General features: G+C 43.1%; 3 protein-coding genes across 6 annotated transcripts; all 3 read right to left on the reverse strand.

Moving 5' to 3' along the window:
* Positions 1 to 7,946: 7,946 nt before the first annotated feature.
* IDO2 (indoleamine 2,3-dioxygenase 2) lies at positions 7,947 to 73,066 on the reverse strand. 3 transcript variants are annotated; one of them, XM_062212970.1, is made up of 10 exons: positions 72,845 to 73,066; positions 58,393 to 58,488; positions 49,019 to 49,138; positions 46,641 to 46,759; positions 44,548 to 44,562; positions 42,061 to 42,160; positions 40,916 to 41,033; positions 27,751 to 27,802; positions 9,718 to 9,866; positions 7,947 to 8,515 (listed from the first exon to the last, which is right to left on the reverse strand). In XM_062212970.1, the coding sequence occupies exons 1-10, from the start codon at positions 72,941 to 72,943 to the stop codon at positions 8,160 to 8,162; spliced, it is 1,224 nt and encodes a 407-aa protein (XP_062068954.1). In that variant the 5' UTR covers positions 72,944 to 73,066; the 3' UTR covers positions 7,947 to 8,159. The 3 variants fall into 3 exon arrangements, with proteins under 3 accessions (XP_062068954.1, XP_062068956.1, XP_062068955.1); XM_062212972.1 differs by lacking the exon at positions 58,393 to 58,488; XM_062212971.1 differs by lacking the exon at positions 44,548 to 44,562.
* Positions 73,067 to 102,200: 29,134 nt separating this feature from the next.
* On the reverse strand, positions 102,201 to 117,858 carry IDO1 (indoleamine 2,3-dioxygenase 1). 2 transcript variants are annotated; one of them, XM_062213032.1, is made up of 11 exons: positions 117,719 to 117,858; positions 114,530 to 114,625; positions 113,971 to 114,090; positions 110,398 to 110,516; positions 109,004 to 109,018; positions 106,852 to 106,951; positions 106,179 to 106,296; positions 105,514 to 105,659; positions 104,650 to 104,701; positions 104,062 to 104,210; positions 102,953 to 103,068 (listed from the first exon to the last, which is right to left on the reverse strand). In XM_062213032.1, the coding sequence occupies exons 1-11, from the start codon at positions 117,791 to 117,793 to the stop codon at positions 103,039 to 103,041; spliced, it is 1,020 nt and encodes a 339-aa protein (XP_062069016.1). In that variant the 5' UTR covers positions 117,794 to 117,858; the 3' UTR covers positions 102,953 to 103,038. The 2 variants fall into 2 exon arrangements, with proteins under 2 accessions (XP_062069015.1, XP_062069016.1); XM_062213031.1 differs by lacking the exon at positions 105,514 to 105,659 and having other exon boundaries at positions 102,201 to 103,068; positions 117,719 to 117,857.
* Positions 117,859 to 131,674: 13,816 nt separating this feature from the next.
* LOC133775285 (ATP-binding cassette sub-family E member 1-like) lies at positions 131,675 to 134,059 on the reverse strand. The gene has a single exon (XM_062213512.1). The coding sequence runs from the start codon at positions 133,937 to 133,939 to the stop codon at positions 132,140 to 132,142; it is 1,800 nt and encodes a 599-aa protein (XP_062069496.1). The 5' UTR covers positions 133,940 to 134,059; the 3' UTR covers positions 131,675 to 132,139.
* Positions 134,060 to 144,179: the final 10,120 nt, after the last annotated feature.

Raw genomic sequence — 144,179 nt, forward strand, 5'->3', positions numbered from 1 at the left:
TTGGGCTCCTGCACCCACATGGGAGTCCAGGAGAGGCACCTGGCTCCTGGCTTCAGATTGGCGCAGCGCCAGCCGTGGCAGCCATTTGGGGAGTGAACCAACGGAAGGAAGACCTTTCTCTCTGTCTGTCTCTCTCACTGTCTATAACTCTACTGTGTCGACCTGCAGCACAATGAACCAGGTTTCCTGAAACAGAGAGTGGGAATGCAGAGACAAGGACGCAAAGAATGGAGCCAAGACAAATCCTGATCAAGGCTCGCTTATTCAACAAGTCCAGTAGTATTTAAACATGACCTTGTACACAAGAAGGCACACAGAGGATTTACGTATTTAAAATTCTTTTGGGGTTACAAAGAGTTCCCAAAGAGTTCCTGATAAAGTTCTTAAGCTTAACAGATCACAAAATGTTATCAATCATTGATTACAAGGGCATAATAAAACACCTAGGTAATAAATGCTGGTCTCAGGTGTGGCTGATTATCTACATCATCTCTTGTGAGAAGTCTAGCAGTGAGATAGGGTTCTTCCTGCCTCTTCCTGGAATCTCCTTAGTCCATCCATATGTTTAAGTGTAAACAAAAGGAGCGACTGCCTATGGCTGCCCACACTCTACCTGTCAAATAAATAAATAAAAAAAAGAAAAACATATGTGATAGAAATTGGTTTTGTTGCCTCCTGCACCATTCGTGCCCCTCATTTTGGTATGGAACTCCATTTTTGCTGATTGCCTGGTTGTTCTATTGAAATCCCGCATTGGCCAGTCTCTCTCATAGCCAGGACAAAGAAATTGAGATATAGACAACAGAAGGCAAAAGATATGTAGGGAACCTGTTGGTACTCTCTTCAAAACTCAGAAGGCTATCTTCGTTTCCCATCCTCCCCCTCACTTGGAATGCAGGTGTAAAGGCTGGAGCTTCAGCAGCCAGCATAAGCTGTGAGATGAACAAATGTCCATGAACGTCAGGGCAGAGAGAAAACAACTAGAGTCACTAATAAATAGATAGTGCCACCACTGCATTCCTAGATGTTTTGAAACAAGAGGCAGAAACCATTTTTATCCACATTTTTAATTATTGCATGGCATGCAACATTTTAAAAAGATTTATTTATTTGTAAGTAAGAGTTATACAGAGAAGAAGAGGCAGAGAGAGAGGTCTTCCATCCACTGGTTCACTCCCCAAATGGCCGCAATGGCCAGAGCTGGGCTGATCCAAAGCCAGGAGGCAGGAGCTTCTTCCAGGTCTCCCACATGGGTGTAGGGGCCCAAGGACTTGGGCCATTTTCTACTGCTTTCCCAGCCATAGCAGAGAGCTGGATTGGAAGCGGTGCAGCCGGGACTCGAACTGGCGCCCATATGGGATGCTGGCACTGCAGGAGGCAGCTTTACCAGCTACGCCACAGCGCCGGCCCCACAGCATTGTTTTAAGTGACAGAAGAGCTGTGACCAGCTGGGGCAGTGGAGCACAGAGAGAGGAGGTTGGAAGTGTGACAGCTGAGCTCCCGTTCTTTGAAATCCAGAGATCCCATCAGGCGTAGGTTACGGCATGGCGGTCTCTCACCCAGAAAGTCACAGCCCCCTGCCAATGTCTTCCTGAGTCCTTAGCTCTGTAAACCCTGCGTCTGGCTCCTTCAAATTCCACTGTGTCTCCAGTTCTCCAAAGAGTATTGTCGTGTCCTACACCAAAACCAACACGACTTTGGCTGGGTATTGAAAGTGGATATTTTATGTCATTTGGAACTTAAGAAAGGTTGGATAAATTCCACAGTGATGGTGACAGCAATCAGTGCTAAGAAACAGTTCTCTAAAAAGATGAGACTGCAAACTACTGACTTTTTTTTTTTTTTTTAAATTTTTCCAACCTTCCTCCGAGGTTCTTGGATCATAAAGTTCTCTTGCAGGTGCAGCCAGAGAGGAGAGAACGGAATGAGCCTCTCCAGCGACTTGATCCATTGAATTCGAGGGAGCTGGCTTTCCTTCCTTCCACACTGTCCAACCATGCTTCCAACAGAGTCTAGTCGTGAACAGTGGCGGCAGCCACTTACAGTGTTCTACAGACACAGGTCTGATTCTTTCTTTTTATCATCATAGCCTCTACTGTCACCATTGTCACTGACCTAAAGTGGACACCCAGAGATATGACAGGTGTGTCAAACGAGGAACCGGCAGGAGACCAGAAGGGAAGGCTCCGAGGCTCGGGATGTCCGTGATGGCTTCATCCTCGGCGTTGCCATCGCCAACCTCTCGGCTTGTTTGTGTTACGTGGCCATGGGGGTTGAGCAGTGCAGTCACCCGGATGGACTGTTCTCATCCGTTCTGTTTGAGAATCTTTCATCCTCTGGTTAGCATCTCTGTTAGTCACTGGGGATAAATGGACGAGAGGCGATGGGGGAGGATGCGGCGAGTAGGTGTTCTCTTACGCTGGTTTTGTGATTTGAAAGAAGGTTCCATGTGGGGGCGAGGAGCAGTGTGTAATTTCAGTGACTGCCACAGAGAACATTTTTACGTGGACTGCCATGGGCCAAGCGCTCCTCTGACCTCCAGGGTGGCAGCTCCTCCCCTCGACCCCAGGCTGGTGAGGGGGCAGTGGAGAGGGGCTGGATTTCAGAGAGGATGTTTTTCTACTCCTACAGACAAAAGCTCACTAATCTCCGCCAAAGCCCAAGGCAGTGAGTGCGTTAGCTTTTCCTACTGTGTGGGATCTTTCCTGCTGTGTGGGATCTTTCCTTCCAAGGCCTCATCCTATTGCTAATCTTTCCACAATCTGGCTCCATTTCAGCTTCTTGACGGTGACGTTTCCCCACACAGCAAGGCTACCAAGGTAGGGTGAAGAAATCCTGTCCAACTTAATAGAGATAGAGAAATAGACAGACAGGTAGGTATATGGATACAGGCACTTCTTCTTTTCAATAAAGGAAAATATTACAAAGCAAAATTTCATTATCTGTAGTTCTAATACCCAGAATATCCCTATTCACTTTTACAAATAAAATATCATTTGCTTTTGGACCCAGTGAGATCCATCTGGCTTGTTTTCATGGGGTTCTGTCTGGGTGAAGGGCCTTGGGTCAGGTAATTTTGAAGGCCCTCCCAGCCCTGCTACTGAGAGAGAAAGGTATTTCCAAAATCAAGGAAACCATTTGGCCTAGGAGGTCGTTTGAGAGCCTATACTTTGTCGGGCGCTTGGAGCTTAGTAGTGCAGGCTGCTACTGCCCTCTTGTGGTCATGGGTGAGACCTACAAACTAAGATAAAAATGCAGTAGACTGCTAGCCACTCCCTACCACCTTGCTTGCCAGGGACGTTGGCCTACCATTTCCAGCAAGCCACTCAATAAAAGAGGCTGTATCATCTCACCTGCATAAGCACCCAGAGGCCAAGATTCACATGAAAATTCTGATTCCTTAGAATTCCTTGTCAAACATGGAGCCCTGGAGACAGTTGTTCTCAGATCCCGGCTCCACTCTTCCCAATCCTGCTCTGGTTCACACCCCCAGGGACTTGCTCCTTCATGCATGCAAACATCCAAGTCCACTGGGCTAAGTTCCATCTGCACACTCCTACGGATCCCCCTCCTCCCTACACACTGGTGGAAAATAAGTACCAGCAGCCCCATCAAAAGCCAATGCAGAGGGGAGACTGTGCAGGCCCCAGAAATATGCTTGAGACCGTTTGTGCCAAGAATTCCAGGGGTGCAGGTACTCAGAGCACAGTCCAGTGGTGGCAGTGGTTTGGGACTCTTGGGAAGCAATGAGGGCCACCAGCAGGGCTTGTCCAGGTCTGTCCTAGCCTTTGTACTGGGAGTCCCACGTCCCGGACAACGCTCCAACAGGACACCGAAGCCCCCACCTTTCGTCTTCCATCAAAAGATTAAGGGAAACATGCCGAAACTATACAGCAGGCCTCAAAAAATGAGGATTAGAATCGACATAGCATCAAATCACAATGACATAAATCTTGCACAGTCAGCATTGTGGCTCTTCGCCCAAAAGCTGACATCGGCAGCTCATAGCCAATTCTTATGACAAATGGAAGCATAAATGCGCATCATTGTTCTGTTACTATCATTAGCGGTATTTCTGTAATTTTGTCTGGTATGCCGTGTCCCTGGTTGGTTTTCTAAACAGTAGACACCCCCAGGGCAGACCCCTGTGGGCTGCTGGTTTCCACCACCAGTGCAGGAGAAGCCTCTGCAAGGAGACAGTTAAAAACAAGCGCGCCATGGAGCTTGGGCTGACATCAACACAGCTGCCGCAGAAGCACGTGGTCGCCTAGATTTGTCAGTTTACAAAGGAAATTACTTTGAAAAAAACACTTCATTTATTTTTTTGATGATGCTTACACGCTAGAACTCATCCTAAAAATATTACTGGGGAGCAGATGCTAAATGGCAAAAATGAACAGGCGAGTGGATTTCCGAAACAACGACATCCAATATCCAACTTTTTTATTAAGTTCACTTCGAAGTGAAGGGGGAAAAAAAAGAGTGTTTCTTTCATTAGCAAAGCAAATAGGACACCAGTGCCCAAGAACATGCAGGGCAAGACTTGGTAAGTGAAGTGCGTTGTTGTAGAAGCAATGATTGGTAGACACAGAAAGTTCCGTGCTCCAGATCTTAAGCCATTCAACCATGTTTTTAAAGACTTATCTATTTATTTGAAAGGCAGAGTTACAAAGAGGCAAAGTTACAGAGAGAGCGAGAGAGAGCGAGAAAGAGAGAGAAAGAGGTCTTGCATCTGCTGGTTCACTCCCTAAATGGGTGCAACGGCCAGAGCTGTGCTGATCCAAAGCCAGGAGCCAGGAGCTTCTTCCAGGTCTCCTACGCAGGTGCAGTGGCCCAAGGATCATCTTCTACTGCTTTCCCAGGCCATAGCAGAGAGCTGGATCTGAAGTGGAGCAGCTGGGACTAGAACTGGCGCCCATATGGGATGCCGGCACTGCAGGTGATGGCTTTACCCACTGTGCCACCACGCTGGCCCCAAACCGTTTTTTAAGTATTCTTCCTTTTCCACCCCACTCTTCCTCTCTCCTTCCCTCATCTCCTCCTGTCCACTTCTCTTTCCTCCTTTCTTCCTCCATCAGTTTAATTTCAATTTTAGTCCTGATCTGGAGGCAACTCAAAGCAGATTTCAGACTAACAGTGAGGGAGGGGAGTTCAGTCAGTGAGCGTTCCCGCGGTGATCCTGTGTCTGTAAGTCATGTGGTCTCTGTGTCCTCCCAGAGCTGGCCCAGGGGCCACAGAGTATCCATCACATGTGAGCCACCCTAGCCAGCTGCGGTTTCTTTACTGTTTCTGTTTGCTTTGTACATCACCCTCAGTTTCATTAAAGTCTAATTAAACTTTGCAAACCAGTCCCAGCCTCAAGGTTAAAAGGAATCAGGTGATTGTTCGGCAGTTAAGATGCCCATGTGCCATAGTAGAGAGCCTCAGTTAGAGTCTCGGCGCTGCTTGCCAACTCCAGCTTTTTGCCAGCATGCACCCTGGGAGGCAGCAGGTGACAGCTCCAGTAGTTGGGTTCCTGCTGCCTATGTAGGGGCCTGGGATTAACTTCCTGGCTTCCAGCTTTAGCTGGGCCCAGCCCCAGCCATTGCAGACATTTGGAGAGTCTCCTTATCACGGGCAGTGGTTAGACACGTGGGCAGCCAAGGTGAAGTTGAATCTGCAGGGGTTAGAGCATCAGGAATGCAACCCCTCATCCCCAGGTGAAGATGTGCCCCCTCTTCCCCAGCCTCCGACCATTGAGATTTTGTTTTCATGAAGAGACATTTCCTGCCCGACGCCCAGCGTGGAGAGCCTCTGGCTGTGAGCTAAAGCAGGTGGTCAGGGAGGTGCCCTCTCCTCTCAGAAGCTGCTGCCGCAGCCTCCAGGCATCCCTTCCCCTCACTCCTCACCATCATAATGCAAGGAGCACCGCCTCTCTCTACTGGAGAGTACAGGGAGAGTGTGTCAGGTGCCACACCTTCCCATCATTCACGGGCTCCCTGGGGAAGCTGTGTCAACTCGGGCTGGGCAATAGTGCCCAGATAAAGGTGTTCAAACATTATTCTGAGCATTCCTGGGGAACAGATTTTTTTAAAATTTTAAATAAATTTATATAAAGGGAAAAATTGCATGTATTTTATATATACAGATGTTAAGAGCATAAGGAGAGGGCAGTGCTGTAGTGTAGCAGGTAAAGTCGCCACCTGCAGTGCCAGCATCCCATATGGGCATCAGTTCAAGTCCCGGCTGCTCCACTTCTGACCCAGCTCCTCGCTAATGTGCTTGGGAAAGTAGTGGAAGATGGCCCAAGTGCTTGGACCCCTGCACCCACATAGGAGACCTAGAGGAAGCTCCTGACTCCTGGCTTTGGATTGGCCCAGCTCCAGCTGTTGCGACCATTTGGGGAGTAAACCAACAGATGGAAGATCTCTCTCTATTTCTCTCTCTCTCTCTCTCTTTCTCTCTCTCTCTTAATTCTGCTTTTCAAATAAATAAAATGAATCTTAACACACACACACCACACAAGACCAAGACAGCATGTGGAGAGAAAGGGCTTTTGAGATGGGGCAACTCTCACCTAACCAATATTCAAGAAGACATTGCCAGACCCCTGCTTTTCCTTGGTCCATTCAGACTCTGAAAAGATTCTTCTCTTTGAATTACAGGAGGAGAAGTAGAGGCAGGTGCAGGGAAGAACATGGGTGAATGTCTCAGGGAAGCTCTTAGCCCTGGTGTGTCCCATGCCTCAACTTTGTCTGACCAAACCCTGGGGATATGAGACAGTAAGATTCCATCAGTACCCTGGTGGAAGACACCAGCTTATGTCTTCTTACCAAAGGGCCCTGAGAGGTGACAGCAGTCAGAACTCTCCCACCCACTGGCACTGCAGGGTGGAGACGGTTGTGATGGGGGCTGGGCAGATGCTGGGAGCCAGCCTTGTATACAGTACCCACATCCTCCTAGGAAATGAAGGGAGGGATAAATGTTTTTCAAGTGTCATGATGCGACCTTGCTAGCACCATATATACTTGAGAGAAAGAGAATCAGAGAGAGAGCTCTACAATCTGTCGGTTCACTCTCCAAAGGCCCACAATGGATGGGCTGGGTTACGTTCAAAACCAGGAACTGGGAACTCAATCCAGATCTCCCACATAGTTGGCTGGAACCCCATTACTTGAGCCATCATTATTGTCTCCCAGTCTTTATTTGCATGGAGTTGGAATCAGGAGTCAGACTCGGGAATCGACCCCAGGCACTCCGGTGGGGCATGTGGGCAGCCTGACCCATGTCTTAACTGATAGGCCAAATGCCTTTCCTGGAAGACATTTTAGACAGGATGGGGCATGCCGGATATCCAACACAACCAGTGTTCATGGGGGCGGGGCCTTTGTAACAGATGCTAGCTTGGCGAGAACTTTCTCAGTGGTCTGACACTCTGGCACTAGCAGGACCAGTGGAATTTTGATGCTGTCTCAGTATATTTCTGGGTGCCTGGTGGAGGGCGACCCTACCTTAACAGAATTTACTCTAAATTGATGTGACTCAAGATTTCTGGTTTTCTACTATCAGGCTGAATGAGATCTTGATGTAGAAACAAAGTCAATAAAAACAGCGGCATTTCTCTACATAACTAAACATGGCAATTTAGCATTTGCTTCCAAAGGGTCAATTCACTCATTTTGCAAACACAGAGTTTTCAGTGTAAAGAGAGAGACTAATTCTTCTGGAACTAAAGGAATTAAAATAGAGCTTGCAAGTCTATCCACCATGTGGAAAATTCTCTTCTATGTCATGAACCATTTCTTCTTCACTCGTGACTTCCAAGTCTTTACTGTGCACATCCTCTTCCCTCTGCATCTCCAACCTCCTGCCACAAAATTCAGGAGGAAGAGAGCTTCACTAAGCTCTGAGCCAACGCTTAGTAGGAACTCAATAGATCATTACGGGAATTTGCTTTGCTAAAGAAATCAAGAAGGTGATCTGTTTATTGGCAAATGTATTTGGTTGTTGCAATTTAGGTGTTGGAAGAGAATGGGGCACCCCTATCCAGTGAAATCTGAGATGATGACAGCTGTCCACGGAGAGCTGAGTGAGACAGGCACGGGGCTGAGGTCGCTTTCGCACCCGCTTTCTCTTGCCCTCCGCAAGAGCTGTGCACGGCTGGGGAGCAGGCAAGACGCTCAGCCACTCGGCTGGAGGATCATCTCCAAGGTCCTGTTCCTGACACTCTTCAGGAAGCTCATAACTTGAGTTCCGCCCGTGCCCCTGTCTTCCAAAGCCCGTGGTGGCCCGGGGAGAGGGCTCGACCCCCTGCTCTTTGCTCTCGCTGCCGCTGTGACAAGATATTTGGTTACTATGGTGATGTGATAGCTACGAAGCTCTGCCAGGGTCTCCAGACACTGGTTATAGGCTGTCCGAAGGGGGCCGTGGCCAGAGGACAGGACGTGGTCCCTCAGTGAAGGAGCCGAGTGGATGTCTTCTAGGAAGGCTCTATGAGAAGGCGGCATGTAGTCTCTCATCCTGCACAGGAAATCAGCTGAAAGAGAAAGCGCAGGGCAACATCAGAGCTGCACGCGGAAATCCAGGGCCGCCTGCCCTGCTCTCCTGGAGGTGGAGCACCAGTCACTGTTGCTGGTGGCCTTACCCAATATGCTTGTCCGCACCAGGCTCACCCACACAGCCTCCCAAACTTCAACACTCACATGCGCATTTTGGACTGTTGACAGTCAAAGCAGCAAAGACGTTCCGGATAACGGAATTGGAATCAGACCCGTCAGCTGGCCTACAGATATTTATCATCGGCCAAAGGAGGGCCAAATGACCAGCTGCTGGCCACTGTGAGGGGTGTCCCCAGACGTAAAAGCCTGCCTTTAAACTGATCAGCTAAGTATTCCAGAGGATTTTGTTTCCTGAGCACTTTCAAAAAGTCGTGCTCAGGAGGAGAGAATTTATAGGGCGTAGAAGGGCCGAGAGACAAAGGATGAACAACTGTTGCAGTAACAGGCTCTGGAAAGCAAGTTGTTTAAAAATGATAGCTGTTTGCAGACAGTTCATTGCATGCTTAGTGCTAAGTGTGGTCAATCAACTATCAACCTCACCAAACACACAAATCCATGAAAAATTACCCCAGTTCTAGAGAATGGACATTTGGGGGTGACATGGGACTCCCTCACCCAAAGTTCCAGTGATTTCTCCCCCAATCCAACTGGAAATCTTTGCAAGAGGAGGTTCCTTTTTTGCATCTGGTAAGCCCTTCGTTTGAGGCAGGCAAATCTCAACCTCTGAAGCAACAAATTCATCATCTTGTCTAAGTGGGTTTCTCCAAAAGTTTTATCATTGAGGGTGGGTTTCAGTGGAGAAGGTGAGGTCCAAGGGTGGCCGGCTCCAGGCTCACCCACATGGCCTCCCAGGCTTCAAACTCCAGATCTCACCTCCATTTCAGAAGACAGAGCCACTGCCCAGGAACCCAACCCCAAATCAGCGAACAGCTGGGAATTCAGAAACATTTTCAAATTTGGAAATGAAAGTAGGTACCACATGGAGATCAGCTATCAATGGACTTGACACAGTAACAAAAGGAAAACACACCACTTCCTGTTTGACGGGAAGTATGGACCTTATGGCATTTTCCTCTACCCTGGTTTTACTGCTTGCTTAAAAACACCTCTTTGTTTACCCTTCCTTTACTCTTTAAGAAAATAAAAAAAAACAAAAGCAAATTTTTAAAAAGTAACTCACCGCTTTCCTGGCTGTGGCGAATGCCTAAGAACTCATCCATGGCGTGGAGCACGGTGCTCTGAGCCGCACTCCCCCCCGAGTACTGCAGGGGTTCTTCTGAGACGCCTTCGTAGATCAGTCCCATGGGCATTGCCGGGTTATCTTTCCATCTGCACGAGAGGAGACGTGAGAGGGCAGAAGGGGTGCTGGGGCTGGTGGTGGACACAGAGCACGCGGAAAGCAGGCGTGACTTCAGCGGCGGTCGTCCAGCGAGGGACGGATGCTGGACACGTACTCAAGCACTGCCTGACTCAGCCCTGTGACAGCCCTAAATCACCTCCCTTCCACTCTGCACCAAGAGGATTCTTCCAGAGCAATGTAGCATCATGTGCGCTGGCTCCGTGCTGTCCTCCCTGAGAGAAGTTAGTGCAAAGATGCTGTGGTAGTGGATGACCGGGAACGACTCAGGGGCTCTGGCAAACCTTCTTCACTTCTTCTGCCACTCTCCAGCCTGACAACCTGGCAGCTGCAGCTCCAGCAGCACAGCTTCACACACACACACACACACACACACACACAGATGTACACACATGTGTGTCCACATGCATGAACACACATCTGCACACACACACAGCATGTCTATATTCAAGCACATATGTATGCGTGCACATATATGGGCACACACAATGTGCATACACACATGCATGCACATAGACAGGCACACACATGATACACACAGGTGTACATGCATGCACACACACAGATGTACACACATGTGTGTCTACATGCATGAACACACATCTGCACACACACAGCATGTCCACATTCAAGCACATATGTATGCGTGCACATATATGGGCACACACAATGTGCATACACACATGCATGCACATAGACAGGCACACACATGATACACACAGGTGTACATGCATGCACACACACAGATGCACACACATGTGTGTCTACATGCATGAACACACATCTGCACACACACACAGCATGTCCACATTCAAGCACATATGTATGCGTGCACATATATGGGCACACACAATGTGCATACACACATGCATGCACATAGACAGGCACACACATGATACACACAGGTGTACATGCATGCACACACACAGATGTACACACATGTGTGTCTACATGCATGAACACACATCTGCACACACACACAGCATGTCCATATTCAAGCACATATGTATGCGTGCACATATATGGGCACACACAATGTGCATACATACATGCATGCACATAGACAGGCACACACACACACACACACCTTTGCCCTTCCCGGAAACAATCATGGTGCTAAACTGTCACATTACATTGTCAGTCACAGGTGGTGTTTTCTTACTTTGGGAGAATGCCTTTGTCAAATACTTGGTTGGCCACAGGTGTTGAGATTACGGGTGAATGACACGGGTGCCCCAAAGAGAGAACACAACAGAGGCCATGGTCAGGGAGATGCAGAAGGGCTGGAATCTGGGGCTCTCAGTCATGTCCAGGTGAAGTGGGCTTTCACCCCTTCACCTCCTTCCCCTTCCCTTCTCTTCCTCTTCTGTCTCCTCCTTTCATTATTTTCTGAGTCACCCCTCCGCGCTTTCTCTCTCCATCTAATTCCCTCGTTCCCTTGAGTGTGACTTTGCTCAGCAGTCACAGTGTGTGTGGGTGACTCCACAATAGCACAGAAACAGTCACAACAAGAGCACGATCCATTCGCATCTACAACTTGACAGTTTACAAAGCACCTCTCGGGATGTTTCTCTCATTTGGCCTTGTGTGAGTATATAAGGGCACCTCAAAGATTTCATGGAAAACGTAAGTAAAAGATAAAGTTTATTATGGTGCAGAAAAATCTTTGACATTCATGCATAGCCTTTGTTCTGGTAATACTCATTTTCATGAACTTTTAAAAAGATGTCTTGTGTGCATGGATTTCAGAAAAATATTTTTGCGCCAAAGTTTTCAAGAGAGCCCAATAAGAAAGTCTAGTAGTCACATCTGGAGTGAGCACCTGAATGGAGTAAGGGAACAGCTGATGCATAGCAGGTCTCAGAGACCAGGCAAGGCAGCACAGAAAGGCACAAGGCCACCTGGAAACTGAATACCTGGCCCCCTAGCTGGGGGGACTGCCTGGGGCAGGAGGAGGCGTGAGCAGGGGAGCCCCAGTCCCCGGTAGAGAGAAATCCGTCCCCATAGACCAGGAGAGCTCCCTGGAAAACTCCCAGATGCTTCAGAGAAGGAACCTGCACTTTCCACTCCCTCTCCATCCTCAGAGCACAGGGAGCCGCAGCGGCTTCTAGCTGGACAAAGGAGTCACTGTAGGAATCCGCACTGGGCTAGTAGACAGAGGTCTCTGCAGGTCTCCTTCCCAGGGGCCCTGCCGACGTCTCTGCCCCCTGGCAGGAAGACTGAGCCTCACAGCCGCAGCTGGACCCAGTAGCACCTGCATGAGCCCAGCACCCCAGCCCATGCGGCATTCTGCACCTCAGGGGACAGCAGCCGCAGGACAACTAGGATATCCAGCCCTTGGGACCCTGGAGAGAAGGAGATGACCCTCTTCCCTGCTGCCTCCCCTTCCACCTTCCCTCAAAACATTGCTCGCAGCCGCCTGAATCTGTGTGATTCAGTCAGGGTTCCCACGGTTCTGCCCCATCTGCCCACAGAGGCTCAGAGCTGCCTGTGCACTGGGGACAGTTCTTGCAGCAGGGTCTGAGTGTGCAGCAGGGAGTGTCCCCACACTCTGTACAGTGTTCTGGGGGGTCAACAGGCTCAGAGCAATGAGCTCGGAATGGGTAGTGCACCCTCCCCACTCCCAACAGCAGCAGAGCTAAGAGGCTGCAGGTTGAGGTCCATGCTGCTTGGCTCTCTCCCACTGACAGCAGCAGGGGATTTCTGCACCTTTTGCACCTGGGCATCATTCTAGGCTCTTCCCCTCCCACATGTAGCAGCCTGGGTTTCCAGTCTTTGCTCAGTCCAGGTCTCAGCGCTCTCCCTTGGATCCAGCATGGGTTTTCTCTGTCCCTCCCAGCACAACTCGTTGCATGCTCACTTGCGACTCTGGTTTAGATTTTTTGGGCCACACCTAGCCCAGCATACAGCTCCATTACTGGGAGTTCTGGGTATGGATTTCTGTATCCTGCCCAGGTCCATCACGGATCTCAGGGCTCCAGTCCCGTCCTCCGAAGCTGCCCGGTTTCTTTACCTCTAAAAGGCTAGTGTGCTGCTGTTTGCTCATGGCTATGGCCTGGCATTCCTGTACCTCTCCTGGCTCAGCATGTAGCCCACAGAGAGGGGTCTGGGGATGCTTGCTCTGCTGTCTCAGAGCCAATGCCACTGTCGAGAATCCAGCCACTCACCCAGACAGCGTCCTGGAAACTTGCCTGCCCTGCTCAGCATCAGAACTGCTCTTGGGGCCCTGGCGTCCAGCAGTGGTTGGGAGTCTTGAGCCCAGCCAGCTCCCAGAGTGGGTACTGATCTCCAGCTCCAGCTCTGCCTGGGAACCTGTGTGTCAGGCTCATCTGTGGCATCAGCAAGGACCTGCTCCCAACACCCGAGATCATGATTCCAGTATCCCCTTGGAAAGACAGTTGGGGACCTGTCAATGGTGATCTGAGCAATTGCTCTGGGACCCTGGGGCCCAGGAGCATTCCAAATCCCTACAACTGCTGCGGACGAGTATGGCAAAAACAGGTGTAGGGAGATTGTACTGTGGAGGCCACCTAGAACGAAAGCTGAAATAGGCAACCACATCCACACCTAAGGGCACATCTTCAGAAAACTGCCTTCAGTCTGTGAAAATCATCCTTTACAAGGAAGAGAAATAACTGAACCCCAGATCCTCCCCCAAAATCAACATAGGAACACAAGAAACATGAAAAAAACAGGCAGTGTTATTCCTTAAACAAACACAACAACACTTTAGTACCAGACCATGAAACAAGGGAGACCGATGTAATCCCTGAGAAAGAATTCAAAAGAATAAGTATAATAAGGGTACTCAGAGATTAAAAAGGCTACTGATAAACAGTTAAATGAAATTAGGAAACCAATGCATGATATGAAAGAGGACTTCAGCAAAGAGAAATAAGTCTTGGGACTCAAACACAAATAGTAGAAATGAGTCAAATACAAGATGCAGTGGAAAACCTCAACAACAGACTAGATCCAGAAGAGGACAAATATCTTATCCTGAAGACAGGCCTTTGAAATATCTCAGACAGACCAGAAGAAAAAAAAAAAGAATTGAGAAGAACGTAAACAATGTTCAGGGTCTCTGGGATACCATCAAACAAACCAACATTTGAGTTCTGGGAGTCTCCAAAGGAACGGGAAAAAAAAAAAAAGAATGGCTTAGAAAGTTTGTTCAGTGAAAAATAGCAGAAAAATTCCCAAATTTGGAGAAAGATACGAACTTCCAAATGTAAGACACTCAAAGGAACTCAGTTAGATGTGATCAGAAAAGAACCTCACCACGACACACTGTAGTCAAACTTTCAAATGTACAACAACACACAGAGAGAATTCTGATTTTTGAAATGTCAGGTCACATTGAAAGGATTTCTAATTAGATTAACTAGAGAGATTTTGTCCAAGTCCTGAATATAAAATTATCCAACCAAGAATACTTTACGGCCGGCGCCGTGGCTCAACAGGCTAATCCTCCGCCTTGCGGCGCCGGCACACCGGGTTCTAGTCCCGGTCGGGGCACCGATACTGTCCCGGTTGCCCCTCTTCCAGGCCAGCTCTCTGCTGTGGCCAGGGAGTGCAGTGGAGGATGGCCCAAGTGCTTGGGCTCTGCACCCCATGGGAGACCAGGAGAAGCACCTGGCTCCTGCCATCAGAACAGCACGGTGCGCCGGCCGCAGCGTGCTACCGCGGCGGCCATTGGAGGGTGAACCAACGGCAAAAGGAAGACCTTTCTCTCTGTCTCTCTCTCACTGTCCACTCTGCCTGTCAAAAATTAAAAAAAAAAAAAAAAAAAAAAGAAAAGAATACTTTACCTAGTGAAGTTCTGTTTCATAATTGAAGGAGAAAGAAAGACTCCAAGACAAGCAAACACTGAAGAAATTCACTACCACATGACTAGCCTTACAAATGATACTTCTGGGCCGGCGCCGTGGCTCAACAAGCTAATCCTCCGCCTTGCGGTGCCGGCACATGGGGTTCTAGTCCCGGTCGGGGCACCGGATTCTGTCCCGGTTGCCCCTCTTCCAGGCCAGCTCTCTGCTGTGGCCAGGGAGTGCAGATGGAGGGTGGCCCAGGTCCTTGGGCCCTGCACCCAATGGGAGACCAGGATAGGCACCTGGCTCCTGGCTTCGGATCAGTGCGGTGCGCCGGCCGCAGTGCGCTACCGCGGCGGCCATTGGAGGGTGAACCAACGGCAAAAAGGAAGACCTTCCTCTCTGTCTCTCTCTCACTATCCACTCTGCCTGTCAAAAACAAACAAACAAACAAACAAACAAAAAAAAAAAACAAATGATACTTCTGGACGTACTCCATACAGAAACTAGGAAACGTAATCCTCATTAGGAAAGAAGTATGAAAACTACTAGAAAAAGAACAAAAGATATTCAAAATAAACAAAATGAATTCTAAAGGAAATATGGCAGAACCACATCATTACTTATCATTATAAACCTTAAATGTAAATGGACAATTCACCAGTTAAATATGTAGATTGGTTGAATGGATTTTTAAAAAAAATATGCTGGGGCTGGCACTGCGGCATAGTGGGTAAAGCCACCTGGGTAAAGTGGGTAAAGTGCCTGCATCCCATATGGGCAGAGGTTCGAGTCCTGGACGTTCTACTTTTGATCTAGCTCTCTGCTATGGCCTGGGACAGCAGTAGAAGATGGCCCAAGTCCTTGGGCCCCTGCACCCGTGTGGGAGATCTGGAAGAAGCTACTGGCTCCTGGTTTCAGATCAGTGTAGCTCTAGCGTAGCTCCAGCCGTTGCGGCCAACTGGGGTGTGAACCAGTGGGTGGAAGACCTCTCTCTCTCTCTCTCTCTCTCTCTCTCTCTCCATCTTTCTTCTCTGTATAACTTTCAAATAAACTTCTGTATAACTTTCAAATAAATAAATAAATAAATCTTTAAAAAAATATGCTGCCTACAAGAAGCTTATTTCACCAGTAGAAACACACACAGATTGAAAGGGAAAAGATGGGACAAAACATTCCATGCAGGTGGAAATCAAAAGTGAACAAAAGTAGCTATACTTAGATAAAATAGACCTTAAGACAAAAACAGTTGAAAGAGACACGATCACTATCTAATGGCCAAGTGATCAGTTCAACAAGGAGATATGATCACTATAAATGTGCAGGCACCTAATGTGGACATACCCAGGTGACATACCCAGGTTTACAGGTATGTAAACCTGGGTATGTTTATAGATCTAAAAGGAAAGGGTACATTTTAACACACTACTATTGAGGGACTTCAACATCCCAGATTCATTAAATGAGCAGAGCAACTAGACAAAACAACAACAACAAATAGTTAATCTATACTATAGATGGAATGGATCTAACAGAGTTACAGAATATTCACCCTTTAGTTATAGAATATATGTTCTCATCAGCACGTAGAACATTCTATAGATTGAATACTGGGCTATAAAACAAGTCTCAACAAATTTCTTTTTTTAAAGATTTATTTATTTGAAAGACAGAGTTACAAAGAGAGGTAGAGAGAGAGAGAGAGAGAGAGAGAGAGTCTTCCATCCACTGGTTCATTCCTCAAATGGCTGAAGTGGCTGAGCTGAGCTGATCTGAAGGCAGGAGCCAGGAGCTTCTTTTGGGTCTCCCACATGAATGCAGGAGCCCAAGGACTTGGGCCATCTTCAGTTGCTATCCCAGGTGCATTAACAGAGAGCTGAATAGGAAGTGGAGCAGCCAGGACTTGAACTGGCACCCATATAGGATGCCTGAGCTGCAGGCTGGGGCTTTAACCTGTTGCAACATAGCCTGGGCCTCAACAAATTTTTTAGAAAATTGAAATCAGATAATGTATCTTTTTCTAACTATGGTGTAGTAAAGCTGGAAATTAACAAGAAAAGAAATTCTAGAAATTATACAAATACATAGAGACAGAACAACATGTTCCCAAAAGAGCAATAGGTCATTGAAGAAATGAAAGGGGAAATTTAAAAAGTCCCTGACTAATGAAAATGTAAATACCATGAATAAAACTTATGTAATACAGCAAAAGCAGCACTAAAAGGAAAGTTTATGAGTAAGTACCTACATCAAAAAAATGGAAGAGCATCACATAAATAACCTACTAATGCATTTAAAGGACTCAGAAAATCAAGAACAGACCAAATACAGATTTAGTAGAAGAAAAAGAATAATAAAAATTAGAGAAAAAATAAGATAGAAATTTAAAAACCCTCAAAAGATTAATGGAATGAAGAGTTGGTTTTCTGAAAAGATAAACAAGATTGATCAATTGCTAGACAAGCTAAACAAAACAGAGAAGACTCAAATCAATAAAATCAGAGATGAAAGAGATATTATAACCAATACTTCAGAAACACAAAAAGTCCATTAGGAACTGTTAAGAACAACTAAATGCCAAGAAATTGGAACATGTGCAAGAAATGGATAAATTTCTGAAAATATATAACTAACTAAAGTTGGATCATGAAAGCACAGAAAACCAGATCAAATAATTGATGATGAAACTGAATCATGGCCGGCGCCGTGGCTCACTAGGCTAATCCTCCGCCTTGCGGCGCCGGCACACCGGGTTCTAGTCCCGGTCGGGGCGCCGGATTCTGTCCCGGTTGCCCCTCTTCCAGGCCAGCTCTCTGCTGTGGCCAGGGAGTGCAGTGGAGGATGGCCCAAGTGCTTGGGTCCTGCACCCCATGGGAGACCAGGAGAAGCCCCTGGCTCCTGCCATCGGATCAGTGCGGTGCACCGGCCGCAGCGCGCCAACCGCGGTGGCCATTGGAGGGTGAACCAACGGCAAAAGGAAGACCTTTCTCTCTGTCTCTCTCTCTCACTGTCCACTCTGCCTGTCAAAAAAAAAAAAAGAAAAAAGAAAAAAGAAAAAAGAAACTGAATCAGTAGTAGTCTCCAAACAATGCAAAACCTAGGACCAGATAGTGTCACTGATGAATTCTATAAAACTTTGAAGGTAACACTAGCACGAATTCTTCTCAAACTGTTCTGAATGTTTGAAAGGGAGGGAACCCTTCCAAACTCATGCTATGAGGCCAATGTTACCTTAATTTCAAAACCAAACAAGGATACAACAACAAAAAAAGAAAACTATGGTTCAATACTTCTGATGAATGTTGATGCAAAAGTGCCCAACAAAATCTAGCAAAGCAAACCCTATAATACATCTGAAAGCTCTTTCACCCTGACCAAGTGCAATTTACCCCAGGAATGTAAGGATGGTTCAACATACACAAATCAACAAGTGTGGTACATCACAACAGAATGTGAGATAAAAGTCATATGATTATCTCAATAGATTCAGAGAAAGCATTAATAAAATATAACATCTACTGACAATTAAAAACCTTAAACAAAGTAGGCAGAGAAGGAACATATCTCTGTACAACTGAGGTTATATATGGCAAGCTCATAGCTAACATCATATTGAATGGAGAAAAGCTGGAAATATTTTCACTAAAATCTGGAACTAGACAAGGATGCCACTCTTCTTCAATATAGTTCTGGAAGTTTGATCTGGAGCCATTAGATCAGAGAAAGCATTAAAAGCATACAAAGAGGGAAGGAGGAAGTCATATTATCCCCGTTTGTAAATGACATTAATTCTATATACAGGAAAAACCTAAAGACTCTACCATGAGACCATCAGAACTGGTAAGAGAACAAATCACCACACAAAAATCAGTAGCATTTTTATGCACCAACAATTATCTTACTAAGAAAGATCTTGTGAGAGCAATCTCATTCACAATAGCTGTAAAAAGAAAATAAATGCCTTGGTATAAATTTAACCAAGGCTGTGAAAGAACTCTACCATGAAAATTATGAAACACATGGAAGCAATTGAAAAAGACACACAAAAATGGAAAGGCCTCTCATGCTCATGGATTGAAAGAACTGATACGATTAAAATGCCCATACTACCTAAAGAGATCTAAAGATTCTACACAACTCCCATCAAAATATCAATAACGTTCTTCACAGACTTAGAAAAAACAATACTAAAATTCATGTGGAAACACAAAAGACCTAGATTAGTCAAAGCAATCTTGACTAAAAACAAAGCCAGAGGCATCACAATACCAGATTTCAAGATCTACTACAGGGCTATTGGATGCAAAACAGCATGATACTGGCATAAAAGTAGACACATAGGCTGATAGAACAGAACAGAAACCCCAGGAAGGAATGCATGAATTTCCAATCAACCCGCCTTTGAAAAGATGTTGAAAACACATTCTGAGAAAGGACAGTATCTTCCATAGATGGTATTGGGAAAACTGGATTTCCTCAAGAACCCTACCTTACACACTAAGCAAAAACCAATTCAAAACAGATCAAAGATCTAAAGGTAAGGCCTGAAACCATGAAACTACGAAAGGAAAACACTCCGAGACATTGGTATAGGCAACGGTTTTCTTTACTAAGACACCATAAGCACAGGCAACAGAACTAAAAATAAACAAACGAGGTTATATCAAACTAAGAAGCTCTGCACAGCAAAGGAAATAATTATAGTGTGAAGAGACAACCTAAAGAATGAGAGAGGAGAATGTATTTGCAAACTATGCATCTGATAAAGGATTAATATCCAAAATATATAAACAGTTCAAAAAACTCATAAACAACCTAACAAGCAATCTGGTTAAGAAATGGGCAAAGGAACTGAACAGACATTTTTCAAAAGAAGAAATACAGACAAACACACAAAAAGATGCTCAGGATCACTAGCCATCAGGGAAATGCAAATAAAAACCATAATGTGGTATCATCTCACTCCAGTTAGAATGGCTACTCCTGAGAAGTCAGATAATAAAAAGTGTTGGTAAGGATGTATAGAAAGGGAACCCTAATATACTGCTGGTGTGAATGCAAATTAGTACAGCTGTTATGGAGAGCAGCATGGAGATTCTTCAGGAGCAAACCTGAAGATAAAGCTACTATTTGAGCCAGCTATCCTGCTTCTGGGAATATAGCCAAAGGAAATGAAGTTAACACATGACAGACACAACTTCATCCTCACATTCATTGCAGCCCAATTCACAACAGCAAAGACATGGAATCAACCTAGATGTCCATCAATGGACGAATGAGTGAAGAAAATGTAGACAATATACATGATGGAATAGTACCTAGCCCATCCAAAAGGAGCCTTCCATTTGCAGCAAAATGGATGGAACTGATCATAATGTTAAGTGAATTAACTCAGAAAACAAAGAGCGCATTTGTCCCATGTGTGGAAATTTATACATGTGTGTGTCATATTTAGATATTTGCAATTTGCAAGTGTGTCTTCACCCTTTAAATAACATATGTAATATATGTGTTATATATATGTATATATGTAAATATAAATACACGCATACTATTTACAGATGGGAAAATATGGCAAAATACTTTTGCACAAAAATAAAGTTATCTTTTATTCATTTTCCACAGACTTTCGGAAGTGCTTTCATAGATGTGGGGAGGTATCTATCGTCTTATTTCATAAATAAACAAAACCTCAAATCAGCTGAGTTTCAGGGATCACATAAAGACTGGTGACACCAGAACTTGAACCCCGAACTTATAATTCTGTATTTTCATTTTCCCAAGAACACCATATGTGGATTTCTATTTTTACTAAGAAAAAAAAATATCTTTTCTTCTTATGGCCTGGAGCAAGTTTCCTTTGCCACTACCACAGTTTAAATAGCAGATCTCCACTGATGTTTCACCTTCCTCCTGTGATTCTGCAAGTTATTTGGCTCAAGGGAAGGGACCCACACACATCACAGGCACACACGACAGCACAGATGGCGGCTCTGCTTGCTGTCCATGACCCTTCTCAAATCATGCCCTGCGGTTGCAGATGCTGTAAGGAGTGGTTATTTTCTTTTGGGGATGTTTCGAGTTTTCTCTGGATGAGCAGCAGAGTGGCCTTTGCAGTTGGCGCAATGTCCCTTTGGAATAAGACAGGGTGTGGGAAAGCAGGGCAGGGGCCCAGGTGGCAGGAGCCAGGAGGAGATCCAACGTATAGAGTACTTGTAGATGAAACCAGGCCACAGCTGTTAGAGGGAAGGCCTCGATTCAGGGCAGACGGAGAATTTAACCTCAGCTTTGCTTTGTATTGCTTTGTACAACTTATTAACCTCCGTGTACCTGAGTGTCCTCATCGGCGTAATGTTAGTATCTTCCTCCCTTACTGGCTTCCTTACTGATTAGAATACTGCCTGTTCAGTGCTTCTAACATACTAAGCATTCAGCAGTACTTGGCCATTTTCACACCATTAATCAGAGCAAGTTGGAATCCCTGCTCCTCCTCTGACTACTTTCTGGCTTTATATCTTTCTGGGCCTCAGTCTCCCCAATTTATATTTGTCTCCTACAGCTGTCGGAGGAATGAGATGGACTCCAGGGCGGTTCTGTGATTTGTCCAATGTGAGGACCCGGGTCTAAGAACATTTCTGAACACTTTATGGGGAAGAAATATGAGAGACACGACTGCTGTCGGGTGAGAGATGGACCAGACACACGGGGACACTTGCTCAGATGTCCTCACACGGGGACACTTGCTCAGATTTTCTCTGTACTCGTGTTATGTCTCACACAGCGGCCTCAGTCTCTTTCCTGCTCCTTCCCATCTTGAATACTTCTAAAGGTTGGACCCTCACGGAACTTAATCCTAGTTTCTCACTACTTTCATTTCCCAAGTGACCTGATGCAGGGACTTAAAAATTCAGACTGTATGAATGAACACCCCTAGCCAGACCACTGCCTACTCGACACCTCCACAGGAGCAGACACACCTCCAAGTTGATCAGATTTTTCCCTCCCCTTTGCCAAACCCCTTCCACCCATTTTCTTCCCCAGCGGAATAAAGACAATTCCTCTCTATCAATGGTTCTGGCCAAGGGACCTCAGGATCATCTTCAGCTGACCCTTTCTCTTTGATTGCGTGTTTAATCCACCAGCTAATTCTGTCATCTGTAACTCCGATCTGCATCTGACCATTTCTCAGCCCCTTTCCCACAACCACCCTGGTCCAAACCACCACCCTGGACTGCTTCAGAAATACTTCCCCTCTGTCCATCCGGGGTCTGAGTTTCTGCTAAGTGGTATGTTTTCCCCTCTCAGCAGCTACAGTGGTGATTTCATACTTAAGACAAATCTCAGAGCTTGCCAACACTGCCTATCATACTCAGGAAAAAAGCCGACATCCTCTGCCTATGGGGACATTTCAGACAAAGATGCTGCCAGCCCAGGGTCTTCTGCACTGCTGTCCTGTTGGCTTGGGACCAGAATCTGGGTGGCTCACGCCCTCACTGCCTGCAGTGAGGACAGCGTGTGGCAGTTAGGCGGCTGTCCCAGCTGCTGCGCCCCTATCCCTGCTAAGGCACCTGTGAGGACAGCTCAGGTGCTTGGGCCCCTGCCACCCACATGGGAGCCCTGGATGGAGTTCCAGGTTCCTGGCTGGCCCTGGCCATTGCAGTCATTTGGAATATCTATGTCTGACTGTTGCTCCCTCTCTGTAGCTCTGGTTTCAAATAAATAGAATACATCTGCTTTTAAAACATGGCACTTAGCTGTGTGGCATTCTTGGATCATAACAAGTAAGTGAGAACGCTGGTCACCACACCCAATGCTCTCAGATCCCTGTATCCAACTCCACATTTTTCTATATGGCTTACGTAGCATATGTTGTATGATGCTTGTCTTTAATAGATGTGTTTATTCACTGTCTCTCCTCCATTATTAGCATGTAAACCCCTCCGGGATCTAAGTCGCCAATTTGTTTTAAAGCTCTATTCTCAGTACCCACCATGGTGCCTGGCCTGTGGTGAATGCCCACTATGTATTTCATGAATGAATAAATGAAAAAAAAAAAAAAAACCACCATTCTGTGAATCAGAACTACATACTCAGAATATGCAGCTCCAAGTGTATTTCTTAAAAAGGCCTGGGGCTGTCTCCTGGAGCCATCAGCTACCTCAAATGGCCAAAACACATTAATCATCTCTTTTTCAATGCCCCACCCTAAAAAGAGTATGTCAAAGTCACGTTGGAGGTGACAGAGAAATCACCAGCATGAACCCCTCCCCTAAAAAAAAAAAAAAAAAAAAAACATTGCTCCCAGCCCCTCAGTCCCAGGCTGCAGTGTTTGAAGGAAAGGAACCATTTTCTCTTTAAATCTCGGCAAAGTCAAGGTTATTTTTAGCCTTTGTTGCCAGGCATTTCTAGCAACCCCAAGAAAAGGGGAAGTTGAAACAGAAAACATCAGTGAGATGGCATTCCTTTCTGCAGGGCTGAGACGTTCTCACAGGAATGTTCTGTGAGTGGCGCTTCTCATCTACGGATGGCACCTCTCAACCTTCTCACCTACGGACGGCACCTCTCAACCGTCCTAAGTAAACATACTTTGAAACAAGTAAACAGAAGACAGAACAAACACAGAACAAATCGCAAACAAATCGCCCTCCTGGGAATTTTTAACAACCCAGATGTCTTGGTCATCTATGCTTATCAGCGCACCAAGGATTTGCTACCGGCCACGTGGCTACATGGGATATATTTTTTTCTTTTATTTTTAATATTTTTATTTATTTATTTGAAAGGCAGAGTTACGGGGGTGGGGTGGAGATAGAGAGATCTTCCATGCACTGGTTCACTCCCCAAATGGCCACGACAGCCGGGACTGGGACAGGATGAAGCCAGGAGCCAGGAGCTTCTTCCAGGTCTCCAACATGGGTGCAGGGGCCCAAGCACTTGGAGCATCTTCCACTGCTTTTACATGGGACAATATTTTGAAGATCAGAGGGAAGGCATTTATGTGGATCACAGATAAAACATGTCTCTGACACAGAATTTCTTTCTTTTTTTTAAGATTTATTTACTTATTTAAAAGTCAGAGTTACATAGAGAAGGAATGGAAGAGAGGGGGAGAGAGAGAGGTCTTCCATCCACTGGTTTGCTCTCCAATTAGCCGCAACGGCTGGAGCTGCACTGATCCAAAGCCAGGAGCCAGGAGCTTCTTCCCAGTCTCCCATGTGGGTGCAGGGGCCCAAGGACTTGGGCCATCTTCTCCTGCTTTCCCAGGCCATAGCAGAGAGCTGGATTGGAAATGGAGCTGCTGGGACTCAAACCGGTGTCTATACGGGACATCAGCAATGCGGGTGGCGGCTTTACCTGCTATACCACAGTGCAGGCCCCCAGAATTTATTTCAAATAGTCAACTCTGATATCCATGCAAACATGAAGATCTTAGAATGTACATTTTGCCCTTATCAGATACTTCTGATGTTAGGTGTAATCAGTTAATTTATTCCCTTGAATGAATGATTTCCCAAGATTCAAGTGCTAATTCCAGACTGTTATTATTATGAGATATTGTGTCTATCAAAATCCTATATTACACAGCATGGCAAAAGCAACTAGACAATCATAATCAAGGTTACTCTTGCGTTGACCTTCAAATAGGAAGATTATCTTAGGTGAGCTGAATCTAATCACGTAAGATTCTTAAAAGGAGTCCGAGGCCAATGTCGTGGTGTAGCAGGTTAAGTTGCCACTTCAGACAGCAGCATCCCATGTCAGATTGCTAGTTCAAGTCCTAGCTGCTCTTCTTCCAATCCAGCTTGCTGTTAATGTGCCTGGGAAAGCAGCAAATGATGGAATGATGGCCCAAGAGCCTGGGCCCCTGAACTTCCTGGCTCCCAGCTTTGGCCCAGATCTGGCTATTGCAAGCATTTGAAAGATATATTCCCCACCCCCCTCTCGCTCTTTCTCTCGCTCTTTCTCTTTGTCACTTTGCCTTTCAGGGAAATAAATGCTTTTTTTTTAAAGAAGGAGAAGTCAGGAAGTCTCAAAGTCCTAGCAGGAGTAGGGGTATCACTGCTGAGAGGGGGAGCACATGGAATGTGTGAGGTCCCTGGGTGCTGTCTGACAGCCAGCGAGGAAACAAGGTCTCAGCCCCAGAGCCACACATGAATTTGGCAGCCAGTGCTTCCCCAGGTGCTTAGCTCACAGCTTAGCTTAGCAGACACCTTACTCCAGCTTCGGGGGCAGAGAGCCCAGTTGAGCTTACCTGGTCTTCTGCAGAACTGTGAGAGGAATGCTGTTAAATTTGTGGTTAACTTGTTATACTACAATGCAAAACGAATATATACTCAGAGAGCATAGTGAAACACAAAGAGATTTTCCAGGCATGGGTGGGTTTGAAATCCCAGTCTATTTCTGAATCTAGTGCAGGAATTACAGCATGATAGCATGAACTTTTAAAAGTGGCCCTTATTTTCCTTGTCTAATTCTAAAAAAGGTAGAAATAAAGCGCTAAATTCTGATGCAGTGACACCTTGACAGTAGAGACTCCATTTTGGAGAACCTGAGACTCCATTGTGGGAAGGTGCCCCCAACACCGTGAGACTCTGTTCTGAAACTATGATCTAAAACAGTTGAACAGTAATAGTCCACTACATCACACTTGGCAGAGCACAGAAACCCCCTAGCATGATCGTTTAAGCTTGGAAGTGGAAAGGCTGTACCTGGGTTAATGATAAAAATGTAATTTGTCTATGTCCTACATATGATTAAAACCAATACCTAGATTAATGTCAGGATTATAATTAAAATTGTTAAGATTGTAATTGGTACTGTCAAGATTATAATTGATACTAGTTTCACGTAGGTTTTAGGTCAGCTTGACCCCAGTAACCATGTATTTTTCCCGATCCTAGCAACCATGTACTCCCCTCCCGATTTTGCAGTTTTTGGCTTTATAAACCCTATTGCTTTGGGCTTCAGGGTCGAGAGTTCTTTAGGGCATGAGCCCACTCTCCACCACCGGCAATAAAGGACCATCAAAGTTTATCAATGTGTGGAGCTCCTTTGTTTACACTCGCTCAGGTACAACATTGAAACTCATTCCTCATTGTATTTTGTTTATTTGAGAGGCAATAAGGCACAGAGACAGAGAGAGCTCTCCCATCTGCTCTCACTCCCCAAAACCCACAAAAGCTAGGGCTGGACTGAGGCCAAGGCTGGGAACTCAATCCAGGTCTCCTATGTGGGTGGGAGGAGCCCAGCTGCATTGGCTGGAAGCTGGAATCAAGAGCTAGAGGAAGGTATCGAACCCAGGCACTCTGACATGTCATCTGAGTTTCTAAACCATTGAGCCAAATGCTTACTCACTCCCTCCGCTCTCCCCCCCCCCCCTTTTTCTCCCAGAAGCTACATACCCATCACTCTCAAGTTACTCGATGGAAGCCTTGTTCCAAACTATTCCATATGCTGGTCTTTTTCTATTTGTGGTTCTTTCCTTTTCCGTACTGAGCAACAACGGCAACAACAAAACTTCCCTCCCACCAGCCTGGACTCCCCGTCAACTGCCTCACACTGTAGGCCTACCCAATACGGAGAAAATACTTAGCACATGCCTTTCCTCCTTTCGTGTAGCAGTGGACCATGTCTATGATCAACTTGGCACACTCAGGCCCAGCCTGGTGTTCTGTTGACAGCACTTGCGGCATCTCCAGGTTAGCCAGGTGGCACAGTAGACAACACCTCACCCATTCACTGACTCTGCCTTTTGTGCCTCGCCATTGAAAAGAAGCCAGCTGAACGTCCCCCAGCTAATGTTACTAGGAAGCCAATGTGGCTCCGATTTGTCGAGTTAGCAATGAGTCATGTGTTTAGGAGAAGCCATGCATCTAGGAGTAGGGTTCTCTGCCTGGAGAAATGTTAAGGGATGTGACCAAAGGGTGTCCAGGAATCTGAAGGAGGGGGGAAAAAAGGTTTGGGATAGTGTCTTAATTCATTCCTTTTGCTACGACAAAATATCTTAGGGGCTGGCACTGTGGCGCAGTGGGCTAAGCCTCCACCTGTGGTGCCAGCATCCCATAGACATGCTGGTTCTAGTCCCGGCTGCTCCACTTCCGATCCAGCTCTCTGCTATGGTCTGGGGAAGCAGTAGAAGATGGCCCATGACCTTGGGTCCCTGCGTGGGAGACCGGAAGAAGCTCCTGGCTCCTGGCTTCAGATCTGCCCAGCTCCAGCTGTTGCAGCCATTTGAAGAGTGAACCAGCCAATGGAAGACCTTTTCTGTCTTTCTCTCTGTCTGTAACTCTACCTCTCAAATAAATAAATACAATCTTTTTTAAAAAAAATCTGAAACTGGGAGCCATGTGTAAGTACCGGAAATGTATTTCTCACAGTTTTAGAAGTTGGAAAGTCCAAGATTCAAGGCGTTGGCAAGTTCTGTGGCTGCTGCGGGCCCAATTTTTGTCTCCAAGAGGGCACCTTGAATGCTGAGTTCTCACACGGTGTAAGGACAGATAGACAAAAGGGGAAAGAAGGCCTGCCTTGTCGCCTCCAGCCCCTCTATGTGGTAGAAACCCCATCCACAGAGTGCAGGTCCCACTTTCTGATATCCTCCCCTGGTGACTAGGTTTCAACACAGAAATTGTGGAAGGACCCATGCATTCCAACCGCAGCAGGGGGCTCTCCCAGGAACTGAGGGGAGAGCTCTGAGCTGCCATCTCTCCTTCCACCTGCCTGGGTAACGGGGAGGGGGGCCACAGAGAATGGACGTGCAGGGCAGAGTCCTATGGGTGGCACATGAGGCTTTTTACTTCCTGTCCAAGGGCAGGATTCCAAGAAAAGCGAATGCAAATGGGCCTCCTGTGATGGTGTAATGAGGCTCTCTCTCTGAACTCAAGTTCTCGGCCCTCAGTGGCACTGGTCACACAGGTGGTCCCCCACTCATTTTCTTGGAGAAGCAATTACTTTGCCTCTTATCCTAGGAAGTTTCTGCTATCTCCCATCTTCAATTAGGAAAATGCTACAGAGGCTTCACCTAGGAAAACGATTGAACTATACTCACCCAGAGAGAAAGATCCGGATGACTGCATAAAATACATCTGGATCTACATAATCTGGAAAAGCAATCAAAACGTGAACTTTACTACAGGCAAAAAAGGCAATTGGCTCCATGTGTGTTGGCCCTGCAGCTCTCCTGGGGCTGCTGCCTCTATCTGATGTGCACACAGGACTGGAAAGAAAGGGAGCAAAAGGAGAAGGAATGTTCCTTTTTGAGGTCCCTTGCACTACCGTGTCCAGCACTTTTAAACTATTCCATGTGCTGGTCTTTTCTATTTCTGGTTCTTCCCTTTTCTGTACTAAGCAATGACAACAGCAACGAAAAAAGAAATCAAGGTCATCTCTAAAAATGTAATGTTTTTACCAGACATGATACTGGAGGGACTGTGGGAAATGTAGAGAATTGAAGCAGAGAAAATTACCTGCCCCGAGGCTTTCACAACAGTGACATGAAATTCATCCATGCCTTAGTGAAGTCTGCTTGGCGAGCAGAGGATAGAGGGTGCAGTGTCCCTCGCCCAGGGCCTGCCATTCCAGACAAGACCCAGGTCCCTTTAACTGCATGGCTACCTGAGGTCAGTGTTACATGAAGCTACTTTCGAATCTATGCCAGCGCTTGGGGATAACTGTGTCTACTAATTTATTAGCTTTTATGTAAGGACGCATGTCCTCATACTTGTACTATTTTTTCTTAAAATTTTACTTAAGGAATACAAACTCCATGCATTTAATATATACCAATTTGGGAACATGGAGAGTCCTCCCCTGTCTACCTCCCTCCCACCCATCTTCCTCCTCCCTCTCCCTTTCCTATTCTTATTTTTTGCAAAGGTCAGTTTTCAGTTAATTTTATACCCATAAGATTAACCCTACACTAAGTAGAGAGTTCACCAAATAGCATGAAAAAAAAAAAAGAACAAAACCAAACAAACAAGAAAAAAAAATATTGTTCTTGACAGTCAAGAGCAGGGCTGTTCTAATTTTTTTTTTTTAAATCAACTTTTGAAGGTTGTTTACCCTTCTGAATTCTGTGACTTGTCCTGTGTTGATCTTACCCAGCTTCTCGGCTCTGCCTCTTTGTGTCTGAGAATAAGACACAGCTTTGAATGAGGTCTCAGTGACAACAGCTCCATCTCACCAATTCCCCTTTCCTGCCTAGTCCCTGATCCTCCTCCTCCTCATCCTGCTCTGTGTTCCCTGAAGTCCCTTGGGGACTCCCGTCTCCCTTCAGCCCCTGAGACTTTCACATGCCCCCGGCTGTCTCGCTGTCCCCACTCAGCCGTGACAACGCCCACTGGACTTTTCTGAGGCTGGACAACACCATGGGCTGCTTCTGAGGCTCTCCCATTGGTGCTGTGTCCCCACCAAAACTGCTGAGTATCACCCACAACCTTCTGCTGAAGCCATAACCACTGGCAGCATCTTCCACTCCTACCCAATTTGCCTTATTAAATGAGGAGGAGTCAAATGATCATTTCAATACATGAACAATATTTCTTCAAATAAAATAGCATCAACAAATGCAAAAAAAATTATTGATGAAAAAACCCCATTTGTTTACTAAGAATAGAAGGAAACATCTTTAAATGGATGGCAGGAATCCATGGAAAGTTCTAAGTAGGTCTTTTCTTTAGTATAAGATGTTAAAAACAATTCTTTTGGGCTGGTGCTGTGGCGCAGCGGGTTAATGCCCTGGCCTGAAGCGCCGGCATCCCATATGGGCACCGGGTCGAAACCCAGCTTCTCCACTTCCCATCCAGCTCTCTGCTATGGCCTGGGAAAGCAGTAGAAGATGGCCCAAGTCCTTGGGCCCCTGCATCTGCATGGGAGCCCTGGAAGAAGCTCCTGGCTCCTGGCTCCTGGCTTCGGATCGGTGCAGCTCTGGTCGTTTTGGCCTATTGGGGAGTGAATCTCTCTCTCTCTCTCTCTCTGCCTCTCCATACATTTTTTCAAATAATTCTTACTTGGTCTATATAAATGGACTCTCTGTGTAACCCTGACTTTCAAATAAATACATAAATCTTTAAAAAAATTCTTTTAAAGTGTGAAACCAAATAAGGATCAGCATTTCCACTCAATATTCATATTCAGAAGAACAAAAAATAATAAAAATAGACAAAAATTTTCAGTATTATAAATAAGCAAACACAATGTCTACACAGAAAACTTAGAGCATCGACACATAATTACTTTAGAATGAATTACAGAGTTTACCAAGGGGATGTATTCAAGGTTAACACCCAAATACCAATTTCATTCTACAGACCAGAAATGAATAGTGAGGGGGCAGTTAAGAGGGGAAAAGCTGCATTCACTAGAAACAGAAGTGTCTGGTAACTATGAGTAAAACAGAAGAATAGAAATGACCCAAACCTTGAAAGAAATTAAGGAATAAAATGAATAAACGAAAAGGTGCACCTTTACACAATTTGCAAGAACAAGAAAACACAGGACCAACCTCTAAGACCATAAATGTATTGAAGAAGTGTTCTCTCTGTTTGGGTGTACTTCAGACCACGCAGCCAATGAGGAATAGGCAGCAATGGGAAGAAATGACTTGGGCTGGTTCACTCAGGAGCCTTAGTTAATAGCTGATGATGTTCCTTGTCTCGTCACTGTCCCTGGTCCTAAGACAGGAAGACTGGATACAATACCAAACTCCTGCGATTCCTCCGTACTATTCACACACTCAGTGCAGTCTGAGTAAAATTCCCAACCATGATTATCTTAGAATGGAATTTGACAAGCAGATTCTAACAGTCTAGATGAAGGACAAAAGGTCAAAAATAGCACAGATGCTCCTGGGAGAAGGGAAACAAGGCGAGGGTGGGATTTTTCTACTTGAAAATGAAGAATATGATGAAGCTATTTTTTTTTTAAAGGCAGATGGGGTTGGTGTAGGGAAAGAAAAATCATGAAACAGAATAGGGAACATAGAGACAGACCTGTCATTTCATAAAACCTACTGTAAGATTGTGCCAGTATTGGGGCCGGTGCTGTGGCACAGCAGGTTAACCAGCTCTCTGCAGCACTGACATCCCATATGGGCACCGACTTGAATCCCAGCTGCTCCGCTTCCAATCCAGCTCCCTGCCAATGCACCTGGGAAAGCAGCAGAGGATGACCCGAGTGCTTGGGCCCTTGCACCCACGTGGGAGGCCTGGAGAAGGCTCCTGGCTCCTGACTCTGGCCTGGCCCAGCCCCGGCCTTTGCTGCCATTTGGGGAATGAACCAGCAGGTGGAAGATTTCTCTCTCTCTCTTTCCATCTGATTCTATGTATTTTTACCTTTCAAGCAAATAAATAAATCTTTAAAAAGGTTGTGCCAGTATTGCAGATTAATGCACATACATAAGAGGGAAGTAGAATTTATTTTCTGTATCTTTCTATGTAGATAATAATTACATGTATACTAAAGACTTACATGTAACAGACAAAACAGGAATTTTAGAAGAAAATTTAGGAAAATCTATTTATGACCTGAGATTATAGAAAAAGTTTTTGCAAAAGACCTACTGAAGCAAACATTTTTTCAAATAATTCTTACTTGGTCTATATACATGGAGAGTTTCTACTTTCCAAAGGCAAGTTAAGCTGTGGCCTGGATGATCTGGATTTAGTTGTCTGAGATTGAGTTCCACCTCTGCTTCCAACCCAGCTTCCTGGGAGTCAGCAGATGATGCCCCCAGCACAGGAGACCAGGATGAGGTTTCTGGCCCCTGGCTTTGACCTGGCCCAGCCCTGGCTGTTGCAGGCATTTGGGGAGTGAACCAGCAGATGGAAGATCTCTCTTCTCTGTCTCTCCTTCTCTGTCACTTTGGCTTTCAAATAAATAAATGAATCAATTTTTAGAGAAGCATGAGACAAACCACAATACTTTAGACACATATAGTTAATAATAAGACAGCAGATTACAAAAAACTTTAATGATTAATAAGTGAAAGATAAAAGTCCAAGACAAAAAGAGGAAAAACATGCATCTTCCAGAAAATGGACGCAAACAACAAACACACGCACACAAGGAGGGGACAGTTAACTCGCCAGAGATCAGGGAAATTCAAAGTCAAAGTGCTGCTCATTTAATGAAAACTATAATGCCTGCTTTTGATTAACTTACACTTATAAAAATTTTGTGTTGTATGTGCTGTTATTTTGCTTGGAAAACCTAAGGAAACTTGCTTTTTAAACTTTATAGAAGTAAAAATACAGGTTTTACAGTAGAAAGAATTTGAAAATCCAGCTTTGGGTCAATGCAAAGCCACAAACTCAAAAGGACTCAGTAGTTCCACAATGCATTATTTCTTTTAAAAAAAGATTTATTTTATTTATTTGAAAAGCAGAGTGAAAGAGATATAGATAGAAATACCCCATCCCTAAATGTTCACAAAAGCCAGGGCTGGTTGAGACTGAAGCCAAGAGCCTGGAACTCCACCTGGGTCTTCACATGGGTAGCAGGGGCCCGATCGATTGGGTCATCATCCACTGCTTTCCCAGATGCGTTGGAAGGGAGCTGCAACAGAAGTCGAGTAGCTGGAACTCGAATGGGTGCTCATATGGAATGCTGGCATAACACGCAGAGGCTAACTGGCTGTACCACAATGCTGACCTCTCACTATTAACACTTACTATGATCCTTCTCAGGAAGGTAGCATGGACAATATTTTGCTTTTGCTAATTTCATAGAAGGCAAAGCATGGCAGATACCTACTTCACTTCCATGACTTCCATGGTTTGAACTCTATATTCCCTGGCTGGGACACTCAACTATACTTTATTTGTATAATTCTTACTTTCTGTAAAAAAAATTTATTTCTTTGAGAGGCAAAGGGAAAGGGGGAGAGAGCTGGACACACAGACAGAAAGACAGAGAAACAGAGATTGGACAGAACAAGCTCCCATCTGCTGGTTCACTTCCTGAATCCCACAATGACCAAAGCAAAGCAAGGAGCTGAGGAATCAATCCAGGCAGGAAACCAACTACACAATCCATCATCACCTGCTGCCCCCCCCCCCCCCCCCCCCCCCCCCCCCCCCCAGCATCTGCAAGGAAAGAAAGCTAGAATCAGGAACTGGTGCCCAGGAACTGAATGCAGGCATTTCAGTGTGAGACTTGGGTGTCTTAACTGTTGGGACAAATACCCACCCCTGTCAGCCTCACTTTTCAAAACCCCATATTTCCACTGGATGACACACCAAACAGTTTTTTAAATTTCTCTTTTGTATTTTAAAGAAATTATTTACCAAAGCTAGGTAATACGTACATTTGGTACAAAATTTAAAGAGCAAAACAAGGTTTAGAATGAATAGTTTGCTTTTCCTCTCAAGCCTGCCCCCAACCACGAGTTCCCCTCACCAGAGGCATTCCACTGCTATTGGCATCTTTTCTAGAGGATTCTATGTGGAACATTCTCACTGAGTGGCTATTGGTCAAGACTTCCAGAGCTTACCTTTGATTCTTCTTAATCTCATGTAGAAGAAAAACAATTTTTAATTTCTAAAACTATTCATACATTTTGAGATATAATCTGCACACTAACTGACATTAACATAACCACCAGGGTTTTAACTCACTTGTTCATTTTTGCTTCATTAATTCACGAATCCCCCACAGCTTGACTGTTGTGGCAATATCAACTGCTCCTGGTACCCGAGAAGATTATTGCACAAGGGGACAGAACACAAAGCAAACCCAACCTCTACCTCTGCGTTTTCTGTCTGCTCTGAAAACCAACCGCTCAGCCCAGCAGCATTCGACGCCGCATACGAAATGGCACGTCTTTGTTGATGCGGTGCGGTGGTCCTTCAACTTGCTATGAGATCAGGCATAAACTCTGGACATCTCCCTCGGCCTCTTGAGCCTCGCGACCCCTGGCCAATCTGGTCTTCCTTCTCGATGTCCCTTGCTCTTCTCGTCTGTCCCTAGCACTGCCCAGGGTTGGCAGCACAGCCTAAGTCCCTGGATGAGATCACTGCTCTGCCTGAAGAAGTCACGTTTGGAATGAGCTCTGAAGTATAAATAGGAGTTAATTAGGCAAAAGATGAGTAGGGCAGAATGTTTGAAACAGAAGGAAAAGCAGATACATAAACTTTGGAATGGAAGAAAAAGGTCCTGAGGTTTGTGGTAGAGCAGGTTAAGCCAGGACCTGCGATCCTGGCATCCCATGTGGGCACTGGTTCAAGTCCCGGCTGCTCCACTTCTGGTCCAGCTCCCTGCTAATGTGCCTGGGAAGGAAGTGGAGGATGGCTCAAGTGCTTGTGCCCCTGCACCCACGTGGGAGACCCACAGGAAGCTCCGGGCTCCTGGCTTTGATCCGGCCCAGCCCTGGCTGTTGCAGCCATTTAGGGAGTGAACCAGTGGATGGAAGATCTCTGTCTCTCCCTCTCCCTCTCTCTCTCTGTAACTCTGCCTTTCAAATACATAAAAGGAAATCATTAAAAACAAACAGGAAATAAGTTCCTTTTCAGGAAGAAAGAGTCCAGGCAAACACATGATGTCAAATAAAGCAAAATCCAAATTTAAAGTATAGGCTGAGATCATTCTGGGTCTTGCAGAACAGGCTACGAATTTTGACCTTGTGCTTACAATAGTGGAGACTCCAGCGTTTTTCCATAGACCCATAATGTAACTCACAAATGTAGCCTTCCATTTTCTAGTAGTAATACGTTAAAAGGAAAAAAACCTAAAAATTGGCAAAATTAAATTTAGTACTATGCTTTATGTAGCTCTAAATATCTAAAGTATTATCATTTTACTAACCAACAAGTATAAAATTTATTCATTTTTTTTGGTAGTAAGTCCTTGAAATCCAGTGTATACATTTGCATCTTTTTATTTTACACTTATGGTACATTTAATTTGGACGGCAAACTTTCAACAATTAAGTGAAATATAGTCTTTTTTAAAAATATTTTTATTTTACTTATTTGAAATTCAGAATTACAGAGACGGAAATTACAGAGAGAGATCTTCCAGAACTGGGTCAGGTTGAAACCAGGAGCCAAGTGCTTCTTCCAGGTCTTTCATGTGGGTGCAGGGGCCCAAGGACTTGGGCCATCCTCCACTGTTCTCCCTGGCACATTAGTAGGGAGCTGGATCAGAAGTGGAGCAGCTGGGATGTGATCCGGCACCCATATGGGATGCTGGCACTGTAGGTGGTACCAACCTCCTATGCCACAATGTCAGCTTCAAAATATAGTCTTTCTAATAATAAAAATGGGTCTAAAAGAAACCCTTGTTACACTGATTCAGGCTTTGAATTTCAATGAATTGAAACTGAATCCAATTAAAAAATTACTATCCCAGCCACCCTGTCCACAGGCCACAGTTTGAATATTCGATAGCCTATGTGGTCTGTGGTAGACTAGACATTGAAGTTTTAAAAGTATTAGCAGGCATGGGAGTCGAGGAGGCCCATCTCTCATATCAGAGTGCTTGTGTTTGTGTCCTGGCTCTGTTCTACAATTTATCTTCCTGCTAACGCACACACTGGGTGGCAGAAAATGGTGTCTCAAATGATCGGGTCATCCATATTGGAAAGCTTGATTGAATTTCTGGTCCCTGGCTTTGGTCTGGGCCAGACCTGGTTGTTGCAGGTATTTGAGGAGTGAACCAGCAGATGGGAGATCTCTCCCTTTCAAAGTTAAAAACAAAATATTAATGATGGTGCCCAATTCGCACTTTAAAAAGTACTTTCAGTGGCTGGCATTGTGACTCAGTGGGTAAAGCTGCCACCTGCAACATCAGCATCCCAAATGAGCTCTGGTTCAAGTCCCGACTGCTTGACTCTCCACCCGGCTCGTTGCTAACGCACTTAGTAAAGCAGTAGAAGATGGTTGAAATTCTTGGGCCCCTTCCACCCACATAGGAGACCCAGATAGAATTGCAGGCTCCTAGAATTATAATATAATGAATAATAAAATAATATATAATATATAACATATATATAATATAATAATATATATAATATAATAGTGATATAATGAATATAATGAAGAAGGAGATGGGAGAGGGAGAGGGAGAGGTAGGTGGGTTGGGAGTTGGGGGGGAAGGTGGGTATGGGAGAAAGAACCACTGTATTCCTAAAGCTGTATCTATGAAAAATGCATTCATTAAATAAAAACTTAAAAAATCAAGTTATGTTTTTATAAATAATCAGCATTATGTAGTGAAAATACAACCAAACACACAAGAAAATGACAAAAATGAGAATTAACATAAAAAAGGAACAAGAAGGAAATAGAAACACCTTCCAAATATCAGAATTATCAAGCACAGATTATAAAAGAACTGCATTGAAAATATATGCAGGGAACAGAAAACTAAAAATGATTGATTAGAGTAGAAAATAGTAAAATACAACTTTAAGCAATAAGAAATAAAGTAACCCTGGGGCCAGCGCTGTGGCGCAGTGGGTTAATCCTCTGCCTGCGGCGCTGGTATCCCATGTGGGCGCTGGTTCTAGTCCTGGCTGCTCCTCTTCTGATCCAGCTCTCTGCTATGGCCCAGGATAGCAGTGGAGGATAGCCCAAGTGCTTGGGCCCCTGCACCCATGTGGAAGACGGGGCAGAAGCACCTGGCTCCTGGCTTCGGATTGGCACAGCTCCAGCCGTTGCAGCCATTTGGGGAGTGAATCAACGGAAGGAAGACCTCTCTCTCACTGTCTGTAACTCTACCTCTTAAATAAATAAATAAAATATTTTTTAAAAAATAAAAGAAAGTGACCCAGTCAGCGTATCCATTGAGCAGCAGATTGGAAACAACTGAAGAGAAACTTAATGAAGTAGATCAGAAAAAAAAAAAAGTCCAGATTGCAGTACAGAGAGACGAGAAGATGGAAAGCAGAGCCAAGACTAAGGGAAGGGGCCAGGGCAGCCACGCCCAGCCTTCTCTCTTAAGTGCCAGTGGGAGACAGCAGAATGAGGCACTTACAATTGCCGAAGGCTTAATGGCTGAGGGAGTCCCAGAGTTCTTGACAGCATCAGGTAAGGGAGGCCAAGGACACCTAAGTGGTGGACAGATACAGAGAAACCCTCACAGGCGCCCAGGGAAGAAGGATGGACGGACAACTCCCATCTCAACAGTGACACGGAAACCAGAAGACACTGCCCTGAAACAGGCAACAGGGAAAAGAACACACTTGCCAGGAAAAATGCCCTTCAGCCACTGGATTCAAGGGAGGCAATTTCTATGTGCGGGTGTCCACCTGATGGCTAAGGTGCCTGTGCCCCCTATTACAGTGACTGCGCTCAATACACCACTCCAACGCCTGACTCCAGTTTCCTGTGATTGGTAGATGCTGGGAGCTGTGATGGCTCAAGTAATTGGTACCTCGCCACTCATGCAGGAGGCTGGCTTGAGTTCCTGGCTGCTGGCTTTAGCCCGGCCCAGTGACAACTGCTGTGGCTACTTGGGGAGCAAACCAGTGGATGGGGGCTCTTTTTGTCTCATTTTGTTTCTCAAAAATTTTTTCTACAAAGAATGTTAAAGAAAGCATTTTTTTTTTCTTCAGATGGAAGAGTTTACTGCCAGCAGGCACTGCTTATAAAAAATCCTGAAGGAGATACTTCAGGAAAAAGCAAGTTATCTAAAAAGGGTGGAGCCCCACGAAGATTGTGAACAGGTAAACGAGCAAACCTTGACCATATTCAAACAAAGTAGACACTGTAGATTTCCAGGTCATGTTCCAATATGATACACAATTTAAATTCTTCCCCATATCACTAAGAACTCTTCTTTAAAGACTTATAAAATTCTTTCATGTTTTGAAAGTTGATGCTCTCTCACTCTCTAGATATATATATATATATATATATATATTTCAAGATTCAATGCACAGACACAATAAAATTGGATGTATGGTTACATGATGAAGAGTCTACTGGCTTAGGCATTAAGTATTTGGATCAGTGAGTGTAGTTAGTCCATGGGCAAACACAAACATTAGAAATGTAACTATGATTTTATTACCATATGGAATTTCATAGAGAAGAATTCCAGTGTCCATTCTTTTTCAGTGGGGTTTAGACAAAATGGAAAATTCCCCCAACACAATGAATGAAGCAATCAGAAGAGAATGGTAGCAGAAGTTCAGGCTACAGTGTAGCCCCAACTAGCTCTTTAGAAAACCTGAGTTAAACACACACCCTGACTTGTGAGAACGAGATGGTCTGACTCCTCTCTATTACAAAAAGAAAATTTCATAGAGTTGTCAATGGCTCAAGCAGAAGCTGGAACTTCTGTTGATTCAGAAGGAAATAAAGACAAATCCTTCCAAGGTGTTCTGGGAAGTAAGATATGTGTGTGCTTTTCTGAAGACAGGAGTTAAAATAAACATACCCCAAACAGGTCTGCGGCTAACCCAAATGCTTGCAAATCTGACAACAGGTTTCTGACAGTCGCAAAGCTCCAGCCCAGTCCAGGGCTGTGTAAACCATCGAGTCAGAAGCGCTCTGGATGTAGGGCTTGCAGACACGCAGTGCAGACACACAGTGTAGACACGCCGCAAGTGGCGGCATGCGGAGACGGATTTGGCTGATGTTTTCAGTGCTGTTAAGGCTTCTGCTCTGCTATAGGAGGATCAGCTTATGAGAACAGAAGGCTCTGGAGTTATTTACAGTCACTGGTGACTAATGTGCAGTGCCGTGAAAAGCTGGACGCAGGCCTAGGGACTTAGATCTCAGTACAGAGGACCAACACACCAGTCATGGCTCACCATCAGGGTGTTTTCTCCTCTCCTATGTGCCTGGTGAGGGGATATTCATAAACAAAGAAGGTACAGATATGGTGAAACTGTGCTCTGAAAGGAACAGAGCGCCCCAATGGTTGGGGCTGAGCCAAGACAAAGCCAGGAGCTTCACCCAGGTCTCCCATATGAGTGCAGGGGCCCAAGTGTTTGGGTCATCCCCTGTTGCCCTTCCAGGCCATAGCAGAGAGCTGGATAGGAAGTGGCACAGCCAGGACTTGAACTGGCACCCACATGGGATGCAGGCATTGCAGGCAGTGGCCTAACCTCCTCCCCTCAAACACTGGGCCCACACTCTTCTCTTGCAAGAACTGCTTTCCTTAGGGCTCCATTGTGGTATAGCAGGTAAGGCTACCACCTGCCAATGCAGGCATTCCATGTGGGCACTGGTTCATGCCCTGGCTGCTCCACTTCTGATCCAGCTCCCTGCTGACGGCCTGGGAAAGCAGTGGGGGATGGCCCAAGTACCTGGGCGCCTCTACCCACATGGGAGACCTGGAAGAGGCTCCCAGCTCCTGGCTTCAGCCTGGCCTAATACTGGCTGTTATGGCCATCTGGGGAGTGAACCAGCAGATGGAAGACCGCTCTGTTTCACCCTCCAACCTCTGCAACTCTGACTTTCTAAGTAAATGAATGAATTTTTTTTTTAAAAATATATATTTGAAAGTCATAGTTACACACACACACACACACAGAGATAGAGAGAGAGAGAGAGAGGTCTTCCGTCCACTGGTTCACTCCCCAAATGGCCGTGATGGCTGGAGCTGTGCCAATCCAAAGCCAGGAGCCAGGAGCTTCCTCCAGGTCTCCCACATGGGTGCAGGGGCCCAAGGACTTGGGCCATCTTCCACTGCTTTCCCAGGCCATAGCAGAGAGCTGGATCAGAAGTGGAGCAGCTGGTACTCAAAACCGTGCCCATATGAAATGCCGGCACTGCAGGTGGCGGCTTTACCACAGCGCTGGCTCCGAATCTCTCCCGGTTTTTTTTTTTTTAAAAGGACTACCTTCCTCTACGACATAAAGACACCTCAGTAGGACCCACTCCCTCAAAGCACCACTGCCTCCCAGCAGCACTGTGCTGAGGACTGCATCTTTAACCCAGGCCTGGAAGGATTCAGCAGCCGGACTAACATGCAGCCCACTGCGCCCGAGAAGACTCCAAGACTGGAGATGCCTGAGGCTGCAGCCTGGGATCGTACGACGGCTCATTCACACCCACGCAAGGTGTGGGCAGCTGTGCCCGTCCATGTGCTTTGCCTCTTCACCCACAGCACAGGGCCTTGGAGATCTGGAGTTTTTTAATGTGGCGGCAGTTGCACCACCCTGGCCAGCTCCACCTCAGAAGTCACCTGCTGTCCCCTCTACTGCAATCTACTGGTTACAAGCACATCACAAGCAAGCTGGGGCACAGGCTCCACCCCCAGTGAGAAGAGTGTCAAGGTCATATTGTGGAAGGGCACCGGGGCGCAGGGTTGTGGCTGTCTTTGGGAAGGGCACTCGGCCACACTGGCTACTTTGCCACCTGGTTGAACGTGACAGTAAAATTTTGAAAGCTAATGACATCTGTGTGCGAAATGGGGGAGGTACTGTCTCGGACAGTCAGACTTTGTGCAGAAGGTGCTGAGAACAGGGCTGGGGGTGGCCTGGGATTACCAAGAGACTCTGAGAGTCAGGTCTGGGCCTCGGTCTGGGAGGCAGTGTGAGGAGGGGGAGTCTCTTCCAACCGGGCACACCCCTCTCTTGTGCTCCTGCCTTGTGTGATCTGCAGACCTCTGTGCTAGGAGTCTGGCAATCCTGAATGTGTCTCCCCAGGCCAAAGCCAGGAGCCAGGAGCCAGGAGCTTCATCTGAGTGGGTGCGGGGGCCCAAGCTCTTTTTCCAGGCCATCAACGGGGAGCAGACAAAACATTCCTCTGGCAGAGAAAGTTGACACAGGAGATGAATGCTGGGGCCACAAAGAGCTGTAACCGATCCCCAAAGTGTGGGCCACCTTCCTGGCCCCGTCTCTCAGACTACGTGTCAGGGAAGGTTCAAAGTCAAGGTCGGTTATGCTATTGCAGGTTCCAACCCAGAGAAAAGAATTAAAAGATGTATTTGAGAGTTTAAAGACATTTCAGTCCTGCACAGGCTAGCTCTGTGGACCCCTGCCCTCACCCCAAGCTCGAGGCGAGCCCTCAACATGACAAAAAAATGTGTAGCCATCAAAGAGAAGAAACTATGCTAACCACAGGAGATTACAAAGAGCAAAAAACCCACAAAATGTCTTACTGAACATTTGCTGATGAGTAAAACACGGGCGATGCACCAGCGCCATCTGGTGGACGAACATTGCATCGCTCACTTGGGTTGTGCCCAGAGGGCAGAACCCGTGGCTCCAAGCAGGGCGCTCAACCTGTGGGGCTCCCGTCCCAGCGCTGAGGGCATCATACCGTGCATTTGTCCCAAGGTGCTGATCATGTCCTGAATGGAGAGCTTCAGTCGCTGCAGGGCTTGAAGCAGGGTGTCCTGGTCAGGCGGTGAGATGGCATTCACTGCCTGAACGAGTGCCTGGGGATGAGAGAGCCTCCTCAAGTCACCAGCCTCCCTAAAGTCCACAGTGGGGGGAGAGAGAGTCGCCCTCACAGTGGCAGGAGCCAGGTGAGGGCTCTCGGCCCATGGGGACAGACGATCAGAGCTCGCTGGGTGCAGCCCTGAACCAGGGCTATGGACAGCCAGATGCTCACTGGCGCCTCCCACGCAAACTCCTGGGTAAGTGGCCATTTCTGTACTTGTCCGGGCCTGCTGTCTGTTGGATTCCTCTCCTTCCTTCTCCTGGATGCTGTTATGTTGCAATCCTTTCTACTCAGGCATCTCAAACTTGGTCAGCCTTACCCTGCAGCCCTGACAGTTTGGACAGGGCCCCCAGGGCCCTTCGCCTTCTACAAAGCCAAGACAGCCTTCCTCCTCTTAGAGCCTTCTCCATCTTGTCTGAACATCTGGAAAGCCAGCACTTGATTCTCAGCCTCCTCCAGTGGGCACTCGGCATGTGCTTGCCAGGGAAACGGGGTGAGGAAAGGCACAAATCCAACCCCAGCATCTTCAGGCCAGGCAGGAACACTCCATCCATATAGGTGACTAGGTGAACTGTCATTGCCCCGGAGAAAGCCATAGTGAACCTGAACCCTTCAGGTCTGGAGTAGGTGCCAGCTGCCTTCTCATGAAAACATTGCATTTGTTGCCTCCTTGTCTCACATGAACCCATGTCCTCCACTGGATCATGACCTTCTGCTGGGGCCAGGACAATGTTTGGTTTGTTTGCCTCAATTCCCCACTGACCGGATCCGTGCCTGTTTGTTGAATGGACACATGGTGAATTCTGAGTTTTATAGGGGTTGAGATAAAGGAGCTACACTGTGGGCTAGGACATGGGTCTCTTCTGTTAGTCCCTAAGGAGGAAAAAGCCCAGGGCCATTTCCATCAGGAAATCTACTGTAGGAAAAGGAGTGGTTCTGTGTGTGGGAGGGAGGGGGGAATCAAAGCCCAGAGGAATTTATCATTTGCAAGGGAATAAAAAAGTGCTGTGAAGTAAAGATACCATAATCCCGGGTACAGCTGCCTTTTCCACCAAAACCGTCACCAGTACAAAACCGCGCAGGCTCTCTCCCCCGGGAAACGAGACGATGGTGTCCAGGTTCCTTAGGGAGGAGATGGACACGAAGTTAGAAGTCTGGAGACTGTACTGTGCCTGCCTGTGGGTCCTCACTGACTTAAGCCGACTGAAAGAAGGAATCAGGCAACAATTGTCTGCTGGCACTAAGACAGCTCTGAGGACAGGCCTACACCTTCAGCAGTGTTCACAGAGCAAAAGCAGATCAGCTCCAGCCCAGGTCCGCTGACTGGAGCCCTCTGAGAGTCCAGCAGGGCCCCGAGGGTCGTCTCCACCATGTCCCCAGCTGGGCGGTGCACAGCAGGAGCTGTGGCCGATTCTTCAAAGGACCAATTCTATGGTCCAGCCCTTCACTCTTGTCAAAAGCTATAGAGTCCTCGAGTTAGAGTGACAGCAGCAGGTTCCACATTCCCTCTTCACAGGTGTGAGACGGGGGCCCAGAGCTAGCCCAAGGTCATGGTGCCAGTGGGTCTCAGGTCCAGGCAGCAAACGCTGCTCCTTCTGGTTGGTGAGATAGACGTGGAGACTGTTGAAAAACAGATCATTTTAAAATGACCTGCTGTCATACAAATGGATTCAAAGATTCCAGATGGAGATCCACTCTACAAACTCGACAAACTCTAACTCCAAGAGTTGGAAAGTGATGGTTTCACCTTCCTCTTCTTCTTTTAAAGATTTATTTATTTACTTGAAAGGCAGAATGACAGAAGGTGGGGGGAAATATGGAGAGAGAAATCTCCCACTTGCTGGTTCACTCCCCAAATCTGCAATAGACAGTCTGGGTCAGGCTGAAGCTAGGAGCCAGGAACTCTATCTGGGCCTCCCATATAGAAGGGAAGGGGCTTAAGCACTTCTATTGTCTTTACCCATTGTCTTTCAAGGGCATTAGCAGGGAGCTGGATCTGAAGTGGGGTCACTCAGGTGTGGGATGCTGATGTTGCAAGCCTCATGTCTTCAGTTTCTGTCTGTCTCCCCATCTTGTAGGTTGTAGCTTATTAAGCTGAGATTTGGTGATGAGAGGGCTGATACTGACTTTGAGCCTCGCTTTGCTCTCCATGGAAAGTGAAGCCCTGGGGAGGTGTAGAGTAGGGCTGCCCCGCAAGCTCCAGGCCATACATTAATGTTACAGGAGTTCGGATTGGGATTATGATGCAGAGGGATGACAAAGGCAGGGTGAGCAAAGCAGGTGAAAGTAGATTTTACTGAGAAGCAGAGACTCCTGCTAGCCAAGAGGGGTCCCCAAGGGAGAGGTCCCTCCAGGTCTGGGTATTGGGAGCTTATATAGGGAGTGCATATCAATTGATCAATTCTTCTACATAGTTTTCATACCAAAAAGGGTCCCTTCTTTTTTTCCTATGTCTCTTGTGTGGAGATCATGGCTTCTGACCAGTTAGCAAACGTTACCATGTCAGCCACCTGGGAGATGTGACAGTTGAGAAATATTGTTGACCTAACCAATTAAGGCAGGCTATGCCCACCTGATCCATGGATAAGCACTTGAGACACGCTGCTTTGTGGGGTGCTCTGGTGTGGTGCCACAGCCCAGTTTCTCATAGCGTTTCCTATGGGTGTGGGACCCACAGAGTTCCCAGCTATCAATTTTTTCATTTTCTTGGGGGCAATGTCTTTTGTCTCATCAGCGGATGGCAGCTTTCATACAAACATTGGTTCCTTATTCCCACAGGGGCATTTTCTAGCTACCAAAGCTCCTCCCAATAACTAAGTGTTCAAAGGGATTCTGCTATAGCTGTAGCCACTGCTTGCAGTGTGGCCACTCATAGCCGTGGTGATGAGATGAGGAATCTCTTCCAGACCAACAGACGTCAAAGAGCCTTAGACATTTGGTGAGGTTTCCTGTTTCTCCAATACTGCACTTTACTTGTCATGACAGACAGACAGGAAAACATAATAAAGAAAAGCAATCCCTTCCTTTCTACAAGGCAGAAGCAACCACGGGTAAATTTTTGACACGTTCTCTTCCAGTCTTTTTCACATGTACTTTTCTAGAGCTGACATTATAGTACACATGTACGAGGCTGCCTCCAAACGTGCATGGAAAATGGAATTAAAAGAAATATTTAGGTGCCTAGTGGCTAAGGGACATACCATACGTGGTATGTGGTTATGCACAAACCATAGCAGAACACCAGCGCTGGTACTGTGGGCATTTGGGGAATGAACTAGAATATGGACGATCTCTCTCTCTCTCTCTCTCTCTCTCTCTCGGGTGTGTGTGTGTGTGTGTGTGTGTCACTCTGCCTTTCAAATAAATTAAACAACCCATTTAAAAAAGGAAAAACTTGCTGTCTGACTGAATTATCAAGTTATAGCTTAAATTTCCAGTGAATTCTATCCTCTTGCAATACAATGACAATTGAAAACCAACAAAGTTACCAAGGATTTCTGAGCACTGACCTGATTTCCAGGGGTCTAGTCAAATTTCAGTTATTGACAACCATAAAGAGAAAAAGAAAATAAGAGACAAATTCAGTTTGTGAACCAGGTATACTTTCTGGGGCCAACATGTGCAGGGACACACACGTTCACATGCAAACACGTGCAACAGTCATATCCACACACATCTGGATCATGGCCTGCCATATGACTCAGAGTGAGCTGTATCTGGATTATTTATTTCATTGCCCCTAAATGGGTGATATTACCACAAACTCATCTGTTTTGACTAGACTTCGGGCAGATTCTGCCCTCTAGCAACATTTTTCCCCCTGGTTTTCAAAGCTTGTGTTCATGTCATTTCTCGGAAATTCTAAAGGACCCACTGTTCAGGTCATTCTCTGACCTGTGCAGTGGGCTTCTATGTCTTGTTATTTCCCTCCATTCAGAATGCTTTGCTTCTGTTTCTTCCCAGTTCTTAGCCTCCCACTAGGCATATTTCAAAGACTCCAAAGCTAATTATCCAGAAAGAAGCCCTGCGGAGAGCTAGGATTGTGCCTGCATCTCTAGGATTCAACTAGCCCTGCACTCTCACTAAGAAAACTCAACTTTTTTTTTCTTGTATTTTCTACATTGCCAGTTTAGAGCAGCTGTTTCCCCCTCCACTTCCCTCTCTCCTCCTTTTCTCTTTGAATCATAAATCCAATGTATTCAAAGACTTGACTAGATTCATTCATTTATTTATTTTTGGACAGGCAGAGTGGACAGTGAGAGAGAGAGACAGAGAGAAAGGTCTTCTTTTGCCGTTGGTTCACCCTCCAATGGCTGCTGCGGCCGGCGCACCATGCTGATCCGAAGGCAGGAGCCAGGTGCTTATCCTGGTCTCCCATGCGGGTGCAGGGACCAAGCACTTGGGCCATCCTCTGCTGCACTCCAGGGCCACAGCAGAGAGCTGGCCTGGAAGAGGGGCAACCGGGACAGAATCTGGCGCCCCGACCAAGACTAGAATCTGGGGTGCTGGTGCTGCAGGCGGAGGATTAGCCTAGTGAGCCTCGGCACCAGCCAACTAGATTCATTTATGCACATGCATTTATAACTTCTTCCACCTGAATTCCAAGCCAGATTCAGTAAGTAGCCTCCAACTTTGTTATCCATGCAGAATTGGCCAAAGATCACAATGAATAGTTGTAGAAAACACAAAATTCCAGGGCTCAGAGGAATCAGAAACACGAAATGACCCCATCTTGCTTCTTCGAAGGCACACATACATTAGTCCTAAAAGCTAAAGTGTCTAACAGGTGTTTCATCCTTCAAAGTCGGCTCCCACCATGTCCTCTTGCAAGCCTGCGATCCTTATGCTGAGGGAGTTCTCCCTCACCTGCAACCTCATAGTCCCTTCAGCTGCTTCAATCAGCCATAGGACCAACGACATCTTGCATTTGTAGCCTCAGTTTAATTTGGCTTTGAGAATGCAGTTCAAAGGGAAATTCAACAGTTTGCCTCTTCTACCACATTCTAGCTATTCCATTTCTTGTCTGTCCAATACTCATGCTATTTCTTCTGTAGACAAATGCCCTATTCCCAACCCAACTGTCAAAACGAAAGGCAGTGTAAACTAAGTGGAATAGATGGCATTATTAACCAAATTCGCAGCTCAAACATATCTGGAGCACCCAGTCTTCATCCTACCACAATCATTCATTTTGGCCACAATATTGATGACTGCTGACGGATGTCCCTGGCCCTGAGCTGGTTTGCATGGAGGGCTCGAAAGGAAGAAACAAGCTGGTGATAAATCATGAGTGGAGTCTGATTATGCAGGAGTGTGAGGGTCAGGCTGAGGTCCTCAGATGTGGTTGTGGTGCAAACAAGAAAAACCTGCCTGGGCCAGTCGTGGATTCAACTGGAAACTTCCAGGGCTTGCGGTTTTTGAACATGTATTCGAGTTCACCTCTTGTCTGGAACCATAAATGAGCAATAAACATGAATGTCCCCTAATCATAAAATAGCTAAAGCATGCTGGGTTCTTCCTGCAGGGAGAGTTAAGGGTCCCAAGGCCGACCTTTGCTGAGTTTCAGTCTCTGGACACTCACAGCTTTCTCGCCCTTCCTTACCCTTCTGGGTTTTTCTTCGTCCAGTTTGTCAGCACCAAGTCCGAGTGGACCAGGATGGGAGGGAGCCCCAAGATGCTGGAGACCTCAACAAAGGGAAGAGCAAGATTTCTGGGCAGCACCTTTCAGAAAGAAATCCAGACAGTATATCGTGAGAGGAAGGCAGCAGAGGAAACGGACATGGATGTCTTATCGCAGTAATGCCACAATGAAGACATGACCTGGGGACTTTAATCACCAGACTGGTCCCACGGTCACATACCTCATACGTGTCTTTCTGTGGACAACTCGGCAGAATGGCTCGTGAGTAGCCATCGCAGTGCAGATGAGAATGACAAAGCTAGAAAAACCACACACATGGAGTATAAAATAAACCTAAAATAAACCCTGAAGATTGACCATGCAAAGAAAGGCATAACCAAAATGTTTAAACATAAACTGTAGACTGAGGAGATTGAAGAAAAAAGAAATCTGTCCACCACTACCTCTCTCTCTATCCACACACACATACCAGGGTGCTCCCAAAATACCTAGAGAATGGAATGAAAAGTGAAGTTTATTTTGGTGAGAAAAAAATCTTGAAACCCATGCATAGTTCTGTGATGCCAAAAGCTCAAGGAAAATAAAATTCAAAGATAAGTTTATGTTTTGGTGCAGAAAGTTTGGAATCTGTGAGTAACCCCCTACCTCCACAGAAGATGTTCTCAGTGGCCAGAAGTGGGTCAGGACCAAGGCTGGGAGCTAGGAACTCAGTTTGTTTTTTTTTTTCCAAAGCAGACAGGGACTCCGCTACTTGAGTTAGCACTTGCTGCCTCCCAGGGTGTGCATTAGCATGGAGGTGTAATCTAAGGAGGGCCAGGACTGGCCCTCAGGTACTGTGATGGGGGTCCAGGCTGTCCTAATGGGTGTTGTAAATGCTCGGTCCTATGTCTACCCTGATAGATATAGAAATATTGAGAGCTGTGTGTACCTGTCAGAGAGGCCAGAGCACCTCAGAGAGAAAGAGGGGGCTAGCCTTACCTGCCCACAGCTCCAGAAAAGCCACTTGGAGCTGTGAGATCCCTACCCATGGTCAAGACTACACTGGTGTAGATGCGAAACCAACCAACCAACCAACCAACCATCCTCACACTCATCATCCAAGTCCATTTTTCATGTCCCCTTGAGAGAGAAACACCTACGCAGGAATCCCTGTGTCTGTCTTTGCTTTCCCGTAGACTTTCAGTTGAAAAAACAAGAGCTTTAAAGAGGTTTCAAGTTTCAACGTAAGACAAGCTCTCCTGCAAAGGCAGGCACGGAGTAGGGAGTAGAAAAAGTGACAGACAGTCTATATCTGGGGGGAGGGGGAAGGGGGCAGGGTCCACAGGCGAGGAGCCCCCTGAGCAGTCTAGAACTGCACGGACACAGCTATAACGAAGCTGGACACTTCCTCGCCTTTGCTTTGGATCATGGTTTGGAGAGCTGAGGGTACACGGGCACCCCCTGGGATGTTCTGTCCTGTAGCTAGACCTCAAACTTCCTAACACCGGACGCACAGCTTGCAAAAAACAGGTGGCAGGAATGACACAGAAAACATCCAAGCCAGTGCTGTACTTTCCTTTTCCTACAATCCCACACGTTGACCAGAAGGTACAAGGAAACATCGATACTGGAAACATGCCCTGTGCTCTCCAACCGGTCACACCCTGGTTTACGGGAGAGGGACACCTAGAAAAAGTACACAGCGTGGGTGGTAGAAGTCGGCTGGACCCAAGGCACAGATCAAAACTGCTAAAAACGTTATGCAGAGATAAGAAGAGATCTCCACAAACTGTCAAGCTGGAGTTATACATGAAAAGCAGTGTATATATATATATATATATAAAATATATAACAATATTATATATATATATATATATATATATATGTTGTAAACGCCAGTGTGTGCTTCTGAGCAGTGAACGCTCCGTTAATAAGGGTGAGAAGGGCTGGATCCTAGAGCTTGGCTTTTCCATTCATTTGCCTTAAAATGCCCAGGCATATAAGTTCTGCCATCCGCAGAGCGGCCAGAATGCAGTCCTATCGGCTTTATGAAAAGCGACCCGAACAAGTGACACGCACGGAGTCCAAAAATACTATAATTTTTTTTTTTCACCGCAGCATCTATCTTTCCAGGCAGCTCTTCAGACATTCTAGGAAGAGAATGACAGCGAGAATACAGATCCAAACCCTGACCAAAGGGAGGGATGATTAGCCGCTGACAACAACACTGGCTTCCTAGTGGGAAGCGAGGAACCCCTCAGGGCAAGGGGCCCTCTGCCTTCGCCCAAGCACACCCAACACGAAGCACCCAGGGCAGCGCCTTCTCGCGGGCCTGGGGGCCCACCCACGTCAGCCCTTACCTTCTGAGGGTGCGTGTCGCCTTCCTGCCACACGTACCCCATGCTCAGGAAACCCAGGACCAGGTGCGCCAGGCGCTGCTCCCGGTAAGTCCTCAGGAGCTCGCAGCTCAGCAGGGGCATCTGTTGGGAGAGGGGGTCCCCAGCGTCCTCAGTTGGGGTGGGCTCCCGGGTGCAAGGAAGTGCCTTCAACGCAGGAGCCAGGGACCTCCCCCTTCCGCGGCGCCCCGGGGACGGTTGCGGGTGGCTGCACCGCCAAAGCTGCCCTGTCTGGCCGCAGGTGCGCTCGGCCACCTCTGCGCTCTCCAAGGGGTGCCGCCGCGCGCGAGAGCTTCCCCTGCCGACCGCCAGGGGGCGCCGCCGCGGCTCGAGGGGCTGGAGCGGGCACCTGTTCTGTAGTCTAGTCTTTTCCGTTTTATAATACATTCCTTTCTCTCTTCTGTTCCATTCCCTATTGTGTTCTATTCCGTAGTCTCTAATATATTCTATTCTGTTCTCTGTTCTATTCCTTATTTTATTCTATAATATATTCCATTCTATTCTATTCTGTATTCTATAATCTAGTCTATCCTATTTTATAATCTGTTCTAGGATATGTTCTATTGTATTATAGAATTTATTCTGTTCCATTCTATTCTGTTATTATTCCATTATTCCATTTTACTCTATAATATATTCTATTCTGTATTCCATTCCATTCTATTCTCTGTTCTATTCTACATTATATTCTATAATCTATCCAATTCTATAATATATTCCATTCTAGTCTATCCCCTTTTCTATTCTGTAGTCTATTCTATCATATGTTCTATTAAATTCTATATTCTATTCTGTTCTACAATATATAGAACTGTAATATATTCTGTAACATATTCTATTCTAGTCTATTGTCTATTCTATTCTATAATATATTCTATTCTCTATTCCATTCCATTCTATTCTATTTAATCCTGTATTCTGTTCTTGCCTAAATGTTTTTCCATTATATCCTATCCTATCTGTTCTGTCATTCTATCTATTCCATTCTATATTCTATTCTACTCTTTTCTATTCTGTTCTATTCCATATATTCTATTCTATTCTCTATTCTAGTCTATATTCTATTCTATTCTATTTTCTATTGTATTCTATTCTGTACTATTCTACTCTGTTCTATTCTCTATTCTAGTCTATACTATTCTACCCTATTTTCTATTCTGTTCTATTCTATTCTCTCCATTTCATTCCATTCAATTCTCTCTTGTATTCTTTCTCTATTGCATTCTATTCTACATTCTATTGTATTCTATTCTATTGTTCTGTTCTATTCCATTTTCTATTCTATTCCATTCTATGCCATAGAAGTAGATACAATATGTTTTATTTCACATTTTCTGACAGCTACAAGTTTCAAAAAGTGGAAAACATGTGGAAATAGTTTTAAAAACAACACACTCATATTTTATCATAGTCAATATATCAAAAATATTCTCAACACGAAGTCAATAGAAAATTATTAAGGTGTTTTGTAGTCACTTTTGCAAAATGTCCACAATCTGCTCAGTGCCTGGGTTGCCTCAGGCCCATTTTAAGCACCACCCACAGTGCAGCCTGCAAGTAGAGAATCAAGTCCAAGTTGAGAATGTTTCTTGTGATTACAGAGGCATGTTTTTTTCTGGAAACTTCTGTCACATTGGAGTCTCTCCCTGCTACACAAAATTTGAAAAAAAGAAAGAAAACCTAAAAGGATCAAAAAATGGAGAAAAACACGTGTAGTGGAACTTCATTTTTCCCTGCACAAAGGAGAAAGAGTTAGGGAGGGAGTTGTGGTCCTGCTGTTGCCCTCAGCTAAGGTAACTGACTGGATTCCATATTGCTTCATGATCAGATAGAAAATACAGACTTCACAGAAACAGGTCAACTTAGTTTCATATAGCCATAAAGCACTGTGTGCGTTGCACAGCAGTCAACAGGCACGTTATTTCACAGTGCCGGTTATGGCATTTGCAAGGCATGCCAGTCACCTGCTTTTATTGACCAGATTGACCCTCTGGAGAACAATGCCTCCTAGAGTGCTTTCGTTCTTTAAGTTACTAAGGTCTCGGGGCCGGCGCCGTAGCGCACTAGGTTAATCCTCTTCCTGCGGCGCCAGCATCCCATATGGACACCGGGTTCTAGTCCCGGTTGTTCCTCTTCCAGTCCAGCTCTCTGCTGTGGCCCAGGAAGGCAGTGGAGGATGGCCCAGTGCTTGGGCCCTGCACCCGCATGGGGGACCGGGAGGAAGTACCTGGCTCCTGGCTTCGGATCAGCGTAGTCAGATTGGTGTAGCTCCGGCCTTAGCAGCCATTTGGGGAGTGAACTAACGGAAGGAAGACCTTTCTCTCTCTCTCTCTCTCTCTCACTATCTAACTCTATCTGTCAAAAATAATAATAGGTCTCTGTAAAAGTATCAAATACAGATATGTATCTGTCCATCTAACACGTTGTAAGTACAAAGTGGCTTCTCTGAGACGGGACACCCCCTTTCCATGTAATCATCATTAGAAGTTGAGTGTCTACAGTTATCTGTCTACAAAAATACTCATAAATTTTAAATAATTGTCCAATCATCAAACACATTAAATGTATAGAATTATAATAAACATTCATAAAGTATGTACATCATGTGTATTTCATATCATTACTGTTTCCAGTAAACTGGATGGAAATGGTAGATAAAGAAATAGACACACACATTGTCAATAGATGGATAGTTTTCGTTTGTTTAGCAGATCTAATTATTAACTGAAACTTAGGGGATTTTTAGAGCTTTCTTTCCTGTTTATTTTGCTACACCAGTTACTGCAATAAACAGTCTGGCTTCCTCATCTTTGCCCTTCTGAGCAGGCGAATCTGCACAGTAAATTAAGAAAACTGGAATAGCTGGATCAGAGCATGTGAATCTTTAGAATTGTAATGGATATTGTAACACTTGTGCGGCAGAGAGGTTCGGCTGCTTTGTTTTCTGCTTTCAACTCACGCTATCCATGTCTGCATCCTCACTAATGCAACTCTGATGCTCACTTTTCGCTCATTGCCAGCTGATAGCCAGATTTAAATTTCACCCTTTATTTTGTATTTGTGCTGTGTTGCTAAGATTGAGTGTTTTTGCATGTTTATCACCAATTTAAATATCTCTTTTTGTAACTTAACTATATCTATCCTTTGCCCTTCTTTTCCTATTTGATCATACTGTTGATTTGTTGGAACACGTTTTGTGTTAATGAATCTTAATCTTTGATATAAATGCCATAAATTTTACTGTCACTTATTTGTCTTTGGAAAATGTGTCGTCTAAAGCCAAGTGATGCTATGACTGGTACTGAAACAGTATTTTTATACTTTGCGTTTCTGTGTGGGCGCAGACTGATGAGGTCTTTGCTAATTATATACTGAAGTGATCTTCTGTATATAAAGAGAATTGGAAATGAAAAAAAAAAAACAACCTGGTGTTAAAATGGAAATGGCATAGAAAATTAATTAATTTGAAAAAAAAATTATGTAGGATCTCTGACTTTAATGTGCTGTACATTGCTATTTAATGCTATAATTAGTAATCCAATGGTAGTTTTTTCACTTGGTGTTGCTATATGGGCAAAATGTTGAAATCTTTACCTAATATATACTAAACTGATCTTCTGTATACAAAGAGAATTGAAAATGAATCTTTACATGAATGGAAGGGGAAAGGGAGCGGGAAAGGGGAGGGTTGCGGGTGGGAGGGAAGTTATGGGAGGGGGGAAGCCATTGTAACCCATAAGCTATACTTTGGAAATTTATATTCATTAAATAAAAGTTTAATAAAAAAAAAAAAGAAAGTTAATGGGCCAGCAGGTTAAAGCCCTAGCCTGAAGTGCTGGCATCCTATATGAGCACTGGTTCTAGTCCCAGCTGCTCTGCTGCTGATCCAGCTCTCTGCTATGGCCTGGGAAAGCAGTAGAAGATGGCTCAAGTCCTTGGGCCCCTGCACCCACTGGGAGACCTGGAAGAAGCTCCTGGCTCCTGACTTCAGATCAGTGCAGCTCCGGCTATTGCGGCCATCTGGGGAGTGAACCAGTGGATGGAAGACCTCTCTCTTTGTTTCTACCTCTCTCTGTAACTCTGTTTTTCAAATAAATAAAATAAATCTAAAAATTAAAAGTTAAAGTTACAGAGAGAGATCTTCCATCTGCTGGTTCATTCTCCAGCTGGCTACAAAGGTTGGTGTTCAGTCAGACCTAATCCAGGAGCCAGGAGATTCTTCTGGGTCTCCCACATGGATGCAGGGGCCCAGGCACTTGAGCCATCTTCTGCTTCTTTCCCGGGCCATCAGCAGGGAGCTGGATCAGAAGAGGAGCAGCCATGACTCGAGCAGGCGCCCATATGGGATGCCGGCACCACAGGTGGTGGCTTTACCCGCTGTGCCGCAGTGCCAGCCCAATCATTTGTTTTTTAGTAATTTATTTTGAGCATCCTCTGAACATTAGTTGGATTAGTCATACACATTAGGAAGATTTATTAGAGAGTTGTTATTCATACTTTCTTTTAAAGTCCGTGAGCACAAAATCGATCACAGTTGATTCCCAAGCCAGCTGGTAACTGTGGGGCTGCTGAAAAAAAGCAGACCACTATTCTTCCCTTAAGACAGGGTGTTAAGAATCGTGGATTTTTTTTTTTTTTTTTTTTGTAAATGAGATGGGACTAAAAACGAAAGACATGAATGTGTGAGGCTCCATTCTATTGCGACAGTATCAGCTCAAGGCTTATGTTTCTCAATCATTCTTAGCTGACACGTTGGCAGATTCTGGTCTCAGGATGAGAGGGGTGCCGTGGTTTTGAGGAAGTAGTTGAGCCATGTGGGGATTCAGTTATTACGGCAACCACAGGCGGGCCTAGAAATCCAACAGACCTATAGCAGGCTAGATTCTAAGCTGGTAATTTTGTACGACCAAACATCCAAATGTCTCTTTCTTAGAAAAAGGTTCCCAGGGCCAGCATTGTGGTGTAGTGGGTAAACTGCCACCTTCAACACTGGCATCCCTTATGGGCACCAGTTCAAATCCCAGCTGCTCCTCCTCTGATCCTCTCTGCTTATGGCCTGGGAAAAGCAACAGAAGATGACCCAAGTGCTTGGGCTCCTGCATCCACGTGGGAGACCCAAAAGAATTTCCTTACTCCTGGCTTCAACCAGCATCCATCTGGGGAGTGAATCAGCAGATGGAAAATCTCTCTATGTCTCTGTCTCTGTCTTTGTCTCTCTCTCTCTTTGTAACTCTGCCTTTCAAATAAATAAATCTTAAAAAAAAAAAAAAAAAAAAAAAAAACTTAAAAAAATCCTTGGCAGGCGCCGTGGCTCACTAGGCTAATCCTCTGCCTGTGGCGCCAGTACCCCAGGTTCTAGTCCCAGTTGGGGCGCCGGTTCTGTCTCGGTTGTTCCTCTTCCAGTCCAGCTCTCTGCTGTGGCCCAGAAGGGCAGCAGAGGATGGCCCAGGTCCTTGGGCCCTGCACTCGTGTGGGAGACCAGGAGGAAGCACCTGGCTCCTGGCTTCGGATCGGCACAGTGCGCCAGCCGCAGCGCACCGGCCGTGACGGCCATCTGGGGGTGGGGGGGGAATCAAAGGAAGGAAGACCTTTCTCTCTGTCTCTCTCTCACACTGTCTAACTCTGCCTGTCAAAAAAAAAATCCTCCTATTTAAAGAAAAAATATCAATGTTCACTTAACTTGTGAAAGTAATTGATTTATTTATTTGAAAGGCAGAGTTATGGGTGTGGGGGAATACAGAGAAAGAGAGAGGGTAAGAGAGAGAGAGTGAGAGAGGTTTTTCATCTTATGGCCACTCCCCAAAAGGCCAGGATGGCAGGGGCTGGGCCAGGCCGAAGCCAGGAGCCTGGACCTCCACCCAGGTCTTTCACATACATTGCAGGGGCCCAAGCATCTTTTGCTGCTTTTCCAGGTACATTAGCAGGGAGCTGGATAGGAAGTACAGCAGCAGGGACTCCCTCCACCCTCACCCCCCAGCACTCATGTGGAGCAACCTGGACTTAACCCACACTTTTATGGATGCCAGAGTCACAGACAGTGGCTTAACTCCCTGTGTCACAATGCTAGCCCCTTGTTTGATGTTTAGAAGTAGGGAGAGAGGGCAAGCGTGTTGTATTAATTTCCTAGACAGCCCTAACAAATAAACCGAATGGCTTAAAACAGCAGAAGCTCACTCTCTCACAGTGATAGAAGATGAAGGCCAAAGTTAAGCAATCAGGAAGGTTTATTTCTTCTAGAGGCTCAACCTTGGGGACAGTCTGTCCCACATCTCTCCCAGGGTCTGGTTTCCAGCAATCCCTAGCATACCTTAGCCTGCAGATGCTGCGCTCCAACCTCTGCTTTGGCCTCCACATGCCAAAGTGTGTATGTCCAAATCTCCCTCTGTATCAGCACACAGTCAAACTGGACTTTAGGTTGTTCTGAAATTCGCTATGACCTCAGCTTGTCCACCGCAAACACCTCCCTCACAAGTTCTACATGGACGTGAATGTCAGAGACTCTGTTGACCCCACTGCAACTGTCCAGGGGTTGAGTTCCATGCTGTGCTGCGAGAAGCTCCTATCTATCTATTTATTTAGATTTATTATATTTATATATATTATATATTTATATTATATTTATTATTTTATTTATTTTTGACAGGCAGAGTGGACAGTGAGAGAGAGAGAGACAGAGAGCTGCAGCCGGCGCACCACGCTGATCCGAAGCCAGGAGCCAGGTGCTTCTCCTGGTCTCCCATGGGGTGCAGGGCCCAAGCACTTGGGCCATCCTCCACTGCACTCCCTTGGCCACAGCAGAGAGCTGCACTGGAAGAGGGGCAACTGGGACAGAATCTGGTGCCTGGACCGGGACTAGAACCCTGTGTGCCGGCGCCGCTAGATGGAGGATTAGCCTAGTGATCCACGGCGCCGGCTGAGAAGCTCCGATTTAGCAAGCCTCCCTTTCCTCTGCAGCAGCTTAATCAGCTGAAGCCCAGGCAGAGCAGGCAAAGGGCCACGAGGCTCACATGCTGAATTCTGGCCGGCCCTCCTGCCAACTGCCCCGGACAATCCCGGCTTCCCTTCTCTGCTGGGCTGATGTGGGGAGGAGGGGTTACGGGGAAGGTGTCTTTTTCCTTTGGTTGAATGGCTGGAATAGACATATTTGTGGGTACCCACTTTGTTTTACTAACGTTTTTATTCCATCGCCGGCACTTTCCTTAGTTTTCCTAAACTTATCCACAGGTTCTATTTCTTCTGCTTCTTTTCACATTTCTTTGATTAGGTTTTGCAACAGTGTCTAGGTTTCATTTGTCATCTTCATAGACATCTTCATCGGTCGTCTCTCACTCATCTTTGACAGGGTTCTAATCATGTGCTCTGCACAGAGCAAATGTCCAGGAAGCATACTTTTTTAAAGATTTATTTATTTATTTGAAAGAGTTAAACAGAGAGACAGGAAGAGAGAGAGAGAGAGGTCTTCCATCCACTGGTTCACTTCCCGGTGGCCAGAGCTGGGCCGATCCGAAACCAGGAGCCAAGAGCTTCTTCTGGGTCTCCCACGTGGGTACAGGGGCCCAAGGATTTGGGCCATCTTCTACTGCTTTCCCAGGCCACAGCAGAGAGCTGGATCGGAAGTGGAGCATTCGGGACTCAAACCGGCGCCCATATGAGATGCCAGCATTGTAGAAGGCAGCTTTTACCCCCTATGCCACAGCACCAGCCCCCAGGGAGCATTTTTAAAGAGAAATTGTAATTACAGACGTGGGAGATGAGTCTGTCCTCAAAGGACAGTTCTGAAGGGTGGGAAACTTCGCTTGTATCCCTAAAATCGTGTGGCACCACAAACTAATACGATTAAGATGGTCAGAGAAGAGAATGGAGAGGAGCAGTCAACATCTGTTGAGATAGGAAAGGGCCACCTCAAGAGTCATTTTACTTCCATGTGGCTCCCAGACTGACGGAAGCCCACTGTGCCATGATCAAAATTCCCTACAGAACACAGTATACTGCTGACCAATCTAAGCCAAGAGCCCCACCGGGTAGCCAGGGACGTGGGCATGTACTGAATGTGCACCTGCCAAGCACCAGTGATCGCTGCCCCGCTCCTTGCCCTGCACTTTGCAGGTTTAGGGAATTCTACAGCAACTCCTCTAACCAGTTCCGGCATTGTTCTATATCAGTGCTCATAATAGGACCAGGAGTTTTTCTCATTTTGTAAATAAGGAAGTGGGATTACAGAACATAGGAACTCTTCCAAGTTTACATAGCAACAAGATACACACCAGGGCTTTGTGAATCAAAATTTACATTCCGTGCCTTCCACTTTCTTATTATTTCTTGTGAGATAATGGCAGTTTTCGGGAGGCCGGGAACTATCATTGTTCCTTATACACTATAGGGAAAAACTGCTCATCTTATATGTTGTTCGTATACATAAATATATATGAAAACTTAAGTGGCATCAAAAACTATCATTCTTATCGCTTCTCAGCCTTTTGTTTAAGATCAAGTGTAAAAACTATCAATTGTTTCTACAGAGTCCACAGCCAGCCCTGTCTTTGTCACCTGGAAGTTCTCTCAATTCACCCCTACTATCACACCCAGGATGGAACCCGCTAAGGCACAGAGCACAGACGAGTGACATGGAATGAGGACCCTGAGAATTTGAGTGCTGGGCCTTCCCAAGCCACGCCTTCACCAGGAGCTTGAATAAACTGTCCAGCCAGATTCTTGTTCCAACAATCATTGGCCGAGTGCTCAATGTGTTCCAGGTATTGTTTGTGCGGCCTCTGGGAACTCTTGTAAAACTCGTGATCAGGAAGAAGTCATGCTGCTCTCCAGGAAGAAATGAGCTAGCTTTGTTGACAAGCTCCATGACAATGACAGATTCCTGGGTTGACTGACCTGGCTGCACCAAGGCTACGAAAGAAAATAGTGCGACTGTGGCGTCGTTGGGTTAAGCCGCCGCCTGCAGTGCCTCCATCCCATATGGGTGCTGGTTCAAGTCCCAGTTGCTCCACTTCTGACCCAGCACTCTGCTATGGCCTGGGAAAGCAGAAGAAGATGGCCCAAGTCCTTGGCCCCTGCACCTGCAAGGGAGATCCAGAAGAAGCTCCTGGCTCCTGGCTTTGGATCAGCGCAGCTCTGGCCATTGTGGCCAATTGGGGAGTGAACCAGTGGATGGAAGACCTCTCTCTCTCTCTCTCTCTCTTTCTCTCTCTCTCTCTTTGCCTCTCCTTCTCTCTGTGTGTGACTCTTTCAAATAAATAAGTAAATCTTTAAAAAAGGAAAAGTAGCATGAGGTATGATAACAAGATAGTGAGACTGGGGTAAAGAGAAGGGTAAAACATGCTTACCTTGTTCACATGAGCTCGAAGCTGGTGACTCTCAATTAAGTGCACAAGCTTGTTGGCGATTTCCATCCATGGCCTGTAATGATCTGGAAGTTCTTTCTGGACATAAAATTGAAATATGTCCATATGTTAAAACTGAAGGAAAGCTGCTTTCAGATTTGTCTTTTTTTTGTTTTTAGATTTATTTATATATTTGAAAGTCAGAGTTACAGAGGTGGGAGGAGACAGAGAGAGAGAGAGAGAGAGAGAGAGAGAGAGATGTGCTTCCATCTGCTGGTTCACTCCCCAAATAGCTTCAGTGGCTGGGGCTAGGCCAAGCTGAAGCCAGGAGCCAGGAGCTTCATGTGGGCCTGTCATATGGGTACAGGGGCCCAAGGACTTGGACCTTCTTCCATTGCTTTCCCAGGTGCATTAGCAGAGAGCTGGGTCAGTTAGTGGAGCAGCCAGGACTCCAACCAGCGCCCATATAGGATTATGGTAGGTGGCGGCTTAGCCTGTTATGCCACAACACTGGCCTCCTAGTTTTAGTCTTAAGGAGAATTCAAGTCAGTTCAGTTCAGTTCAACAAGCATTGCCTGGGCCTGGACCAGACACTGTAGGTACACAGATCAGGTGACAGAGACGTACTCCCTTTCTTTCTTTCTTTCTTTTTTTTTTTTTGTCCTAATGAAGCTCCTGGATCCTGGCCCTGGCCAGGCCCAGTGCTGGCTGTTGCAGCCATCTGGGGAGTGCACCAGCAAATACAAGACCTCCCCCTCCATCTCCCTCTCTCTTTCTATAACTCTTGACTTTGAAGTACATAGATAAATGTTAAAAAAAAAAACCTTTAATTTTTTAAAGATTTAGTTATTTATTTGAAATGCAGAGTGACAGATAGGAAGAGAAAGAATGTTATCTTTCATCTGTTCATTGATTAACTCTGCACATGGTTGTAGCAGCCAGGGCTGGGGCCAGGCTGAAGCCAGAAGCTTGGAACTCCATATGGGTATCTTGGGCCATCTTCTCCTGCTTTCCCAGGAAATTAACAGGGAGCTGGATCAGAAGCAGAGCAGCTGGGACTCCAACTAGCATTCGGTATGGGATGTGGCTGTTACAAACAGCGGCTTAACCCGCTGTGCCACAACACTGGTCTCTCTTAGGCTTATTAACGTGGATTCGTTTTACTGGAATTCTGCCTACACACTCCTTGTCTTCAAGAAGCAAGTGGTCTGTGTAGTAAAGAAGAAGTGAACGCAATCAGAGGTATCCCGGTGGGGCCTCATGTGTTTGACTGCTGCAATCTTAAGTGTGTGCAATCTCAAGAACTTGTCAGGAAAGAGGAAGTGCCTTGGTAATTTTGTCAGCTGGGTGGGGAACGACTTACAGAACTATGACATCAAAACCAAACTTGGTGTGTGGGGATGACGAGTTCAGATGGAAACTGAAAAAGGTAAAAGAGGAAGGCAGCAGTGTGTGTCTCTCCAGACTGAATTGTTGCTAAAGCCCAAATTTCCAGAGAACTGATAGTGGAAGATAAATCTAGAAAGTTCTGCAGACGTGCTTTCTGTAGAAGACATGAGGGTTTTCCTTTCACAAAACTTGGTGAGATGGTTTGTTGAGGATTTTAGAAAGAGAAGTTTGTAGGGTTTTAGGATAGAAAGAGAGATGGGGAAGGAAGCCTCTGAAATGCTGCTGGAGGAATAAACAAAAATAATGGCTGTGAATGTGGAAAGGAGAAAGTATGTTATCGAGAACCATTTGGAAAATAAAATGGAACTGGTAATGTTGATGGAACTTGGAGACCGGGCTTAGAGAAACATTTCCAGGCCAAACAGCACCACTTTTTTAAAAAAATATATTTATTTGAAAGACAGAGTTACACAGAGAGGTAGAGACAGACAGACAGAGAAGTCTTCCATCTCCTGGTTCACTCCCCAGATAACCACAACGGCCGGAGCTGTACCGATCTGAAGCCAGGAGCCAGGAGCTTCTTCCAGGTCTCCCACAAGGGTGGTACCACTTTTGTGCCCACCTTGGGCCATGGTTTGGCCAATTAGAACCTAACCTGGATTTCAGTGACCCTAACTCTAACCTGGAAAGTAGCACGCTCCATCTGTTTGAGTGAATATGTTTTGTTTGTTTGTTTGTTTTTGTTTTTGTTTTTTTCTGTGTCTCAGTCACTCTCATTTATTTCCATATTGTCTATGGCAGCTTTTCTATGGTAGCAGTAGATTGGGAAGATGCAAGAGAACCTGAATGAAAGGCAAACCTTCACAACCTTACTATTCAGCCCTTCAGAAAGCACTTGCCAATCCCTGTCTGTTATCCCTTCTCAGTGTACAACCTGTGCAGCTGATTGTCATGTCTTTGGGTTAATAATCACAAGTGAAATGCTTTCTGTGTTCATGAATTAGGTGATTCAATGAGAGGGTGGGAACCCAGATTAAAACAGAAATTCAGGTGCAGGTCGAGAGTGGACTTTAGAAAAATAGTGAATTTGTTTAAAAATATATTGGGCTTAAAATGTCTGTGAAACCAAATCTATCCACTGAGCATTTGAATGTACAGTTTGAAATTCAGGAGAAAAGTCCCATTAGAAATACACAATTGGGATCAGTGTATGGTTGTGACACTTTCATCTCATATCCAAGTAGCGATTTGAATACCGGGTTGCTCTTCTTCCTATCCAGTTCCTTGCTAATGCGCCTGGGAAAACAGCAGAAGATGATGCAGATGTTTGGTCCATTGCACCTGCATGGGAGACCTGGATGGACTTCAGAGTTCCTGGCTTTGGCCTGGCCCAGTCCCTGCTAAAGTGGCCATTTGGGGAGTAAAACAGCTGATGGAAGATCTCTCTCTTTCTCCACCTCTCATTCTTTGTGACTCTGCCTTTCAACCAGCAACAACAACAACAAAAATACACAATTGGGAAGTGGAACTTAAGTAAAAACCCCACATTGTGGTCAAAATCACAGTGTATATGCCATCACTCAGGAGGACATGCAAAGTGAAATGGGAAAAAAGCTTAGATTAGCACACAGGGGGATGTTCACTAGGCATGTGGGGGAACTGAATCCACTGACACAGGAAAAAATGATAGTTATAAACGTTGCTTGAGCTGTAATAGAAATATTCTGTAGAAGTCATGAGAGGCTTCACAGAAGCTGAGAGTCGTCAGAGGTCAGTTGCATCACTGGAAAGCGTAAGTAAGATTGCCCCATTAGGAGACCAAAGAGACAGAAATTAGGAAGTTGCCAATTTCTTTGCATTCATGACCTAGGAATGAAGCAGGATTCAAATTTGACTGAGAAAGTAAGAAAATAGAGATTACATTTTTAGGAGTGACACTAACCAAGAGGACAGGAGGGAGTTGTGTTTGAGGGTGACCTCCTTTTAAGAGTGTGAACCCTGGGGCCAGTTTACAACCTGGTAGGGCAAGAGGAAGAGACTGAGCACACAGCAGAGGGTGCGTGGTCAGCGGCAGAGGTCATGGACTAGGAAGGGAGGAGAGGAAGAGCCCGCAAGGGTAGAAGGAGAAGATCTGCAGTGATGCATAACTGACATAGAATTCCTGCAGGTGACACGGAATCCCTGCAGGGCCTCTGAATCTCACAGTCTCAGAGAGACTTGGACTCAGGCTCCTCACGGGTCCATTGCCCGGCTGTATCCAATCCTAGCTGCATCCACTGAAAAGCAGGGGTTTCATTTACTCTTCCCTTTTCTGTCTTTGACCCTCCATCAGTTCAGGTCCAACAGGGCACGTGCACTTTCAGATTACACCGAATATGATGTCTTTATTTTCATGACAGATGTGAGTGTTCATTGGAAAGAAGTGTCGTCACGGTGTCCCCGTGTGTGCATCATGCAGCCCCTCAGCTTCTAGGGGGGTTGGGCATGCAGGGAGAAACAAGTGTAGCAACACGATGGTGTCATTTTCTCCCATGAATTTCACCTGTAGATGCAGAACAGAAAGAAGCGAGGACTAAAGTGACACCAGTGTGGGAAGTTACGGAATGGAAGCAGAGAGAGAATGCCCCAAGAGGGTACCGGAGAGATTTATGGCACGCTGACCACGAACTGGTAGCTTGCTTCTCCTCTGTGTGGTGCTTGTGTGTGATGAGCAGAAATTGAAGGCAGTTGCAGAAATGATGGAATAGAATACTTAAAATTAATTCTGCAAGAAAACCAAGGATGCAGACTCTCAGTATCCAGAAGGGCCCTTTAAAGTGGGTTTCAAGCAAAGAAGCTTAGCTGAAATAACCAGCTCCATACTTTCATGCCTGGACAGGGAATCACCTTCTGAGAGTTCATGGAAACCCCCTAGGTTTCTGCTTCCTGCCTAGCAGGGAAATTCTGAAATATTTCACCGTGCCTCCATTTAGGCTTCACTCTGTCATTTAATATCTACCTTTTCTATTCCGTTAGATCTTCAGAGGAAAGTTTCTCTTTTTTCATTAAAAAAAAAAGTTATTTGAAAGGCAGAGTTGCATAGAGAGATCTTCCATCTGCTGCACTCTCCAAATGGCTGCAATGGCTGGGGGCTGGGCCAGGATGAAGAGAGGGTGTCCCACATGGGTGGCAGGGGCCCTAGTACTTTGTGCATCTTCGGATGCTTTCCCTTAACAGGGAGCTGGATCAGATGTGGATCAGCCAGGCTCCCAGCGGCACTCACTTATAGGATGTGGGTGTTGCAGGCAGTGGCTCAGCTCCCTGCCCCACAACGCCAGCCTCTCTTCCGCCTTAATTCCATCCCCTTCTTTTTCTTTCCTTCCTTCTTTTTTTTTTAATATTTATTAATTTGAAAGTCAGAGCTAGAAGAAGAAGGGGCAGGGGCAAGGACAGAGGCAAAGAGAGAGAGAGAGAGAGAGAGAGAGAGAGAGAGAGAGGTATTCCATCTGCTGGTTCACTCCTCAAATGGCTGCAATGGTCAGGACTGGGCCAGGCTGAAGCCAGGAGCCAGGAGCTTCCTCTGGGTCTCCCATGTACATACAGGGGCCCAAGCACTTGGGCCATCATCTGCTGCTTTTCCAGGCCATTAGCAGGAAGTTGCATTGGAAGTGGAGCAGCGGGGACTTGAACCTGTGCCCATATGGGATGCTGGTGTGGCAAGCAGTGGCTTTATCCACTACACCACAGCGCCGACCCCCATACCCTTCTTTTTCAAAGATGTGCTAGTGTTGGAACTTCATCACCCAGAGCAGGACAATCATGCGTGTTGAGTCCCTCTGGGCTCCTAAAGTGTGGGGCCCAGTCAACAGCAGCAGCCTCTCTTGAAAACTTGTTAGAAATGCACATTCTTGGGCCACACCTCAGATCTACTGCACCCAAAACTCCAAGGTAGAGTCCAGCAGTCTGTACTTTCTCAGGCTCTTTCTCAGTCTGTACTTTCTCAGGTTCTTTCACACCCAAAAGGTGAACACCAGTGATGTGGAGACAAACCTTTGAAGAAATCAAGCAGGGGAGAAAGAATTTTAAAGATTGCTCACAATGTGTTGAAGATGCATGCTGCCTTTGGCTTGCCTCCTGGGACTGAAGGAACTACTGAATGGTGTAAATTACTGTTTGTTGCCAGATTGTTTAATATCTTTAAGTTGCAGTGTAGGAGACAGGATCAAGTGATGAGTTTTTCACCGCACAACATTCCTTTGGGTGTTTTTCACCCAGCTATCACATCTGTTGTAAAACCTGCATGGTAGGGGCTGGCGCTGTAGCGTAGTCGGTAAAGCCACTGCCTGCAGTGCCAGCATCTTAAATGGGTGTCGGTTCAAGTCCTGGCTGCTCCACTTCCCATCCAGCTCTCTGCTGTGGCCTGGGAAAGCAGTAGAAGATGGCCCAAGTGCTTGGGCCTCTGCATCCACATGGGAGACCCGGAAGAAGCTCCTGGCTCCTGGCTTCGGATCAGCGCAGCTCCGACCGTTGTGGCCAACTGGGGAGTGAGCCATCAGATGGAAGACCTCTCTCTCTCTCTCTCTAACTCTGCCTTTCAAATAAGTAAACCTTTAAAAAAAAAAAAAAACCTGCCCGGTATTTCAGTCGTGCCTATTAGTAATTGCTTATCTTTTTCACTGTTATTATCAAACCTGAAACAGTCATTCTTATACATCTATTTGAGCTATTTTCTGATAATTTCCTTAACACAAACTTCTGAAGGTGATTCCTGGGTTACAGTTTTCACAAGTTGGAAGCCACTTCTTGAGTCCCTTACAGAAACACTGCATCAATTTCTAACCACGTTGGTAGCCTGACACGCAATTGGAGTGGCAGTTCATCCGTTCTTCCGACAGCATCTTTTCTTTTTTTTTCCTTTTTTTTGACAGGCAGAGTTAGACAGTGAGAGAGAGAGACAGAGAGAAAGATCTTCCTTCCATTGGTTCACCCCACAAATGGCCGCTATGTCTGGCGTGGTGCGCTGATCCGAAGCCAGGAGCCAGGTGCTTCTCCTGGTCTCCCATACGGGTACAGGGCCCAAGCACTTGGGCCATCCTCCACTGTCTTCCCAGGCCATAGCAGAGAGCTGGACTGGAAGAGGAGCAACCAGGACAGAATCTGGCGCCCTAACCAGGACTAGAACCCGGGGTGCTGGCTCCGCAAGTGGAGGATTAGCCTAGTGAGCAGCGGCGCCGGCCGCAACAGCATCTTTTTTGATTTGTGATGTTGTCAAGATATGATTTGCATTTCACTCTTTGCAGGAAAATTCGGTTATTTTACTCATTTGTCATTCTAATATTTAGTGAACATTTTGCAGTTATCCTCCCAGAAATACACTTTCTCAGAAACGATGATTTAAAAAAATGTAGTCAATGCCTGTGCCAGGATGTGCTAAAAACAGGGAGTTTATCAAGTAGAAAATAAGAGTTCAAGTTCTTACTCCCATCTTGTAGTGCAGAGCCTTGAGGGTTGCTATGTGGTCTTAGAGACATTTGGTTCCCACTGTGCTGTTATTTCATTCTTCACATCTATATCTCTCTGTTACTGAGCTTCAGAATCTTGTCCCATGTTTGGCTGTTGTATTTGTGTGTGTGTGTGTGTGTAATAGTCATTCATAACAGAGTAGTAAAATGAATCTATCTTTCATGCATGCTCTTGAATTTTAAGTCCCACTCAGAAAGTTTTTCCCTTCCCAACCTCACTTTTTGTTTTACTTTTGCTGCTTACGTCTTGAATCCATGTTCCTTTGCTGTGTGTATGAGTTAGGACACAGGAGAGTACTTTAAAAATTTCACGGCCATGGAAGTAAAAGAAGTTTATTTTGCTGCAGAAAAATGGAATTCATGCATATCAATGTTCTTCAAAAATTTCATGGAAAATGTACACTATGAAAAATTGTTCATGGATTTCAAATATGTTTTGCAGCCAAATTAGCTTATCTTTTAATTGCCTTGTTTTTCTGTAACATTGTAAAGCTGTGTTCGTATTATCTCATGATTTCCATGTTGAAATAGAGGGAGTGAGAGCTCAGCAAGGTAGAATTATTTCCTCAGATTACATGGTCTGGTTAGTGGCCAGGCCTGACCTCCTCTGTCTCAAAGTTCAGGGTAGATTCCAACTCCTGCTCAGAGTAAACACAAGAGAATGCCAGGACAGGGAGGGTGTCTGTTGCAAGAGTTAGGAATTTTCAAGAGCTTAAGTGTTCACTTTATTAAAAAAAAAAAGTCAGAACCCACAGAGGAGATTGGACAGAAATAATAATAAAATCTTCCGGGTTCCTCTCTTTCTGAAAACAAATGCTCCGTTTTGTTTTCTCCTAAGGCATCCATAACAAAGTACATTTCATACAAGTAGATCATTAATGTTGAAATTCACAGGAGGTAAAGTTACTCTCAAGAGCATTTGAGAAACAACCTGCACAGAGGTTTGCGAAAGAATGTTGAAACACAACAACTAAGTTAAAAACAGAACCAGTTAGTATCCTTTAGGGCAGGAAGATGGTTAAGTATTGGAATTATATTTCCCTACTCGACAGAAACTGTTTGCAGCTCTTCTGTACAAAAACCAACACATTCACTTGTAACTTTAGATCTTTGGCCTCAATCATTGTAAGCAGTACAGGAAACAGATGGGCAGCCCTCGATGATTAAATCATCCTACAGTGAGATTTTTCAGAGAGTGCAAGGGTGTGCAGCTCTCTTTTTGCCCGATTTTGGAAAAATCTTCATAGCACACAATTTAAAGGAGAAAAGATATTTTAAATTGTATCTTTGAGAAACAGTAAACTCTCAGATTAGCCCTTGGTTAGGTTAAATAAAACTTTTGGTTACAGAAATAGTGAAGGAAGGGTGATTTTCTAAGGCTTTAAAGTGCCTTGGGGATCCCCTGAAACTAATTTTCTGTTTCTGGGATGCCCTGGATTCTTGGCAAGAAGCGGTGACGTGTTAGAGGAACTATTTCTTAGTGTTGACGCTGTCCCCTCTCTTAGTACTTGCTTCTTACTGGCACTGAATGATCACAGGAACCAAAACGGGTTAACTTTTTATTTCTAACTTTCCCAGCAAAGTCCTCTTGCCCAGTGTTTACTTGGTGCCCTTTAACCAGCTGAGACAAGAAAAAAGAAATAAACTTCCTCAAACTGCTGGTCACTTCTCTACAGACCGTGGCGGTGCACTGGGCTGTTGAACTGTGCTGCATTAGGGATACTGAGATGCTTGGAAGGTGTGTTGGATACCTTCCGGCTTCCTTCGTTTCTGGATTGAATTTTCTTTATTTGATGAGGTTTAGACTTGGGAAGGAACCACATGTGAGGGGGATACTAGCCTGGAAAGGAGACGTATTGTATGTAATCAGAAGCAGGAGCAGAAGGACTTGTGCATTTTGCTTTTTTTGCTGTCAGTGGCCAGTTTCGTTTCTCAGAAGGAAATCTGACCCACCTGTCCCACTGGCTCCTAAGGGCTCTATAAGCGGCTCACTGAGGGTTGAACTTCACGGAGGCTTCTTGGGAATGTGGAAAAGGAAGAAAGCCACAGGACTCACATTCAGTCTTGGGAAGAGCTGGATGATTCCACACAAGCAAAAAGGACTTGGAATTTATGTATAGACACACCTCTACCAATCCATCCTCAGCTGACCGAACACGGTGTGACAGCCCTTCTCCAACACAGGGCTGGAATGTTCCGGTTTCACCACAGATTTTCTACTCATTTCATTTTTAGAATCAACTTATAGATTCCACATCCCTTTTTTTTTTTTTTGTATATTACCTCTTTCTTTTTTTAAAAACAAAATTTGTGTCATACTTAAAGCCCTTGTGTTAGTCACTGATTTGTGTTTCACATTATTTGAATTATTAGGAAGACTCATGTGTTTTAACTAAAACTGGTGTAGAAAAGTAAAAATAAATAAATAAAAGCTTGAGGCAAGGTAAACAGGTTTGAACCATTCATTATCAAATGAATGGTTTGTGGGGCCGGCACTGGCCTGAAGCGCTGGCATTCCATATGGGCGCCGGTTCAAGACCCAGCTGCTCCACTTCCATTCCAGCTCTCTGCTATGGCCTGGGAAAGCAGTAGAAGATGGTCCAAGTCTTTGGGCCCCTGTACCTGCATGGGAAGACTTGGGAGAAGCACCTGGCTCCTGGCTTCAGATTGGCACAGCTATGGTGGTTGTAGCCAACTGGGGAGTGAACCAGCAGATGGAAGATCCCTCCATCTCTCCCTCTCTGTTACTCTGCCTTTCAAATAAATGAATAAACATATTTTTAAAAAAATACCTCTAGTGCATATGATGAGTTTCTTACCTGGTGTATAATCTGTCCCAGAGCACAGAAGATGATGGAAGGCATCTAATTCATCTTATGCAGAAACATAACCTCAAGAATAATCCTTGAAATAATAGCACTAACCAAGGCAATTGTGCAACTATCTCTGTGTATAGTTTTCCTGACCACTTTGTATTTTACATTCTTACTTTCCATTCTTTTTACGTCTCACGCCTGTAATGTCAGGTTGGCAAATGTCATGGCAAGACAACACTTTAGTTATAGTTGCTGAGGTCCCTCCATCCCTCTGACTCTTTCTTTTCTGCACACTGCCTGTAATGGATTGATTGATGCTCCCTCCATCCTTGTTCCTCCACCACCACCACCAACAACAAAAAGACATGTCAACTTGGAAACTGAATGTGACCTCATTTGGAAAAAGAGTTTAGCTGACGAAACATCATGGGTCTAAAATCCAGCGACAGGTATCCTTATAAAAGAGGACACAGACAGAGGGAGGAGAGACATAGCCACAGACAAGGCCATGTGAAGATGCAGGCAGATAGTGGAGTGATGCTGCCAGTGCCTGCAAACTCCTGGATCCCCCGGAAGATGGAAGTAGCATGGGGTCTGTATGGTGGTTCAGCAGGTTAAGCCCTCGTTTGCAATGAGCACATCCTATAGGAGAGGGCTAGTTGGAGCCCCTGACACTCTACTGTCCATCAGCTTCCTGATGATGCACTTGAGAAGGCAGCAGATAGATGATGGCCCAGGTGCTTGAGTCTCCACCACCTACGTGGAAGACCTGAATGGAAATCCTGGCTCCTGGCTTCAGCCTGGCCCAGACTTGGCTGTTGGCAGACATTTGGGGAGTGAATCTGCAGATGGACCATCTCTCTGTCACTCCCTTTCTCTCTGTCATTCTGCCTTTTAAATAACCAAACAAATAAACAAATCTTAAAAAAGAAAAAAGATGGAAGAGGTAGGGAAAGATTCTCCCCTATAATCTTTGGGAGCAGTGCAGACCTTTGAAAACACTGATTTCAGACTTTTGATCTCCAAAACACTAAGAGAATTAATTTGTGTTCTTTTAGCTCATTGAACTTATGGTAATTTATTATGGCTTCTCAGTGGAATTAACATCACAATACTTCAAAAAGTTTGTGGGGAAAAATTAAAAGTTAAGCTCACTTTGATACAAAAGAAAATTGAAATCCATGCATGGTTTTTCATAATATGCATTCTCATGAGCTTTTTGACATCCTTTTGTATGCATGGATTTCTTTCTTTCTTTCTTTTTTTTTTTTTTGCATAGAGTTAATTCCATTTTTGGCAAACTTTTTGAAGTACCCACAAAGACTCGTCTGAGTCTTGGGTTGACTGACAGTATCTGTGAGATATTTTCCTGAGCCTGGTGTTTTCACCCTATGTTAGCTCGCCTCTTCCCTGTCTCTCTTAAGTGTCTTTACAGTTCAGATGGTCTAGTTGAGACAACTTTTAGTTTGCTCCATTGTTCAAAATGCCAGCTTCCTTATCCCTGTCTGTCCATTTCCTCTTTGCCCGCCTTTCTTGGTTTTCCCTTAATACTGGCAACAAAGTCTGTATTTCATGCCCTACGTTCTCCACTTCCAAGCACAAATTGAATGACCTGGACCTCTTACAAATTCTGGCATCTTTTTCTCTATCCCAGTCCTAGTCTCACAGAGGCCAGGGAACTTTTCAGGGAAGTGACTGAACCTCTTCCTACCATCCCAGAGGTCTGGAAGCCATCACCTGCCACAACAATGGATTTTTTATTTTTCTTTCTCACCAGCTGGAGCCCTCCACTTTCATCTAATGCTTTGTCTAGGTCTGGTGGAGTATACCCATAGAAGTGTTTTTCCTGAGTGGTTGTTGGATTGCAGAAAGAATACAGTTCCCAACATCCCTATGACCATTTTATCTGAACCTGCTCTTTCCTTGGCCCTGATGGTACGTAAAGAATGTCTCCTTTCCTTTACATCTGCATTTAAAGTCCTTCCAATCCCTGCTCAGGGCACCTCTACTTGCACAGCTGGACTCCGGAGTGTAGCCCCTCGTGGCTCACCTGTGCCTTGTTGCTAGCCCCTGCTCTGTCCTCCCCTGCCCCGCTCTGCAGTAGCGATGCGAGTTAAGCTAGAACTTCTGAGTTACCTGCATGGGCTCCGGCACCAGCTTTCTCAGAAGTCCCTCCTATGCTCCAAATCACCCTGTGAGGAAACCATTTAAATACCAGTTGCATTACTTCATTTACCAGAGCCTGGCATGGAGGTCTCCTGTTTTAATCTAACTTGCTTGCTCCTTTCTTGCGAAAATAATTTCCTTGTGTTCTTTATGTCTAAGGAGACAGTATGTCCCTTCACACACACACACACACACACACTCAGGACGCGTGATCCAGCAAAGGATTCTTGTGATACATTTGTACGTATGGGTCTCTGAGGCATGCATTTTGCACATTGAAATGTGGAAATGATTCATCTGAAACCCATTCAATCTCCTACCCCAAAGCCAGCACATTTTCTTCTTCATTAGCTTGACCACAATTTTTTTAAGAAGGACTTGCAAGGAACTCTATAGAGTAAGAGACCAAAAAACATCACCTAGAGATGCTGGGAGAAATTCGCTGAGGTCCGTGGCTATGAAGGAGCAGCCCTCCCAGCACTTGTCCCTGGAACTAAAGCCAAGCCAAACCTGGCTGAGCCCTGGAGCAGCCTCCGGCTCTTTCCCTAGTTTGATTGATGGGTGGCTGTGCTGACATCTGGTGATGTAGTAACTAAGTCTTTCCTGAGTGTGGTGCATACTGGTGACAGCATGCTTCCCCTACAGCCTCCCAGAAAAGAGAGGTTTAAAATCGTCACTCCACAAAAGAAAAAAAAAAAAAACCAAAACAGAAAATGACATTTGGAGATGTCTCACATTATGACTATGACAGAACAAGACCAGTTTGCCTGGGAACTTTTTTTTTCCATAAGCTCAGGAATGACAATGTCTTCTAAGGGGTCTCTACCAGCGGAACCACAGATTTCTGGCCCCGAAGATCACAAAATCCTGTAAGGAGGCATGGCGCCTTTCTTTTGGGCTTCCTGTAATGATGAAAGGGAACAGCAAAGAAGGGAACTCTGCTGCTGTGGTACCACCCAAGGTTAACCTGCTTTGCAATGCTGCTTCTCCTGAGCTCAGCCTGCATATCTCAGAGCAGCAAGAACGTGCTGACCAATAGGCCCTTTCTAGCTTGGGCAGTAGGGAGGATAGGAATTCTCCCGAGACACAGAAGGGAGATTTTAATAAGGGCTAGGCTGAGGGACAGGAGTATGAGCTCTTACTTCTTTTATTGGCTTTTTCAAAGTGCTTTCTCATTAACATTCCACAGCAGTCTCATGGGACTGGCATCAAATCTCGTCTAACAAATGCAAAAACTAAGGACCTGGCAATGCTTGGAATTTACTCAAGGTCAAAGGAGCTAGAAAGTGCAAATTAGGCATGGACTCCTTCTGATATGCCCAAGACTTTCCTAGTTTAGCACAACACATGGTGCATCTCAGAGAACATGGCTCATTGTCTGGACTACAACCCATTTCTGAACAACACCCAGTGGTCACTACTTCTAATGGTCAAGTTACTTGCTGAGCTGTGACTTGGTCTCAGCACTAATAGCTCTCTAGGAGAAATATTTGAGAGCAGTGAGTAGTTCTTATCTTCATTTATATTCCTCCGGGTACCCTCCGAAGTAAGCAACCATCAGAACAGGTATTCAGTGAAAGCTTATTGATTTCCAGGTCATTCTTTAGTCATAGGTAAGTGGGCAAGGAAGATAGAGGTTCAAAGACATTACTACAAACACAGCCACTTCAGATCCCTGATTTTTTACACAGAGTGGTCTTGGTCCTCATTTACGATGTAATAGAAAAAAGATGCTGAGGGCTCTCACTCTTAGTTCTGCTTTTGTCACTGTTATGTCTTGGAGCTAGTCACTTCCTCTGGACTTCAGCCAGCCCAGATGTAAAAAAAAAAATAACATTTTGAAGAACTAGATGGCTTGTATAGTCTCTAATAATGTCAGTGTTCAGGCCTCAGACCACATGTAGTGAGAAAAACAGTGTTGCTAAGGATTAGCTGAGAACTGCATTACAGATTGAGCCCAGATAGATTTAAAAATAGGTATTGTTGGTTCTCAAAGTCTCCAACCTCTTTTTCAGAAACTGCTGAGACAATCTAACCTCCACGACTAGCCTTAAAACACTCAACATTCCTTCATGGTCTCTTTCTCTTTTCCTAGCAGCAAGTCAAAACGTTAGGAGTGGTGATCTCCAATGATGGAGGAGTAAGCTCCCTAGAGGGATTTATATTACAAACACATGCCCATTGCAAGGATTGACAATGGCATGTAGAAACTCCACCTTCCACGTAGAACATCCTTTGAAGGAGCCATGCTACTTTTGCTGAGGCTCTGTTTGTTTTTAATCTCTCTCAAAGTTCAGAATCTTTTTCTTTATCGCTGCAGGTTTTCTTATAATCTTCCAGGTCTGGCTGACAATATGTCAAAGAAACTTGACTAAAGCATTCTCTTTGAATGCTCCTTTGCTGTAGCTGTTGCTTCTCATTTGTTGACTGCAACACTGTATGTTACTTCTAACATCTTTCTGGGGTTAATGACTCGGTACTTGTATCACATCTCTGTAAATAACATAGAATTGAAACCAAACAACAAGCCAAATGGCATCTCAAGAAGCCAACCATGACCTGGCCCCCAGCCTCTCTCCTTACCAGAGGGTTTGGAAGAAGAAAGCCACAGTCTTCAGAAATGTGGTACCTTCCTAAGTACAATGGCAGTGTTGTCTTCACCCTCTGTCTTTGGGGCTCCATGGTTTCCTCGCAGGATAGCACTGCACCTATCGCTTAAGAAGCGATTTCTCCAAATGGATCAGAGGCCCAGGCTCAGGGAGCCTCAAAACCACCTGCTTTGGTTGCAGCTGTTTGTGCAGTGTCTCAACACGGGGAGAACCTTGCCCTGAGGTTGAATTCCAGCTCCCGTGGACTTTCTCTGAGACAAGGCTGAGTAAACAGTGAAAAATTCATGATGAAAACCAGGTAAACAAACCAGCTAAAAAAAATTATTCTTTCCTTTTTTACAAGTGAAATATGAGAAGATTAGTTTGAAACCAGAGACACGTTTGATCCACTTTGGAAAAGGGGAGATGAGCCAATCCTTTGCCATAGGTGACTGCATCTGAACCTTCATAGGACACTGACCTGGGATGTGTTTTAAACATAAGATCAAATCAAAGAAGGAGGTACCTTTCTCTGAAGGGAGGAGAGAACTTCCACTTTGACTATGACCTCGTCTAAATAAGGTCAGAGTTTGTGAACTCAGGAGGCTTCCATGGCCTTGGCAGCTCATGACAGGAGCCTCGGGTGATTACTGACGTCATAAATAAGAGTATCAATTGTTAAATCAACAACTGGAGTCTCTATAGACTTGCTCCCCATGTAGGATCTCTGCCCTTAACGTGTTGTACTATGAGAATTAAAAGTAAAACTGCTACTCAAACAGTACTCTATCTGTGTCGGTGCAAACTGTTGAAATCTTTACTTAGTATATACTAAGCAGATCTTCTGTATATAAAGATAATTGAAAATGAATCTTGATGAAGAATGGGATGAGAGAGGGAATGGGAGATGGGATGGTTGCAGGTAGGAGGGAGGTTTTTTGGGGAAAAGCTGCTATAATCCAAAAGTTGTACTTTTGAAATTTATATTTATTAAATAAAAGTTAAAAAAAAACATAAGGCCAAGGTGCTGCAAAAGGAGGGATTTGCATGCAGACAGTTATTTCGTGATTGATGGAGAGCATGGAGGGAAGGAGTAAGTGAAGGCATGTCAGACCACAGATGGGGTTGTGTATAGCTCCAACAACATAGTTTAAGGTTGTTATTATTTTTATGTGTTTTAATAAATAACATTTACTGATTTTTTGAAATCATTGATCATTTAAAAGAGGATGTGTGTTTTTAAGTCCAGCAACTGAGATAGTGGATGCTGATGAATGTGAAAATAGCCCAAAGGGGTCTTTTAAGCCTCCTTTCTAACTTTTATCAAACAATTTTGAGAAGCTACCATGAAGGTGTGTGATGTTCTATAGGAAGCAGATGACTACCAGCCTCACTTTAGCAATCAGGAAACTCAGGCATACATCCCTGAGTAACCCTATGCAGAACCACTTCACTAGTTATTGTAGACTGAGGACTGGAGCTAAGGCATTTTTATGTCCAAGTCCTAGCTCTGTTCATTCTGCCAGGCTGGATGTCCAAGGTGCCAGACAGCACAATTTGAACTCACTTGAATAATGATCACAATTTTGCCCAGTGGACCTTGAACTTAGGTCATCTGATTGCAAACAAATTTATCTGGAGAATGACTTATCTATACACATCTCTTCTTCCTTCTTTTGTCTACGATAATGCAACAGCTAACACAGGAAGTGCCGCGATAACTTACGCAGCAGTTCCCAGGGAGGTTTCGGTTTCGAGGATTGTGTGCCCAAAGCATCTCGGCTGCTTTATGCTTCATAGGGAGACCCCTAGGAGCCTTTCTCAGTGAGGCATTGTCCCTCAGTCCAATACCCACCCATCGCAACGGTCGATTTCTCACGCATTCCAAATGCAACTTCTCAGAATTTGTCTTTTAAAGCACCCTCTTGTTCCTCTTTTCTGTCCCACATAAAAATATGACTCAGTTATATTTTTATGCCAGTCATGGTTTTCATATATTCCTTCTGTGCTCTCTCAATAACTTACAGTCTATTAGCTAACCATTAGAGCATAAAATATTAGAAACAAAAGGGCCATTATAGATACAGTCCAACACACTCATTGAAACATCAGAGCAGCCCAAGATTTATGGAGTGGAAGGACATTCCAAATGCTATCCTGCCTGTGTGCTAACATCCTTACAGTCCAGATCTCCACACTGCTGCCTTAGGACTGCTTGGTGTGAATCTTTGTCTGTATTTATTAGCTCTGTGGCCTGTCAACAAGTGGCTTAAAATTCAGAGTCTTGGGGCTGGAGCTGTGATATAGAGGGTTGGGTATCTGCCTATAGTGCTGGCATCCCACATGGGTGCCAGTTTGAGTCCTGCCTGTTCCACTTCCAATCCAGCTCCCAGCTAATGCACCTGGGAGAGTAACGGAGGATGGCCCAAGTGCTTGGACCCCTGCACCTGTGTGGGATGCTCCTGCATCCTGATTTCTGCCTGACCCAGCCCTGGCCATTGAGGCCATTTAGGGACTGAACTAGTAGATGGTAGATCTTTCTCTCTCTCATCTCTCTCTCTCTCTCTCTCTCTCTCTCTCTCTCTCCTTCTCTCTGTATTTCTGCCTTTCAAATAAATAAAATAAATCTTGAAAAAAAATTCAGAGCTGCTGTTTCTAAATCTTTAGGAAACAGTAAAATTTATTCCAGAGAAATGATAGAGTGAATGAATGAGAAACTGGAAGTGAAACACCCAACTATAACATTAAATATTATTTTTTCTTGTGTTCTTTTTAGAAATCCTTTCTTAATGTCACCAATGTCTGATTTTCTTTCCTTTTGTTCTGACTATATTTTTTCTGTTTCAATTACTGATTCCATTTTCTATTTCAGCCCTGCTCACGCAGATGTATGTTGTGTTATTATAACCATTTCTCTACCCTACTACTGTCATGTATTTCCTTGTTCTCAAAAAGATTTAATTAATTATTTGAAAGGGAGAGAGAGAGAGAGAGAGAAAGATGAGAGAGGAGAGAGAGGCCTTCCACCTGTTTGTGCAATGGCTGGGCTTGGTCTAGGCCAAAGCCAGGAGCCTGGAACTCCATCCTGGTCTCCTACATGAATGGCAGATGACCAAGCACTTGGACCATCTTCCACTGCTTTACCAGGTGCATTAGCAGGGAGCCAGGTCCAAAGCAGAGCAGAACAGCCAGGACTCACACTGGCACAATCATATGGGACGCTGGCATCAGAGGCAGCAGCTTAGCTCACTGCATCACAATGCCAGCCCCACCTGTGTATTTTAATCTGTGCTTCAGTATCACCAGATTCCCGAGTCTGCATATTCCTCACTCCCAATATGCAAATCCTAGCTACTTGTTGGTCTGTGAATATCTCACGTTGTGCCACAAAAGCTTTCAGAAGCTCCTTACTGCCAGAGACAGTAAGTTCACATTTTCCAGCTACTCACAGGACCTGTGCACATGCCTTGAAGCTTACTTGCTGATTGTGAAAACTTGCTGATTGTCTCGACACATAATGCTCTTCTTTCCAAAATCATTTCCAGACTTGTCTTCCTGTCTGCACTGCACCTGTCTTTCAAGGCACATCCCACACGCTGATGCTTCTATGAACTCTTGGTCAGAACTGTCCTGTCTTACTGCGAAATTCTACAACCAGCTTGTACCTCTTTTCCTTCCCACCACTTGAAAAGTTCTAAAAGTTCTACCCGGTGTAACTGTTACTCAGGTACCCACATGGCTTTCCCCAACAGGACATGTGCTCCTTGAAGACAGAACTCATAACCAACTTTCAATTTCCTTTGGCCGCACCCAGTGTCTTGTGTTTAACAAATGTGGAGTGAAGGCCCCCTCACTGTCCCACTGGGGACCCCATATGTTTAGAATTGGGGTCTTGATGTCAAGTGGAACTTTGTACTAGTCTCTGTTGTCCCCTTAATGTTGGTCACAGAAACTTCTGCAGTAAGGAACACAGGGCCATACCCTGTGTGAAGCTATGCCTGGCATGTTTGTTGTTTACCAAGAGGAAGCTGGTTAGATATTGTCAAGCCCAAGATTTCCTCTCTTAACAGAGGGTCTGGGCGTTTCAGAGTCCTGGGTTCCATAACCAGCTTTTCCATGAATCACAGTACTATCAGCACAAACCAGGGTTATGGACAGAGACCAAGGAATAGATGGGAAGGAAGAAAACATGTTCACAATTGTTTTCTGTTAGGGAATAGTTTAGGTGTTTACTGATAGTGAGACCAGATATACCGAGTTTCAGTTTTCAAATTGACAAAGTCCTAAAACAAAATTATCAGAAGCAGCGCTTCCTAACAGCACTGGTGTATTGAGAACGCCCTTGTTCAGCTTCTGAATGACTTCTTTGTTCCTAAGTTCAATGGAGACTTTTCCTTGATTAGCCCTTCCAGTATCTGGCATGGCTGACTACATTTTTAAATGTTTTTTTCCTTTGTGATCTTTTCTGTATCTATTTCTCCTTGATGGACTGCACTTGAAATAAGGCTAATATTAAATAAATAATAGCTGAGAACCACTGACTTCTCTCCTGTGCCAAGTCCTGCGGTGAGACTCTTCCTCAGATCATTTTATTTAACTCTCACCACAGCCTTGTGAGTCTGGTACTATTGCTACTCTCATAATTCAGTTAAAGATGTTGTAGCTCTAAAAACCTAAGCTAAAGCATGCGGTGTCACTTTTTGTAAATGAACGCAGACAGTCTCACTTTAAATCCATTGCTATACCCTGGGAGCACAGTAGCTAATGGCTCCAGTGGTTAGGATTCCTAGTCCCAGCTTCAGTATAGCCATCCATGACTGTTGTGAATTGGGAACAGTGAATTGGGAGGGCGCTCTCTCTCTCTCTCTCTCTTTGTCTCTTTTTCTCTCTCTCTTTCTCTTTTTTTCTGCCTCTAAAATAAAGAAGTTTTTAAATACATCACTGCTCCTAACCAGCTATAAGAGGTATGACTCCCTTCTTTCAATGATTTTCTCTGTTTTTCTGGTTACAGTTGATTATTCAGACATATGATTATATTTAGTACTATGGTTATGGTTATATTTATTATTCATAGGTCAGCCCTTGACTTCTGTCTTTCTTCACTTTGTTCCCTCTCTCTCCATGACCTCATCCATTTAAGGACACCAGTCATCTTCTCTAGGCTGATGAGTTGGTCATTTCCCAACCCCAGATCATAGGAAGCTCAAAGCATATACTAGAAAATATCTTTGGGAAAATGGCAGAGCAAAGTCACTACTTATCAATAGTCACATTGAACATTAATGGACTTAACTCTCCAGTTAAAAGGCACAAACTGGCTGAATGGATTAAGGAACAAAACCCATCTGTTTGCTACCTACAGGAAACACATCTTTCCAACAAAGATGCATGCAGACTGAAAGTGAAAGGTTGGAAAAAGATATCCATGCCAACAGAAACCAAAAAAAAAAAAAGGCAGGTGTAGCCATATTAATATCAGACAAAATAAACTTTAACACAAAAACTGTTAAGAGAGACAAAGAGGGACACTATATAATGATTAAGGGTTCAATTCAACAGGAAGATGTAACTATTATAAATGTATATGCACCTAATTACAGGGCACCAGTTTATTTAAAAGGTATGTTAAGGGACTTAAAGGGAGACTTAGACTCCAATACAATAGTACTGGGGGACTTTAATACTCCACTCTCAGAAATAGACAGCTCATCGGGACAGAAGATCAACAAGGAAACAACAGATTTAATCGATACTATTGCCCAAATGGATCTAACAGATATCTACAGAACTTTCAATCCTACATCTAAAGATTTTACATTCTTTTCAGCAGTGCATGGAACCTTCTCTAGGATTGACCACATACTAGGCCATAAAGCAAATCTCAGCAAATTCAAAAGAATTAGAATCATACCATGCAGCTTCTCAGACCACAGTGGAATGAAGGTGGAAATTAGCAATGCAGGAACCCCTAGAGAGTATGCAAACACATGGAGATTGAACAACATGCTCCTGAATGAACACTGGGTCACAGAAGAAATCAAAAAAGAAATCAAAAACTTTCTGGAAGTAAATGAGGATAACAGCACAACATACCAAAACTTATGGGATACGGTAAAAGCAGTGTTGAGAGGAAAGTTTATAGCAATAGGTGCCTACATCAAGAAATTGGAAAGGCACCAAATAAATGAGCTTTCAAAGCATCTCAAGGATCTAGAAAAACTGCAGCAAACCAGACCCAAATCTAGTAGGAGAAGAGAAATAATTAAAATCAGAGAAGAAATCAACAGGATTGAATAAAGAAAAATTACAAAAAATCAGCCAAGTGAAGTGCTGATTTTTTGAAAAAATGAATAAAATCGACACACCATTGGCCCAAATAACTAAAAAAAGAAGAGGAAAGACCCAAATCAGTAAAATCAGAGATGAAAAAGGAAATGTAACAACAGACACCACAGAAATAAAAAGAATCATCAGAAATTACTACAAGGACTTGTATGCCAGCAAACAGGGAAATCTATCAGAAATGCACAGATTCTTGAACACATACAACCTACCTAAATGGAGCCAGGAAGACATAGAAAACCTAAACAAACCCATAACTGACACAGAAATTGAAACAGTAATAAAGGCCCTCCCAACAAAGAAAAGCCCAGAACCAGATGGATTCACTGCTGAATTCTACCAGACATTTAAAGAAGAACTAACTCCAATTCTTCTCAAACTATTCAGAACAATCGAAAAAGATGGAATCCTCCCAAATTCTTTCTATGAAGCCAGCATCACCTTAATCCCTAAGCCAGAGAAAGATGTAGCATTGAAAGAAAATTACAGACCAATATCCCTGATGAACATAGACACAAAAATCCTCAATAAAATTCTCGCCAATAGAATACAACACATCAGAAAAATCATCCACCCAGACCAAGTGGGATTTATCTCTGGTATGCAGGGATGGTTCAATGTTCGCAAATCAATCAATGTGATACACCACATCAACAAACTGCAGAAGGAAAACCATATGATTATCTCAATAGATGCAGAGAAAGCATTCGATAAAATTCAACACCCTTTCATGATGAAAACTCTAAGCAAATTGGGTATAGAAGGAACATTACTCAATATAATCAAAGCAATTTATGAAAAACCCATGGCCAGCATCCTAAATGGAGCTGGGAAAACTGGATTTCTACTTGCAGAAGTATGAAGCAAGACCCCTACCTTACACCTTACACAAAAACCCACTCAACATGGATTAAAGACCTAAATCTATGACCTGGCACCATCAAATTATTAGAGAACATTGGAGAAACCCTGCAAGATATTGGTACCAGCAAAGACTTCCTGGAAAAGACCCTGGAGGCCCAGGCAGTCAAAGCCAAAATTAACTATTGGGATTGCATCAAATTGAGAAGTTTCTGTACTGCAAAAGAAAAACTCAGGAAAGTGAAGAGGCAACCAACAGAATGGGAAAAAATATTTGCAAACTATGCTACAGATAAAGGGTTGATAACCAGAATCTACAAAGAGATCAAGAAACTCCACAACAACAAAACAAACAACCCACTTAAGAGATGGGCCAAGGACCTCAATAGACATTTTTCAAAAGAGGAAATCCAAATGGACAACAGGCACATGAAAAAATGTTCAAGATCACTAGCAATCAGGGAAATGCAAATCAAAACCACAATGAGGTTTCACCTCACCCCGTTTAGAATGGCTCACATTCAGAAATCCACCAACAACAGATGCTGGTGAGGATGTGGGGAAAAGGGACACTAACCCACTTTTGGTGGGAATGCAAACTGGTTAAGCCACTATGGAAGTCAGTCTGGAGATTCCTCAGAAACCTGAACATAACCCTACCATACAACCCAGCCATCCCACTCCTTGGAATTTACCCAAAGGAAATTAAATTGGCACACAAAAAAGCTGTCTGCACCTTAATGTTTATTGCTGCTCAATTCACAATAGCTAAGACCTGGAATCAACCTAAATGCCCATCAACAGTAGACTGGATAAAGAAATTATGGGATATGTACTCTATAGAATACTATACAGCAGTCAAAAACAATGAAATCCGGTCATTTGCAACAAAATGGAGGAATCTGGAAAACATTATGCTGAGTGAAATAAGCCAGTCCCAAAGGGACAAATATCATATGTTCTCCCTGATCAGTGACAACTAACTGAGCACCAAAAAGGAAACCTGTTAAAGTGAAATGGACACTATGAGAAATGGTGACTTGACCAGCCCTTGCCCTGACTGTTGATGAACAACTTAATACGTTATCCCTCTTAGTATTTTTTTCTGTTCTACTTAATACTATTGGTTGAATTCTGTAATTAATACACAGTTATTCTTAAGTGTTGGAACTTAACTGAAAAGTGATCCCTGTTAAATATAAAAGTGGGAATAAGAGAGAGAAGAGATGTACAATTTGGGACATGCTCGAGCTGACTTGCCCCAAACGGTAGAGTTGGAAACATACCAGGGGATTCCAATTTAATCCCATCAAGGTAGCATGTACCAATGCCATCTCACTAGTCCATTTGATCAATTTCTGTTCACAATTGATCATAATGATAGGACTAAGAATCAAAGGGATCACATAAACAAGAGTAGTGTCTGAAAATACTAACTGATAGAACAAAAAAGGGAAAGAACGATCCAACATGGGAAGCGGGATACACAGCAGACTCATAGAATGGCAGATGTCTTAAACAGCACTCTGGCCTCAGAATCAGCCCTTAAGGCATTCAGATCCAGCTGAAAAGCCCATGAGAGTATTGTAGGCATGGAAAGCCAAGACACTCTGTTAAAAAAAATGACCTAAATGAAAGATCTCCGCGAGTGAGATCCCAGTGGAAAGAACAGGTCGTCAAAGAAGGAGGTACCTTTCTCTGAAGGGAGGAGAGATCTTCCACTTTGACTATGACCTTGTCTAAATATGATGAGTCGGTGAACTCAAAAGGCTTCCATAGCTTTGGCAACTCATGACAAGAGCTTAGGGTGATTACTGATGCCATAAACAAGAGTGTCAATTTGTTAAGTCAACAACAGGAGTCACTGTGCACTTACTCCTCATGTAGGATCTCTGTCCTTAATATGCTGTACATTGTGATTTTATGCTATAGCTAGTACTCAAACAGTATTTTTCAGCTTGTGTTTCTATGTGGGTGCAAACTGTTGAAATCTTTACTTAGTATATACTAAACTGATCTTCTGTATATAAAGAGAATTGAAAATGAATCTTGATGTGAATGGAACGGGAGAGGGAGCGGGAAAGGGGAGGGTTGTGGGTGGGACGGAAGTTATGGGGTGGGGGAAGCCATTGTAATCCATAAGCTGTACTTTGGAAATTTATATTCATAAATAAAAGTTAAAAAAAAAGAAGTAACATATGGCCCTTCCGTGTGCATGACCCTGGATGACTTCCTGTGGTGGGACCCCTGTTACCATAGCTGATGAGTTGGAGACTTAGTAGTCATTTCTCCATCAGAGTCACATCCAATCTTGCAAGTCTTATTGGCTTAATATCACTCTTTTTTTTAAAAGATTTACTTATTTATTTGAAAGACAGAGTTACACAAAGAGAAGAAGAAGCAGAGAGAGAGAGGTCTTCCATCTGCCAGCCCACTCCACAACTAGCCACAATGGCCAGAGCTATGCCAATCTGATGCCAGGAGCTAGGAGCCTCCTCTGGGTCTTCCCTTGTGGGTAGGGGCCCAAGGACTTGGGCCATCCTCCACTGTTTTCCCAGGCCACAGCAGAGAGCTGGATGGGAAGTGGAGCAGCTGGGACCTGAACTGGCTCCCATATGGGATGCCGGCACCACAGGCGGCGGCTTCACTGACTAGGCCAAAGTGTCAGCCCCCTAATATCACTCTTGTTTCTCTTTGTTTCCAACCCACTGCCATTATTTTAAGCCTTTCTGCATTTATTGTTGGAATTTTATGTACTAGTGAGCCTGTAACCTACCTCTCCTATTCAAATGTAATCTATAGTGTTTCCCCATCATTTCACACTTGGATTATTGTATAGCCCCTTACCTCATCATACTGTTTAGTTACTACTCCCCACATTATCTGTCCCCTGCCATTTTTCTCTCCAGCTACTCCAAAGTTATTTAAATATTTATTATTTAAATATCACTCATGTATTTAAAATTCACAGCTATTCATTTGAATATTATTCAAATATGATAAAGTCATTTTCTGCTTAAAATCTTTCCCTTTGTTTGCAAGATAAATCAATTCTCTCACTGAAAGGCCCTGCAGCTCATCATGGTCTAGCTTCCCTGACATATGTAGTCTTATTTATCACCACCTCAATCACTGTGTTTGTTCTTTGATGCTTCAGACATATTAAACATTATTGACTATCCAATGACAAATTAGCAGGGCCAATCACACACACACATACACATAAGGAACTTTAATCCCTATGTGAAGGCAAAAGTGACGTGTGATGAATTTTAAAAATCTATGAAAACAGAATGAAAAGGGAATTCTTTAAAATTTAATTATTCAGTTGGGCTGGGTAAAGACCTAAAACAGTGCTTTTCAAGTAAAAATGGGTGGGCAAGATCTGGTTCCATCAGCTTGATCAGGTCCAAGGGCCTGCAGTGTTCTGGAAAATCCTTGTAAAATTAAAGACAGTGTGATGTACATTCTTCAAAGGGTACTTTCCTCAAACACTTTGTAAATTTTTTAAATATATAAACATAGAAAATAGCTATTACATCAAAATCATTGTCCTTAGGAATCGAAAGGAATCTAAGTATCATTCTACTTTTGAAAATGGTTGACTTTTAGTTGTTTAAAATTTTCACTATGATTAACCTCGCCTATCAATTTCAGATAAGATATGTGATTGCATTATTAAGCAAAACATCTTATTAATGATCTGCTTCTCTCTGGTGATTTCATATGTGCCAAACAGGCTAGAGAGGTTAAGTGGATTATCTAAGGTCATAAAACAATTATCTTTCTGATAGATTAGTTTCATTTAGAGCAGTCTCGGGGACATAACAAAAGCAAGCAGAAAGCATAGAGTGCATAGAGAGTTTCATGTACCCTTTGGATGCACATATGCACAGTCTCCTGCAACATCAACAACCCCCACCAGAATGGATCCCTTACTATGATCAATGAAGTCTACTTTTACACATCATTATCACCTGAAGTCCATAGTTTATATGAGGGATCACTCTTGGTGTGGGCTTTGAAAAATGTAAGATGACATGCATCTCCCGCTGTAGTATCATGCTAGCTAGTTTCACTGCCTTGAAAACCCTCTGTGTTCTGCCTGTTGAGGCCTTCCTCCTCCCTAACTCCTGACAACCACTCATCTTTTCACTCTCTCTATAATGTTGCCTGTTCCAGAAAGTTCTATAGTGGGACTCACCCAATATGTACCTTTTACAAACCAGCTTCTTCCACTCAATAGCATGCCTTTTAAAGTTCCTCCATGTGTTTCTTGGCTTGGTAGCACTGAGTAACATTCCATTGTCAAATGTACTGCAGATTCTGTGTCCAGTCACCTACTGAGCAACATCTTGGTTGCTTACAAGTATTGGCAATTATGCATAAAATTGCTATAAGCATTCAAATGCAGGTTTTATATGGATGTAAGTTTTTGATAAGTATCCAAGACAGTGGTTATTTGGTGAAAGTACATTTTATAGAAAGCTGCCACACTGACTTCTTTTTTTTAAGATTTATTTATTTTATTTGAAAGGCAGAATTACAGAGAGGCAGAGAGAGAGAGAGAGAGAGAGACAGAGACAGAAAGAGACAGAGAGAGAGAGAGGAAGAGAGAGAGAGAGAGAGAGAGAGAGGGAGAGAGGTCTTCCATCTACTGATTCACTCCCCAGATGGTCCCAACAGTCAGAGCTGTGTCAATTCAAAGCCAGGAGATTCTTCCAGGTCTCCTACACAGGTGCAGGGGCCCAAAGATTTGAGCCATCCTTCACTACTATGGCCTTCCCAGGCCATAGCAGAGAGTAGGATGGAAAGTGGAACAGCCAGGACTAGGGATGCCATATGGGATGCCAGCACTGTAGGTTGAGGATTAACCTACTGTGCCAGAGCACCAGCCCTTATAATCTTTATCATAATCTTTATCCGGTCATCAGTTTATGGACATCTGGGTTGATTCCAGTTTATGGACATTTGGGTTGATTCCATATCGTAAATATTGTGGATTGAGATGCGGTGAACATGGAGATAAAAATAACTCCTTCATATGCTGATTTCATTTTGTTTGAGTAAATCCTTAGGAGTGAAATTGCTGGGTCATACAATGGGTCTATATTCAGATTTCTGAGGAATCTCCATGCTGTCCTCAACAGTGGATGCACCAGTTAACATTCCTATGAACAGTGGATTAGTGTGTCTTTTTCCCCATATCCTTGCCAGCATTTATTGTTTATTGATTTCTATATGAGAGCCATTCTAACTAGAGTGAGGTGAAACCTCATTGTGGTTTTGATTTGCATTTTCCTGATGTCTAGTGACCTGAGCATTTTTTCATGTGTCTGTTGGCCATTTTGATTTCTTCTTTTGAAAAATACCTATTTAAGTCTTTTGCCCATTTCTGGATTTTTTGTTTTGTAGTTGTTGAGTTTCTTGAGCTCTTTATAGATTCCAGATATCAATCCTTTTTCAATTTCATAGTTTGCAAATATTTTCTCCCATTCTATTGGTCGCCTCTTCACTTTGCTGAGTGCTTCTTTTGCAGTGCAGAAGCTTCTCAGCTTGATGTAATCCCAATTGTCAAATTTGGCTTTGATTGTCTGTGCCTCGGCTCTTTTCCAATAAGTTTTTGATTATGCCAATGTCTTGCAGAGTTTCCCAATGTTCTCTAGTAATTTGATGGTATCAGGTCATAGATTTAAGTCCTTGATCTATTTTGAGAGGATTTTTGTGTAAGGTATAAGGTGGAGGTCTTGTTTCATACTTCTGCCTGTGGAAATCCAGTTTTCCCAGCACCATTTATTGAGGAGACTGCCCTTGCTCCAGGGATTGATTTTAGCTCCTTTGTCAAAGATAAGTTGGTTAGATGCATGGATTGATTTCTGCAATTTCTTTTATGTTCTATTGGTCTACATGTCTATTTTTTTTTTTTTGCCAGTACCAGGCTGTTTTGATTATAACTTCCCTGTGGTATGTCTTGAAATCTGGTATTGTGATGTCTCCAGCTTTGTTTTTGTATACCACATTTGTTTTAATCCTTTCATCTGATGATGGGAACCTTGATTGATTCTGTATCTTGGCTATTGTGAAAAGTGCTATGCAGGAATCTCTGATATAATTATTTCACATCTTTTTTGATATATATTGCCCCGGCCCGCAGGGTAATCAACTAGGACATGAGGAGGGCAGACCTGAATGGAGAGACAAACCAGACACGAGAAGGGAGACCAAGACAGTATTCTGATTGAGGTCTCACTTTATTGGAGAAGGAGGCAGTTTATATAATACAAGGCAAGGATTGTAACAGTCGAGGGCAAGCAGGGGTCATCTTACAACATAGTTCAAAGGAATAATTTCACAGGAATCAGTATCAATTTGACAAAGGGAGTTACAACGAGGTCTTACAGCTATCAGACGTGCTTATCAAGGTATAAGAAAGACAGCACTGAAGCCAGATGGCCAAGTGCTAACCATATCAGTGAGCTGTACAACTGGAATTTTCTAGTGAATCCTCCTTACAGGAACACAGTTGAAGGTTAGTCTAAACAAAGGCCTATGCAGGGAACCCAGCACAGTGGCTCCCAACAATATATATATATATATATATATATATATATATATATATATATATATCTCCTAGTGGTATTGATGGGTCATATGGCCACTCTAGTTTTTTAAAAAATCTCCATACTGTTTTCTACAGTGTCTGCACTTACTTAAATTTCTGCCAACAATGTGTATGAATTCCCTTCTCAACATCTTTGCCACTATTTGTTACTTTCTGGGTTTTTTTTTTCCATTGTGGTTTTGATTTGAATTTTCCTGATGGTCAGTGACACTTAACTTTTTTTAGGTATTTGTTGGCCATTTGTATTTCTTATTTTGAGAACTGTCTACTCTGGTCTTTTGCCCATTTCTTAACTGAATTGGTTGTTTTGTTGTTGAGTGTTTTTGGTTTGCTGATACATTCTAGGTAGTAATGCTTTGTCAAATAATTAGCTTGCAAATATTTTCTCCTATTGTTTGTTCCCTTTGCTGAGCAGAAGCATCTAAGTTTGATAAAATCCCATTTGTCTAGTTTCACTTTTGATGCCTGTTCTTTTGGGGTCCTTCATAAGAAAGCATTGTCTACACCCATGTCTTGGGTAGGGGTTTTCCTTGTTTTCTTCTAAGAATCTCATAAATTCAGGCCTTACATTTAGGTCTGTGACTCATCTGTGTTACTCTTTGTATATGCTGAGGGGTAAGGATTTAGTTTCGTTCTGTTTGTCTACTTTGGCCAGCACCATCTGTGGAAAAGATTATCATTTCCCAATGTATATTCTTGACACTTTTGTAAAAAAATAAGTTGGATGTATATATATGTATGTGTATATATATAAATTTCTGGGCTCTCTGTTATGTTCCACTTATCTATCTATCATCAGTTTTTCTGCCAGTACCATACTGTTTTGCTTATTTATTTAACATTTTTTAAAAGGTAGAGTGGGAGAGAGATGTATATCTTCCATCCATTAGTTCACTCCCAAATGTCTGCCACAGTCAGGCTGGGACAGGTTGAAATCAGGTCTCTCATACGGGTGGCAGGATCTCAAGGACTGGTGCCATCACCCACTGCTTCCCAGACACATTAGCAGAGAACAGGATAGAAGCAGAGTAGCTGAGACTAGAACCAGCACTCTAAGGTGAGATGCAGACATACCATTAAGCCGCTTAACCCTCTTCACCAAGGCACAACGCCCCCCACCCCATGCTGTTTTAATTACCATAACTTTGTAGTATGCTTTGAAATTAGGCTTGATGCCTCCAGCTTGATTTTTGTTGCTCAGGATTGCTTTGGCTATGCTACATCTTTTGTGGTCCCAAGTGAATTTTAGAATTATTTTTCCCAATTCTGTGAATAATATGATTAGGATTTTGATAGGGATCCTGTTGAACTTGTAGATTCCTTTAGGGCATATGGACGTTTTAACAATATTAATGTTTTCAATCCATGAGCAAGAAATATTTTTCTAGTTTTTTTGTGTTCTTGATTTTTCTTTTTACCACAAAAATTATTTTAATGCCTTCTTCTCCATGACTGAATATACAAAGATAATGGAAGTGATGCATTCCTTTGTTATAAAGATAAAAATACAAATGATATTAAAAACAATATTATATAATACAATATGCAAAAATGTTTACAATGTAAAATATTCATTGGATGTATAAGATCTATCTATCAATATATAAAATCTAAAACCAATATATAAAATCTATCCATTGGATTTTGGATTTTCCTTAAATATTTTTTTAAGATTTATTTATTTATTTGAAAGGCAGAGTTACACAGAGAGAGGAGAGGCAGAGAGAGAGAGAAGTCTTTCATCTGCTGGTTAACTCCCCAGTTGGCCGCAACGACTGGAGCTATGCCTATCTGAAGCCAGGAGCTTCTTCTGGATCTCCCACATGGGTGCAGGAGCCCAAGGACTTGTGCCATCCTCGGAATTGGGCCATTCTCTACTGCTTTCACAGGCCATAGCAGAGAGCTGGATCAGAAGTGGAGCAGCTGGGTCTCAAACCGGCACCCATATGGGATGCTGCTGCTTCAGGCCAGGGCGTTAACCCACTGTGCCACAGCGCCAGCCCCTCTTTAAATAGTTCTTTAGAGAAACTGTGTGAAGAAAATCATGACATGCTTCCATAGGAACACCTGTGGAAGGACCTAATTTGTTTTAAGTGCAAATGTACCTGGCTGAAAAGGTCATGTATTATATCTCTGACATTTTTATCTTGATTCCTCCATAGAATATCCTCTATGCAGCATACAAATATCCATAGGAGACAAAGCCTTCCTTCCATTGTCATGATAGGGGCTTGTTCTACAGCAAATGACAATACCTTGTGTTTTTCAAATGTGACTCATGGCATGATATGTGCAAAGATCCTTAACATCCAATATTCCCAGTGTAAAATAAAGAAGAGCATTCCGCAGGCTTTCCGTGTGATTTTCCCATTCCTGCTTTGTCACCCTAATTCTTTCCACTGTATCTCTGCAGTTAAGTTTCAAAATCAGGAAATGTGAGCCCTCCAACTTCATTCTTCTCCATTAGGATGGTTTTGGCTATTCTCTCTCTCGTATTTCCATATGAATTTTAGGATCAGTTTGTCAAGTTTCTTCCTTCAGTGATTTTCTTAAATCATCTCTCAGTCAGTTCTTCTAACAGTCTTCCATATTAAGTGGCCAAAGGCTGATGTGTGAAGCATCTTGGTATATCATGGTATATATATCTTCCACTGTAGTTTTTCCAAAACTGAGCCTCCCTGAGCTAGTTCCACATTGAAAAGCTCTCAGTGCAAAAGTGGAGTTCTGGGATTCTGTAGGGAGCAGCAGGAGTATAAATAGCCTTCATAATTTCATTTCTACAGGAGCTTCAGCAGTAGTGGTCAGTGCCAAGGTGTCCAGTTCCCTGTCTTCCATGCTCTACCCAAAGTCTCCAGGAGCTGTCTCATGCATGGATACAGGTCCAAAGATAACCAGTGGTGGCACAAACCAAGGATGCTCACTTGATAATTTCTTTTATTAGTATCTTATAATTGTCACTGTAGGAATTTTTCACTTCATTGGTTAAATTGACTGCTAAATAATTAAGTTTTGATAGCTGTGGTGAATGAAATTCTCTTATTTCTGTTTCAGGAAGATCATTATTGCTGTATAAATGCTACTTTTATGGAATGTTGATTTTCTAATGTGCAACTTTATTGAATTGATTCATCAATTCTAAGAGCTTTTTGGCAGAGTAATTAGGTTTTTCCACTTTAAAAATCATGTAATCCACAAACATAATAAGCATTTTTGTTAGCTGTCACAAAGCACACCAAACACCGGAGTAAAGGGAAGGGTTTATTGGGGAAAACCCAACAGACGGGAGGGTTGGGGCGGTGAAGGGAACAAAAGGGCCGCATGTCTGGAAAGGGAGTCTAATATACTTTTTCCAGGGGGCGGGCAGTGAGGTAGGAATTAGCCAATCCCATTAGGTTGGGGGTGGAGCTTGGCACAGGTAGTTTGGGCCATGTGGCTACCTGGCTTTCAGCAATGGCGGTGGAAACCGGGGTATAGTATTACATCAGGTGTAGTTAGCACCACAGATAAGACTGCGCCTGCACCGTTTTCCTAACAGTTTTGACTTCCTCCTTTCCAGTTTTGATGTCCTTTATTTCTTTCTCTTCTCTAATTTCTCTTGCTAAGACTTTCAGTAATTTGCTGGCTAAGAGTAGTGAAAGTTGTTTTGTTCCTAATTTGAGGGGAAACACTTTCAGCTTTTCCCCACTAGTATGATGTTGGCTATTTTTGGTCACTTCTAGCCTTTATTATTTTGATACATTTTCTTATATACATAAGTTGTTGATTATTTTTATCATGAGGGGATGCTGAATTTTATCAAATGCTTTTTGTGTCTGTTGAGATGATCAAATGGTTTTTGTTCTTCATCCTGTTAATATGATTTAAAACATTTTGTTTATTTGCAAATATTGAACCATCCTTGCATCCCAGGGACAAACCCCACTTGATCATGATGTATGAGCTCTTTGATGTGGTATTGGATTCAGATTGCTAGTACTTTGTTGATAATTTTTTCATCTATGTTCATCAACAGTATTGGTCTGTGGTTTTCTGTTTTTGACTGCCTTTGTTTTAATTTATAACTTCCTGATGACATATTATGTTGATCATTTTTCATGTTTATTTGTCATCTATATATATTTTTACATTTTTGTTTGAGAGTCAGACAGCTGGAGAGAGAAGAAGGGAGAAGAGGGGGAAAGGAGTGAAAGAGAAAATCCATTCATGGGTTCACTGCCCAAATGTCCTTAGTGATCAGGGATTAGCTGGACTGAAGCTGGGAATGCAATCTGGGTTTCTTATGTGTGTAGCAGAATTATTGGATCCATCATCACTGCCTCTTAGGATTTGCAGTAGCAGGAAGTTGGAGCTGAGTCTGTGTATCAAACCCAGGCACTCAGATTTGGGAAACTGACATCTCAACCATCTCAACCAGGTTGAGATCTCAAGCATCTCAACCTGTGCCTGGCTGGGAGACTGCCCGCCTAGCCCATGCAGGAGGTTAAGAGGGCATGGCACACCATGCCTCCCAGGAAAGACCCTGGTCAGGAGCTCAGGCACACTGAGAGCCAACACAGGACCTGGCTGCTCCAGGTGGCAGGAGCCCCAGGCACATTTCCCCCATCCTGCTTCCTGTTGAAGTGCCTTGTAATTGTCAACCAGGTAAATAGCTCCCAGGTGTGGCCCCGACCCATAATGACCACCTGGAAGGCTACATCCACTATGAGACCTTCAAGCTGATTGGAGAAGCCTAGAGGTACCAGTTATCTGCTTTATCCTATAGAATTAGTGTTGCTGGCCGGTGCCGCGGCTCACTAGGCTAATCCTCCGCCTTGCAGCGCCGGCACACCGGGTTCTAGTCCCGGTCGGGGTGCCGGTTCTGTCCCGGCTGCCCCTCTTCCAGGCCAGCTCTCTGCTGTGGCCAGGGATTGCAGTGGAGGATGGCCCAAGTGCTTGGGCCCTGCACCCCAGGGAGACCAGGATAGGCACCTGGCTTCTGCCATCGGATCAGCGCGGTGCGCCGGCCGCAGCGCGTCAGCCGCGGCGGCCATTGGAGGGTGAACCAACGTCAAAGGAAGACCTTTCTCTCTGTCTCTCTCATTGTCCACTCTGCCTGTCAAAAAAAAACTACCTTGAACTAGCTACTCCTCTTTGCCTGCCCTTTAAAAGCTTGTGCCTGATTGTTAATAAAGGGACATGTTCACTGAAACTTGTCTCCAGTGCTTCTTGTCGAAGAATGCCATCACCCAACCATCCCAACAGTGTAGGCCTCACAGGACAAGTCCACATAAATGCATGATCAATAGTGCCTAATTTTTAACTGAGTTGTCCCGTTTTCCTATGTTTTGAGTTGTATGAGTTCTTTGTTATTTTTATATTAGTTGTTTATCAGATATGTGTTTATGAATATTTTTTCCCAGTCTACAGCTTATGTTTTCATTCCCTTGTCTTTTACCAGGTAGAAGTTTTTAATTTTGTGGAGTCAAGGTTACCAATCATGTCTTTCATGGATTGTGCTTTGGTATTGTATGTTAAAAGTCATTGCCTTGGGGCTGGCACTATGGTGTAGCAGGTAAAGCCACCGCCTGCAGTGCCGGCATCCCATATGGGCACTGGTTTGAATCCCAGCTGGCCCCTCTTGTCAATTTCTGTTTCTAAGTGAGACGAAGAAGCCTAGGTACCAGTGTCAGAGTCGGGAATGGAAGGTGGGTAATGAAACCAGGCACCGTGGTGGAACACGGGCATCCTAACTGCTGTCTCACTTGTTATACTAAACATCTGCCCTTCAGCTTTCTCATTTATCATTTTGATAGAAATCTCTATATCCGTGCGAATAGACATAGCTCTGTAGACTCAGAAAAAGATTGCTTACAGGGCAGATTTCCAACTTTAAAATTCATCTTCTTTCCAGCGTTGGTCACCATATCTCCAAGCACAAGCCTGTGCACTCGTTAGATTCAATTCACTGCATTACAGCTTCTCTGGCAAAGGCACAGCCAACTGAAGGTACCACCCAAGGCCAAGGATGTGCTGTTGAGCTTCTGCTGTGGAAAAAGTGGGGCATTGCTCCACCCAGAAGTCACCCCACGTCTGCTGCTTTCTTGCAACGGCAACATGACAGAAAGTGAGGTGGGAGTTCTGGAAGAACTCAAGCAACCAAGTACTCAGTATTTTGACAGCAAAGGTCAAAAGGAACAGTGCTTGCATTTTGAAAGAGATATTTCGGAAAGGGGAAGTTATACTACGAGGTTTGAAATATTCTGGAGTCAGCCTGGGTTCAATCTTTTGCTTTACTATGGTTATGTGGCTTTTGAAAACTATCATATTACATTAGGTATTGGTTTTCTTATAGGAAAATATAGCTAGTAAGGGTACTTATATCTTAGGTTTATTGTAATGATTAAATGACTTGATACATGTGAAAACTTTAGAATAGCAGCAGATACCTGAAAAAATTTATTACTATCATTTTTAGTTTATAGTTTTGTAGTTTAGAAAAGTTGCAAATTTGGGTGGGCACCGTGGTGTAGCAGGTTAATCCTACACCTGCGGTGCTGGCATCCTATATGGGCACCAGTTCTAGTCCCAGCTGCTCCGCTTCCCATCCAGCTCTCTGCTATGGCCTGGGAATGCAGTAGAAGATGGCCCAAATGCTTAGGCCCCTGCACCCATGTGGGAGACCCAGAAGAAGCACTTGGCTCCTGTGGATTGACACAGCTCCAGCCATTGCAGCCATTTGGAGAGTGAACCAATGGAAGGAAGACCTTTTTTCTCTGCCTCTCCCTCTCACTTTCTATAACTCTACCTCTCAAATAAAATAAATAAAATCTTTAAAAAAAGAAAAGTTAAATCTTTAAAAAAAGATCTTACTTATCAGGACATAACCTCACTCCTGTCCACCAACCACAGTGCCCCTTAATCATAGCCATGTCTGGAGCTGGCCTCTAAGCCGTGCAAATATCAATTCCATGCTGTGTAAGAGTCCATAGACTCTTCTTTGAGGCCTTTTTTCCTGATCCCTTGACTAACCCCATAACTCCTGCCATTTCTTCTATATTCTTGCCTCTTTCTTCCCTGCTGCTTCCATCTGCGGACAGTCAGGATCAGGAGAGCATCTATTCATGTACAACTGCCTAGTGACAGAGATTACGTCTGCTCCTGTACCCTTAGTAGTAGCTTGCATATTTCACTGCAGACCCCACGATGGGTAAGACTGCAAGTATCCCAGGGACTCTTCTCTGGGTTGCATTTTAAGCATTTGGGAACAATTTAAACTGAATGGCTTAAAAAAGAAAAAAATTGTTTTATTTCATTACCATTTGGCCCCAATACAAATCAGGATTATGAGAAATGGTTCATGCAAGGGTTACTCAATTATACCATTCTCCAACTGGATTTGTTTTGCACATGTGAAAAAAAAAATGGAGAAGGAAATACTACGTTCTGGGTTTCATGAGCTTCTAGCAGGACCTCCAAGCTTTGTGGTACCCATCAAATCTGCCTGGCTCCAACCCCTCAATCACCCTGACCCTGACCTTGACCTTTGACCTGGTCCCGTCTATTTTTTTTTTTAAAGATTGTATTTATTTATTTGAGAGTTAGAGTTAATACATTGGGAGGGAGAGACAGAGAAAGGTCTTCCATCTGCTGGTTCACTCCCCAAATGGCCACAATGGCTGGAGCTGAGCTGATCCAAAGTCAGGAGCCAGGAGCTTCTTCTAGGTCTCTCATGCGGGTGCAGGGTCCCAAGGACTGGGACCATCTTCTACTGCTTTCCCAGGCCATAGCAGAGAGCTGGATCAGAAGTGGAGCAGCCAGGACTAGAACTGGCGCCCATATGGGATGCCAGTGTCACAGGTGGAGGATTAACCTACTGCGCCACAGCACCAGCTCCACTGGTCCCATCTTAAAATCTGACCTCACAGCACTGGTGGGCTTCTGTTTCTCTTCTTCAGCCTTGTCAGCATCATAGATGCCAACTTGGCAAACTCCCTCCACCTCCCAAGCAAAGCCTCCACTGTATCCTAATCATCACCAGGGGCACAACTCACTTTGGGTGTCCCCCCATCAAGCTCCTCTCAAGTGCAAAACTGGCTGTTTTCTTCTCTTCTTTCCTTAAAGAACAGTTGTAAAGGGGGAAGAGAGACTTGGCAGAGTCCATGTTTCATGCTCAGTAACTGAGTTAAAACTATGTAGGGGAAAGTTTGAACAGTTTTCTGAGGACACAGAAGGCTTTAGGAATAAACTGACCTTCTCGCTTACTTGGTAGGGTATTGTTGCGGTTTTATTGTTTTATTCCCGATAAGAAGGACCATATCCTCAAGGAGGCCCAAGATCTTGCAAACTGTCAGTTTTGTTGAGTATGTTGATACTTCTGTTACCTCCCAGCCCCAGTGCTTGGTATTCCAGATGGAGACTTAAGCATTTCCAGCTCAGGAGCCCTGCTGGGCGTTTGAGGACCAAGTTTACATGGCTAGGATGGCACACCTTGTCACCTGGATAACGGAGGGACGGCAAAAGTGTCTGTTAAAGTTTGCTCATTATGACAGAGTGAAGGAGATCACTCAGGAAAAGGAAGAGAACCCAGGTGTATTTCTGGACCAGCTTTCAGGAAACACAACAGCAAAGACCCCAACTCCACCAAAGGCTGTGCCCTACTTACTATACATTTCCTAACTCAGTCAGCCCCAGGCATTAGGGAAAGTTACAGAAACTAGAGGCAGGGTCTCAGACCTCAATGGCAATCTTGATGAAGGAGGAGTCCTTCAAGGTCTTCACCAATAGAGACAGAGCTGAAGATGTGAGGAAAGATAAGAGAGTGGCTCAACAGGTGCTGCTTTTGGCCACTCCAGGAGGAACCCCAAAGATGCAAACAACTCAGATGCAAGCAGTGCACCTGTTGCAGGAGAGAGGGGCACTGGAAGAGGGAATGTCTTGATTACCCTGGACAAGGGGGATTTGACAATCCTAGCAAGAGACTCTTCCTTGCCAGGCTTGGTATGGGAGGCAGAGGCTCACTGCCCACTCAGCTCCAACTTCAACATGATCTACCACTATCCCTCTAGTGGAGCTTGGGATCTCTCTAGGACTGGTAGGTAGAAGAATTGAGTTCCTTTTGGACACCAAAGCTGCCTACACTGACCATGTTGGCCTCCTCTCCAGCTGCAATTGCATGGTAGTAGATACTGATGGTCAACCCAAGGTAAGACAGTTTACTTTCACCCTTGTTTATGAAACCGAGTTTTATTCTACAACCAACTTATTTTCACATGTTCCTGATTGCCCTGCCCAAATTCTGGGTAGGGATCTGTTACCTAAACTTGAAGCCACTGTCTTCCTAAAAGGGTAGCAGTTCCAAATGGCAGTGAGTTCAAAACAGGACTTTTATCTGTTAACACTTCCAAATCCATAGGGTCCAGAGCCTGTCAATATCCAAGTAGACCCATCTCTATGGTACACTTCTAACCCAGGGCTAGCCCATAATATTGCCCAAGGAGAATTATGTCTAAGGCCAGGAATGGAATATCCACTGAAGAGACAGGACCCTAACGAAGCAGAAGACTTATAAGGACTCCAACTCCTGCTCCAGAAGTTCTGAATAATCCTTGTCAGTCTCCCTGGAACACCCCATTGCTCCCACTGAAAACACCAAGTGGGAGTCTGATTTGTACTGAATCTAGGGGTGGTAAATCTGGCAGCTATCCCCATCCATCAGGTGATCCCAAACCCATATCCTCTACTTACTCAGTAGAGTGGCCCAGTACTGTACTGTGCTAGACTTAAAGGATGTCAGATTCCTGGGGCCTTTTTGCCTTCAAGTGTAGAAGCCCAGATACTTAGAAAGCCACACAGTACACTTGGCCTGTGCTTCCTCAGGGTTTCAGAGATCACCTTCATCTATTTGAAAGCCCTCTTACAATATATAAATAATTTGTAGATCAGCAACTCTTTTTGGCAAGAAATAAATTACAATCCTTTAAGACCCTTACATTTGTGAGGTAAATGAGGGAACAAAGTCCCCCTCTCAAGAGGCCAGATTTCCTTACAAGAAGTCTAATACCTAGGTTTTATTTTGACTCTGGGTTCTCAACCCCTAGCTGATGACCAGGAAAAAAAAACACAATTATTTCCCAGTAAGTCCCTAAAACCAGAAAAAAGCTTTAATGTGTTTCTGGGAGTGGTCAATTTCTGCTGCATGAGGATCTCAAAGAGGAACACTAGCAAACAAAAGTCTATTAAAAACATAAAGACTGAAGTTCGCTTGTTTTAGAGGGAGTATAACTTCCTCAATGGGTGCCAAGTATTCACTGTAAGGGCCACCAAAGGATAGCTCTGGAGAATTGATAAGGCAGACAAGGTTGCTAGAGAGGTGGCCTGATCTCAGAAACCTTACAAGGTGCTTGCCTCAACAGTAGATCATTTCCGTTTTCTTATCCATGCCCCATACTTCTAAAGAGAATGTGAAGAAGTTGTAAGTTTGGAATATAGAAAGGAGAATAACTGATGGTTCATCAAAATGATAAAGTTCTTATCACAGGGATGGACCAAATGGAAGCTCCTTGAAGAGCTCCATGGCACCACCCACTAAGGGAGAGATACCCTGTGGGATAGAGTCCACTGGATCCTTATGGGGAAAGACCTCAGAAAGATCATAAAGTAGATGACACTGTCCTGTGAAATGTGTGCTTGTCGTAATCCGAAACCATCCTATCTTATCTTCATTGATAAAATCAACCCAACACAGGGGAATGCATCTGGGAGAAGATTGGCAGATGGATCAGATGGATTACACTCAGGTGCTCTCCAGAACAGGACTCAGTCTCCTGGATTTGTCAGTGCCCTCACAGGATGGGTGGAGGCTCCTCTAGAAACAGTAAGAAAGAAATAGAAACTTGAAAACTCCTTTTAAAGGAGATAATCCCTTATTTTGGACTTTTCAAATCCCTCTACACTGACAACAGACCTCCCTTGTTTCAAATGTGGTCTGAACTCTCTCAACCTTCCTGGGAATACTCTCTATGTCACATGCCTCCTGGTACCCCAGTCCTCTAGAAAGGCTGAAAAAAAAATGAATCATGCCGCAGCTAAGCTCTTCAAAGAAGCCCATTAACATTGGGAGAAAATAATCCCCACAGGATCTGCACTGCCCCCAGGGAAAGCCAAGAACTTCATCCCTTTGAAATGACCCGAGGAAGGTCCTTTGTACTCCTCATAGACAGGAAATTGAACCAGACCCCACACCAAGAATCAACCTGGGACAGGTCCTAATAGACAGGGCATTGAACCTGACCATGCAATCAATCTGGAACAGAAGCAGGGAGCTTCTAGAAAGCAAAAGCTGGGTTTTGCCAGCAGCTGATAAAAAGACATCTTTCCATACCTGAGCTTAGGCCATCAAGTTCTGCTTAAAACTTGGAAAGAGTTGTCCCCCTCTTATTATCAGAAAAACAGAAGGGATGCTTAAGAATGGATGATCTTGGCTACCCCCACTGCAGTAAATTTCAAAGGGGTCCTTAGCTGGGTCTAGCTCTCCTCACTAAAGCAGATCCATCCTTCTTCCCCTTTTTCTCCTCCTCTTTCTCCTCCTCCTCTTGCTCGTCCTCCTTCTGTTAGGTAGGAAGTCAGTTATGAGCTTATGTGTGTGTGACAAAGGCCTAAAGAAAAGACATCTATGTCCAGCATATGCATCTGCAACTCAAAGTCATCCCGATAATGTTTCAGGGGCAGCCTGGCCTTCCTATCCTGCCCTGCCCCCTTCTACCTGATAACCTGCCAAGTAGAGGTCCCCGCCCCTTCTGCCTGACAAATCCTCCACAATCTCCCAGATGCAGCCCAGTATCTGCATTTCAAACACCCTGCTCCAGATCTCCGATTCTCTAGGCGGTCCTGCTCACCCTTCCTCTGAACCCAGGATGGCGCCAGCTAGGTTTCCTCCTGTCTGATACCTTCAAGGGAAAACTCAGATAGGAGCTTCTTAATATTTAAAGCCATAAAATCCTTTGTTTCAGGAGGAGATGTGTGAAGACAGAGACCCATCTCCTTAAAAAACCCCCGGACTCAACTGGACTGCGCACTCAGCCCTCTGCCTCTCAGCTGAGCTGCCCACCTGGCCTGCCTGGCCAGGTGTAATCTCTCTACTCAACCATGTAACCTCGCCCCCCCCCCCCCCCGACTCCCAGTCCAAGTGGCTGGGCACTCTCTCCTAGGTCCTGTCCCTTCCCTAATAAACTTGACTACTTTTACTTTCCACTACTCTGTCTCACGCCTGGATTCTTTCTTGCGCGAAGACAAGAACCCTGCCATTTCTCCGGCAACATTTCTTTTCCAATATTTATTTACTTAATTGAAAGACAGAGAGAGTGGGAGACAGATTGATCTTTTTTTCCATCCACTGGTTCACTTCTCAAATGGCTGCAACTGGCAGGGTTGGGCCAGGCTGAAACCAGGAGCCTGGAACTCCATCCATATTTCCCATGTGGATGGCAGGGGCCTAAGTACTTGGGCCATATTCTGCTGCCTTCCTGGGCCCACTTACAGGGAATTGGATTGGAAGTGGAGCAGCCAGGACTCGAATCAGCACCCATAGGCAGCAGCTTGGTCTACACCACAACAATGGTCCCAGCAGGTCTCTTCCAAGGCCACACAAGTCTCTCCAGAGGAACCCATATGCTCCTGTGATCCAGTGGAGGACTAGAGAGACTCCCTCAGGCAAAGAGTAGATAATTGACATGGTGTACCAGCCTCCTCTTTTTCTTCCTGGTGGTCACGATTGTGCTCCTTTCTGTTAGCTTTATAACCCAGCATCTCCCTGGGAGGCATGTTGACCTGGAAAAAAGTGCAATTTTGTCCTTGCTGGATCTAAGATGGTCACTACTCTGGCATGTCTGTTAAGCCTTCTGGCCACCGCTGCAAGAAACCCCTAAGAAAGTAACTCCCTTGTCAATATTTCTCGCATAATAGCTGAGGGAAACAACTTGCTCTTGGCTGTGTCACACCCATCCTCAATAAAGACATAGCTGCCCATTTATTTCCCGGCTTGTAGCCTCAGCCATAAATTTAACAGTGCTTACCACAGCCCCAGTGGCCTTTGATCCTAATATTTAAACTACTGTTGAATTGAGTGCCCATAGCACTTCTTCTTGTGGTTAGATCGTCCTGTTGTAAATAGATGTCCCTCCTAGGGGGTCACACACCTAAATTTCACATCTGCTGTTGCCCTTTGTATTCCATGTGGCTGCAATGTAAACACCAATGGAACTATATATCCTGTCTATTTAAATGCCACAGCCCAATGTTCCTCTTAATAGGATTCATTGGTGCCTCAAGGGAAGATACCCCCCCATAGGAAGCCTTGGATTAGCCAATGTAAGGTGTGGGCAGATATAAACAAACCAGAGAATTTTGGCAAATGATATACACAGAACCTAAACTTGCTAGAAGAACACTTGTTGGAAAAAGACTGTGCTATGTCAGGAGTCTGTTCTCACCTTTCTGTAATCACATTTTGAAGGGCAACTTAGTTACTGGAGAACTGGTTAGGCTGACACGAATGTGCACATCATCCAGAGTGATTTGTTTGTGGGTTCCCCTCATATTAAGTCCCCAGATTACCAAGTGCCCCAGACCTCATCATATCTGTCTCACTATTAGCAACTGTTCACCAGTGCCTCAAGAACTCTCAATATATAGGAGAGTGCACTGTTAGCTTGAAAGGGTCTCAGCAATCACCTTCTAGAATATGCTGATTCTAAAGCAGAAAGGCTACGAGGACCATTGCCCTAAAGCTGGCTGGCATTGGTTTGATAACAGGGTTAGTAACCTCTTGGAGGTGAGGATTTGGGGAGGGATTTCACTTACCAAGATGTGTCCATTCAAAAATTTGATTAAGTCTTTTGAGATGCAAGCAACTAATATTGGCCAAGCCCTTAAAAACTTGCAAGTACCACTCAACTGCCTGGTCAACACAGTTCGAGACAATCGCCTAGCCCTGGACTATTTACTTAAAGAACAGTGACTGATACTTCTTTCTGTACATATATATATATATATATATATATATTAGGGGGATGTTGAGATGAATATTAAATAAATTTACAAACAAGCTAGACGGCTTCACAAGCCTCACTATTTGGGCAACCATTAAGCTGGCCATCACCAATATCATTTGTTTTTCCACGCCCCTCCAGGCCCCTGGTGTCTACCCTGCTCTCTTCAGCACTTGTCTTTTAACCTTTTGGGAAGATATGTATTTTCTGGGTTCCCACACTTCCATGTCAGGCTGATATTGGTCTGGGAATGTCAACTCATCTGCCTTTCCATGAGAAAAGACAAGGACAAACAAGATTTTTTAATTTTAAAAAATTTACTGTGTTTAGTTGAAAGGCAGAGTTACAGAGAGTGGTAGAGACAGAGATTTTTCATTCTCTGGTTCACTCTCCAAATGACCAGTGACTGAGACTGAAGCCAGAAGACTGGAACTCCATGTGGGCCTTCCTTCCGGTGGATGGCAGGGACTCAAGTACTTGGACCATGTTTGGCAGATTTCCCTGCTGCAGGTGTATTAGCAGGGAGCTGGACTGGAAGTGGAGCATCTGGAACTTGAACCAGCGCTCATATGGAATGTTGGCTTTGTAGGCAGGAGCACAACGCCAGCCTGGGCAAAGCACTTTTATGCCTTTAGGATTTAGGGTTCAACCTTCCCTCAGCGGGAGCTGCTACATAAGACAAGATCTTAGGCCAATCTTCTTGAGAATAAGGGGGATAATGAGACCCAATCAAGTGCCACCTAGCCTGAAACATGATCTATCTCCTGACCTGACCATGGATCCGTCTCCAGTTACAAAGCAATAAGGAACAAGGGGTGTGCAGACCCTAACTGCAAAAGGCCTCCTGCTGCCCTGTTAGGGACTTCCGTGACCTGTATGCATGCCCGCAGCAGCCGTTGTGACCAATATGTGACTTTCTTAGGGTGGTGATAGGAGCAACACTGCCATTTGGGATATATTACATGCACAGTAAGCAGCTGTGCCAGCATTGCACAATGAGCCGGGTGCAAACCCGAGTGCTATGAGCCTAGAGGAATGATTCAGAAAGCGAGAGGGTGCAGCCACGCCTCCCCAACCTGACAGACAGCTTTGCTCAGCTCCTGTCAGGGAACCAGTCAGCAGAACCTCTTTCTGCCACACTGATCCGTGTATGAATGCAAAGCCCCAATAAACCCTGTCTGGGTTGTCAACTTCCAATGCAAAGGAATCAAAGAACCTGAAGTCAGGATCAGTGTTAAGAGCCAAGAGTGGTCGGCCCAGTAAACAAGGCAGTGGCCCTGCCATCATGAGGCTTGTTGGGTAGTGAGAATGCATACACGTAACAGGATATTATAAAAGACGATCACATGAACACAGGACAGTACAGGAATCTACAGTCCTGCTGGAGGAGTAGCAGTATAGAGTAGCTCTCATCTTTAGGTCTATCTGATTGCAATTATAAATTGAAACAACACATATTATATATAAATGTTATTTATTGAATTAAATCACTATAATTTAATTATAAAATACAGAAAATATAGCTGCTCAATTGAACATTTTTCACAATTATAAAATCCTTTTTTATTTATATAAAGGTAAGAAATTTTATGTATTTCATATATACAATTTTAGGAGCATAATATACTTCCACCCTACTCTCCCTGCACCTTCCTTTCTTACTTTTCTTAATTTTTACAATGACAAATTTTCAGTTCTCTTGATCTATACAAGCTTAACCCTCCACTAAACAAAGAATTCAACCAGTAGTAAGCAGAAAATGCTACTGTTCCCCAGGAGTATAGAAGAGGTTATCATTCTTAGTATAGAAGAGTTTATCATTCTCATACAATACAATCATCTTCTGTTTATTCTTCTTATTCCTATCAAGAATGCGTAAGTATTAGAAAAAATGCTGTTGGTGTTTCTGTGGTGTTTCTATCGCATTGGCTGTTGTTGGCCCAGGAGTCTGAGAGCGCTCTGTGGCGGGAGGACATGGCGACACTCTCATGGATGTGCCTTTGCCCAGGTTGCCCTAGCCTTCCTTCAGGAGGGATTTCTCAGTGGTCCCCCTCACGGTCTTCAGGAAATTCATGACGTCAGTGCCCCCGGTTCCTTGGCTTTCCAGTGCTGCGGGCTTTTCCTCCCCTTCCTTCTCCTTGGCCTTCTGGCGTGCGGGAATCACAATGTACTTAGCTACTATTTGCAGATGGTAGCTTCTGAGGGCCACCAGGGCTTTCACACACTCGTCATAAGCTTCCTGAAGGCCCGTGTCCTTTTCTGAAAGGATGCACTCTCGGATGGATGGAGCTGCCTCCAGCGAGCTAAGGAAACCCCGGTGAGCCGGAGGCATGTATGTCCTCATTTCCTGCAGGAACTCAAAAGCGGATGCTAGAGGGACAAGACAGAGAAGGTGAGAGGGAGGCCAGGACTTTTCTGAACCTAGGAGACCACAGCAGATCAAAGAGAGAGATGGAGAGAGCTCACCAACAGGTACCATCGCAGCAGGCACTGTGGTTAAAGCCATCCTCTCACAAGGTGATGGGGTTCACGGTAAAAGAGTCTTAATTCTCATAGCCTCATGGGCTGGACGCGTGCTTTCATGATAGGATTTTTGTGTGTGCTTTCTTCCTCATTTTCCCACTGTGTTTGAGCCTTCCAAGAGGCTGGTGGTGTAGAAAGCATATCTACACATATAATCTGTGCCTGGTGGGCCACCACACTGAATCTAACAGAGCTTAAGGAAAAATCTCAAACTAACTGAATTAAGATGGAAAAAGTGTATTTTCACCCAGTTCCATGCTTTCCTCTTTGTTAAAGAGATGTTTGAGAAAACAGGGAAAAGGAGAAAATTCTTCCTGAGGCCTCTTATGCGCCTAAGGGGAACACAAATGATTGTGACTCATCTTTCAGTGTTAGTGCTGGCATAGCCCTGGGCTTATGGGGCTACAAGCTGGCTGCACAGTTGCAATGCCAAGCCTCTCCCTGTCACTCAGACCTCCACCTCTGCCACTTGTACCCACAGGTCCTGGCTCATTTTCAGGGGCCTCTCCCTTTTAGCGTCGGATCCTCCATGTGCAGGACCTGTGACACTGGCTTCTCCCAGAGTCCACCGGACTCTGGATGTGTTTGAGTAAGATTGAGATTGAGACAGACTTGAGTTTGGGTGTTGGCTTTGCATTCTCTAGCTGCTCGACAAGGAGCCAATGGTTCAGCTACCAAATGGGATGGCGGCAATGTAATCCCTACTTCACCACCGATTGTCCTAAGCCATCAGATCAGCTCAGACGAGGTGCTGGTGGCAAGACACTTGTCAAAAAAAAAAAAAAGAATGCGGTTATGTCAACCTAAGAGGGGATTACTATCCATCACTTCCCACTTTACCTCCGCCCTCTCTCTGCTGGATGCCCAGCAGAACGTCAAAGCACTGGAAGATGCTGCTTTGGGCTGCACTCCCCCCAGCAAACTTCTTTGGGGTGTCCCAGACCCCTTCATACAGCAGGCCTTCTGGAAGCTGGGAGTTGCCTTTCCAACTAGATCAGAGAGGAAAGGAAAATCAGTTCTTGGATTAACGCCCACCTTTCTGATGTCAGATCTTGTAGCAGAGGAGAGCAGAAAGTGACAAGAGGCAGATTTCATGATTCTTCGTCCACATCTTCTCCAACATTCGCGTGCGTGCACGGACTACTGAACCTAATTGTGAGAAAGTCACCAAAGCTTTTCTACCACTGGCAACTTCCCTTTGCACAGATCATTGCCTCTCTTTAACATGAATTGCTTTCCTCCTTCAATCCCCAGTGCATCCTTGGCCAAGTAACACCATAAAGAACAGCGGATTCTTTCTCTACCACAGTTACTTTTGAATCTAAACTGTTGTTTCAATCGGGTGGACAGCAGGGTCCAGCCATAGCATTTCTGATGTTCTTTATGTTTAATTGATAAGAAACCGTACTGAAGCACAGGAATACCTACCCAGACAAATAAATGCGAAGAACGTTGAAGAACAGTTTGGGGTCCACATGTTCTGTTAAAAGACGGCATGTGTAGCGTCAGTCAGAGGAAATTAACATAAGGAAAACAACTGCAGGAAAGGCAGAAGCCAGTCTGTGGAGAGGAGGCCCTCTCTCTCCCTGCTGTCTGCTCCCAGGGAATCTGCCCACATTTGCACTTGTGGAACCCGGCTGTGGAGCTTGGGGTGAGCAGCCCACCTCCCGCACATCATCAGGACTCCTGGTAAACTGCACATTTCTTTAGCGATCGTGCTTACTTCTGTAACAGATAAACTTCTTGCATAAAGAAACCGAAATTATAGGAGAAGAAATAACAGCAAGAACAGACACACACACACACACACACACACACCGGACCACATCCTTAGGTCTCCCTCCTTAAAGCTTGTGAACATTTTCTTTTCTAATATTCACCATAGCTTTATTTTTCCTACCTCCTTACAGACATCTAAAAAAATATTTTGACGCCTTTTAATTGTTTATGCTTGTGGGGTGCAGCATGATAGTTTAATAAAGGTGTACATGGTGTACTGACCAAATCAGGATACTCAACAGAGCCATTTGAGTTGAAGGTCAGTCTGCTTGCCTGTGACCAATCATCAGTGACCCGAGGCCCATTGACAGGTGAACCAGTAATGCAGATTTGCAAATTCAAATTGCTAGTTTTGTTTTGTTTTGTTGGCTCTTTGTTCTACAAAGAATTTTGAGCTCTTTTTTTTTAAAGATTTATTTTTCCATTTAAAAGGCAAAGAGTTACAAAGAAGCAGAAGCAGAGAGAGAGAGAGAGAGAGAGAGAGAGAGAGAGAGAGAGAGGTCTTCCAACTACCTGTTCACTCCCCAGATGGATGCAACTGCCAGAGCTGGGCTGATCTGAAGCCAGGGGCCAGGAGCTTCCTCCAGGTCTCCCACATGGGTGCAGGGGCCCAAGGACTTGGACCATCCTCCACTGCTTTCCCAGGCCATAGCAGAGAGCTGGATCGAAAGTGGAACAGCCAAAACTCTAACTGGCGCCCATATGGGATGCCAGCACTGCAGGCGGCAGCTTTACCGGCTACACCACAGCACCAGCCCCTCCTAGAGTATCTTGCTAGGTTGTGAAAAAAAGCAGAATTCCCACAGCACTCTTATCAAGCAGAAGCTATGTGTTTTTAGAACTGCCTTCACTTTCACAAGCTCTTTGTGGATTTTGGTGGGAGGCAAGGAAGGTGTATAAATTCCACGTAACTCACTTGGATCCTGGCTTCACTGTTTATGACGTGCGTAATCTTTAATCATTTATCTTATCTCGCTGACTTCGATTTCCATACCTTGACACTGAGATAGTTAAGCCTACCACAGGCAAGACGCAATGACTTAGTGAGATAAAATTCATAAAGGGGAAACACTAAGTGACACTTGCTTTTTGCTTCCCTTTTCTCAATGACTCAAAACCTCGGACAACACGAATTCTCCATTGTCAGACCTGAGTACTGTCCCGTGTACAATACTTGCCATGGATTTGCTCAAACACTTTAAGGGCTTTGTTCAGACAAGAGACTACATCCAGAAGTGCCTTCTGCAGGGTGCCCCGGTCCTGATGTTGCATTGCGCTGAACAAAACGGGAATTATCTTTAAAAAAATCACAAACAAAGAGCTAAGATTTCCCAGCATGCAACACTGACATAGAATAAAATACCTCTAAGTCTTAACCCTTCAAATCTTGCAATTGCATTTATTTTTATACTTTTTTCTTGGGCTAAGCATCCTGACTAACAAATTTCCTTGTATTTATGCAATGTTGAATATGTCTTTACTTATTTAATATTTAATTTAGAGGCATTTTCATGGCTCTTTGTATATGTTTCTATTTCTAATAGTTAAAAGCATCTTTTTAATGTCACCATGTATTATAATTTCAATGCCAAATCAAATTGAAAATTTTTCTTTTTATTTCTCACAGGACTCTCAAATTTGATTCTAAATAAATGGCTTCTAGCCTTTGTATTTTAGATGGTTCATACAAGTAATTTCTTTCTGCCAGATAATCTTTTATTCCCAATTAAATGATCTACTCGCTATATTTAGGCAGGAATAAAGCTAAGTCATGCTCACTACAACTCAGTTGCTAACTGGTTGCTCGGCCTATGTGACCTGTTATGCAAAATCAATTGTGGGTGTACGCACTTTGATTGCAGAAGCAGCTGCTATTTCCACTAACAGAGAAACCAGGAAAAAGCCTTTAGCACAGTCTTCACCAGGGAAGTAGAACAGGATGTCCATGTTTCTGCCAATGTCAGTCAAGAAAGGCAAGAACTTTAGCAAAAATAGTAATATGTTTCACTTTCATCCACGTGTATTTATCCTCTGCCTCCCCAGAATAATTTCATAAGAGAGGTATTGCAAGTCTCAATCTCTCCATTATATGGTTGGGAATATTAAGAGTCAACACTTAGGCCCATCATCTAAGATCAGATAATAATACTAAGTAGGTTAACTTCGGGCTTGAAATTTCATTCTGGAACTTGGAACCAGACATCCCCAAACTAGTTCTGTTTCTATTATCTAATCCCATTAACTTGTTGCAGGCATATTTAATTAGCATAGACATACGTGCAGTGTTTTTAGAGATACCTAAAAGGCAGACTTTGAAGAGTTTGTCTTCTCATTTAAATAAATATGAGGTTATTTCAAAATGCCCAAGGAAAATGAAATTAATAGATTTATTTCCATGCATAAATAATGAACACAGTAACATATAAAAGCTTTCTATTCAGTGGTAAAGATGGAATATACTACCTTGAGAATCACTGAGCACTCATAGGCAGAGACCTTATTTGCATTGTGCAAACCTAATGCACATTCCCATGAAAACTTGGAAGTTCTTCCATAAATTTATGTTAATACTTTTATTTATGAACTTAATTCAGTTTCTCAGTGGTGTATCTGTTTTGCCAAAAACATTCAAATAACTGGTGAGGTCCTATTTCTCTCTTTTATTGAGGTTCTGGCATTGGTACCAACATGGTCTCAGTATCTGCATATCTATGCATAGTATGGTAGCCAAATTCAAGGTATCTGAAGCCAGACCACGTCTGCAGCTTGCTTGTTCTGTGATTTTGTACAAGATGTGTCATCTTGTGGCTGGTGTTGTGGCATAGTAGGTAAAGCCGCAGCCTATGATGCTAGCATCCCATATGGGCATTAGTTCAAGTCCCCAGGGGCTCCACTTCCTATCCAGCTCCCAGCTAATGGCCTGGGAAAAGCAGCAGAAGATGGGCCAAGTGTTTAGGTCCTGCCATATGGATGCAGGAGTCTGGAATGAATCTCCTGCTCCTGTCTTTGTCTTGTCCTAGCCCTAGCTGTTCCACCTGAGGAGTGAATCACAGGCTGAACCATCTCGCTCTCTGTAACATTACCTTTCAAATAAATAAATGAATCTTTATAAAAGTGTCCTCTTTCTCTGTACCAGCGTTCTCATCTTTAAAATGAGCTGAGCTGCTTAAAACTCTTCCATTGTCTCATTTGTCTTAGGGTACTGATTAAATTTCTTGCCATAGCCAGTCAAGTCTCACATCATCTTTTTAAATACATTTAGTATTTAGTATCTGACCACACTGCTGTTTGAACCAGGCATCACTGACAGTGCACTCAGATTTTTTTCTCACTTTAAGAGCCTCATACTCACTATTTCCTCCACTGTGAACATCTTCATCTTTTCCGTCTGGCTGATTCTTACTCCTCTACAAGATTCAGCTGAAAGTTTTGCTTCAGGAGTTTCTCCCTTCATGCCTTCTATTTGATCAAGGCTGCCAGTACCTTATTTTCTTACCTTTTTGCTCAGTCATAAGTAAATTTATATAATTTTCATTTAATTTTCTTCTTCTCTGTTAGGTGAGCTGTACCAGGTCAGGCTTATAATTATATTTACCTTAGTTTCCTTAGTTCTAAGCTATGCTTGGTACATAGGTCAAAAGTAGTAGGGAGTCGGTCAAAAAGAACACGAGCATGTATGCTTACTGATTGACATTGTTAACTAGTTCTGGGCACAGAGACTTCCAAAGTCAAAGATGCAAGCAAGCGTGTGCATTACGTATGTGTGCATATCAATTGTATGTCAGCAAGTAGTAGTTTTGTAGATATCTATAGCTATATTACCAAATACAGTCATACTTTAATCACAGATATAATTAAGTGCTAAGTTTTATTTGCCCCTAAATAATTACTTATTTTTTGCCTGAATTCAATCATGTAAAATGCACTTGAACTATATTGGTAAGTCAACATTCACTTGGAATACAAGAAAATTCTTAGAAAAAGATAAGAATCTAATACTCACTCATAAGTCATGGGTCTTATGAAAGCAGCCAAGAAGCAATGGGATAAGGGGATGAGAGAAAGAAAATCAATTAAAAATCAAATGCTTTTGTGTTATTATTATTATTCTTAACCTGAATATTACTTATCTTTCAGAAGGAAGACATAGATAAAAACAAAAAAAAATACATTTTTAATGTTTCTCCAGTAGGTGTTGAAAATATTTGACTTACACTTAAAACAAAAAATGAAATATGCAATAAGTACACATGTATACCCACACTAGCTGTAACTAATAAGAAACTTTCTAGATCCAATCCTTTTGTTTTGTGCTATTCCCATGTGCAGAATATTCCTCCACAGGTACCGCCTTGAGCCATGGAAGGCTCCACTTATGTGTCCCTTTGTTGTAGCAGATCTTATCACGAGGGAGAGGAAAAGGGCAGATTCTGAGCCAAGGCCTCTGAAAGCCCAGGCATCGCTGCCGGTACTGCTGAAGATGTGTGGACTCTGAAGCGCAGCTTGCTAATTGACAGTTAGCTGCTTAGAATCTCCAAAGACGTGGAGTCAAAGGAAGACAGACACAAATGCATGTAACTCTATGATTTCATAGAAATCTAGTGATACAATACACACATTTTTTAAAAAAATTAACAGGTAGAGAGACAGGATAGGAGAAGACAAAGGGTCTGAGAGACAGACAGAGCTAGAGCCAGAGTTAGAGCTGGAACTAAAGCAAGAGTTAGAGCTAGAGCTAGAGCTAGAGAGAGAGAGAGAGAGAGAGAGAGATTGAGAAAGCACTCTCATTTACTAGTTCACATCCCAGGTGCTTCTAACAGCGAGGGTTGGGCTGGGACTGAAGCTGGGAGTGGAGGTTGGAAGGCAATCCAGGCTTCCCATGGGGGTGGTAGGAAAGCAATCAAGCCATCACTCTTGTCCCCTGGGATCACCATCAGCAGGGAGCTGGAGTCAAGGGTGGAGCTGGGTATCAAACTCAGACACTCCAATGTGGAACACAGGCATCTTAAGGGTTAAAATCCAGCTCCCCACACTTTTTTTTTTTTGCAAGATAAATGAGAATATATTTGCCTGGTACATGGAAGGAAGCTGGATAACATAGGTCCAAAGGAAATTTCTGAGAAATAGTCTATGACTTGCTTAGGATGGAGGTTACATTAGTAAGTGTTCCACAGTCCAATTTGAGGGAACATTTAAGGTTTGTGTAGTTGACTGTGTGTTATCTCTACATTTCTCTTGCATGTATGTTCAATGCATTTATAGTTCAGACACAGCAGTACAAACAGCTCTACCCCAAACCAAGAAAGTTGACTGCCAAACTTAAGTCAGTAAAGGAACCCCCCTTTGCTGTAAATAGAATACATTCCTTCCATTCCGGTGATAATCAGGTCTACATACCCGCTGGGATCCTTTTTCTTCCAGTTTGCCAAGACACAGTCAGCATAAACGAGAATAGGAGGCAGCCCCAGCTTTTCAGAGAGTTTGCAGTAAGGAATGGCAATATTTCTTGGCAAGACCTAATTAAAACACAACATTCCATTTTAACCATTGCAGAGTCTCACCTTTTCTGCTAGCTGGGTGCTCACACATTAGTGGTTTTAGATGAGGGCACTTGAAACCAAATAAATGCAATTTTTTTCTCTCTACTCATTGCGTAACTTAACCCCAATGGTTAGTAGATGATCAGATGTTGGATTTGGGTTGATGCAGGCATACATCGACCACAGAGAAGAAAGAGAGAGAACAAGAAGCCTGTATCTTTGACTCCTTTTTGACTTTGAAAATTCCTTTCACTCATTAATTTGCTCATCTATCCCATGGATATATCTGAGATTTTCTTTTAGCTGGATATATATTTTGCTTTATATTTTTATGCACACACATATATTTTCATTGCTACCCCCTATGATCCTTTTCAGAAGGCAATCATTCTGCCATTTGCTTAAGCTAAAGCCCCTGAAGGAAGCCGCTTAGGAAGGAGGAAGCTTTATTTTGGCTCCTGATTTTGTTAGGCAGCCTTACTAGTGCAGTTTCTGATGGAGACTGCAATGACAGAGTGGATGCAAAGACACAGTCACACAGGAGCCAGGAAAAACAGACACCTGGAGCCCAGTCTGCTCTGTGTGTGATCTCTCCTCACAATGGCAATGTGACTGAACCATGGGCCTCCAGCCCAGCAGCTTGATCCAATCCAGCTACCCTCCCAGGGGCCACCTTCAGACACTGTGGTGGATCAAGCCTCAGATAGAGGCAGCAATCCATCAACTTAAGACCTTGGGACATCTGTCTGTCTGGGTGAGGCTGAAGAACCAAATCCTGCCCACAGCATAACATTAATGAAAAATACAAAACCCAGACAAAATTTTCAAATGCACTTGGAGATCATTATGCTTAGTGAAATAAGCCAGTCCCCAAAAGACAAATATCGTATGTTTTCTCTGATATGTGGCAGTTAATATATATAAGAACAAAATTGACATCTTGTGATTTGATTGTTGTTTAGAGCGCTTGTCTATATCCCAGTGGGACAGTGGTCTTCCTACATTTTGCTTGTTGAATATTGTGGTTAGAGGTGAATTAAGCCTTGGATTATAAAGTAAATTAAAAGTGCATTATTGAAAAAATTAAAGGAAAAAGAGAGGAAGAAGGAAGGAAAGAGATGTGGATTAAGGGGGGAGGGAAGTATGGTCACCTTCTTAGAACTGTATCTATGAATACATAAATATGTTCTGTTTATGTTAACAAAAATTTTTTTAAAAATTAAAAAATACATTCCCATCTATTCTTCCGTAATTCTTGACAAATTTATTAATTTTATGTTCATCCTGGTTTCCATATGATTTACTTGCATTCTCCCTCTTTCTTTTCTGTTTGAAGTCTCTGCTATATTTTGTGATCATGTATTTAAAACCTTCTGTTTGAAGCACCTAACATATATTACCTTGATTATTGATGACATAAATACATGTATATATATATATATATATATACATACACAATACCTACATATTGAGCTAAGATTCAGTTTCTAGCAAGACTATGGAGATCATGCACACAGCTACATTTATTAAGTTGGAGTGGGGGCTGGCGCCGCAGCTCAATAGGCTAATCCTCCGCCTTGCGGCACCGGCACATTGGGTTCTAGTCCTGGTCGGGGCGCCGGATTCTGTCCCGGTTGCCCCTCTTCCAGTCCAGCTCTCTGCTTTGGCCCGGGAGTGGAATGGAGGATGGCCCAAGTCCTTGGGCCCTGCACCCCATGGGAGACCAGGATAAGCACCTGGCTCCTGCCATCGGATCAGCGTGGTGCACCAGCCTCAGCGTGCCGGCCGCGGCGGCCATTGGAGGGTGAACCAACAGCAAAAGGAAGACCTTTCTCTCTGTCTCTCTCTCTCACTGTCCACTCTGCCTGTCAAAAAAATAAATAAATACAGAAATAATAAATAAGTTGGAGTGGGAGCCTGGAATTAGTGTTAAACCATTTTGCACCATCCCAGACTCTAAACATGGCAGTCTGACAATTTTGAGGAAGGATAAGGTGTTTCTTTGATTATACAGAGTAACTTCTTTCTCCTCCCCACACATTGGGAGGTGACTGATCACATAGGTGGATGGTACTATAGATCTGTCACTAAACAGGTTGTGGAAAGAAAAATAGCTCAATGAAATGCCTATTGACTTGTCACAAAAGAAAAACTTTCATTAAATGGTAGAAAGTGATTTTGGAATCTATTTTATCCCTTTGTGATGTAAAGGGACCCATGTAAAGGCATTGCAGTCAGCATTGGTTTGAAGTGATTATGGTTGCGGGGAAAAATACAGAATATCCAATAAATTTTTATATGATGTGGCACATACATATATGAAATAAATGCATTGCTTATCTGATGTCTGTTTGGTTTTGTTTTATTTCTTCATACTAATTGGTGAACTCTCTACTCAGTGTAGGGTTAATTTTATGAGTATACAAATTAACTGAAAAAATTCATCTCTGTAAAAAATAAGAATGGGAAACGAAGAGGCAGGAGGGAGGTGGTGGGAGAAGAATCATCACGTTCTTAAATCTGTATATATTAAATGCATGAAGTTGTGTTCCTTAAACAAAATAAAATAAGAAAAAAAAGAAGTTCAAATTTAATTGGCTCTCCTATGCTTTCCCTTGCTCCACCTGGCCACCTGAGACAGGGACTTTGGTGCATGTCTAGGTATGTAATGAACAGAGTAGACAGTCTGCACCTGACTCCTATTCTATCTGTTCTATACCAGTCACTAAAAGGAGGTTATGAGAAACTCTTTTGATTGGGTTTTGAGTGAATTGCTTACCAACCCTACTTGGTAATAGCTCTGGGCTCATAACTGCTACATTTGTATAATAATAGGGCTATGACTAACATATGAATGCTAAACACAAATTTATCTATAAGAAAGCATTCATTTAAAGTTATCTAATATTGGCTAGAGTAGAGTGAACTAATATATCTTCTATGTTTACAGGTGTAAGAACACTTTAACATTAACTAAAAAGAGCCACAAAATATGCATACTTCCCAAAAAAATCATAAATAGAGAAAAATGGCTTATATTCAAAGATTCTCATTGTAGTATCATTTAAAATAGTGATTTATTAATAGAGGATTTAGGAAGTGAACCATACTTCAGGAACTCAGTGAAAAAGTCATTTCAAATTACTAGGGTGATTATATAGTAATTGCAATGCTTACAGTATAGAGAATCAAGTTACATTTATATATATTTACAGGATGGGGCAACTGTGTTATATAAATAAAAAACTAAAATGTGCTCAAAGTAACAGTTGACATGCTGTCAGTAAATGATCAATTTCTTTTCCATTATCAAAATTTTGCAAAGTGTACTTTTGGTAGTTTTGAAACTTTCCAGTAAATATACGTTAAGTTTTATTTTCATGAAAATGTATGCCATTGTAGCACAGGAAAGACGAGAAAATCTCCAAACCTTTCGGATGTCTCCATCTCCTTGACCCCACACATACGCCATGGTGATGTACCCCAGAACCAGGTGAGCAAGGCGCTGTTGCCTGTGCCCTTCAAGCTTATCAATGCTGAGTAATGGCACCTGAGGACAATGGAAAGATTGACTCAATCATTAGGGATGTTTTAGGCTTCCAAACCAAGCTCAAAAACATGCTAAGTAGCTACAGAAAAATAAGATGGGCCAGCACCGTGGCTCAACAGGCTAATCCTCCGCCTTGTGGCACCGGCACACCAGGTTCTAGTCCCGGCTGGGGCGCTGGATTCTACCCCGGTTGCCTCTCTGCTATGGCCAGGGAAGGCAGTGGAGGATGGCCCAAGTGCTTGGGCCCTGCACCCCATGGGAGACCAGGAGAAGCACCTGGCTCCTGGCTTCGGATCAGCGAGATGCGCCGGCCGCAGCGGCCATTGGAGGGTGAACCAACGGCAAAGGAAGACCTTTCTCTCTGTCTCTCTCTCTCACTGTCCACTCTGCCTGTCAAAAAAAAAAAAAAAGAAGATTGAATATAATATACGATTCAAACCTTTTCGACTTTCATTCGAAGTTGTCCAGTCTTGATCAGTTCAGAGATATTCTTAGCAATGAACATCCACACATCATAATCACTAGGAAGCTCCTCCTTGAAAAAAAATATATATTATAAATATATATTTATATATATAAATATATATATATAAAGCATATATGCTTTCTTGTACATATAACCTATGGGAAACTGAAAACCTTTTCCGTCTTAACTAAACACTTGTGCACTGCGTCCGTGACTTTTGCAGTTGGAGCTGCAATAGCAAAACCAGCACAAAGTTCATTTTCCTTCTTCACCATGTCACAGATTTATTCTTACCATAGATCTTAGCAACCTCAGTGTGAGAATTTTTTTTTCATATTCCTTATTAAGTTGATAACTTTCACCTTTCTCTTAAAGGAAGCACTATACCAATTCTTTTTGGCATATCCAGATTGCCAACATCACTACTCTTGTCACTTAGGGCCATTATTAAAAAAACTAATTGGATACTAGCAATATGACACTGTGACTGTTGATCTCATAATTGAGAAAGCAACCAAGTGACCAGAGGTACCATGTGAGTACACTGGACAAAGGGTTGACTCAGTTAGGTTGTGACAGATTGGGGGCAGTTTGACATCTCTTCACTCTACTCAGCATTTATGCAATTTAAACGTCATGCACTGCTAGTTTTGAAATTTTCCACTTATAATTTTCAGGCTGTGCATGACACTGCATAAATAAAACTGTTGCTAAGGAGTCTACTGAGTAATTGATTACTTAGGATCCACTATGGGTTTTTATGCTCTGTGAATGCAGACAAAATCTAAATAAAAATGCCTCCCAGCATGTTATCATATTTATAATTTCATATCCAAGGGAAACATATGCACAAGACCTAGACAATATCCCAAGTGAGATAGAGATACCTGAGCAATTCCTCATATACCCTGTCCCTGCTCACTTCAAAGCATGACCTTGAGGTCAATAATGCTGGACTGTGGTGTCTAAGGTGTTTTTAAGCTTGAAAATAAAGTTAATATCATAAGCAAGCTCTAAAACAAGAAGACAAATAATATCAAGTTCAAACATCTTCAAGATCTGCAAGTCTCAATCAGTTAAGGCAAGATTTTTAATACTGAAAAATCTCGATGTTGTCTGGAGTTTTCCAGCTCTGAATCTTTCTCTAATGAGCACCCAAATGCCTCTCGCTAGGGCTTTCAGGGGCCAGTGTTTGCGGTTATTTGTTCCTGTTCTTCTGTATTTCCCTATGAAGTACATCGGTTGTTCCAAATAGCAGATATTCTTTTTTTATGGTACAGCGTGATTAAGATCTTACTTGGCCACATGCTTCAACCAATGCAAAAGTCAGTCAATAATATATTTCTGGTTTGGAGAATGCCTGAGTGGTATAGCATAAATTAACAAAGAGAACACAGAAGATCCTTTGATTTCTGTCAGGTTAGGGAATGCAGTGTGCATATATAGAGGCTCAGAATACATATAATTTTCATCAGAATAGAAAAAGATGAACTAGACACTCCAAGCTCAGAATTTCATTGGACAGGTCTTCAGTGAGGAAATAGAAGTCACTCCTGCCTTTGTTCTCCTGTGTTAGGACACTGAGTCTGACTTCCTCATCATCTCAGTGAGCAGTTATTTTGTAAGTAGCCCGGGGAAACTTGCTTTGTTTCTTCCTGGATTTTGCTTTAATCATTGAACTCTGTTCTAAAGACGTGAACAATTACCATGGTTGTTGCGTTTTTGAACAGATCTTACTTTTTGAAAACAGAATCCTGATACCCTTAGTAGTTTCTGAAAGTTTCTGTTCTGTGTCATTGATAGGTACATCATTGAAACCATCCAACTCTGCCATTTATGTCTGATGGTGGGGTAGGGTTATGGGTGGTACAAGGCAGGAAGCCAAGCTGAATATTATTAATTTGTGTGTAAGGTAAATTAGGGCAATGCAATTAAAGCATACCTTCATTTTCTTAAATTAACTCAATAATCGGAAGAGGAAAATGAGAATGGGTGGAAGGGGTTGCTTCAGAATCGCCTATATTCCACCATGTACCTATAGGCTTTTATTTCTTAAGTGTAGATAGATTGGAATGTCTGATTAAAATATATATTTGCTACACTTAAAGGTGCTCTCTGCAGTGTGGGACATTTTTGGATCACAAAGAAATGAAGATACAGTGCTCCATACAGTTGGTACAATTGTTCATATAAATCCTCTCCTGCAACCTTAAGTTAAACCCTGTTAAACCCAAGAACAAAAGAGAAGAAAAAAACAAACTAAACCAAACCAAACCAAAACAAAACAAACATTTCTCTTCCTCTCTGAAGAGAGGCTGCACAGCATGATAGATTTAAAATCATGAATCCTGGAGCCAGACTTCCTGGGCTTTGTCATTTGCCAGCTGTGTGAGTTTGGTAATTATCCTAATTCCACATGCCTTTCAGTTCTCATCAGAAAGGGAAGGATAATAATCTACATAACATTCAGGCTGGTGTGTTAGGATGCAATGAGTTATCATTTACAAACTACTTAGGAAAATGTTTCACAAATGCTTGATAATTAGGACTTTGATAAATCGGTTTACATGGCATTCTTTGGGAGACAACTCAGGGAAACAGTTTTTAAGGCAAATATTTCTCCACATACTCGGTATTTTGTAGCTAATACTTGTAAAAATAAAGAAAAGGTAGTTGAGATTCTCACTTAAATCTTATGCTCCATAAACAACAAGCAACATTCATACAACACAAAGGTTAATATGCCATTTCATAAACCCAATCAAATTAGGAACCCACACTTTGCACAACTTAAGATATATCAATACAGAAAAGGATTTAACTTTGGTTTTTTCAAAATGCCCTCTGAAAATAAATTGTCATAAACCAACTTTTGATTTCTACGATATAACTCTTTTGTAAGCTAAAAATATTTCCACAATTTCCTTATTTCATCACTCTTTACCTTAGGCAAGAAAGAAATGCACTTGTGACTGTATTTCTAGGGAAAAAAAATAGGAGATTTTAAGTAAAACCACTTGTTCAAACTCTGCCTCCAATTTTGGCAATCCTATGTTTCTTTGTTGAGTAGGAGTTGTGGAGCCACAGTTCGGTACATGCTGGCTTGCCTAGGTAAAGGATGAGAAGAAAATACATTTTCCAATATCTCAATCTGTCTCTTACCAGTGGATTTGGAAGAGCGAAGCCTACATCTTTATCTATGTGGAATTCTTCAAGAATTTCCCAAGAAGTCCCCATTGCAGATTTCTATCAAGTGCAGTGGATGTGCAGGCTACTCCTCTGATGCTTAAGGTCCTAAAGAGCCTCAACCACCATCTATTTATTGTAGTCATGGTTGGAGTCAGTCACCACGACTCATTACGTAGGCAGTGAGAAATGACTTCCACTTTAGGAATAGTTTCACTTTCTGCTCTTTTTTTGGTAATTTTATAAGCAATAAAACCCACAAGTATGCCTATTCATCATCTGAAGAAACTGAAAGGTCATACCCAATATCAAATCTTTATCACCAGGAATATTATATTTGCTTGCTGTCATCTGGAATGCCCATAGGGGCCTGGCTGAAATAACAAAAAAACAGTGAATAGAACAAGTGACAAGAAAAGAATATTTCCCTTTATGGAAACTTAAATGTCGGAATTAAAATAAAAAATTGCACCCCAACTCTTGTCCTAGTCTATCATTTAGTTATCTGTCAATGATTTTCCTTTATTCTTCCAGAGTTCTTTGAAAATATCAGTATCCTGCACAGGTTGCTGTGAAACACAACACCAAACTATTCCTTAATGGCTTTGAGAAAGGGAAAAAAAATTGAAGCACACGAAGAGTTAGAAAAGCAGTAGCTCTCCAACCCTCAACTCCGCTTACCTAGCATCTGGACTCCAAGTCGTAGGGTTCTCTCTTACTCACATTCCTATGAAGTAATCTTTAGGAATATGGGCTTGCATCCTTATTCTATCTGTCTGCCAGGAACAGCTGAGGCAAAGTTCTGCACAACCAGAGACTTTCTAATATGTAGAAAAGACAGCAAAATACTTAAGTAGAAAGTGGGGCTGCATTTATTAATGATCTTCATGGTGCGTGCTAGTCTACGGTCACTCAGACTCTGGCTCACACAGTTAGTGACAGTGAAGCTAAGGCAGAGCCACATCACTCCACCTGAAGACTAAACAGAGAAACGAAAGGACTCAGTGTTCTCTACATAAGACAATGAGAATCTGGCATGCAGCTTATCAGCTTCTGAAAGTCATTAAGTGTGCATGGTTGGCTGCATTCTAGAACATTCACTCTCACAGTGGTCACCTCTATGAGATGATGACTTCTCTGCAAGCATAGGGTTTTACAGGAATATAATCTTTGTATAAGAAAAGAAAGAAAAGTGAAACCCAAGAAAACGCAATGATTCAACTTCTCCAGGACAAATGATTCATGGGAGGGTGTTACTTTTGGAACTGAGCCCAAGGATAGACACAAATTGTCAAGGCCCATCACAAAACTATATGGAAGACCAAAATAACACAATATATTATTGAACATTGGAAAACATGTGATTATTGTCATGATTTTTTACTCTCTGTGTCTAAGTTTTTCTATGGGAGAGCTAAAACGAAGCTATGGAAAACAACTTAAGATGATTTTGTCTTGGAAAAAATCTCTCTGGACTGATTTTCTAAGAAGTGTGCCTTGATAAAACTTATATTTTTCCTGTTTATCCAGCTACCTCATTAAATCTATTCTACCTTTCACTGAAGAAACAGTAATACATCATTGCCTCAATTTGATCTCTTTTTCTTTTTTTTTTCATTTTCCATTCTCTTTATATACAGAAGATCAATGTAGTATATATTAAGTAAAGATTTCAACAGTTTGCACCCACATAGAAACACAAAGTGAAACATGCTGTTTGAGTACTAGTTATAGCATTAAATCAAAATGTACAGCACATTAAGGACAGAGATCCCACATGAGGAGCAAGTGCACAGTGACTCCTGTTGTTGACCCAACAAATTGACACTCTAGTTTATGGCGCCAGTAACCACCCTGGGCTCTCATCATGAGTTGCCAAGGCTAAGGAAGCCTTCCAAGTTCGCCAACTCTGATCATATTTAGACAAGGTCATAAAAGACAGGGTGAGGATAGTAACCAATGATCCTAAGAGTAGCATTAACCAGGTCTGAACAATTATACAGCATTAAGTGGGGAAGAGGACCATCAGTACACACAGGTTGGGAGTAGAGACATTGGAGGTAGAGTAGAGGTTATGATTACGAAAGAATGAGGCCCAAGTGCGCTAGACAGGGTCTAGAACAAAGGACAGAGTCATCATTAGAGGAGCTAAGAAAGGTGCTGTCTAAGCTACAATTAAGTTTTCTGATTGAGAGGCAAATAGAACCTGACAGAAGGGGCTTGATAATAATCTGTTGGGCTTTAGGCCTTGTAAGTGAAGAGGCCCAGACCTATCTATCTCTTCACATGGGGTACATCCTAAGGGAGGTGTGAACCTCCTGGGGGAAGGCACTCTGTTGACTTTCATTACTTATCTGGCCTGGGAGGAGAGCTGGCCAGGTAAAGGCAGGGGGCATCTCTAACAAGAAATTTACAGTTCTGCCTGCAATGTTGCTGACCCTGCTTGGCCATTTCCTCAGCTGCAGTGGTCACTTTGGAAGTTGGGCTGAGTGAAGGGCTTTTCAGCTTAGAGCCAATAAGATCTGTGGCTCTGACCTGGGCATCCTTCGACTCCAGGGCAGGTCCATTTCCAGTGATCCAACTCTTGGCAGAGCTGCCAGGGCTCTTCACAAGCTGACTTCTGCTGAAGCCCAGGCTTACCACATTGAAAGCCACTGCAGTGGACTGGCCTGTGGGGTCTCCTTGAGGGCAGATCACTGTACAGATCAGCCATTAATAGGCCTGCCACCCATTGCTTCTGATGCCTAGCTTTCTTTTCCTCCTGGTTTTTGTTAAAGCAGACCAGAGGATGCAAGTCAAGGGAGTGCCCAAGTCCCATCTCTAATCTTCGGTGGCTTAAACTACAAGTCTATAGTCACAGGCATGTTCTGTAGTAGTTTTTCTAAGGTAGACAATGCCCATGAGGAAAATTATATTCTCACTTTAAAACTTTCTTTCCCTTTGGTCTGAAAGGGAGGTTTTTTCTACTTACTGTTTACTTCGCTGATGGCGAAGTAAATCTAGCTATGAGATTATTATTTGAGCTCTTATTTTGGCTATGCTATTACAGAAAAATGCTAGCCATCTCTTTTATAAGGTCTAAAGATTAAATTGTGCATCCTACAGATTCCTTCATAATAGAATTAGTTTCCTACCTTGAGGAGAATAGAGAAATGAAAGAACAAGTTGGTCTTAGAATAGAGAAAATGAGGGAGCAAATCCTAGATCGCTTGCTGACAATAACAATATCACATGAATACTTAGCAAACCGTTTCAACCATTAGATAACAACTTAAGAAAACATTTACCAGAAGGTCCAATGCCTTCTATAAATTTTAAGAATCATGTATTTGAAAACACCTCTTAAATATCTAACATGGTGTAGTTTGTTTAACCAGTAAACTTAAGCACAACCATATAAAATGTTTTTAGCTTCTTTCTACCAACAAGTATAAAACATATGATGTATAGATTCAGGTCACACAAATTAAAATGTATCTTTGATTGATTTTAGCAGCTTAAATTTATGGACAATCTTATCTATAAGCCAATTAAAATAAAACTCTTAATAAAATTTCCCCATGTGGACATACAATATGTACACACATATAACATAACATAATAGACCAATATAGCAATTTCAATAATAGCTTTTAAAATCTTTAACTCTTTTTGTAAATTGCCAATTGATTTGAATTGCTTTTTGTTTTTAGTAACCTCAGTTAACCATACTTTCTCTCAGTTGGTACTGGTAATACATTATTGGCTTCATCTGTTTACAGAGCCATCCCAAAGTACTGAATACAATAGAAGTGGCTGGAAAAAGTCCATAGGAACCTATAGGAGGACAGCTAAACACAGAACCAACAATGCTTTAGTTTTATGAGCAGCAAATCATATATAACTGTGGATGACAAAAGACTTTAAGTCGCCATGTTTAAAATTATAAACTCATCAACCAACAAGAGGCACTTGCTTACTTTACAGTATTTTTGAAAGCACCTGTAGGATTTTACAAGTATTTAACCCTTTAGGCCTCTGGGGCTTTCTCATTAAGATAACTATCATGTCTAGTAACACAAGATCATTAGACTTTTTAATTCTCAAACATTTGTATTAATAGCATTTTCCATTATAGAAACTTAAAATTTAGTACCACGTCACATCTTGACAGTACTTGTAATATAATCCAAATAGCCTGATTAGTTGGTGTCTCTATAAGATGAGAGACATAGGTCCTTCAATTTTTTCAGTTGGGCCCAAACTGGAAAAACCAAAGTCCAAGATTTACTGGAAGTTTTAGAGTCCAGATTGTTTGGAACTTTGATTTTTTGAATGCCTGTCACGAATGCCAAGAAGGCTCAAAATCCAAAATATCTGGTTGAAATAAGATTCCTTAAAATCATGACATAACATAGATCAAATTTGATCATAGTTACAAGGTGATTATTCAAATCTTTGAAAATAAGCACATATTTAAATAACCCTTAGCTCTTAATAAAAATTCAGCTGTTTTTGAACAATTAGAATTTAACAGACATCAAGAGAACATAATAGATTACTTTAACACATTGCTTTAACAGAGAATCAGATTTTAATTCCATGTCAAAGAGAAATTGAGCTTCCTGTGATCTTTTACTGGTAGGTTTCCTTCCTTTACCTTCTTTCATATTGATGACCATGTTTCTGTGTTTCTGTGTGTAGCACATCTTTAAGCATCTTTTGCAGGGCAGGACGAGTGGCGACAAATTCTTTCAATTTCTGTTTGCTATGAAAAGTCTTAATTTCACCTTCATTCACAAATGAGAGCTTTGCAGGATATAGTATCCTGGGCTGGCAGTTTTTCTCTCTTAGTACCTGCGCTATGTCTCGCCATTCCCTTCTAGCTTGTAGGGTTTCTGATGAGAAGTCAGCTGTGAGTCTAATTGGAGATCCTCTGAGAGTAATCTGACGTTTCTCTCTTGCACCTTTTAGGATCTTTTCTTTATGTTTCATTGTGGTGAGTTTGATTACAACATGTCGTGGTGAGGATCTCCTTTGGTCATGTTTATTAGGGGTTCTATAAGCTTCCTGTACTGAGATGCCTCTGTCCTTCTCCAAACCTGGGAAATTTTCTGCTAGTATCTCACTAAAAAGGCCTTCTAATCCTTTCTCCCTCTCCATGCCTTCAGGAACTCCTAGAACCCGAATGTTAGGTTTTTTAATAGTATCCTGTAAATTCCCGACAATATTTTTTAGATTTCTAATTTCTTCTTCTTTTCTTTGGTTTGCCTATTTCCTTTCCTGTTCTCTGTCTTCTAAGTCTGATATTCTCTCTTCTGCTTCGCCCATTCTGTTTTTAAGGCTCTCTAATGTGTTTGTCATTTGATCTATTGAGTTCTTCATTTCATTTTGATTTCTCGTCACTATCACAGTTTCTTGTTCTACTAGTTGTTTTATTTCATTTTGATTCCTCCTTAATATTTCATTTTCATGAGAGAGATTTTCTATCTTGTCCACTAAGGATTTCTGTAGTTCAAGAATTTGTTTTTGAGAACTTCTTAATGTTCTTATCAATTTTTTGAGATCCGCTTCTTGCATTTCTTCGATCTCATCATCTTCATAATCTTGAATTGGGGTGTCTTGTTCATTTGGGGGCGTCATAGTGTCTTCCTTGTTCTTGTACCTCGGTTTTTGTGTTTGTTGTTTGGCATGTTGGAGATATTTGGTTTCTTCACTGTGGTGTTTTTTCTTGTTATACTATGGCTCTAGATTAAGTGGACTGTCTGCTTTCGATGGAGTCTTAGAAGCTTGAGATGAGTATGGCATGAGAGCTGTGTTTGGTTCCTCAGGGTTGAGGGTGTGCCAAAGGTGACACTCCCAGGTTAGGCGTGGTAAATCTCTCTTTCTTTCATTCTTTTTTTTTTTTTTTTTTGATTCAAAAGGGAAGTAATTCTACACAGCTGAAAGGAATTGGAGGTAGTTAGCAGGCGAATGATATACCCACAGGAGCCAGAGATCGGAAGCTCTTTCCCAAGGACCACACAGGGAATCTCTGCTGCCCTCAGTGTGAGCTCCAATTCTCCTGCAGTCTCCCACTGGGTTGCCAAATTAGATCCTAATCGCCTGTTTTTTCACCCCCCCCCCCCAGAGTCAGGTTTTTCTGCTAGGCTCAGGGCCGGTGCAGACCTGAGGTCGCCCTGCTTATGACGTCCAAAATGGCGCCTGCTCTTTGTCTTGCTCGCCTTTGAGAGGTGAGCGGAGAGAGAGAAACTCGTGTCTGTATGTCACTTTTTTTTCCCTCTCTCTTCTAGTTAGCCTGGTGAACTTTTCCCCACGGAGTTTCAAGCCTCATTCCCTCTAGTCTCCTCTTTCCGCTTTCCTGCTGGTGTCGGGCTATTGAGGTTTGGCTCACCTCTCGTTCCAGCACTGGTGTATTGAGTCTGCCGCTGGTGTCCCGAATCGTGGGCTCCCACACTCTCCACGCAGGTCCACTGTGAATCACTAGTTCCTGAAGACTTTCCTCTGCTGTTTCTTCCCCTACTCTTCCTTGAACCTGCAGTATCTCCACTTTCATTAACATGTCTCTTCCTGGACCATAAGTGTGCTCCCTTCCTATTCCACCATCTTGCCGCTCTCTCCTCCCTCATCTCTTTTTCTTTTTTAAGGCTTTTAAACTGCAGTCCCTTTAATATTTCTGAAACCACATTCAGGATTGATTCTGTATCCATTCACCTCAATTTTTCTTCAGCTGTGACCACATTTCTTGAAAACTGCTTCTCACATGTTTTCCTAAGAGCTTCATATTAATTTCTATGGTCTATGGGGTGTCGATGCAAGAGTTAAAACAACACTTGGGATGTCTGCATTGCTTACTGCGAAACAGTGCCACTCCCTACAAAAGCACGCCGTGGGAGGCAGCAGATGATGGCTCAAGTGCTTGAGTCCTTTCTCACCTGGGAGACCTGGATGGAGTTCTGTCTCCTGGGCTTGGCCTGGCCCAGCCCTAGCTGTTGAGGGCATTTGGGAAATGAAATAGTGAATGGCAGATCTATCTGTCTGTCTCTGTCACTCTTTCAAATAAATAGAAAACCAATACAGCCACAACAATTGCCTTCTCATATACACTCGTTATCTCCTTACCTCCTCACGGAGTCCAAGAACTGGCGAGAGTGAGCTCAGCGTTCTTCTCTGTGCACTCATAGATCTGAAACTTTATGTATAGGAATCTGTCTGCCTTATCAATGCCCTGCTCCCATAGGTTCAATGATCTTTCTTCCACAGAGATTTCATTGCCTGACTTATCTCCATAGCTATAGAAATCATTTACAATTGCATGCTGAACATCTGTACCTGAAAATCCTGCTATCCTGTGGTATACTAAGGACCTCACAGATACCGGGAGTATCATTAGGAGATCTGCAGAGACCTTTATCCAGGACCATGACAAACATATTTGTATTTCTTCCTTCTTAACAGGTCAGCCATTAACGATAAATCCACCTTTCACTTCACCCGGGGTGAGTCAACTATAGAAGGTACTTTTATTTTTGAAAGAAAACTCTGAGTTCATGAAAATCAAAAGCTCTAAAGCATAGAAGAATGAAAGTAATTGTGGAAAAGTCAACATGCCCTCCTGCCTTTCAGCTTTAATATTTAGGTGATTGTGTTTCACAGCATTTTTGGGGGGTACAAATTAATAACATAAATATTTTTTTGAGTACCTACTACTGTCAGGAATTTCCAAAAAAATTTCTGGCAATAAGAAATTCTTCTGTTAGGAAAATTTCAATATATCCCTGAAAGAAATTAGGGGAATTTGGGCTAGCTTGCACTTTCAGTTGGCTGAACAACAACAACAAAAAAATTAAATGTGACCTTAAGGGAGAAAACATAACCTCAGACCTCAAAATATTTCTATTATTTTCATAGATATCCAACAGTCACTAGGGAAAAAAAAACCAAATATGTGATCCAATACCATGGACAAGAACAGAAAAGAGAACAAGAGCTATAGGGGAAAGAGCAGACTCAGTTAGAAATTCACCTGTTGAATATATTTTTAAAAATAAATATGAGATGAGACTGTGAAGTTTTGCAAAACCTATAGCTAATAACTAGCTGAATATTCTGGAATTAGCATAATGGAGGAGAGAATTCATGGACTTGCAGATATAGCAGAAAAATATACAAATGAAAGTTTAGAGAGAAAAATATGAAAAATACACACACACACAGAAGAGTGAGAAAATCTAACGTAAACATAATCTTAGCCGCAAAGAAGAGAGATTGGGAGAGGTTAGGTTATGTATATGTATGTAATAAATCAAACTTTCCTTATCAGTTTTTTCAAATGGAACAGAAATGTTAAAATTGGCAAGTTCAACTTTTGGCTGTACTGAGTAAACTTAGCCATTACTTTTTTTTTAAGATTAAAAAAAAAGCTTATTTGCAAGGCAGAATGACTTAGAAAGATGGAGAGGCAGAGAATACACTGATTCATTCCCTGAATGCCTGCAATAGCCAGAGCTATCTTCTACTACCACCCTAGGCACATCAGCAGGAAACAATTGGAAGTGGAGCAGCCAGTACTTGGACTGGCATTCTGCTGTAAATTTTATATAACTTGCAAAAGTCACTAACAAAGCTGATATAACTATACACATATCAAGTAGGTTAAGCTTTGAGGCAAAATGCATCACTAGAGATTGTGTCAGTCATGGTTCTCCAGAGAAACAGAATCAATAACCAGACAACTTAGACGGTGGGATGGATGGAGGGAGGGAGGGAGGGATGGATGGATAGATGGGTGGAGGAATGGATAGAGGGAGGGATGGATGGACTTCAATGAGCTGGCTCATGTGATAATGGGGTCTAAGGAGTCCAAAATCTGGAATTTCAATTGAGAAATTGAGAAATTGAGAAACAGGAAATCCTCAGGCAGGACCTTACATTGCATTTCCCAGGTGGAATTGCTTCTTTTGATTTTGCTTTTAAGGCTTAAAAACAACAACAACAACAACAAAACCCCACACAACTGGGTGTGGTCAATTCAACTTATTGAGTGTAATCCCCAGTACGTGAAGCCCACACATTGTAGATGTTAAACTCTATAAAATACCTGCAGAACAACCTAGATGAGTGTGTAACTAAATAACTGGATACTATAGCATAAGGAGGTGGCATCAAACTCATTGTGACAGACACAAAGTGGGATACGTTATAACATAAAAGGTCCAATTTGGCAGGAATATCCAACGATTCTAAATTTCTAGGCACTCAGTAACATAAAATTCAACTATGTAAAGTAAAAGCTGGTGGAACACAAAAGAAAGATAAGTCCAGGATTAGACTGACAGTTGTGTTGGCTTTTTTAAAATATAAGTGACAATCACGGCACATGTTCCTGTGCATCCTAACAGTGTCCTGGTGAACGGTTTCACTGCTCCGGACTCCACCTGATCATCCGTCCTTCTCTGTCCCCAGACCTCTGGAAACTACTGATCTCTTTAGTGTGTTCATGCTTCAGTCCTTTCTAAAATGTCATATGGTAGAAATCAGAGAGTATGTAGTCTTATCAGAGCTTTTCTGATGGTTTTTCCTTTTCTTTCTTTTTTTAAAAAACTTGTCATTTCTGATTACTGATGAGGCTGACCCTCTGTGTGTAGGCAAATCATATTTTTACTTTGTGAAATACTTGTTCATATATTTTGGCCAATTTTTACTGGAAACATATGCTTATCAATATGTGGTTCTTCATATTTGTATATACTGATTCTTGTTCAATTACATGTTATAGATAAGTACTTACCAAACTATCTTTAAACGACCATATTTTCTTTTTATTTTTAATCTAATTTAAACTGACACTTTGAAAAATGCAATAAAATAAAAATTACTAGAAAAGTAAACCAAATGTAAAATGAAATAACTCATTTTTATGATTAGAGCCAAGTCTATATTTCCATTTTGATAAATATTTATAAGTACATATAAATATGCAAAATATTAAATTGTGCATATTGTATGCATGTATGTGAACAGCCAATTAATACACATAGAGAGAATCATGATAATACATTGTTACAATTATAAGTAAAAAAATCCCATGAATGAAGTAGCAATTACTTGCATTAAATCTGTAACAACATTTGAATGCTATTTATATCAGCATTTAAATTTTATATGGAAATACTATTCCATGGATATATTATTCATAGATGGCCAAATACATACATTTTAAGAGTATGAACTGAAGATTGAGAAGTTTTGAAAACTGCTTGCATCTTTTTATTATCACTTAGATTATGAGAGTGTATTACCATAATTCATAATGTTCCTTTGCATCTTTTCAACCACCTTTCTCCCAACATCAACTTCTGTTTTGATTTTTATCACCAGAGAGCAGCTGCATCTGAATTTTGCAATTAATATAAATTGAACATGTAGTATATATGTATATCCTTAAGTATCTCATTTCTTTTATTCAACATAATAGTTTGACATCCATACTTGCTAGGTGGATTCCTTTGCCCTTTATTATTGTTCAATTATTGTCCATTCATGGGAATGCATTAGTTTTGCTATTCACCCCAGCAATAATAACCAAAGTTGCTTTGAACATTCTGGTCCAAGTCTTAGATGGACATTTGGACTCATTTTTCCCCGGGTTCCTAGACGTGAATTTGCTGTTTAACAATTTATTAGAGACCAATAAACAATTTCCCAATGTGAGTTTTCTGTTTTACAGTTTCATCAGTGTTAGGGGATTTGTTTTTGTGTCACATTTTCAACTACTGTGTTCTCAGCCGTAGTGGTAGCTGTAGGTTGTGTCATGATGTGGATCCCATTGCATTCTCATAGAATTAATAATGTTGAGCTTTTGTGATGTGCATGTCCAAATCTTGTTGGTTTAAAAATGTTATTATTATGTCCTTTTTATTGTTGATGTAGAGGAATTGTATGCTCATTCTGCATATGAAGACTGTTCAGCTGTGTTCATTTTCTACAGATTGGCTTCTTGCTTTTTACTTTCTCCGTGCATGATGTTAAAGGAGAAGTGTGTAATTTTAAGGAAGGTCATTATTTCAGCTTCTTTCTTTTTAATGTTTGAGGCAATTTAGTGTTCTAGGAAATCTTTACCTATACAACGTTCATAAAGACCAGTGTGTTCTTTACCAAAAAATTTCATTATAACTTAGGCATATGATTGCTTATGATTCCAAAGTCAAACTTCTTTTCTTGATATATGGCTCTTCAGCTGACTCATCACCATCAGTTGAAACGACTTTTAAAAATATAGCTTGCATGGCCATTCTATGTCCTCTGTGTACTCTTTCTAGAACGTAGAATCAAATGGCTGCTTGGAGACTGGCCAATCTGAAGGCACTAGGTCACTAAATTTATTTATTTGATAAATGTAAATTATTATTATTTATAGTTATACCTCAGGACACAAAGACAGTTTTACTCTATCTATCTGTCTATCATCTATATATATTTCTATCTATCTATCATCATGATCATCAATATCTACCTATCTACTTTCTTAGTGCTCTTGCTAATGTTTCCATGTTCACTAAATTGTGGAAGGAAGGATGGTGCACATCTTTGCCTTATTTTTGATTTTAGTCCCAAAGGGTTCAATATTTGCCATTATCAGGATGTGTGTGTGTGTGTGTAGATATTGTTGATTTACATAAGGTAGTGTTTTTGTGAGTTGATTGGCTCTTTTTTGCACAAAAATGGGGTTTGAACATAATCAAATATGGTTTTCAGAATTTATAGAGACAACCATACAGATTTTCCCACTCAATTTTTAAAATTAGAATGATTAATTTTTTAGTGTTACAGATATCTTTCATCCCTAAGATAAATCTCTTTTGGTTATAATATATTCTCCTTTTTACATATTGTTAAATTCCACTTGCTAATATTTTGCTGATAATTTAAAGTTGTGTTCTGGAAGGATATTTTTTCTAGATTTCTTCTTTTGCACATAATTTTCTTTCTAGGTCAGAATTCATTAGGCTTTACGAAATGAATTTGGAAATACTTTCTTTTCCTGTATTCTCTGAAAGAGTTTGTGTAAGATCGGTGTTACTTTTCTTTAAATATTTCATAGACTGTAATAGTCAAGTTATGTGGGCCTAGTGTTTTTTTTTTTTTTTTTTTTTTTTTTTTTTTTTTTTTTTTTGCTAGGGGGTTCTAAATTACACATAAAACTTTAAAAGATATCTAACTGTTCCAATTTTCCATTGCTTCTTGTTTCAATTTTGGAAACTGTACTTCTTAAGAAATTTAAACATTTCCTCTGAATTAGCATATCTTTTGTCATAAAGATATTTTAATATTCCTCCTTCTTTACTTTAAAAATAATCATGTGTGTGTTTATTCAAAAGGCAGAGTGATGGAGGAAGAGAGAAAGAGAAAGAGACAGAGAGAGGGAGAGATCTTTCTCCTACTGGTTCACTCCCCACACCCCACATGGCAGCAACAGCTAGGGCTGGGGTTGGGCCAGGCTGAAGCCAGGAAACTGGAACTCCATCCAAGTCTCCAACGTAGAGGGCAGGAACCCAAGTACTGGCCATAATCTTCTGCCTCCCAGGCTCATTAACAGGAAGCTGGATCAGAAGTGGAGTAGCCAGGACTTGAACCAGCACTGCTCCAATATGGGATGGAGGTGTTCCATGTGGCAACTTAACCCCCTGCACCAGGTTACCACCCCTTACATTTTCTTAAGCAGAGAAAAAGATATATATATATATATATATATATATATATATATATATATATATATATATAACATGAAGTTTAACGTTTTAACCATTTTGAAATATACAGGTCAGTGGCCTCAAGCACATTCACAGTGCTTGCAAGTATCACCATCATTCACTTCCAAATATTTTCATTATTCCAACCTGAAACTCTGGCCATGAAGCAATAACTCCCCATCCTCTGCTCCCCACACCCTCTGCAACCACCATCCTACTTAGAATCATAAAACTTTTGTCTTTTTTTGGTCCACTTTTTTCAATTAGCATCCATGTTGTAGCATGCATTAGAATTTCATTACTTTTGGCCGGCGCCGCAGCTCAATAGGCTAATCCTCCGCCTTGCGGCGCCGGCACACTGGGTTCTAGTCCCGGTCGGGGCACCGATCCTGTCCCGGTTGCCCCTCTTCCAGGCCAGCTCTCTGCTGTGGCCCGGGAGTGCAGTGGAGTATGGCCCAAGTGCTTGGGCCTTGCACCCCATGGGAGATCAGGAGAAGCACCTGGCTCCTGTCATCGGATCAGCGCGGTGCGCCGGCCGCAGCGTGCCTACCGCGGCGGGCATTGGACGGTGAACCAAGGGCAAAAAGGAAGACCTTTCTCTCTGTCTCTCTCTCTCACTGTCCACTCTGCCTGTCAAAAAAAAAAAAAGAATTTCATTACTTTTTAAAAGTACTTTATCTTATTTATTTGAGGCATAGTGATGGAGAGACAGAGAGAGGTTTTCCTTCTGCTGGTTCACTCTCCAGATGGCCAAGCAGCCAGGGCAGGGCCAGGCTGAAGCAGAAGCAGAAGCTAGGAACTTCTTCCTGGCCGCCCATGTTGGTGGTAGGGTCCTAAGCACTTGAGCTATCTCCTGCTGTCTTCCCAGGCACAGAAGCAGGGAACTGGATCAGAAGCAGAGGATTCAGGTATTAAACTAGCATGCCAATATTGGAGGCCAGCTTTGCAAGCCATAGCTTAACCCACTGCACCACAATGCCAGCCCCAGAACTCCACTGCTTTTTAAGACTGAGTAGGAGTCCATCATATGTCTATGCCATATGTTTCCTAGTTCGCCATATTCCACGTATGCCACTGTACCTATGCTCTTTTGAACATCCCCCAGTATTGCACAAGGATTCCAATTTCTCCACATCCTTGCCAACAGTTATTTCCTGTGTTGTTCTTATTGTTTATGAAACAGCAATTTTATTTTTTTTAATATAATCCTCAGGTTTATTTATCAAATATCATCAATGGGGTCTTTGACCAGCTTATAAAATAAAGGAAATTTCATTATACTGGCATACTTGGCAAAGCAGGTAAGCACAGAAAGTAATTTCAAGATTTTTCTAAAGGGGGCACACACTGGTCAGCATTTGGTACATGAATATATTACACTATTGAAAATCTTCCCATACATCATGAAAACTTGGAGGTAATTTGTGTAGCTTGAAATGTCTTCATTTTAGAATATGCACAAAAGTGCCTTATGAACTTTTCCAGGAAAGTGGCATTTTCTGTGTTCAGACTACAATTTACAACACAACTGGCTTTTGATGTATATTAATTATACTTCAAGTTCCAAAGTATGTGGGGGCATAAAACCTGATTAAAGTTTTATATGACAAAAATCCCAGTCAATGTTTCTTTTAGTAAATGGCTTATTGATTTCCTCAGATTCAGTCTAATCATCCAAGAAAAAGTAGTTTCCACTCTTCTTCTGTTCTACATCCTTAATTGAGTTGAGTTTGTTTATTCGTGGTCTGTAGTTGTTTGGATCTCTTCTGAATGTAATTTCAAGCTGAGACAAAAATTTATTCATGCCGGCCAAAAGGGTTTGAGGACTATTTGCAACAGTGTTCTTAGATGGGACACCATCAAAAACGATGACTCGATCTGCTAGATAGGTGGCCATGATGAAGTCATGTTCCACAACAAAGGCTGTCTTCTTCGCATGGAGTATGAAACGTTTGACAACTCGAGCTGCCATCAATCTTTGCTCAGAATCCAAATATGCAGATGGCTCATCAATTAAATAGACATCAGCAGGTTTGCCCAAGCAAAGAGCTAAAGCTACTCGCTGTAGTTCTCCTCCAGATAATGTTTGTACCTCTTGATCAATGATGTTTTCAATCTGCAGAGGCTTCATTACATCAGTCACAAACTGCGGATGAGTGCAAGCATCTCTTATCTTTTCATGTAATAACTGGCGAACACTTCCAGTTGATGTGGGACTGATCTTTTGTGGCTTATAACCGACATTTAGAACTGGCACTTCTCCTCCTTCATCAGGTTTAAGCCTTCCAGCAAGCATTCTGATGAATGTCGTTTTGCCTGTACCATTTTCCCCAAGCATCACCATGATTTCAGAATCCGTGAACTCTCCAGCTACAATTGCTAGCTCAAACTCTCCCATCTTTTTCTTCATCCCCGGATATTTATACATACACATCTTTTTAACTTCTTCTTCATTTGCTGTCTCAGCCACTTTAAAAACAAGCGATGCATCTCTGAATCTCAAGTTTTCTGTTGGAACGTAGCCATTCAAGAAAATGTTTATGCCTTCTCTAACACTAAAAGGCATAGTTACAACACCATAAGCGCTTGGTACACCATATAAACAGCAGATGAAGTCAGAGAGATAGTCTAATACACTTAGATCATGCTCCACCACAATGATGTACCTATCTGGGTTTATTAAAGATCGTATAGTAATAGCAGCCTTTAATCGCTGCTTGACATCTAAGTAACTAGCAGGTTCATCAAACATGAAAATATCGGCTTTCTGTATGCAAACAACAGCACAAGCAAATCTCTGCAATTCTCCTCCTGAAAGATCTTCAACATTTCGTTCTTTTAGGTGGGTTAAATCAAGCTGTTGACATACAATTGCCTGTGTCTTTGTTTCATCCTTTCTGTCCAAAATAGACCCCACTGTTCCCTTTGCAGCCTTTGGAATCTGATCTACATACTGAGGTTTGATAATGGCTTTCAGGTCATCTTCCAGAATCTTGGTAAAGTAATTCTGTAACTCAGAGCCGCGGAAATAAGTCAAAATTTCTTGCCAGTCAGGAGGATCATCATACTTTCCAAGGTTTGGCTTTTGCTTCCCTGCTAAAATTTTTAAAGCAGTTGACTTTCCAATACCATTAGTTCCAACTAATCCCAAAACTTCACCTGGACGAGGGATAGGTAACCTGTGAAGTTTGAAGGCATTGGCACAATACCGATGTGTTGTTTCTTTTTCCAAGTTGCTTGGTAAATTGACAATTGATAAGGCGCCAAAGGGGCATTTCTTAATACAAATACCACAACCAATACAAAGAGTTTCAGAAATCCATGCTATTTTGCTCTGGGGTGTAACCTCTATGCATAATTTTCCCATTCGAACCACAGGGCAACTCTTTTTGCACTCTTGTCGACATTTCTTAGGTTTACACTTGTCATGGTTGACAATAGCAATTCTCGTTAATTTGTCCGCCATAGTTGTAAGAAATTAAGAATATCCAGCTTCTGGAGAAAATGATCCCCCTGTAGAGGGGAGCGCAGGGGCCGAGCGAGCGCCTGCTTCCACTTCTCAGCCACACGGCGTGTTCCTATGGCCACCGGCCAAAAAATGAAACAGCAATTTTAATGGTTGTGAATTGGTATCTCATCGTGGTTTTGCTTTGCATTTTTCTTCTGATCAGCGACCTTAAGAATCTTTTCATGTGCTTACTGGCCATCCTGTATATCTTCTGTAGAAAAATACTTTTGATCATTTTTAAAATTCAGCTGTTTGGTTTTTGTCATTCAGTTGCAGGCACTGTTTACATATTCTGAATATTAATTCTGCAACAGCTATATGATATTTTTTTAAAAAAATTGTCACTTCCATGGATTCTTTTTTCATTGTCTTGATAAGGTCCACTGATGCACTCAAGTTTTCAATTTGAGGAAGCTCAATTAATCTAATTTTCTCCTTTGTTGTCTGTTTTGATGTCACCATCCAAAAACATACAGCTTCCTCTTGGTTTTGTTCTAAGAGCTTTGTAGTTTTAATTCTTAGGTTTAGATATATGACTAATTTTAAGCTATTTATTTATTTTAAAGCATTTATTTATTTGAAAGGCTGAGTTACGGAGAGGCAGAGGGAGAGAGAGAGACAGAGACAGAGACAAAGAGAGACAGAGAGCCTTCCATCCACTGGTTCATTCTTCAGTTATCTGCACCAGCTGGAGTTGTGCTGATCCGAAGCTAGGAGCCACATGGATGCAGGGGCCCAAGGACCTGGGCCATCTTCTACTGGTTTCCCAGGCCCTAGCAGAGAGCTGGATAGGAAGTGGAGCAGCCAGGACTCTAGCTGGTGCCCATATGGGGTGCCAGCACTGCTTTACCCATTGACCTAATTTTTATATGTGGCATAAAGAAGAAGTGTAATTCATTCTCTTGTGTGTGGTTATCTAGATTTCCCAGCAGCATGTATCGAAGACTGTCCTTTTCCCATTGAGTTGTCTGGGTGTCCTTGTCGAAAACCCTTTGAACATGCATGCAAACATTTATATCTGGGCTTTTGCTTTTTTCCACTCCACAGTGTGTACTTATGCCAGCACTACATTATTTTGATTTATATATTTTTATTTGAAAGGCAAAGTGAGAAATGAGAGAGAGAGAGAGAGAGAGAATTTCCACTTACTGGTTAACTCCTCAGATGGCTACAACAGCCATGGCTGGGCCAGGATGAAGGTAGGAGTTGGAATTCCATCTAGGTCTCTGACATGGATGGCAGGGACCCAAGTAGGTAGATCATCTTCCATTGCTTTCTCAGATGAATAAGCAGGGAGCTAGATTAGAAGTGGAGTAACAGGGACTGCATTGTTTTGATTACTGTAGCTTTGAAACACAGAAGTGTGACTTTACCAAGTTAATTTTTATTTTTCATGATTTTTTTTGTCTATCCAGGATTGCTTAAAATGCCATATACATTTTGGGATAGGCTTTCAATTTCTTAAAAAAAAAAAAAAAAGAATGTGTGGCTGATGTTGTGGTGCAGTGGGTTAAGCCACCACTGGTGATCCCACAAGAATACCAGTTCATGTCCCAGATACTCCACTTTCCATCCAGCTCCCTGCTAATGTACCTGGGAAAGTGGTGGAAGATGGCCCAAATGCTTGGACCCCTGCACCCATGTGGGAGATCAGGATGGAATTCTACACTCCTGGCTTTGGCCTGTCCCAACCCTGGCTGTTATGGCCATTTGAGTAATGAACCAGTGGATGGAAGATCTCTCTCTCTCTCTCTCTCTCTCTCTCTGCCATTTTCTTCGTAAGTTTTACTTTCAAACATATTAATAAATATCTTAAAAAATAAGAGTGGAATTATAGGTTGCTATGGATATCATCGACTTTTTAATACCAATTCTTCCAGTCCATTAACACAAATATTTTTCCATTTATGTATGTATTTAAAAATTTCTGTCCATACTATTTTATAGTTTCTATTATTCAATTCTTTCACTTCTGCGGTTTATTCCTTATAATTTTATTCTTATCTATTTATTTACCTTTAATGATCTAGCATTAATGGACCTATCTTAATTTACTGTTAGTATATAGGAATACAGCTCATTTTGGGATGTTGATTTTGCTATCATGCAACTTTGATCCATTTGGATTTATTTTAGAAAACTTGGGGTTTTCCACATATAAGACCATGTCTTTTGTGAACATAGATTTTATTTCTTCCTTTCAAATGTAGATGCTTTTTATTTATTTTTTATTGCTTAATTGCTCTTTACAACTTCAAGCGTTGTGTTAAATAGATATGGTGAAAACAAACAATCTTGTCTTTTGCATGATCTTAGAGCAAAAGCTGATGCTAGCAGTGGATTTTTTGTCTCTGGCCTCAACAGATGTAAAAAGCACATGGAAATTGTCTGATCCATTCATCTAAAAATTCTGAAAAAGCAAAGAATGCAAAGAAACATCTTCACTCTGATGGAGAGTATCTATTTAAAAAGCACTCCAGCGGCTGACTGGCACCATCCCCCAGCCTTAACTTCCTGACCCAGACTGACCTCATTTTGAAACATTTGGGTGATCCCAGTCGGTAAGTTAAGGCAAGGAAGCCCAGTTCAAGCAACAAGGAAAGAATGTTTTGTTACTTACAGGAGGGGAAAACCAGGAGAACATCTTTATGAATTTATGATAGCTCAGATTTTTAATTGGGACATAAAAACCCTAATGTCAAAAATAACCCTAATAAATGGGATCATTTTATATGTAAAAACCATAACTAAGTCTTGTTATAGCTAAGGCAGACTTTTTACCCAGCCTGTGTGTGAATATAAGTTGATGAAGCCTCTTTGGAAAATAATTTGCCAGCATCTGCTAAGGGTAAACAAATACATGTAGTTGAAAATGAAATCATTTGGATACTTCACTGTTTTCCAAGGTTTCAGGCAGATTGGAATGCATTTCCTTCTTCTTGAACTTATCATTTTGTCATAAAATTGCTTGAATTAATGTTAACGCTATAACCTTGTAACCTTAATTTTCTTTAAATTTTTGGTTGGTACATAATAATAATACATATTTATGGGGTACATGATGATATTGCAATATATGTATACACTGTGTAATAATCAAATCCGGGTAATTTGTTCAGGGCTGGGCAAGGCTGAAGCCAAGAGACAGGAGCTTCATCCAGGTCTCCCACATGAGTGGCAGGAGCCCAAACACTTGAGCCATCTTCTGCTGCTTTCCCAGACCATTAGGGAGCTGGGTCCCATATGGGATGCTGGCATCACAGGCAGAGGCTTTACCTGCTACTTCACAATGCTGGCCATACATCTTTTAAAACAGAACTGTAAGTTATAATGTGTTCATACAATTAAATTCTAATCAACAGTAAGAGTGGAGGCTTTAGTGTTATTAATCTGCGTTACACTTTGAAATATAATATTGAATAAAAAATAGATCCATAAAAATTTTTGAAATCTACAAACAAGATAGTTTTTCTAAAGATTTATTTATTTATTTGAAAGTCAGAGTTACACAGAGAAAGGAGAGGCAGAGAGAGAAAGAGAGAGAGAGAGAGAGAGAGAAAGAGGTGTCTTCATTCTGATGGTTAATTCCCCAATTGGCCACAATGGCCAGAGCTGAGCTGATCTGAAGCCCGGAGCCAGGAGCTTCTTCTGGGTCTCTCACACAAGTGCAGGGGCCCAAGGACTTTGGCCATCCTCTACTGCTTTCCCAGACCATAGCAGAGAGCTGGATCGGAAGTGGAGCAGCCGGGACTTGAACCGGTGCCCATATGAGATGCTGGCACTGCAGGTGGCAGCTTTACCTGCTATGCCACAGCACTGGCCCCAAGATAGTTTTTTTTAAAAGATTTATTTACTTATTTATTTGAAAGGCAGAGTGACAAGGGAGGAGGGAAGGAAGGAGTGAAAAAGAGATAGAGGTAATAGATGTGTATATATATGTATATGTATATGTGTATATATATATATATATATATATAGAGAGAGAGAGAGAGAGAGAGAGAGAGAAATCAATCTTCAATGTGCTGGTTCAATCACCAAATGGCCCAACAGTCAGGTCTGGGCAAGGCTGAAGCTAGAATTCAGGAACTCTGCCCTGGTCTCTGCCACGGGTGTCAGGGGTCAAGTACTTGGGAGATTATCTATTGTACTTGGGAGATTATCTACTAGCTTCCCCAGTGCATTAGCAGGAAGATGGATTGGAAGCGGAGCATCCAGGATTCCAATAAGCACTCTGACACAGGCTGCAGGTGCTGCTAGTGGTGGCATATTCTGTTGTACCACCATGCTTTCTCCTAAGCAAGGTAGTTTTTATGGGTCCACGTTTGTAGTAGCAAAAGTATAAAATTATGCATGGGCAGGAGACATGGAAATCACAATAATGAAGGTGGGCATTTGGTACAGTGTTTAAGCAGCTTCTTGGGAGTCCCACATCCAGGGCTAAGTCTCCTTCTATGGCATTGGCATCCCATGTGGGCACTGTTGGGTGTCCTGGCTGCTCCACTTCCGATCCCGCTCCTCTGCTGTGGCCTGGGAAAGCAGTAGAAGATGGCCTAAGTCCTTGGGACTCTGCACCTGCATGGTAGACCCAGAAGAAGCTCCTGGCTCCTGGCTTCAGACCAGACCAGCTCCAGCCATTGTGGCCATTTGGAGAGTGAACCAGTGGATGGAAGACCTTTCTGTCTCTCCCTCTCTCTGTCTGTAGCTACTCTGCCTCTAAATATTTTTTTTTTTTTGCCAGGCAGAGTTAGACAGTGAGAGAGAGAGAGAGAGAAAGGTCTTCCTTTTCCGTTGGTTCACCCCCCAAATGGCTGCCATGGCTGGCGTGCTGCGGCCAGCGAGTTAAGTCGATCAGAAGCCAGGAACCAGGTGCTTCCTCCTGGTCTCCCATGCGGGTGCAGGGCCCAAGGACCTGGGCCATCCTCCACTGCACTCTCGGGCCACAGCAGAGAGCTGGACTGGAAGAGGGGCAACCGGGACAAAATCCGGCACCCAACCAGGATTAGAACCGGGGATGCTGGCGCCACAGGCAGAGGATTAGCCAAATCTTTTGAAAAATTGCACTTACCATGGGATCTTTTTACATATAGGGGTTTAAAGAAACACATCATGCAAGACTTATATATTTCCCCATTATATAAATTACAAAATGACTAAAAATAAATTCTGCCCATCTTCCTACTGGAAATTGTCAAGGTGAGACTGGAGGCGAATGTGGAGTGTCTAAATCGAGGTACTAAATCTGGTGATATGCATAGTATCAAAATCAGGGGCTTAGGGGCTAGCGCTGTAGCACAGTGGGTTAAAGCCTTGGCCTGAAGCACTGGCATCCCATATGGGCGCTGGTTTTAATCCTAGCTGCTCCTCTTCTGATCCATCTCTCTGCTATGGCTTGGAATAGCAGTAGTCCTTGGGCCCCAGCACCCACATGGGACACCCAGGAGAAGCTCCTGGCTCCTGGCTTTGGATCAGCGCAGCTCCAGCTGTTGCAGCCAATTGGGGAGTGAACCAGCGGATGGAAGACCTCTCTCTCTCTGGCTCTACCTCTCTCTGTAATTCTGTCTTTCAAAGAAATAAAATAATTCTGAAAAGAAAAATTAGGGGCTTAGACTATCAAAAACAAAGATGTGTAAATAAACAGTCTATAATAAATAGCATCCCTCTATACAAGCAGATTGTACTATGGCTAAAATGTGAAGTCAGACTCAAATCATTCTTAATATAGAAGACAATGTTCATCATGATGGAATGAGGTGGGCCCCATGGTTAATAACAGTGGGTGCACCATCGTCTACATTGTTGAAGATTGAATGCTGCAGTCACTACCTCTGCACCTCAAGGTTCTGTGAAAGTAACTCATGCCTGTCTTTCCACCCTTCTTTCAGAGATCTGCTCAGAACCACTGTGGTCGCCCCAGTCCTCCTAAGATACAAGATGGTCTTTGTCTCTCTGAAGCACTTACCTGCAGCCATCCAGAGACTTGAAACCTGTTCTTTGGGTGAGAACTCTGAGAAGGGGTAAGTGATGTTTATTAGGGTTGAAATAAGCTGCCCCCAGGGAAAGGGATGATTTAAGCTGAAAGAATAGGACTTGGTTTAAGCATTTCCAAATTCTTCATGGCAATGAATATCATCAAAATTTTTTTGTTTGTTTTATGGACCTGAACATTTCTCCTGAATTTAGTAGGGATTGTCTATGTAATTTGACACAGCTTCCTTTTTTTCCAAAAATTTAGATAAGTTAATCATAGGTAGCTTCCAGGTTAGAGGCTGCAGATTTTCTAGATTTTTTTTCTAACATCACACAGGGACATAGGGATTATTGGTGACCAATTGTTAAAAACTAACTGTGTCTGGCCGGCTCCGTGGCTTAACAGGCTAATCCTCCACCTTGTGGTGCCGGCACACCAGGTTCTGGTCCCAGCTGGGGCGCCGGATTCTACCCCGGTTGCCCCTCTTCCAGGTCAGCTCTCTGCATGGCCTGGGAAGGCAGTGGAGGATGGCCCAAGTGCTTGGGCCCTGCACCCCATGGGAGACCAGGGGAAGCACCTGGCTCCTGGCTTCGAATCAGTGAGATGCGCTGGCCGCAGCAACCATTGGAGGGTGAACCAACAGCAAAAAGGAAGACCTTTCTCTCTGTCTCTCTCTCTCTCTCACTATCCACTCTGCCTGTCAAAACAAAACAAAACAAAAACAAACAAACAAACAAAAAAAAACCTGTGTCTGTCGGAAAACACATTCAGAAGCCTGGGTTGATGGAGACCAACATGGGTTCCTGAGATCCATGCGCCATCTTGTGGACTTTGATTGTACTGAAGTTAACGTGGAATAAAACCATGCATCTCAGGTCTAGCTGGATTCCATGCTCATAGCTCCTGGGTTTTCACAATTCAGGAATAAAATCAGCTAAGCAATTTTGTCTGAAGAATAAATATGTGGTACTTTTTGTTACAGAGAGTCAGTAGAGATCGCCAATGTTTTTTTTTTTTTTTTCTGTTGGTACATGAAGATTCCTGCTTTGGCAGAACACCAGTGAACCCTGCACTGCTCTCTGTGTTGACTTTCTTTGAGTACAGCGTGACACTGGTTTGGACCCAGGTCCTATCATGCGTCTTTTAAAGCATGGGAAGCAGAGTGCCCAGCTCATGATATGGTTCAAAAGAATTTTGGGGAGCAAGTGCTGAGGGTGGGAAGCTTAGTGGTAAAGAGAGGGTGTAATGTAGAGCATGTTTTATTTTTCATCCGCATCTGTGGAGGTTTCCATCACACAGTCTATAGGGGTCTATTTAAAAGGAGAAGAGTTTTGTGCTCTAAGTTATAACACAGATTCCAAAGCCACAAAGTATTACTGTGTATGCGATTTGCATACAGCCAGAGAGCCAAGCAATTGAGTATGTAGACCAGACGACATTGCTCATGCTTCAAGGAGGTAGCACTAGTGAGAGTCTGAAAGTTCCAATTGTGCTTGACATACTGGAATTCAAGGATACTACTTTGCTAGAATGTAAAGTGCTTCCAAACCTTCTGAAGGGGACTCCACCAGCAGACGAATGGAAACCGATGCTGATCCTGTGACCCCGAGTGGAAGGCCATGTGCATAGATGCCACAGTATGTAGCACTGGCTTTATCTCTGTTGCAACCTCAGTGTACGTGCATAGTTGGGACTTGATATTTTGCTTCACTGTATGACATTTGAAGTACTTCTTTCTATGATTGAGGTTGACACATTGCTTGATGAATACTACCTTAGTTTTCTCATTCTCAAAAGAGCTGTCTATGCATTTAATAATATAATGGCAGAGTTGAATAACAGCAACATGCTCAGCCTAATCTATTTATTTCTGGCCCTTTATAGAAAAAAGCTTCCGACTAGTGGTGTAGACCATTTTCCTGTCTTGTAATTGCTGATTTGATTGTATTCAAACCTACCACTAGGTTATTGATTTTTGTATTGTCTCTCTTTCCTATGTTTTTATACTTTCCTGCTTTAGATTTAGTACTAGGAGAATTCCATTTTATCTCTTCCATAGCATATAATCTACATTGTTTCTTTTTTATTTTTAATGGTGACTCCAGGTTTTACAATGTGTGACATTATCATAGTCTATGAAAATAATGCTAGGCCACTCCATCTACAATATAAGACCTTAATGCACCACACTTCTTGTCTTTCACTCTTGCTATTATGCATTTTACATTTGTGTAAAATGTATTTACAGTATCTTTGTTAAGACAATTTTTTAAAGATGTATTTATTTATTTGACAGAGTTACAAAGAGAGAGAGGCAGAGAGAGAGAGAGGTCCTCCATCTGCTGGTTCACTCCTCAAATGGCTGCAATGGCTGGAGCTGAGCCAGTAGCCAGCAGCTTCCTCCAGGTCTCCCATGAGGGTGCAAGGGCCCAAGGACTTGAGCTGTTTTCCACTGCTTTCCCAGGCCATAGCAGAGAGCTGGATTGGAAGTGGAGTAGCGGGGACTTGAACTGGTGCCCAAATGGGATGCCAGCACTGCAGGCATCAACTACCCACTATGCCACAGAGCGGACCCCAAGACAATATCTTCAAACAGAACTAAACAGGATCATTTCTGGTGATCGCATTCCTTTGTGTAGATTCTAGTTTCCATGCTGTATTCTTACTTTCTTCCTAGAAAGTCTTCCTTTCACAATACATAGAATCTGTTTCTGTTGCTTGTGAATTCTGCTTGTTTCCGTTGTTCTGTAAATACATTATTTCACTTTATATTTTAAGATTTCAGTTGAATTTGATATGAAGTTAAGATTGATAATTATTTCTCTTTTCATCAAAACCCCATATTGTTTTTTCCTTCCCTAGCATGAATGCTTAAAACATTTTTTATTTATTTATTTGCAAAGCAGAGAGATACAGAGAGCAAACACAGACACAGAGTGACAGAGTGAGAGCAAGAGCTAGGAGGGGGGGAGCAATCAAACCCAGAGGGAGTGAGACAAAGGCAGGCATGGCCAATTGAACCGGAGAGTGAGAGTGAACGAGAGAGAGAGAGAGAGAGAGAGAGAAACAAGCTTCCATCTGCTGGTTCACTCCCCAGGTGTCTGTAACAGCTGAGACTAGGTTGAGCTAAAACCAGGAGTTGAGGATCAATCTTGGTCTCCCACGTGGGTAGCAGGAATCCAATTCCCCAAGCTATCACGGCTGCCATCACTTTTGTATTAGTGGGAAGCTGGAATCAGGAGTCAGAGCAAGGAATTGAACCCAGGAACCACCAAATAGGATGAGGACTTCTTAATCAACATCCTAATCATGAGGCTAAATGCCTGCGTTTTGATGAATAGTTTCTACAAAAAAAAAATGCTGTCATTCTTACCTTTGTAATTTTGTATGCGATGTGTCTTTTTTATCTTTGGCTATGTTAAACCCGTTTCTGATCATTTGCTTTCAGCTATTTGATTACGATGTGACTTGATGAAAATTTATGTTTTTTTCTTCTTAAGGTTGCTTGAGATTCTTGAATGTGGAATTTACAGTTCAAATACAGGAAAATTTTCAGTCAACACTTCATCAAATATGTTTCCTATATTCCTCCCAGCCCGACTGCTTTAGGGAATCCAGTAACTCATGCATTTCATTGCTTGATATTACTCCACAGGTTAATGACCCTCTGCTCATTTCCTTTTCTCCCTCTATGTTTTGTTTTGGTAATTTTTATTGCTATTATTCAGCTCCTATATATTTTTCCTAGTTTCTAATTTCTTGTTAATCTTCATACACTACCTTATTCTATAATCACTAGAGCTTACATTTGACTCATTTCTTCCAATTATTTCATTAACCTGTTCTTACTTTCTTTAAATTCTTGAACTTATAATATTGATAATACCTATCCTGATATTAGTCTTTGCCAATTCCTTTTGTCACTTTTGAGACAGAGAGAGAGAGAGAGAGAGAGAGAGAGAGAGAGAGAGAGAGAGAAACAAGTTCTCATCTGCTGGCTCACTCCCCAAATGACCACAACAGCCAAGTCTTGGATAGGCTGAAGCCAAGAGCCAAGAGCTTCATACAGGTCTCCCACAAGGGAGGCAGGAATTCAAGTACTTCAGCCATTATTTGCTGTTTACCGGATAAATTAGCTTGAAGACTGGGCAGCCACAACTTGAACAGGTGCACTGATTTGGGATGCCGGTGTCTGGCTTAGCCTGCTGTACCACAATGTTCTCCCTTTTT

This window comes from Lepus europaeus, chromosome 16, assembly GCF_033115175.1.
Source record: "Lepus europaeus isolate LE1 chromosome 16, mLepTim1.pri, whole genome shotgun sequence".
NCBI lineage: Eukaryota > Metazoa > Chordata > Mammalia > Lagomorpha > Leporidae > Lepus > Lepus europaeus.

Excerpts from the sequence above, each read along its gene's own strand:
- IDO2 (XM_062212970.1), bottom strand. The coding sequence starts at position 72,943 with ATGGAGCCCCAAAGACAGAGGGTGAAGACAACACTGCCATTGTACTTA. Across the intron at positions 9,867-27,750 it reads ATCCGGATCTTTCTCTCTGG|ATGGAAAGATAACCCGGCAA; the intron begins GTGAGTATAGTT and ends CCTCTCGTGCAG. Across the intron at positions 8,516-9,717 it reads TCGCCACAGCCAGGAAAGCG|CTGATTTCCTGTGCAGGATG; the intron begins GTGAGTTACTTT and ends TTTCTCTTTCAG.
- IDO1 (XM_062213031.1), bottom strand. The coding sequence starts at position 117,793 with ATGGGGACTTCTTGGGAAATTCTTGAAGAATTCCACATAGATAAAGAT. Across the intron at positions 114,091-114,529 it reads TTCGAATGAAAGTCGAAAAG|GTGCCATTACTCAGCATTGA; the intron begins GTTTGAATCGTA and ends CATTGTCCTCAG. Across the intron at positions 106,297-106,851 it reads CAGCTGCTTCTGCAATCAAA|ATAATTCCCGTTTTGTTCAG; the intron begins GTGCGTACACCC and ends ATTTTTTTAAAG.
- LOC133775285 (XM_062213512.1), bottom strand. The coding sequence starts at position 133,939 with ATGGCGGACAAATTAACGAGAATTGCTATTGTCAACCATGACAAGTGT.